This window comes from Sminthopsis crassicaudata, chromosome 4 (genome assembly GCF_048593235.1).
Source record: "Sminthopsis crassicaudata isolate SCR6 chromosome 4, ASM4859323v1, whole genome shotgun sequence".
Lineage (NCBI taxonomy): Eukaryota > Metazoa > Chordata > Mammalia > Dasyuromorphia > Dasyuridae > Sminthopsis > Sminthopsis crassicaudata.
The window spans coordinates 172,129,997-172,274,175 of record NC_133620.1 but is presented as its reverse complement, the minus strand read 5'-3'; the positions used below and the strand labels follow the sequence as shown (position 1 = coordinate 172,274,175).

Genomic DNA, 144,179 nt, shown 5'->3' with positions numbered 1-144,179 from the left:
TTTCATCAATACTACATACTCATACATTTTGAGTTTACTAAAATTCCTTGCTAATATATATCACCTGTAACCCAATAGTTTTTAATTTAAACCAGATTCAGCCTGGAGAGTTTCTCATAAAATGATATCTTTGCCTTGGGCATATCCAGTATTTCTATAGGGACACTCAGAATTATGCCTGTTGTAACTCCCTCCAAAGTTTCCCTGGGACTATCTAAATATATATTAGATCTAGGTCTCCACACAGATTAGTAAAAAGGCTCCAATATGACTATCAAATCTCATAATATACTATAAATCAATCATCACAATGATTTGATGCTACATAAAAAGTAGAAATGTTGTATAATAGATTATTATTGTCAAGATTAAGAGACACCTTCTTTTAAAAATTATGTCCCAGCAAGAAATATAACCTGAACTTGGCATAACAACAATACTTTGCACTCACCCTCTGGATGATCTAAGCCACAGGAAAAATAGAAGAACTGTTTCATATAATTATTGTATTGCTTTGACTAGCATCACACATTCTCTGAGTTTGGACAAGCAACTGCTATATCCATATTCTGGTCATGCAGCCCTGCTATAAATCAAACTTGTCTCATCATTGCTATTACCTATCATTATCAGGGCTACAGCTCACTGCATAGCCGCTGGTATGAGTATTGAGATTTGCCTCCACTATCTCAGGTTTCCCCACTGGGGGGAGGAAGGGCATATGTGTTTATATTCTCTTCTTGTTTGCAAGACATTTTCCTCATTTTGAAATTAAACTTCTGTTTGATTCCTGACTCTCCTATCTCTAGCCTACTCTTTTTGGCTCCAATCATACCCAGGTAAGAAGTTGATTTGGTCCAGTTGACACTGTTCTATAAGAAATTATGAATATGATGAATACTAAGAAGTGTGAAAAATCTACATGATACAGAGTAAGTAAGCAGAACCAAGAAAACAATATACACAACCACAACAATTGAAATGGAAAATATAACCTACTCATAAAAAAAAATCAAAAACAAATATTGAAGAATATTCTAGGAAGATAGTAGAATAAAGCAATGTCTCTAATAAAATCCTCCACAAAAAAAAAATGTAAAATAACACTTCAAAGTGAACTTCGGGTGGCAAAAATAATTAAAAGGCAGAGTAAAGCACACATCTAGCCTAAGAAACTTGGGAGAACATTAGGAAAGATTTGCCCTCCTCAAGTGGTAGTCTAGACAAATTGAAATGCATATACTTCCAGACAGATGTATCTAAAGCCAGGGTGGGAAAGTTCTAGCCAGCAGACTGTATAAAACCCACAGGATCATTTGATCTGGCCCTGCCAAAACAACCTCAGGAAGCAACAACTTCCCACTGCTTAAGTTCTTTAAATTGATCATTTTATATCCCCTCCACACACAATGATGTTATAAATATCCACATGGCTCTTGAAAGTAAAAGGTTTCCCCTCAATCTAAAGTAGCAAATAATGAGCCCTGGGTGCAGATAAGTTTCAGGAACTTTTATCCCACAGAGAGTTTAGGGATCAAACAGCTGATGAGGAAGATTTCAGGGTCCTCCACTAGTACTGAAAACAGAGGTCAGATGGGCTGATGAAATACAGTCCCAGGCTATGATTGCATATGAGGATAAACTAGGATACCAATAAATGTGATCACAGAGGAAGGCTGGCTGTGAACACTTAGATGAGAGCAGAATCCCTGGTTTGAGAACTAAAACTTGAAGCCACAGGAGGGACCTCAGGGAATAAGAGTGTTTGCTGGGGACTCTTGCTCAGGACATGACTGCTTAAAGTCAGGTCCCTAGATAGTGCTCAGAAAGCAATTAGCATGAAAAATCTTAAATCTGAGATATTACCTTCCATACACAAGACTAGAACCTAACTCAAATACAAATTTAAAAGCCAAGAAATGTCAACCTCACCTCAAAAAAAAAAATGAGTAAGCAAAAAGAAAAGAAAAACTTTACTATCAAAAGTTACTATGATGATAGAGAAGATCTGGATTGAAACACAGAAGAAGACGCAAAGAAATAGCTATTTCTACTTCAAAGAATAATGCAAAATGGTCACAAAACCAAGAGGAGCTCAAAGGAGACTTTAAAAATCAAATAAAAGAAGTTGATTAAAAAAATTGGGGGGGGAGTAACACAAGAAAATAAAAAATAAACTATGAAAAGAAAGTCAACTTATTGGAAAAAGAGACACAAAAACTTATGCAAGGAAATAACTCTAAAAAATTATAATTGGAAAATGGAAAGCTAATGACTTCAGAATACACTAGTAAATAATAAAAGGAAATCAAAAGAAAAAAAAAAAAGAGAGAAGAGAAAGTGAAACATCTCATTAGGGGAAAAAAACTGACCTGGAGAACAAATAGAAGAAAGACAACATAAGAATTATTGAACTACTTAAAAGTTATGGTTTTTTAATTAATTTTTTTTAAATTAAGAAAATTTTCTTTTAAGTTTTAGAACTATAAGATAAAATTGAAATTGAAAAGATCCACCAAGCACCATTTTAAAAATATGCCAAGATGAAAACTAACTAATATTATAGCTACTAAAGCTTAAAGTTCCCAGATCAAGGAGAAAATACTATAAGCAACTAGAAAGAAACAATTTAAATACTGTGGTGCTACAATTAGGATAATACAAGATTTAGCAACTTCTACATTTAAAAAATGATTATTCTATATCAAAGAATAAAGAAGCAGGGTTTGCAATAAAGAATTGCTTACTCAGCAAAGTTGAGTGAAATCCTGCCTGGATAAAAAAGATATTTAATGAATTAAAGAACTTTCAGGTAATTGTGAAGAAAAGATCAGGACTGAATAGAAAATTTAATGCATAAGAATTAGGAGAAACATAAAGATAAACATTAAATAACAATTATAAAAAAAATAAGGTCAAACTATTTACTTCTTATGTGGAAAAAATGTTACCTGTAACTCTTAAAAATGTTATCATTTATACTATAACATATTTAACATGTATAATTCTGCTTGCCATCTAGGGGAGGGGGTGAAGGGAAGGAAGGGAAAAGCCGGAACAGAAGTGAGTGCAAGGGATAATGTAAAAAATTACCCAGGCATATGTTCTGTCAATAAAAAGCTAAAATTTTTTAAAAATGTTATCATTACTTGTATAGACAGAAGGCTTGAGGTTGAGTTGAATATGATGAGATAATCCTAAAAGTTAAAATTGAGTAGGGAGAGGTAAAATGGAGCAATTATTTCATACAAATGAAATTGTAATGGAATAGCTGTTACAATAGAGACAGAAGGAAGTGAAGGATTAGTAGTGGCCAGGATCTTAATCTCATCAAAACTGAATTCAAATGGAATAATATATATAGATATAGATATAGAACATAAATATAGATATGCATACATATGCATAAAAATCTTAACTTACAAAAAAATGAGTGAGGGGATTAGATAATAGGGAGAGACTTTTAGAAGACTATTAGATCAAAACATAGGAGGGTAGGAGAGAATTAGATAGGAATTCTTAGAAAGAGCACAGATTGAGAAGGAAGCTGTTAGAAGGAAATTAAATATTTGAGCAGAGATAAGGGGAAAAGAGAGGGAGAAAAAAATAAACAGTGAGGAAAGATAAGTGGAAAGACATGCACAAATAATAATTATAACTTTGAAGGTGAATGGGATGAATTCACTCATAAAATGGAAATGGATAACAAAAAGGAATCCAGTAATATGTTATTGGAAAATAAGATATGTACAATATAAAACATTTTTAAAAGTTAAGAGATACACATAGAATAAAAATAAAGGGCTAATTTTAAAAAAGGATAACCATCATGATCTCAAAGTTAAAACTAAAATAGATTTAATTAAAAGAGATAAACAGGGAAACTGAATTATGATAAGACTTCCTGGAGATGATGAAATAATGTCAATACTGATTTATCGCATCTAAATTTTAATGGAAAAGCTAAATGAATTATAGATGCAAATAGATAGCAAAACCAGTGGGGGGACTTCAACCTTCCCCTCTCAGGAACATATAAACCTAGTCAAAAAACAATCCAAGAGAATGACAACAATGAGAAACACACCATAACTTCTGGGATATAGCAAAAGTCAATATCAAGTAATCAAAGGTACATTTTTTTTAATTAAAGCTTTTTGTTTTCAAAACATATGCATGTATAATTTTTCAACATTAATCCTTGCAAAAACTTGTGCTTCAATTTCCCCTTCTTTCCTCCACCTCCTCCCCTAGATGACAAGCAATCCAATGTATGTTAAACATGGTAAAAAATATATGTTAAATGCAATATATGCATACATGTTTATATAATTATCTTGCTGCACAAGAAAAAAAAAAACAGATCAAAAGGGAAAAAATGAGAAAGAAAATAAAGTGCAAAATTAAGACAACTCTGAGATACCACTACACACCTGTCAGATTGGCTAAGATGACAGGAACAAATAATGATGAATGTTGGAGGGGATGTGGGAAAACTGGGACACTAATACATTGTTGGTGGAGTTGTGAAAGAATCTGGCCATTCTGGAGAGCAATCGGAACTATGCCCAAAAAGTTATCAAACTGTGCATACCCTTTGATCCAGCAGTGCTACTGCTGGGCTTATATCCCAAAGAAATACTAAAGAGGGGAAAGGGACCTGTATGTGCCAAAATGTGGTGGCAGCTCTATTCATAGTGGCTAGAAACTGGAAAATGAATGGATGTCCATCAATTGGAGAATGGTTGGGTAAATTATGGTATATGAAGGTTATGGAATATTATTGCTCTGTAAGAAATGACCAGCAGGATAAATTCAAAAAGGTTTGGAGAGACTTACATGAACTGATGCTGAGTGAAATGAGCAGAACTAGAAGATCACTATACACTTCAACAACAATACTGTATGGAAGTGGATATATTCAACATAAAGAAGATCCAACTAATTTCCAGTTGATCAATGATGGACAGAAACAACTATACCCAGAGAAGGAACACTGGGAATTGAATGTAAACTATTAGCACTACTGTCTATCTACTTATACCTTTGGAATCCAATACTTAACGTGCAACAAGAAAACAGGATTTACACACATATATTGTATCTAGGTTATACTGTAACACATGTAAAATGTATGGGATTACCTGTCATCTAGGGGAGGGAGTAGAGGGAGGGAGGGGAAAATTTGGAAAAATGAATACAAGGGATAATGTTATAAAAAAAATTACTCATGCATATATATTGTCAAAAAATTATAATTATAAAATTAATTTAAAAAAAGAAAATACAGTGCAAGAAAACAATAACAAAAACTGTGAAAATGTCATGTTGTGATCCACACTCAGTTCTGACAGTCCTCTCTCTGGGTATAGATGGCTCTCCTCATCACAAGATCATTGGAACTGGTCTGAATCATCTCATTTCTGAAGAAAGCCATGTCCACCAGAATTGACCATCATATAATCTTGTTTTCATGTACTATGTCTCCTAGTTCTGCTCATTTCACTTAGCATCAGTTCATATAAGTCTCTTCAGGCCTATCTGAAATTATCCAACTGATCATTTCTTACAGAACAATAATATTCCATAGCATTCATATACCATAACTTATTTAGCCATTCTCCAATAGGCATTTGCTCAGTTTCCTGTTTCTTGCCACTACAAAAAGGGCTACCACAAAACATTTTTGCACATGTGGGTCCCTTTCCCTCCTTTAAGATCTCTTTGGGATATAAGCCCAGTAGAAATATGGCTGGACCAAAGGGTATGCACAGTTTGATAACCCTTTGGGTTTATCTGCTCTGCAGAATGGTTGGATCGGTTCACAGTTCCACCAATAATGTATTAATGTCCCAGTTTTCCCACAGTCCATCCAACATTAGTCATTATCTTCTGTCATCTTAGTCAATCAGAGAGGTGTGTAGTAGTATCTCAAAGTTGTCTTAATTTGCATTTCTCTCATTAATAGTGATTTAGAGAACCTTTCCATATGAATATAGTTTTAATTTCTTCATCTGAAAATTTTTCATATTGTTAGGATTTTTACAAGTGCTAAGTCACTGGAATTGATAGAGACAATTACTTAATTTAGCATAGTTCTTAACAGTTCTCTAGTTCACTAATGTATGTATTTAGTACTTATTAGAGTTCTACAAGATTCACACCTTTAAGAGAGCATATATAAGGAGGATCTCACAAGCCTACAAAAAGGACAATCTCACTAGATGAGAAGCCCACTCTCGGAGGCGGAGACAGATTCATTACATTTTCCACCTTTGTGCTGGCTGGAGGCTGAAGTACAAACCTTTGGATTCAGAGACATTCAGAGAGAGCTGGAGACTGAAGCTGGCATAGGCAAAGGACTAGTGGCAAGAGCTCTCAGAACCAAGGAGAGAGATAGGCCTCTAAGAAAGCAAACTGGGCCCAAGGAAGGAGACAAAACTTTGAAGGAGACAATAAAGGATTTGGACTTTAATCCCTGGCTGCATTTGAGGTGATTATTACTTTGAGCTGAAACTAAGGCTGCTCCCAGAAGTCCCCCAAGAAACCTGCTGCCAGAGAAAATTATATTTTGGAGAAGAACATTACAATTTATCAATTGGAGAATGGCTTGAATTCTTATAAATTTGTGTCAGTTCTCTGAATTAAAAATCATAATTGGCGAAATAGGAAAAAGAGACACAAAAATTTGCGGAAGGAAAAAAAAAAAAAAACTTTAAAAATTAGAATTGGCCAAATGGAAAAGGAGGAACAAAAGGTCACTGAAGAAAATAATTCCTTAATAATTTGAATTAAGTAAATGGAAGGTAATGACTTGTAAGACATTAAGAAACAATAAAACAATACAAAAAGAATTAAAAAAAAGTTAGAATAATGTGAAATATCTCTTTGTAAAAACAATTGACCTGAAAATTGATCCAGGAGAGATAATTTAAGATTGGTTGAATTTATTGAAATAACTGAGAACCATAATCAACAAAAGAGCCCAGACACCATCTTTTTAAGAAATGATCAATGAAAACTGTCTTGATATTCTAGAACTAGAGGATAAAATAGAAATTAATAAGAATCTACCTTCTGAAAGAGAGCCCAAAATGAAGACTCGTAGGAATATTATAGCCAAATTCTAGAACTCCTAGGTTAAGAAAAAAAATTATAAACAGCCAGAAAGAAACAATTCAGTATTTTGGAACCATAGTCAGGATAACACAAGATTTAGTAGCTTCTACATAAAAATATTAGAGGGCTTGCAATGTGATTCTGGGAGAAAAGAAGCTAGGATTACAATCCAGAATCACCTATGTAGCAAAACTGGATAGAATTCTTCAGGGAGGAAAAAAAGTGACATTCCATGAAATACATGACTTTTAAGCATTCCTGATGAAAAGACCCAAGATGAATAGAAAATTTGATTTTCAAATACAAGACTAAAAAGAAGCATAAAAAGTAAAGAAAAGGGGCAGCTAGGTGGCACAGTGGATAGAACACCAGCCTTGAATTCAGGAGGACCAGCGTTCAAATCTGGTCTCAGACACTTAACACTTCCTAGCTGTGTGACCCTGAGCAAGTCACTTAACCCCAGCCTCAAAAAAACAAAAAGTAAAGAAAGGAAAATCATAAAGAACTTAATAAGCTTAAACTATTTGAATTTCTACATGGGAGGATCATAGAGCAATTAGAAAAAGCATAGACACACAAATAATATATATATGGAAAGAGAGACAGATTCAGAGAGAAGGAGAGAGAGGCAGAGAAGTAAATTGAATGTTAAGGAATGATAGATTAAAAATAAAATTAAGTGGTGAGACAGGAATGTAATGGGGAAAAGGGAAAAGGAAATGTAGAATTGGCTAAATTATTTCATATAAAAGAGGCAAGAAAAAGCTTTTCCAGTGGAAGGGGAAGGGATGAGATAAGGAGGAATGAATGAACTTTATTCTCATCAGAATTAGTTCAAAGAGGGAATAATATACTCATTCAATTGGGCATAGAAATCTATAAAAAAGTAGGAGGAGAAAGGGATAATAGAGTATGGGGGTTGATAAAAGGGAGAATGGATTGGGGGGGAAGGGGTAGTCAAAAGCAAAATCCTTTTGAGGAGGGACAGGGTAAAAGGAGAGAGAAAATAGAATAAACAGGAATAGCAATAGGATGGAAGGAAATACACTTAGCTATAGTAACTGTGAAAAATAATTGAAGCAAGTTTTTTCTGATAAAGCCCTCATTTTCTAACATATAAAGAACTGAATCAAATTTATTAAAAATATGAAGTTTCATAATTAAAGTATATGAACATGCAGTTTTTGATGAAGAAATCAACATTTATATATATATATATATATACATATATATGTATGTATGTATAATTATTTTATTAGAAAAATGCAAATTAAAACAATCTTGATATAACATCTTACTCCAATTTGCTAAAATGATAGGTGGGTATAATTATACATGTTGGAGGGGATGTGGCAAAAGTGGGACATTAATACACTATTGACGGAATTGTGAATTATTTCAGCCATTTTGGAGAACAATCAAAAATTATGCCAAAAGGATTATAAAACTCTGGTTACCCTTTTACTGATCAGTGGTAGTATTTGTACTATTTCCCAAGGTGATCAATGGAAAAGTAAAAGAAACTATATGTTGTAAAATATATATAGTGACTCTCTTTAGTAGTAAAGAATAAAGTCCATTAATTAAAGAAGGTCCAAATAAGTTGTAGTATATGATTGTGATAGAATACCACTGTGCTATAAGAAATGATGAGCAAGTTAGTTTTAGAAAAACATGGAAAAACTTTCATGAAATAGTGAACAGTGAAATAAACCGAACCCAAGAGAACATTGTAATAGAGAGGAAAATAAAATACTATTAAGAATGTTTTTAAAAATGTTTGTTACATATGATTGCTCTCAGGCAGGTAGGAAGAGGGGAAAGAATACTGAGGAAACAGTGACAATATAAAGATAAAAATATTAATAAATATTTATTTTAAAATAGAGATATTTGTCAGTGGAACATGTTAGGTACACAATATACAGCAGCAAAAGAACATAGATAGCCCATTGTTCAACAAATCCAGACACAAGCTACTTGGGTAAAGACACACTATTTAACAAAAACCATTGAGAAAAAAGAAAACAGTGTATCAGAATCTAGCTTTAGACAATACCTCATACTATATTTAAGAATAAACTACAAATTAATACATGATGTAGATATGTTTTTCTCTTTTTAATTTATTTATTACACTCAATACAAAATAGGAAAAAAAGCAGAATAGAAAAAAGAAAAAGGAAATTTTTTAAAAATTCGAAACAAAACAGTTCATTGTCATGCACTCAGCATTAGGTTATATGCTAGAATAATAATAATTTTCAGGACAACTTGAAAGATTATTTGGAAAGGCCAAATCTCACCAGGATGAGAGTGGAGCACAGTCCATGACAGCACAACTCTGACCTCAACAAATCAAGAACAGGCCTCATGTCCACTGAAGTGGCAGCAGTGGTTGTATCCAGATTTCCCAGTCCACAGACAGCAAAGACAACTTAGAAGGTCAGCAGGAAGTGTTTGTTGTCCCTAGGTTAGAGTTGAAAACAGTTCCAGTCTGCTCCAGCAAAGCTCCACCAAATACAGGAGTAGGTCTTGGAAGCCACTGAATCAGTAGCAGCAGTAGCAGCTTCTGGAATTCTTAGGTCACAAATGATAAAGGAGTCAAACAACTGATCTGAAAGAAATTACAATAATCTCTTTACTAATACTAAGGAAGGACTTGCTTTGCCTAACCCACACTTGGATAGGTGTTTCCATCCCAAGTGAAGAATACCAAGACAAGAAGGAGTGCTAGTACACCGGAGCTTGCAGCTAAAGTAAAGAGGCAATCCTCCTCAGAGTTTTAGAAAAGAATGCTTGTGGTCTCTCACATATAAGAGCTAATCAGGAGAGTAAGAAATATGACTTTGGAGGAAATGAAAACTTGATCTTGAGACTTGGTCTTGAGACTTATCACTGAAAACAGCTGTATAAAACCTCTGAAGTTTGGAGTGAATAATGCACCCTCTACCCTGAAGCAGAGTCCTACTTTAACAAAGAGTTGGAAAAATGAAAAATATTCTGACCATAGAGCATTACTATGGTTACAAGGAAGATCAAAACATACATTCAGAAAAAGACAATAAAGTAAAAGCTCCTGCATCCAAAGCTTCCAAGAAAAATACAAATTGGTCCAGACAATGGAAGAGTTCAAAAAGGCTTTTGAAAATCAAGTAAGAAAGTTAGAATAAATAATGGGAAGAAAAATGAAAGTGATGCAAGAAAACCATGAAAAATCTAAATAACACTAAATAAACAAGTCAACAGCTTGGCAAAAGAGACAAAAAAAAAAAAACTGATGAAAATAACACTTTAAAAATAGACTAGGCCAAATGAGAAACTACAAAAAGCCAATGAGGAAAAAAATTGTCTTAAAAAGCAGAATTGGCCAAATGGAACAAAAATCTACAGAAGAAAAAAATTTCTTTAAAAGTAGAATTAACATTTGTGGGCAGCCCTTTTGTAGTGGCTAGAAACTGGAAAATGAATGTATGCCCAACAATTTGGAGAATGGTTGGGTAAATTATGGTATATGAATGTTATGGAATAGTATTGCTCTGTAAGAAATGACCAGCAGGATGAATACAGAGAGACTTGGAGAGACTTACATGAACTGATGCTGAGTGAAATGAGTAGAACCAGGAGATCATTATACACTTCAACAACAATACTGTATGAAGATGTATTCTGATTGAAATGGATATCTTCAACATAGAGAAAATCTAATTCAGTTCCAGTCCAATGATGGACAGAAACAGCTACACTGAGAGAAGGAACACTAGGAATTGAGTGTAAAACTGTTTGCACTATTGTCTTTCTACCCAGGTTACTTTTACCTTCGGAATCCAATTCATATTGTGCAACAAGAAATTTGGTTTTACAAACATATATTGTATCTAGGATATACTATAACACATTTAACATGTATGGGATTGCCTGCCGTTTAGGGGAGGGAGTAGAGGGAGGGATGGGAAAATTTGGAAAAGAAGTGAATACAAGAGATAATGTTGTTAAAAAAAAATTCCCATGCATATGTACTGTCAAAAAAAATTATAATTATAAATTAATTTTTAAAAAAGTAGAATTAACCAAATGGAAAAGGTAATTAAATAAAAGTAAATAAAAGGTAAATTAAAAGCTAATTAAAGAAAATAATTCCTTAAAAATTAAAATCAAGCAAATGAAAGCTGATGACTTTGTGAAAAATCAAGAAACAATAGAACAAAACCAGAATAATGGGAGGGGAAGAAGACAATATGAAATATCTCTTTATAAAAACAACTTATCTGGAAAATAGATTCTGGAGAGATAATTTTTAAATGATTGGACTAAGAGCCATATTTTTTAAAAAAGAGTTTACCCATTATATTTCAAAAAATTGTTAAGGAAAACTCCTTTGATATTATGGATACAGAGGATAAAATAGAAATTGAAAGAATACACTGATTACTTCCTGAAAGAGGACCCAAATTCAAAACCTCTAGCAATAAGTAACACTAGTGGCCAAATTCCAGAGCTCCCAAGTCAAGGAGAAAATATTTCAAGCAGCCAGAAAGAAATAATTCAAGTACTTTGGAGTCACTGTCAGGATAATACAAAATTTAGTAGTTTCTACATTAAAGAATTAAAAGACTTGGAATATGATATCCTGGAGGGCAGAGAAGATACAATCCAGAATCATCTACCCAGCAAAACAGAAAACAATCCTTCAGAGGAAATAATGGATATTCAATGAAATGGAGGATTTGCAAGCATTTTTGATGAAAAGACCAGAAAATTTGACTGAATAGAAAATTTGACTTTCAAATACAAAACTCTGGAGAGGCATAAAAAGGCAAACAGAAAAGGGTAATTATAAAGACCTTAATGATGTTGGACTGTTTGTATTTCCACATAGGAAAATGATAGTTGTAACTCAGAAGAGTTCTCATAATTCTCATTATTAGTTAGTTAGAGTATATATAGATAGTGTCCAGACGTGCTTACTAGAGGATTTCGGGACTATCCTAAATCAAGATCATGAGTAAAGAATGAAGGAGAAAAATATTGAAGATGGACAGAACAGGAATTTGTTTATTCAAAATTCTCTCAGCCTAATTATAGCACAGTGCACATGCACTAACTATATAATGCATATGTGGGACTACATAAACAACTTGCTATTGTGTGCCGATGTCTCCTTGCCACTTTAGTATAACTCTGCTTTAATTATAACACAGGTTGTCATGGCCCCTGATTTCTCCAGAAGATCGAAACTCCCACAGGGGTGATGAGGAGCCAAACCAGACACATCAGCAGATTCTCTTACTGAGCTGGAGGGTCTTATTCCTCACCTAGAATTCCCCCACAATCAACAGAAGGCATGGCTGTTAGTTGAATATGAGGGGATGATGTCTTAAAGATAAATAAATAAGGGGAGAGAAAGAAATAAACCAAGAGAAAGGGAAAAGGAAAGGTGGAATGGGGTGAATTATAATACTTTGAGGAGCTAAGAAGTTTTTATAGTGTAGGGGAAGAAAGGGGAAATAAATAGGAATGAGTGAACATTACTCTCATCTGAATTGGCTCAAAGGGGGAATAACATACAATTTTTATCCTATATACATATAATATGTATGTTATTTATTTATACATACATATTTTTATGTATAAATAAATAACATACATACTTTACCTTACAGGACAGTGGAGGAAAAGAGAATAAGGGAAGGAGATAATACAAGGAAGGTTAGATTGGGGGAGGGATGGTCAGAAGCAAAACAGTTTTGAGGAGGAACAGGGTAAAAGAAGAGAGAGAGAATAGAATAAATAAGGAAAATATAGTTAACAAGAGTAATTGTGAAAAAAAATTGAAGCAATTTTCTTTGATAAAGGCCTCATTTGTAAACATATAGAGAATTGAGTCAATTTATAAAAATAAAAGCCATTCCTCAATTTTTTAATGTTTAAAAAAATAGGAGAAACAATTATTACTATCTGTAGCCATATGAAAAAATGCTCTAAACCATTGTCAATAGAGAAGTGCAAATTAAAACAAGTCTAAAATATTACCATAAAACTATTATATTGACTAATAGCACAGAAAAGAAAAAAAAATCTTGGAGGGAATGTGGGAAAAATGAGACATTAATGCACTGTTAATGGAGTTGTATATTGATTCAATCATTCTGAAAAGCAATTTGGAACTATGCCCAATGAGCTATATAATTATGTATACTTTTTGACCTAGCAATACCACTGTTGGGTCTATGTTCCAAAATAGATAAATAAAACAAAAAGGGAAAGAATTTATATGTACAAAAATATGTTTATAGCAGCTCTATCCTAGGGACAAAGAATTAGAAATTAAAAGGTTGCACATTGGGGAATGGCTGAATAAGTTGTTGCATACAAATTCCATATGATAGAATACTATTGTGCTAGAAGAAGTGATGAGAAGGATGCTCTCAGAAAAACTTGGAAAGACTTTTATGAGCTGATAAAAATGAAATGTACTGTGTGCAAAGAAACAAATATTGTAAGACGATTAGCTATGAATAACATAAACATTCTCAGAAATACAATGAAACATGACAGCTCTAAACGACTTACTATGAAAAATGCTATTCATACCCAGAGAAGCAACTGATGTTATCAGAATGCAATTTGAAGCATACTTTTTTTATTTACTTTATTTTTTTTGGTGGGTTTTTTTTAATCTGTTTTATCTCACAACATAATTGTTATGGAAATGTTTTGCATGACAACATATGTTTAACTTATGTTGAATTGCTGCATTTTCAACAAAAGGGGTGGATGGGAGAAAAAGAGAATTTTTTTTAATATATATATTATATATATGTATTATCATATATATGTATATATATAATTTTAATTGGGTTTTTTCACGCAATTGGGGAAAAATAAAATACTGAAATTTTTTAACCTTACAAGAATTTAATGTAAGGAATTCTGTCCCCTGTGTTCAACTCTGGGTTGAGTTGGGGTAGATCCTTTGCCTAGATTTCCTGAAGCTGTGTGTGGTCTAAGAGTGAGAGTGACAATTATATCCTCCAATTTCTCATCAGATTAAGTTAATCTCTCACTATAATGTTCATTCTTCTCATTAGTTGTTACCCAATCAGAGCTAATTGCCACTTTCAGGAGCATCCACTTTTTCAAAGGCATATAAGCAATGAGTGGATTACATGAGGGGTCTCTGGCATTCAAGAGTGCTACTAACCCCTTTAATTAATTCTGAGCTAGCAAGATTAATAAAATGATGAATTACTCAAAACTATATCTCTTAAACTTTTACATGTCACATTATATAAAATTTAAAAGCTTCTACATAAAAAAATCTAATGAATATAAAATTATAAGGGAAATAGTTAATTTGAGGCAAAAGGAGGGAATCTTTGTAGCAAATTTCTCTGATAAAGATGTGATTTGCAAAATATACAAGGAAGAGATTCAAATTTGTAAGACTATAATCCATTCCCTAATTAATAAATAGACAAAGCATTTGAATTCATAGTTCTTAAATGAAAAAATCCAAGCTATCTGCAGCCATGTAAATAAATGTTTCAAATCTCTAATACTTAAAGAACTACAAATTTAAAAATTTCTGAGATTCCATCCATTGATATTGACAAAACTGACCACAAAAAAGAAAAACATCAAATTTAGGGGGGGAGGTTCAGGAAAAATAAGAATACTAATTAATATTGCTAGTAGAGTCATTCTGGAATATAGAATTATGACCAAAAAGATACAAAATTTTTCAGTCTTTGATACAGTAACATCAATACCTGGATCCATAACAGAAAGACATCAAAGAAAGAGAAATCCCCATATGTACAAAAATATTAATAGAAGCTTTTTGTCAAAGTACTGGAAACTAAGAGGAAACACATTAATTGGAGAATAAATTGATGAACAAATTATATAATATGAATATAATTGAATAACTTGTATGAATTAATGCAAAGTGAAATAAGCAGAACCAGAAAAGCTTTATGTACTATAAAGCTTATATACATAAAAATGAACAAGTTTGAAGGACTGAAAAACTGAGATTGACTCAATAATCAACCATGATTCCAGAGCACTGATAATGAAAAATAACATAAACTTCCTGAAAAAGAGGTGATGAATTAAATATACAGAATAAGACATAAAAATTTTGTCTTAATTAACTATGAATAATAGTTTCAAAAGTATTGTTTTCTTTTTTTTCCTTTGTCAGAGAGAAGGAAGGAAAAGAAAATAAATGTCCAGTCAATTAAGACATTTTCTACACAGTATAGTTATATGTCTATATGTCTCTCCCATTAGGATGTAACATTGTAGTCTAACCTTTTTTGTTTTCAATTTTGTCTTTGCATCCCCAATTCAAAGATGTACAATGATTTGCAAATAGTAAGCACTTACTAAATACTTGAATTGATTGATTTAATCAATGGGAATATCAAACTATCAAGAACATGTAATCAAAGTTCTACACAATGGACCCATCTTTTAACCCTAATTAGTTGCTCAGATCTTGTCCTGGTAACCCCTCTATATATGTAAATGTTTTCCCTTCATTGCAGTACTTTTTACTGTGAGAACATTGAAAGACAGAAAGGGAGAGAGAGAGGAAGATTAGGTGACTTTTACTTGCTTTTACCTGAGATGAGATTTCTTAGCATTTTCCTAAATCAAACAATAATGTTTTGGTTTGGAATTGCTGAAGATGAGAATTCAGTAAGAACAAGTATTTAATGACCTGGGGAGCAATGGTGCAAAATGTAATTAATTAGTTTAAACACCTGAATGTAACCATAATACCAAGATCAAGTTTTAGGCCACCATTTCTCTAACTATACTGCACATGATATGAAAACATTCTAAGAGAAAATATTGATGCTGGCAGTATTTCTCCCTCTCAAACTTTAAACATGAAATTTTGTATGTGTTCAAAACACTTATCATTTATGGCAACTTTTTCTGATATGAACACAATATTCCCTTTGGTCAGAGATGTTCATCTCTCCCTGGAACATCTTCCCTTCTTCCACACTATCACCAGAAGGAATGAGAAACTATGGGGGAGATTATTTTGCATGTGGAAAGTTTGAGAGAAAATGAAAAGGAGGAAGTAAAAGAGTTGAGTCTGGAAATGGGGGACAGAGAGGGCCAGGGAGGGCAACAGAGAATTCTAGTATGCTGCCATTTCTTTCTTTTTTAGTATCACCTGCGTCAGACTCTATACCCTCCACTTAACTTCCCAGGCTCCCTTAAATATTCCCTGTGCTAATATTTCATCATTTTAAGTAAGACTCTTTAGACTCAGCAAACTTCAAGTTCCAGAGAGTGTTGCTACTAAATATCAGCTTCTATAGTCCAGGTTTAAGACAGATGGATTTAGAAGATATGTTACATGAAAATACTAGCTAGCATTTATATAGGACTCTAAAGTTTGCAAGGCAGTGTTTGTTTGTGGGTATGTATGTATTTGTGTGTGTGTGTGTGTGTGTGTGTGTGTGTATTTATATATATACACATATATATACATACATATAGATATATATGTGTATATATATATGTATACATACATATATATAAATTTTCATTTGATCTTCACAACAACCTTGTAAAGCGTAATTATTAATGCCCATTTTACAAATGAAGAACCTGAAGCTGACAGAACTTAAATGACTTGTCCAGGATGCACAACAAGTAAGTGTTAAGGAAGGATTTGAAATCAAGTCTTCTTAACTTAAAGTTCAGCACACTGTACTACCTCGCTGTCCTTAAATAGATTAAAATCACTTTCTCCTACTTTTCCTCTGTTTTACTACTCTATTTCCTCAATCTTCTTATCTTACAGCCATTCCCTACTCCCCTAGACTTTCACTTCATGATTTATGGACCAAATCAATGCATTTTAAGTGCCTGAAGAATGGTGCATTTCCTAAGATTGTTGCTCACAAGTACCCTCCTGGTGTGCTCCCCACACAACTAGGAAAGCTTAATTAGATTTTAGAAAAGGGTTTTTATCAAATTGGTGTAGTAAGAATAGTTGGTACAAAACATTCTCTTTCCTTCTCCAAATCCCTTCCCTTCTCCTTAATGTAGGTGTTCACACACACACACACACACATACACACTCACCAGAAATACTATTCCTCTATATACACAAGATCTTGGGAAGTGTCCTTAGCTACAAAGATAAAGAAGTATATATATATATATATATGCATAATGAACACATTAGCAAAGTGATCCTTCACAAGTTTTGGCATTAGAAGTCCTTTTCTCTTAACATGGAGTCCTCATTAACTACTGCTCAGCTTGAATTTGAGGATTGGTCCCTTAATTCTTTTCACCTTGAGGAGTTAGGGAAATCACACTCCCTGAATTATATTTTGGATTAATATCTCCCACATCCTTTTGTGTTTGTAAGTGTTTGTCCTTGGTGTGTATATCTCTTTCATCTAGATTGGATGGGTTGTTTCATATTGTGACAATCTCTCCAGGGACATAGTCAGTAGGAGTGGGAAGAAGGAGAGAGACAGGAAGAAACTTAGTCTTCCTCCAACTGAAAAAAATTCCCTCTCAGGGGCTTGGTTCAAACTGGAATTTTCAACTTCAGAATTGGAATCTTCCACATCTGGAATAGACTCTTCTGGACTAAATTCACAGATGGACTGATATATGTTATTTGAAGACCCAAGAGACATTCCTAATACTTTCAACCAATCAAGTTGCTTTTTCTCTGACCCACTCCAAAAGAATCATACCTTATAAAGAGATCACAGCTATAAACCATCTGGTTTATACATTTTAAATTTCATCACAGTCAGTGATTGATTGGGATAAGGGAAGTAATCCTATCCTTCCATGAATTTAAACTCTTCCACAGATATGCTTTCTGTTTCTATATCTAGGACTAAATAGTTATCTATTTACTATTTCATAATAAAGTCTGAGATATATTAATGATATGTTTTCATTTCTACCTTTTTTTAATCTCCCTTGAGAGCTTAGAATTTTCTTCCTCTAACAAATTGTTATTATTTTGTCTATTTACATAAGGTATCTCTTTTTGTAATTAAATTCATATAGCCCTAAACTTATCACATAAAAGGAATTTGGTAGAGTCCCTTCTTTCTCAGTTTCTGAGAATAATTTTTTTTGGTATAACACAATGGTTAGAGAACCAGTTTCTTAGCCAGAAATACTTGGGTAAAATATTGCTTTGACACATACCAGTGGTACGATTCCAGACAAGTTACTTAATCTCTTTGTACTCCCATTTAAATCTCTCAGAAAAAGTGCCAATCTACATTGGTAGAAAGAATTTATGAGGAATTACTTGTACCAAAAACAAAAACAAACAAACAAACAAACAACCAAAAAAAAAAAAAAAAAACTACACGGCCTAGTATCATCCCTATGTAACAATTTTTCTTTTAACATTTTATAGCATTCATTTATAAATAGTATCATATGGAACAGAGGTTGTGATTTTCCTTTTGCAGTTCATTTATGATTTGATAATTTTTCCTCTGAAGTTGAGTTGTTTGACATCTATTTTTTTGTTTTGTTACCTTGGGTATTTTTTTTATTTTTGTATATTTCCTTTAAATTATTAGCTCTGCTAAGAAATAATTGTATATGATAATTTCTAATTGTACCATCTGGACTAGCTCTCTGGAGGATCTCAGTACCAACCCAAGTCCTTGGTCTTAGAAGAGGAGTGATGCGGCAGGAACCAAGGTAGATGGTCAAATATGGAGTGTGTTTATTTCAAGTTCTCTCAGCCTTAAATACCTTAGTACAATTATATCACCACAGCTTCAAGTAGAACACAGGTTGTCATGCCCCCTTGACTTCTCAGGAAGGTTGAAGGGAGATGAGAAGATCCGGACTAGACATTGTTAGCAGGTTCCCTCTGGGCTAAAGGGTCTTCTCCTTCGTTTTGAGGTTCTTCTCTTTTTCCATCCTTCTCTGATGGACAAGGCAGATACGGTTTATTGGCATCCATCTGGTTCCTTCTCCATCTGTAGAGATACAAGCAAACCCTCTGCCCCAAACAGTTAGTCTGTCTGGTCTCTTCCATTCACCACTTTCTGGATCTCTCCACCTCACCTGGTGATTATCTAAAGACAATTGGAGCTGCTCACACTGGACACTGCCCTTCTGCCAGGTTATGAAACCTGTCTGCCAGAGCCAGTGCATCTTCATCAAAAATCAAGAAATCAATACTATAAAAAGTCAAATTTATAAGTTCTCTAGGGTTACCTGTAGCTCCCCCTTTCTTCTGATTTTGGAGGAGCATCTTGATGTCTATTTCTTCTACTATTGCCTGTCCTTGAGGATTAAAGGGCATGCCATTGGTGTATAAAATCTGAAATGTGTATGAAATGTTTCCGTTATCGGTTTTTATTGCTTGTGGCACACTCATAATTGCAAAAGCCTGTATAAGGAATTCAGTGGCCACTTGGGCTGTCTCTTTTGCTGCTGGTATTGCAAAACTGAATCCTGAAAAGGTGTCCACTTACAACATGGATAAAAGACAGACAACCAAAAATTTTATAATGGGTCATATCCATTTATGAAATTTCACTGGTCTAAAATCACAAGGGTTCTTCTCTGGAGGGAGCATAGGAGTGTGGAAAGGAAGGCAAGGTGTACAGGCTTTTATTTGCTACTAGCTTCCTCTTTTGTTATCCCAAACTGCAGATGTAAATCTCAAGCAGCCTACTTATATTTAGAATGAGATTCTTGGCTGCCTGAAATAAAGGAGTGTTGATTAATATGGTTAGAAGGTGATTTGCCTTTTAAGTTTCCATAAAAAATAGGACCTGGAAGTCTTATATGAGAGGGAGTATGTAAAATATAATATTTACCTGGATGTTTTCTCACTTGCTCTTGTGAAGTTCCTTAAAGAGCTGAAATATGTTATAAGCTACAAATTTTATTTGGGCTGTGGCAATTCTTTTTACCACACCTACTAAATAGTTTGAATCAGACATTATATACTCACTCATTGATGCTTTAAGGAGCTCCCATAAGCCCAGGGAGTACCCACAAGCCTATTCTCTGGGAGGATATAAAAGCCCACTCTCAGACAGTCTGGAGTGAGTCAAAGGGAGAACTTCAGTTAAGCTCAAGGAGATTCAGAGATAGGATTCAGTGGATTCACAAGTCCAACAGATTCACAAGTCTAAAGGAAAAGCCTGCTCATGGACTTCCAGGAGATTTACATCTAGGATTGAATTCTGGGAAACCCACAATCCCACACTCTTGGAGGCAGAGTCTGATTCATTCCCACATCTACCTCTGTGCTGGCTGGAGGTTTTGGATTCAGAGAGAGCTAGAGACTAAAGCTAACTGAGCCCCAGGAAAAGATTCAAGACTTTGAAGGACACAATATAGGATCTGGACTTTACCTCCTGGCTGCATTTTGGGGATTACTGGTACTGGAATTAAAACTAAGGCTGCCTCCCCAAAAGCTCCCCAAGAAGATCTGCTCCCAGAGAACGATCACAATCTAGAGACAACAGAACATCATATTTTGGCGCCCAACATGGGGCAAGGATTTTGGTTTATCCTGACTCTGGCTGATTCTGAGCCCTTCAGGGAGCTAGTCCGGACTTTATAAAAGGGTCTTATACCTCACCAAGAGATCCCCCACTGTCTATGGCCCTCTACATCTAATGGTTCTCTTTATTTTCTTTATATTGTGGATTCATTTTGTTTATTTAAATTTTCCGCTTTTTATCATGGTGACTAAAGATTTGTAAATTTTGTTAGTCTTTCTAAACATAGCTCAGTTTTTACCAGATCTACAATCTTTTTTCTTTAAATTTTTTTTTCCCCAGTTACATATAAAAAAAGTTTTCTTTTTTGGTTATCCATGTACATTTAGGTTTTTTTTTTAATACATATTTTCTTATGAATCATATTGGTAGAGAAAAATAAAAACAAAAGGGAAAAACCACAAGAGAAAAAAAAAAAGAAAAAAGAAAAAAGTGAACACAGCATGTGTGTCCTTCTACATAGTTCTTTCTCTGGATGGAGATGGCATTTTCCCTCCAAAGTTTATTAGGATTACTTTAGCTCACCAAACTGCTGAGTTAGCCATAGTTGATTATCACACGATCTTGTTATTTGTATACAATGTATTCCTGGTTCTGGTTGTTTTGTTCAGCATCATTTCATGTAAATCTTTCCAAGTGTTTCTAAAATTTGCTTGTTCATAATTTTTATAGGACAATAATATTCCATTATGTTCATATATCACATATATTCTAATTTTTAAGATTCATTCACCTATACTGCTGTTAACTTGTTTATTTTTGAGTGTTTTAAAGTTCACACTAAGTCCATTGATACTCCTTTTTTATGTTTTATTAAGTTATAAGAAACAAACTTTTCTCTAAAGACTGCTTCAACTGCATCCCACAAGTGTTGATATGTTGTCTCATTATAATTATCTTTAGAATAACTATTTTTATTCTAACATTTTATATACTCATTATTCAGGATAGTATTCTTTGTTATCCATTTTGATTTATATATTTTGTTCACATTTCCTTTATTTCTATTTGCTGATTAAAAGACAAATGATGTTGAAAATGAAACCAGTTCAAGGAAAGTAAAATCATCAATAGAATTAAAATCTAAAACTCACAAATTAGAAAAAGAATGAGTCTTGGATAGCCTATTCTCAAAAGCCTTGATTTTCAGACCCCTTCCCATCCTGGGCATTGTCTTTTGACAACCCTTTCATTTGCTTGAAGACCTCTGAAAATGTATCACCTAGAGCTGAATACCATAGCAGTTCAGAGAAATCATTTTCCCCCTCCATTTAGCTACCAGATTGTTCAATTTTTTTTCATCTTTGTTTTCCTAGCAACAATGTGTTAAGATGACAGGAAAATGAAGGGGAGGAAGAGTCAGAACTTGTGATTTTTTTATTTCTTTAATTTGGAGAAATCCCATTGTGGTAATTTACTCCTTCAAGGAAACAAAGATGAAAAAAATTGAACAATTGAAATAAATTTCTGACTCTTACCTGGACTTTATCCATGTACCATGATGCTTCTTTCTTACATAATACAAATTTACCAAAATATCTATCAAATAGAAAATTTCACAATGACAGATTCAATAACCATATTGCTCCATTCAGTCAACTGAGGCCTATGTCTTTTTCATTTGAATTTATGTTAATCCACATCTCCTCTCTCACATCTCTAGTATTTGTGACATAGGCTAAGTATGGCCTATTTTTATCATACACAAGTATTTATGTGAGCCCATGGGCCCACAAATATTATAGATATATATATATATAGATATATATATATAAATATATATAGATATCTATCTATCTATCTATCTATCTATATAGATAGATAGATAGATAGATAGATAGATATCTATATATATATATATCTCCTCAACTTCTATTAGTCAGTCAGAATCATAGTTCTATCACTTCTATAACTGGTCCCTCAAATCTCCAAAGGCAGAAGTAAATTATCTTTTATTTCTTTAGAACAAAAACTGAACATGTAAGTAAATATTTTAACAAACCAAACCAAGAAAATGTCAGAATAGAGATAAGTCCTGATACATTTTTCTATAATATAAGAAATATTTTTTCAAGGAAAGGTCAAATACTGTTCTAGATTTCTATATTCATTTAACTCTAATTCAAATGCTCCCCAAAGTGACCTGAAATTAGACTGCTAGAATTTTTTTTAGTATCTAACAATCTAAAATTTATTTCAATTTAAAAGGTAATACAAAACACATTTAGTCCAATTGCCTTATTTTTCAAATTACAAAAACGAGATTATGGCAGCTTAGGTGATTTGATCAAAGTCAGTGCAAAACAAGAACCAGAACTAGGCCTTGTGATTTCCAGTTCAATTGTCATTCTACCACATTATGAATTGCATTTTTAAAAACAAGATCCTTCTGTATTCTGATGGAAGTGGATATCTTCAACAAAGAGAAGATCTAATTCAATTCCAATTAGTAATGATGAACAGAATCAATTACACACAGAGAAGGAACACTGGGAAATAAATGTGGACTACTTGTATTTTTGTTTGTCTTCCAGGTTATTTTTACCTTCTGAATCCAATTCTGCTTCTGCAAGAAGAGAACTGTATGGTTCTACACTCATATATTGTATCTAGGATATACTATAACATATTTAACATGTATAAGACTGTCTGCCATCTAGGGGAGAAGGTGGAAGGAGGGAAGGGAAAAGTCAGAACCAAAGTGAGTGCAAGGGATAATGTTGTAAAAAATTACCCATGAATATGTTCTGTCAATAAAAACTTATAATTTTAAAAAAAAAAGAACCTTCTTGTGTCCTCCCTCCCACCAAAAAGATCATTTATCTGGTTCTAGTTTATTTCTGCCCCTGAATTATTTATTTTGGCAGTCTATTGTTTAAAAAAATCAATAGTATAACTTTAAAATGAGTAATAACATGGAAAGTATAGGACCAATACGATGGAGTTTTTTTATGTACTGGGTATAAACATTATTGTGTGTCACTTTTCTATCTTCTGTATCACTGAATTATACAAGCAAACATGTAACAAGCCTACAGGATCAGGCTGAGAATGGGCATGCATACACACACATAAACATACATATAATTACAGAATTTTTGTGATATACAGGTATTAACTAGAAAAAAATTACATAAACCCTTACTATAACCATCATTTCACTAACTTCATCTATGATGTTATACCTTTCTAGAAACAATACTTTTGTGGTGTCTACCCACAAATGGGAAGAGCTTTACATATAAACAATGAATATATGAGGTTATTCCCACCATCAACGACACATCTGCATTAGTGGAAGGAGTTTTCATACTGAAAGTGCTGTTATGTGAATTAAAGCACAAATTCATAATAGAAACACAGATAGATAGATAGATAGAAAGATAGATAATAGATTCACCCTCATATTTAATGAAAGACAATAACCCTAATTTTATAAAAGATTAGATTATTTCTTTTAAATCTTATTGTTGAAAGGAAAAGAAAAACCATTATTATAATAGGACATATGTTCTTTAAATTGAATATCAAAGAGAATCAAGCATATGACGTGATTTGTGTTAGAAAACTAGACTAACTCCTATGGAAATAATATATTCATAAAATTTGCTTTGATCTGATAAAACCTGAATTCTGAATTCTAGCTTTAAGCTATCTCATATTGCATTTCTAAGCACTATTCTCTTCATTTTTTCTTTAATCATGTATTGTATCATGTTCAAATATTCAAATAGATTTATGAATTCAATTTTAAAATCCTTTCCAACAATGCAGATTGTAACTCATTATGGCATTTCATTCTATGTGACACTTGTCTATGTCTACCCCAAAGTCTACCAGGGAGGTTGCCCCAGCATTTTAGAGAGTGTCTTCACTTTCTCCTGACATTTTGGGAATACTAGTGAAGCACTTCATCAACTTTTCATCTTTTCCTGTTTTCACATGACTAGCCCACTTCTCTTTTTTTAATGCTTTTTTTTTTAATACCATTTTTTACTCCTGTTCTTTGGAGTGCTTTATTGCTTATGTAACCCACATCATATGACATGCTGCTCACACTCTTCACTTGTCTAATCATCACTCTATGATAGTCGTTTTTAATTTTTCAGAGACAATTTATTCCATATCTTAACAAATAGGAATACCAATATTCTGTTAGTTTTACAAGATGTGCCTTTGTTTTTGCAGAAAACTAGGAATTAGTGAAGGAACTCTGTAAATTTCCCAAAAGCAATACAGCTCACTCTCCTCCTCCTCTTCAAATCTAGGTCTAAACTCACTGATCATTTGTACTGTTTGTTGCAGATACACATGCTATTGGAAAAAACTTATAGAATATCAAATCAAATGCTTGCTGAAATCCTGGCAATTGACAATTTTCATCTGCTGGGTCTTTCCTGTGTGAATGGCCAGGCTGAACAAACTCCTCTTAGTGACTAAATTTCTTTCAGGAGGCAGCACTGAAATTTCTTTGGGTTCAGTATAATCAGCACAATTTCATCTACAAGTAGGAACATCTGGAGGATTTTTACATTTACAAAGAATTCTTTTTGACCCGCACTTTAGACTATTTCTCTTCCATTATAGTGATGAACATCTTTGTCAAGCATATATCTGTTTTATGCCTCACCTGATATTTTTGATCAGAGGAACACTGAAAAGGATGGGGAATTTTTAAGTTATATCTTTCAAGGAATTTTGTATAACTTTATGTATGGATTCCTACCTCATTTTTCCCTTTTTAAACACCCAATTTCCTTAAAAAACAAATAAACAAACAAACAAAAACTCAAGCGCCACTCCTTAAATGAGGCCTTTTTTGAATCTTTCAGTTGCTGATAGTACTTTCCCTTAAAAAAAAAAAAAAGATTAAATTAAAATTTTAAAAATCACCTTGCATATATATTGCAATTATATAAATACATAGTAAGTACATATGTGGAATACATTGGAAAAAATGTTCACTAGGGAGTTAAAGGCTATGGGTACAAATTTTCATTTTATGTCTTTAAACAGGTCATTTAAACTCTCTGGATCCTCCTTATCCTGAAAAATGAGGAATTTGGACTACTTAATCTCCAAGGCCTCTTCCAGTTCTAAATTTGTGATTCTGTCACTTAAACTTGGTTTTTCTTACTCCAAATCCATTATTCTTCCCCCTAGGATACAAATGCATTTTACCTTTCAAGAGGTCTTGACAAATGCTTCAAGCATTTGCTTAGTTTAAATGTCTAAAAATTCTAGAGTTTCTGCCATGCACAAAGGAAAAGAGCAGTCAAGTATTTTTCCAAAAATTCCACCAACTAAGCCAATGGAAAACCATATAGAAAAGAAATGGCTTGTCTTTCAATAGAAATAGTAAGAACACCAGTTTGATTTGACCACAAAATGAAGGGGAGTAATCTATAATAAGGCTGGAAATGTAGGTTAGAAGTGAGTTATAAAAAGGCTTTAAATGCCGAATAGAGAAGTTTGTATGGAATTCCAGAAGTAATAAGGATCCTGGAGTTTATTGAGTAGAGTTAGGTATGGGCACAAATGTGTTTTAGGGATATCACTTTGACAGCTATATGGAAGATGGGGGGACAATGGAAGCTCCCCATATGGAGGGGGACAAGAAAATAAGGTCAATTAGGAGGCTATTGCAATATGGAGTATAGCCACCTCAGGTATTCATAAAGTAGACTGCTAATACTATGGCCATTTTTTTCATAGTCTTATATTTGTTAAATACCTAAAGAGTCTAACAATGAGAGAAAATTCAAAAGGATAAGGAGAGAAGAGTGAGAAGTAAATGCTCTTCTCTTTGCCACCTAAGCATCCACCTGAGTTTAGAAAGAATTAATAATCTAGTAAAGAAGAGTTTATTAATGTAATAAAAGAAGCCTTCACTTATCCTTGAAGAAATGACCCAGAATTAGAATTCAAAAGATGAGAATAACTAACATCCTAATTATTATTCATTAAAAATTTTATATTTATGAAAACCACATGGCAATATATTATCAACATATATTGCTGAAAGTGACAAGGAATGATATTTTGCTTTAAAATTCATGCTCCCTAGAAAATTATAGTGTTATATTTCTCAGTAGGTGACAATTTGTCATTTCCCACCACTTAAAAAGAGATATAGCACCAAAATGTTTTAAAATAAAAATTCATGAGTGATTAAATTCATGACTCTTGACTAGACTTTGAAGATGAACTAAAGATACCAGACCTAAATAGAATATTTTTAAAATTCATATATGATAGCCTTGTTTTTATATTTCCTAGATAAATCAAGATAATATGCCACTATATCCTTTTACCTTTCTTCTCCCAGAAAGTCATTTCTTATAGCAAAGAAATTTTTTAGAAAGGAAAAGGGGGGGAAAAATTAGCATCTCAATCAAAATATTGAAAAAAAAAATCTGACACTATAAGATCTGTTATCTATGTAAAGGAATTTGGTGAGTCTTTTCATATCTTTTTTTTTTGAAACCAAGCTTATTCTTTATAATTTTGCAACATTCTTTTTTTTTTTTGGTGATGTTCTAATTTTTTGTTGTTTTTTCCATTTAATTGATGTAATTGCTATATTTTTGTAATATATTGTGATTATATTGATGTAATCATTGTATTCTTCATGTTCTACTTACTTTTTTTCTCCATCATTTCATATAATTCCATACTTCTCTGTATTTCCTCATATTTTTCTAATGTCATGGCAACTTTTGTTTCATTCATGTAACATAATTTGTTTAATAATTCCCCAATTGATGGACATCTATTTTGTTTCCAGATTTTTTTTACTACAATGAGTATTATTATAGATATTTGGTGTATATGTATCTTTTATTTTGTGAATGACCACCTTGAGATATATATATATATCTAGCAGTGGAATTTCTGGGTCAATGGGTATGGATATTTTAGCCATTTTATTTTAATAATTTCAAATTGTTTTCTAGAATGGCTATGCTAATTCACACAGTCTTTCCACATTCCTACCAAAATTGATGGTTCCTATCTTTTGTCATTTTTACAATTTGTTGAGTGAGAGGGGAATTTTGATTTGTAATTCTCTTATTAGAGATTTGGGGCATTCATTAATGTGGTTGTTAATAGATTGCATTTTTTTCTAAGAATTATTTATTTTTTCCTTTGGCCACTTTTCTAGGGAAGAATGGCCTTAGACATTTTATATTTCTGCTAGTTGTCTTTATATCCCAGTTTTCAGATCCTCATTTATAAAATAATTCAAAAAAAATTTCCCCCATTGATCACTTGATTTCTTATCTTGTATTCAATAATAATAATAATAATAACAATAATAAAACCATGATGTTTAAAAAAAGAACATGTTTCATCATAGCTATTATCCTTAGCAAACAAGGAAGGACCCTTTTCAAAGACTTGTATAAAACATTGCATTGCTAAAGAGTGATTATAGTAAATAAATATAGCTTCAATGAGTATGGAATCAACACACTGCTTAATGTGTGTACATATCAATCAATTCTAGATTTCCAATGGTTAAAAAAAAAAGTCTAATGAAACTCCAAAAGCTATCCATTTTTCTTGGCATTTATCAACAATCAAAATATGTTTTCTCTTTGTGTTCTATGGGTATTTAAATTTTAGCTTATCTTTGCATATTTTGGAGATGCTATGTCTATATAAGATCTCTAATTATATTCCAAACATTGGACTTTATTATCTTACCTCTTTCCCCTAAATCTACTGTAAACTGGCTTATCTCTATTGAGTATACCATTAAACTCTGACATCAGTTTCCCAGGTTACCAATATCAGTCATTCTTTATTCTCTTTTCTCCCTCATCTCTATAACCAATTAGTTGCTAAATCTAATTGAGACTAGATAGCTATATATCTCCTCATTCAACTAATGTAGCAACTACACTAGTTCAGATCCTCATCACTTAACAGAACTTTTATAAGATTCTCCTAACTAAAATCCCTGCTGAACTGCCAATTTATCTGCCACACAACTGCCCTAAATAATCTTAAAATACAAGCCTTATCATATCACACTCCTGCTCAAGAACCATCAATGGCTCCCTATTGTCTCTAGAATTAAAATTCATAAAGGCAGCTAGTGAAAGAAATACAGGGCTAGACAGAATCAGGAAAGACTGCATTTAAATAATACCATAGAGTCTTGCTAGCTGTACAACCTTAGGGAAATAACTTCTTTGTTCCTTAATTTCCTCATCTGTCCAATGAGAAGCTTATACTCAAGAGCCTCTATGTTTCTTTCTAGTTCCAAACCTATGACCTTATGATCCTCAGTTTGGAATTGTAGAAAATCTGGTTTCAGTCTACTTTCTCTGATCCATTTTATGCTTTTACTCTTTACACATACTATTTTCCACATCATGTTCTACATACTTGATATTATATTTCTTGCTTCTGCATTTTTGCACAGGCCTTTATCCTTTGTCAAGAATATACTCTCTCCCTTACCTCTGTCTCTTTCATTTTCTAATTTCCTTCCAAGTTCATCTTTACATAAAGTTTTTCCTAACTCCCCACCACCAGTTGCTAGGGTCTTTACTTACATGACACTGGAGAATTCAGGGCCAGCTCCATTCTACAATTAAGCATTAAAATAGAACTTTTACTGAAAATCAGGTTCAACAATTGATGCAAAATTCCTTTGAAAATGATCAAGTATTCTATATATAAAGTATCATTTCACAGAAGAATTTTCAGGGAGCACCTAGGTGATGCAGTGGATAGAGCACCAGCCTTGAATTCAGGAGGACCCGAGTTCAAATCTGGTCCCAGATACTTAACACTTCCTAGCTGTGTGACCCTAGGCAAGTCACTTAATCCTAGCCTAAAAAAAAAAAAATTTTTTTTTCAGCTGTCTGTCCCCTATTAAATTGTGCAAATTTTTTCAGTATGGTCATGGGTGTTTGTTTTGTTTTGTTTTGTTTTTCAACTTCAAAGTAAGTGAATCTGACAAGTTTATTCATTAGGACAACTGATTTACTTAATCATATACAGACATATCCTCATATAAATATTAATTGATTCCATAAAATGGACATGTAAGGTGAGATGATGTCAGTCAATTTTATAAGAACAAAGTTTTATATGGACCATAGCTGAATGATGTCACACACCAGGGATTTGATAGTAATGTATTACTGATGTTACTACCAGAGTGATGATGACATATCCCATAAAAGCTAACATATTATCGTGAGAAGGGCAGTCACTAAGTTTGAGAGAAAGAAGAGAGAGGTCCAAATTAACTCTCAACTATTGTAAATCCAAAGTCAAACCAGGTCAGGAACTAATGTGTCTAAAAAGTGTCAAAAATCATTGGAACTGAGCCAGAAGAAAATCTGATGCTGGGGTAGAGACTTTGGAAGTCTGCTTTAGGAAGTCTGATTAGAAAAAAAGCTACCAGGAATCTGGTATCTGATAGAATCAGCTTGTTGATAGCTTCATCACTTTTGTAGACAATATGCATTCCCCTATTTCTGAATTGTCTAGAATGTGTAAGTATTTCATGGGCCACATCTCTGCCTCTTCCAATCTTAGCTTTGCAGTTAAAGTCATATAATTAAACATTACCCCTTCTCTAAAAAGTCTCCTTAAACCTAAAGGTTGTAAATTGCTGGGATAAGGTGAGTGGAAGGCTTCTACTAATTACCATGTTAGAAATGTACTATGAGTTGGCTTCCATTTCTATTCTCATAGTCATATTTCTGACAGTTTTGACACCTTTGTTCATCAAGGTTATAACAAACAATGAACTCTTATTGACTATCTACTATTGGCGGTAGTGAGCAAAACTCAAGGAATGGAGTTTAAGGCCAAGGTAAGTCCACTGAAACAAAGGATGTACATACAAGTCTACCTATTGGGCTAAAAGGCTATATACCATGGAAAGGTAAATATTTTTCTGGAGGCCTATGAATACCATCTAGGAATATGAAGTAAATTTGGGTCTAAGATTGAAGATGATGTGAAAAGGAAGAACGTGAAGTCAAAAAATTCCTTTCATACACTGGTCATAGAGGAAGATTCAGCATATCATCAAAATGGCATCATTTTCCTGGGACAAGGACAATTCCATGACAAAGTCCAGTGTTACTGCTACCTGATGATAGAGAATAATTAGTAGAGACTGTAATAAGTGTGTTGACTAACCCCCAATGGGTCCTTGGTATGAACACATACATACTTAACACAAATGGACTGAAGCAGAACATATTATGTCAAAGTCGTGGCTAGTAAATATCTTGGGCAAAAAAAATGTTAGAGTACTTAAAAAGGCAGTGGATGCATCAGTCTTCCTCATGAATTATTTCTCTTGACTGTTGGTATGACAAGATAAGAACAAAAGCATATATTAAATGCATCTCACTACTAGTCTATAATGGACTGTTGAGATATGAAGATGACAACAGGCACCTTTTTTGTATTCATGAACTTGTAGGAATCTATTTGATGGAAAATTTTTGAGGTCAGGAATTTTTTCCCCATTGGTATTTGTGCCCCAGTGCATAGCACAGTTCTTGGCATGTGTCACTTAATAAATGTTTATTGATTAATTGATTTCTAAAAGGATGACCTCTATAGAGATGCAAATTAACTCAGTATAAGGCAAAATTTCTTGTCAAATAGAACTCTTCCAAAGGCAAATGACCTGAAACAACTTTGAAAATACTTGTTTCCTTATACCCTATAAGGTCTTTAAGTAGAAGTTGGATAGCCATGTATTGTGAATATTGTAAAGGATTCAGATATAAGTTGAACTAATTCAGTAATTTGGTCATTTCCAACTGTGAAAGACTATGATTTTGTGAAAAATTGGAGACATTACTGTTCAGAATGAACTTTTTCTATGAATCTGATATAATGACATAAACACCAAGATAAACCAGTTCTTCAGCTTACTAAGTTCAAGGGGTTAATTACATGAGTCAAGTCAAGCATTAATTAAATGCTTACTTTGTGCAAGTGTTGGGAATACAAAAAAAAGGAAAAAGAATTCCTGCACAGAGTCCAGATGAAATGCAATTATGTGCAGATAAATTATATACATTATAAATTGGAGATTCTTTCAGAGAGAAAATACTAGCATTAAGGAAGACCAAGAAAGGCTTCTTTACAGAAGTGGGATTATAGCTGAGATGTAGAAAGAGCACCAAGAAATTCAGCTGAGATGATAAGGGAAAACATTCTAGGTATTGAATTCAAGATAGTGATAAAGTATATTGTATTAAGAAGAGCAAGTCACCAGACTAGAGTATGGAGGACAGTAAAGTGTAAGAAGGTCAGAAATGGAGAACAGAACAAGGTGAGAAGTGACTATTCTCTCTCATCTATTCCTGATCATCAGGCAGTAAATGTTCTTCTCTAAGTGGATAGCTATGTGGTTACTTCAATCATTGTGCCATTAAAAGAATCAATTCAGTCACAGCAGTCAAATAAACCAGTGGTTCATTAAAGGCCTCCAGGAACTATTTTGTAAACCTGGTGTCTCCTGAAAGGTTTTGAAGCTATTTCAGAAAACTAGTGAGAAGAGCCATCAGAGTAGACAAGCTAGGAACTTAGCATCAATAGTTTCTTCAAACTTAAGAAATAATGTGGGAATTTCATGGAGGCCAAAGATCATCTGTAGAGAGCCATAAATAGTGGGGGAGCTCTGGATAAGGTATAATACCCTTCATCCCAGAGGGAACCTGCTGACAATGTCTGGTTTGGCTCCCCTAAGGGCTCTTGGTCTTCCTGAGAAGTCAGGGAGGGCATGACCACCTGTGTTTTACTTGAAGCAAGGGATACTTACAGTAAAGAGAGGCATTTACATATCAATAGCAGAGTGCTTATAGTTAGCCCTTGCACAGTGTGATATGGTGATGTAATGGTTGTACAATTGATACATGCTCAGTGATGTAATGATGTTGTGCTGTAGTGATGTAATTGTACTAAGGTATTTAAGAGCTGAGAGGACTTGAAATAAACAGACTCCATCTTGGACCAATCTCGTGGTGGCTCTCCTGCCTTCATCACTCCTCCACCTAAGACCAAGACTCGTCCAGAGGTTTTCCAGAGACCTAGTCTGGACATTGCAATCACCATGGAAGTATAGCATATACCTGATATGAATCTAGGTCCTAATGACCTACTTTAATGGGACCAGGTGAAGATTTCTCAAAAAGTCAATGAGATGGAGTAGACAAGATCCTAAGCCTAAATTTCAGGAAGTCACGTGATGCCTATTCTCAGAGGGCTGGTAGAACAGAAAAGATCAGACCCAAGGCCTAAGCTTCAGAAAGTAACATAACCCACAGGAAGTAGATCAATGGTTACTTCTTTTTCTTTCTTTCTTTCTTTTTTTTTATAACTTTTTATTGAAAGAATATATGCCTGTGTAATTTTTTACAACATTATCCCTTGCACTCACTTCTATTCCGACTTTTCCCTTCCCTCCCTCCACCCCCTTTCCTAGATGGCAAGCATCTAGGATACATGGTTTATATGTTATAGTGTGTATATAGTATATCCTTCGTTACTTTTTTTTTCAATCCATCCAATGAACCCAAGTCTGTTGCTATTTAACTAATTCACTATTTCCAACTTGCTAGGCCAAGCACAATACTAGGACATGGGAGCTGAAAAGTTCTCTGTCTGCTCAGCTGGTGTGCTTGGACCTCTCCTTGCGAGGATTGAATAAATGCTTCCTGTCTGTATCTGAAGATGCCTTTGAATAGTCAATTTGGCTAAGGGGGCCTAGCACCCATTCCATACAGTTTATGGGGGCTTGTATGGGGTCTGTGACTACCCAGAGAAATGGCTGGTGTTTTGATTCAAGAAAGGTGCCAGGTTGGGTTTTTTTCTAACCATCCTTGAGATCAGACTTCCAGCCTCCCTCTCTATGGATTATGGACTTGAAGAGAGGCATCCAAATACAAACAGGAGCACAATTCTTGGAAGAAGAAGACGGAGAGCAAGTGGCCAGTCAGGTAATTTGTGTGTGTAATTTGTGTGTGCATAATCCAGGGATAAAGGGGAAGGAGTATGTCTTGTGCTATCTTTAGGCTGAAGGGGATTCTGGGATCATCAAGGCTTGGTGATCCAAGGCTAAGTAAGACAGAAAAAAGTCCTAATAAGTGGCACAGAGCAGGGGCGCTCTTGATGACTGCTGGATAGGGTGATCCCTCCAGGATTAGGGATTCGAATAGAGAGGTCGAATCCATGTACTACAGGATCTCAAGCCATGAGATTCGAGCTGCTCTACCCAGAAGGAGAGGGAAAGAAGTAGTTTAAACCAAATCTTGGGAGTAAAAGTATACTTGATGAGATATTGCTGCTTTGTGTGTAGGGAAGCAACAATCCTCTTCCATGTAATTTTTGTTCCGTTTTTTGTGTTTTTGTGCAGAATCTGTCATATCTGTTCTGTGAGCTAAATTTTGTTTAAAAAAAAAAAAAGCCTGACTTTTTCCTGTAGACTTTAGCTCTGACCAAGCTAGGGTCTGCAGAAAAAGTTAGCTAATTTTTGAGAGCAATGATTGGGAAGTTTGGCAGTTGGTCATTTCAAGATTGCAAAAGTCCTTAATATAAAACAAATTCTATATGTGTGTTAACTACTTCATTGTATTTAAATGCTTCATATTTGGTAGCTTTATATGGAATTTTAGATGTGACCAACATACAATACTAATGTTGAAAAAATGAATTTTTTTTGGTGTACAATAATTTGTAAGCAAATTCAACTAAGTTAAGGCCTCCATGAAGAGTAGAGTGCATAGAATAAAGGGACACATGGGAGGAGGGGTGAGTGAAAGAGAGAAAGAAAATATGCTCAATCAGTTCAATGAAATTTGTTATTTGAGATATGATAGCAAAAGCAATTTTATATAAATTGAGATATGGGTACTTTGGGGAAAATAAAAAAGCATTTGGATGCTTTTAAAACCTAGAAGCAAATAACCTAGTCTGCAATCCTTTTCTAATTCATAGGGAGAAAAAAAGAGCAAAATCTTCTCTGGATCAGATTTGCAATGACCTGAGAGTATGCACCTCTGAATGGGGGGGGGGGGGGAGAGAGAAAATAAAAGAGAACAAAGAAAGCTGATATCAATCAAAGAAAGTAAACATATAGGAAGTGTAGAGGAGTCTTCTTCTTGATTTTCTCTTAAATTGTAAATTTGTAAAGTCAAATTTAAATAATTGGAAAGACTTTAAGTGCTCTTGGATAGGCCTAGGGAATATAATCAAGATGACAATACTCCCCAAACTAATCTATTTATTTAGTGCTATATCAATCAGACTCCCAAGAAACTATTTTAATGATCTAGAAAAAATAATAATAAAATTCATATGGAAGAACAAAAGGTTGAGAATTTCAAGGGAAGTAATGAAAAAAAAAAATCAAATGAAGGTGGCCTAGATGTACCTGATCTAGAACTATATTATGAAGCAACAGTCACCAAAACCATTTGGTATTGGCTAAGAAATAGACTAGTTGATCAGTGGAATAAGTTAGGTTCACAGGACAAGATAGTAAATAAAAATAGCAATCTAGTGTTTGACAAACCCAAAGATCCCAACTTTTGGGATAAGAATTCATTATTTGATAAAAATTTCTGGGAAAACTGGAAATTAGTATGGCAGAAACTAGGCATGGACCCACATTTAACACCACATACTAAGATAAGATCAAAATGGGTCCATGATTTAGGCATAAAGAATGAGATCATAAATAAATTAGAGGAACATAGGATAGTTTACCTTTCAGACTTATGGAGGAGGAAGGAATTTGTGTCCAAAGGAGAACTAGAGATTATTATTGATCACAAAATAGAAAATTTTGATTACATCAAATTAAAAAGCTTTTATACAAACAAAAATAATGCAAACAAGATTAGAAGGGAAGTAACAAATAGGGAAAACATTTTTACAGTTAAAGGTTCTGATAAAGATCTCATCTCCAAAACATACAGAGAATTAACTCTAATTTATAAGAAATCAAGCCATTCTCCAATTGATAAAGGGTCAAAGGATATGAACAGACAATTCTCAGAGGATGAAATTGAAACTATTTCCTAATCACTATTGATCAGAGAAATGCAAATTAAGACAATTCTGAGATACCACTACACACCTGTCAGAGTGGCTAAGATGACAGGAACAAATAATGATGAATGTTGGAAGGAATATGGGAAAACTGGGACACTGATACATTGTTAGTGGAGTTGTAAAAGAATCCAACCATTCTGGAGAGCAATCTGGAATTATGCAAAAATTATCAAACTGTGCATACCCTTTGATCCAGCAGTGCTACTACTGGGCTTATATCCCAAGGAAGTACTAAAGGGAGAAAAGGGACCTGTATGTGCCAAAATGTTTGTGGCAGCCCTTTTTGTAGTGGCTAGAAACTGGAAAATGAACGGATGCCCATCAATTGGAAAATGGTTGGGTAAACTGTGGTATATGAATGTTATGGAATATTATTGTTCTGTAAGAAATGGCCAACAGGAGGAATACAGAGAGGCTTGGAGAGACTTACATCAACTGATGCTGAGTGAAATGAGCAGAACTAGGAGATCATTATACACTTCAACAATGATACTGTATGAGGATGTATTCTGATGAAAGTGGATATCTTCAACATAGAGAAGAGCTAATCCAATTCCAATTGATCAATGATGGACAGAATCAGCTACACCCAGAAAAGGAACACTGGGAAATGAGTGTAAACTGTTTGCATTTTTTGTTTTTCTCCCCAGGTTATTTTTACCTTCTGAATCCAATTCTTCTTTTGGAACAACAACAACAAAATTCCGTTCTGCACATATATATTGTACCTAGGATATACTATAACATATTTAATATGTATGGGAATGCCTGCCATCTAGGGGAGGGGGTGGAGGAAAGAAGGGGAAAATTAGGAACAGAAGGAAGTACAAGGGATAATGTTGTAAAAAATTACCTATGCATATGTACTGTCAAAAAAATGTTATAATTATAAAATTAATTTAAAAAAAAAGAAAAATAAAGAGAAAAAAATTGTAAATTTGTTAAGTTTCTTAAGACTATTTTATAAGGTTATCCCTAAGAAATAACTTTGAGTTATATAGATCATGTTATGCCACAGTCTCCTTGAGCTGTTCTACCTCAGTTTCCCTGCAGTAGTTTCCCTTATTGTCCTGACTGAGTTTCCCTGAATTGTTTTATCTCATTTTCCTTAACTGTTCTGCCTCAATCCCCTTAGTTGTAAAACTCTCCTGGTTCATTAAGACTAAGGACCATTTGCTCTAAGGTTATAAATTGTCAATGGGAGATGAGGAGCAGATCAGACTTCCTGGATCCTAGCTCCTTCTGCCTTCAAAGAATTTTTAACACTGTCTCTCTAAAATATTCTAAGAGATAAGATCATCCTGGATACTTTAATTGACATCCTTACTTCTGTGTATTCAAACTTCCTGACTCTGGCTTTTATTACTCTCCCCATTCTGACAGAATCAAACGGTTCTGTAAGAATTTTTCCCCCACTCTTCTTTTCTTTGTTTAAAAGCTATAAAAGGGTTTGTCATTCATCACTGGATACTTTGAGACAAGAGTCCTGTCCAGTCAATTAAACTCTCCAATTAATAAAATATTAAAAACTCTCTAATTTCTATCTTGCTTCAGTTTCTCCGGCATTACAATCCCAACAAAGGAAAGATTTACTGATAATCCCCAACTTTGTTTAGTAGGAACAACTTATAATGATTGGCTTTTACATCAGGAATGTTGAACTTAATACAATCTCTTTAGATATCAAGATGAATTGTAAGTTTTCTATGATGAATCTCTATTACAATTATATGAGCCCATCACTATTAAGTAGTATGTGCTAGAATTGTGAATTTATTTTAAGCACAAGATCTTAGAAATTTGTATTCAAATATTGAAACATTACTACTGGAATTTTAAATCTGTATTTGATTTGATTTTAAGTTTAAAAAATAGGTTATGAAAACAGCATTCTGGAAGCTTACCTTAGAGGGTCACATGTTTGTATCTCTTAATTGGATGAAGTATGCTGCTTTCTAAAATGTATTTTAGGTAATTTGTAAAAATTATGAACTATGAAATTATGAACTATGCTTTTAAATTTTGTAAGCTCTGCTGGACATATGTATAAGTTTTATGAAATTTGGTCCAAAGTTATTTAGATATTAGCTATTTTTTTTAAAGGAGATGATTTTTAAAAATAAGGGACAACAAAGATTAATTTACAAAAACAATTGATAATTTGAATGGAACATCTAGTTAGAATATCACAACTATTGGTTTTTAAAATAACTTTAATTAGTGTGTACATTATAATTGGAAATGACTGCAAATTGCATGAGATTCCTATACATTTTTGTGATAAGCTATGTTATGTTTATTTGGCTATTACTTACAAAAAATTATGAAATTACTAATTAAATTATTTGAGATTATTGTCGTAATATTAAAATCTAAAATTGTTAGGTATTATATGGATTATGTAGACACCAGATGATAATAGGCACCAAATTTGAGATTCAATCATGTGTGAAATTTGCACTGGCCACTGTTTTTGGCAAAAGTTAGATTTATTATAGAAACAGGCAAGTACCTAATAAAACTTGCCATTTGCCAGGAAAAAGGAGATACCTCATGAGGTTGGGGCATGTCCTTGGCTGGCAGGCTGGGTCTTGGGGGGTGGGGGGACTTGGCACCTGAAAAAAATCAGCTATAAGGAAAAGTGGAATAGAAAGCATAGTGCAATTAAGGAAAAGGAAAAGGAAAGATCTATCAGCTTGGAAAGATGAAGATTTAACCCACACTTCTCCCACAGGATATGACTGCTTCTTAGAGGTGAGAGGGGGGCAGCTAATTGGTGTAGTGGATAAAGCACTAGCCCTGAATTCAGAAGGACCTAAGTTCAAATCTGAGCTCAGATGCACTTTCTAGCTGTGTGACCCTGGGCAAGTCACTTAACCCCCATTGCTTCAACAGGGGGAAAAAAAAGTGAGAAAACAAACCTATTCACAGGAGCTCATCCCCTCCCCAAAACTTGCTAGTTAAATGAAACAACTTTTACATTAATTGTCTTTATTGCTTAAAGGAATGGCTTACATTTATATGATTTTAATAACTGAGTGCTTCTTTTTTTATTTTTCAAGTTTATGGCTACTTTAAGACAAGGTCATTTTTGATGCTGTATCAAAAATTCTACTCCTTAATAATTCAAGAAACTTTTTAAAGGTTTGTTATAGCTGAAAGGTCTCTGACAACGATTATTTCTACCAAGGTCTCCATGTGACTTCAACAAATTACTTAATATTTATTTAAATGCATAATGGTCTCCTTGTTTAATGAAAATGATAACAAATATGAATTATAGCTTTCTTGAAGTATCTAGAGCAGAATTTTAACTTGATACCCCAACACTAGCTTTGACTGTTTTGCAAGAGCATTTGATAGGTTTTGCAAAATGGCTCACAAGATTTTGTTTTGATTTTATATATGCCCAAAATCTTCAAATATATGAAAAAGAGGAGGAACTGAATGAGAGCAGGTGAAGATTTCTCTTAAAGTCTATGAGATGGAGCAGATCAAACCTTAGGCCTAAGTCATGTGATACCTATTCTTAGAGGGCTATAGGACAAAAAAGATCAGACCCTAGGTCAAAGCTTCAGGAAATTACATGACCCACAGGAATTAGACAGAATTGCTGACCATTAGTCAATGGTTACTTCTTTTTCAGTCGATACAATGAACCCATCTTTTATTAATTTTTTTTTTACTTTTTTTAGAAAACTTTAAATGTTATAGCCTCAAGGGGCTACAGGATCTCCTTACCCAATGCCCACATTGCCCGCCAGTCTGTTGAATATTTGGGCCACAATCTTCTCAATCTCTAACTCAGGAGAGGAAACAGACCATTTTAGGCCTTCCAGACCCTGCCTCGAAGAAACAGCTGTGTACTTTCTGGGCATGGCTGGTTTCTGCAGAATTTGGATTCCTAATTTTGGGATTATTGCCAAGCCTCTCTATGATTCTATTCAAGGCTCTGATAATCTTCCTCTTGAATGGGGACCTGATCAGGTCAAGTTTTTTAAAACCCTGAGGGCTAAACTGACCATGGCAACTTTAATTCCTCAACTCCTGACTCCTGCAAAAGACCTGCACATGTGTCTCTTTCAGGGGGCACAAACTGCCTTTGGTTTTGTTAACACCTTTACTAATTGGGAGAAGCTTTTCCCTGCAGGACTGAGAAGGCTTTGGAGGTATCAAGGCTCTTGCTAAAAGAGATCATACCTCACCTCAGCCTGCCTCGCTCCTTGTAGAGAGACAAATAGGCCAGCTTTTACTTCTCAGAACACACTGGAGAAAGAAGTATGAAACTGGCTGCATCTTTCTTTCTATCACTCTAACTCTTCTATCTAACTTTTCTCAGTTCAAGGATGAGAACTTTGCTCCTAGCATTTTCTTTCTGGCTTTTTTTGATGTCATGACCCCTGCCAGTAGGGTATTAACTCTTTAGCCTTTCAGCTAGGAAGCTCTGTGGGCAATGGGGGCATTCAGGATTATTGGGTGGGCCATCAGCATCCTCAAGGCATCCCACAGATAGAACCCGAGCATTTTTTTAAAGGCTCCATTCCCAAATGTCACCATCTCCATCCTGGATGACACCCCACTTTTAATCTGCTGCTGAGATTTGTTTCCTCTAAGCTCCAAGTCACAAACCTCTAACTAACTACTCCTTCAGCCTGAAGATCATGAAACACCCCATATCTTCTGGCCTGAGCTGCTGCTGTCTTCAGATCTTGCATTTCTCCTTCTGGCCCTAACCCCCATTGACTATAAGAACAGCTCTACAACCCTTGTCAGCGTGAAGCAACTACTGAAGATATGACTTTCGGCCTGTTGCCCCAAATGAATTTGGGTCTGGACTGCTTGAGGGAGGAAAATGATGTAAATTGTGTCCCCCAAATATTGGGAGGGCCCTGAAACTTTGTCCCGGGAAGAATTCCTGACTCTCAAACTCTCCTAGCCTCTTGAGAGGAGCCACATCCTTCGGTCCATAAGGGAAACTTCCAAGATAGTAATGTCTTTTCAATTGGAAATCTAGGCCTGGGGAATTGTCAACATTGACTCAAACTCACAGTTAAGTAATCTCATTCAATTTTGAATTGAACTGAAGTCCCAAGACTCAGAAGGCTAAAAAAAGACAACTCTGAACTCCAAATCTTCACAGAAGTCTGAACAGGATCTTGCCCACTGCTGAAGATATTTTCTTCTCAGTGTAACCCACTTTTGCTATATTTCTTGCCCACTAAGAAGGCTGACTTCCTAGAAAGCTGGCTTCTTAGTGTAAATAAACCCATCCTTTGCCACAAACTTCATGTCTGTATTCATTGGGGTTTTCGAATTCTTTCCCAAAGCCTGCCACTGGCCAAGGGGATCCCATTGCTTGTTAAGGGATCTTTCTCTCTTTTCTCATACTTCATCAAATTCATGAACCACTGTTCAATACAACTGGAATATGCTGGCATTAATAGGATCATATAAGTTTAGTTTAGATCCCCAACTTTGGATCTCCTTTGGAACTCCTAATTTTTCTGTTAGCAGAGAAATCTTCTCTAGAAGATTTTATGAAATCATCATTATGTAACTACACCGCAAACTCAAATCTGGAACATTCTCTATCAATGGACCAGGAACAAAATATCAAAGCGTAACGATTTTAATAAGGAATGAATAGCAAAGTAAATGGCAGAGGGAAATCTTCCCCTTCTATACAAACACACACACACACACACACACACACACACACACACACATATCCCAAACCCAAACAAAACAAAAAATCTTAGACAATTCTTTAATTTGTGTCCCAAATGGAATACTTCTCATATTTCTATCTCCCAGAAATGTGTAGTTTTGCTTTTATGTATGCCATTTTTATCTGTATCTGCCATTTTGGGTTTCTCTTCTAGGATCTTGTCATCTGGTACAGAGAATTTTTCTTCCTTAAAATAAATTTAATTGTTTATTGTTTCATGGAACTGCCAGGCCAACATGCCTGAGATTTAATCAAAAATTTGCAATTTATTTGTAGGTTCCCAACTAGCATTCAAAAAGGCCCCTCTGGAGACTTTTTTCTTATTAAAACCATGATCTTCTTCTCTTCACCCCAGACTCTCTAAGGCTATTAGATTGGAATAAGTAAATTCTTTTCTTTTCTTTTCTTTTCTTTTTTTTAACACACCCCTGGAAGCTTAGGCACACAAATCGCTTTTAAGCTTTAATAAACTTAAAGGAAGCAATTGGCAATAGTGAATATGGATCTGATGGCCTTTGTCCCTCACTCTTTGCTAGCCGGAAGGTCCCTGGTGCCTTATTACACAGTATGCAAAGGATATGCCAACTACTAACAGCCCCCCAATTATCCAGGAAACCAATAAGAGATATATAAGGACAGATACAGAGAACCTTGACATACAAACAACTCTTTGCAGTGACCAAGAGTAAACCTAGATGGATATGCAGAAAATCAAAACTCTGAAGCCAATTAACCTCATACCAGCCTCAAAGGAGCCCCTAAGACATTTGATGGTTTATCAACCTTCAAGAGACATCTTTGACTTCAGAGACTATCCTAACTGTTGATCATGGGCTCTCATGTTTCACGTTTTTTTGAAGATACTTCCTTATCTTATTGTTTGTGTTCAGGCCTTTAATTGTCTGGACTGCTGATCACCAAGGATATCTTCAGATTTGTGTATTAAAGCATCTGACAGATGGCATTCCTCATTTCTCCTCTTTCCTGGATTTCCCTCTTCTCTTGGGAATATGACTCCTTGTCTCATTCCTTTCTACAAGCTGTTCAATTTCCATCTCCCTCACTTCGTTTGAAAAGTGCAAATATCTCACCTTTTCCATTTTCCCTTTGAATACATGAAAATGTTCCAGCAAGTACCTTCTCAGGCAATAAATTAATTCATAATATTTGTCAATTGTGATTGGACTGTGATTCATTCTAGGCCCCCTTTTGAACCTGGACTTTCTTCCACTTTAACAGTTCAGAGGTTTTTAATTTTGTGAGAAATGGATGGGCATTTGATTTCTACACTTTTGAAAATCAAATTGGAAAAATAAAACTTAAATTAGAAAACTGAGACCCACAAGGACATCAAAGAATAATCAGGGGTAGAGATTTTAGATTTGAACAGGAGCCCTCTGGATTTTGCTCTTCCCCTCCTCCTATTATCTTCTCTGCAAAGAATGTAAGAATGTAAGCTCCTTGAGGGTAGTGATTGACTTTTGTAATCAGGGATGGTGATCTCATATTTGAAAACTTCTGGATTTTTCCCCTTTATATCTTTTTCCCATTAGAATGTAACTTCCTTGGCTATGTAATGAGGGATGGGAATTTATATTGTATAACTTCTGTAATATCCAATTAATGGGGAATCAGAGGAGGGACTTGTGCTTCAGGATAGGAAATAAAATGCTACCTTTGGGATTTCAAAGGTATGTCTAACAACCTAGGCATCCCTTTTTGCAATATGTAATATTGTAAATGTAAAATAAATCTTTCCTGCATTCAATAGTGAATCAGTGGAGTTCTTGGTAAGATATTTTGTTTCTTACAGATGGAATCTCTGTCCAGGATGAGTTGGGCATAGCTCCTGTTGAATAAGAGAAGATGCGTGCCCTTGATTTCAATACTTTCATGGATTGGCTCCAGTATCCTCCCACTCACAAACTGTCCAAGATCCTAAGACCAAGTTAGTAAGACCACTGATGAACCCGGAAATCAAGAAGAGAAAATAAGGGGGCAGCTAGGTGGCGCAGTGGATAGAGCATCAGCACTGAATTCAGGAGAACGGGAGTTCAAATCTGGCCTCAGACACAACTCTTCCTAGCTGTGTGACCCTGGGCAAGTCACTTAACCCCAGCCTCAGAAAAAAAAAAAAAAAAAAAAAAGAAGAAGAGAAAAAAAAGTAGGGTCTGTGGCAACCAGGCAACTTTGTGCACAGACCAAGGGTAAGAATGTGGACTATTTAATATTGCCTTTGGTGGTTGGGGCATCTTATGGGAGTCTGAGGTCCCAAACAGATTAATAAAATGGGGAATTTAATGGTGCCAAGGGATATGTAAACTTGTGAACATATTTCTAAATAGGCCTAGAAGAGAGTAGATATCAGGAAATCTAAGACTGAGTAAATATTAGTGATCTGAGATTACTGGAGTGTAGAGATCTCCATGCTGGAATACAGAGATATTTGCAAGAAACTCTAGGGGAAAAGGAGCAAAGAAGTGGGGACCTGGGGAAGAAATTCTTCTCCAGGCAAAAGGGAAGGAACAACTTTGTGCTAATCAGAAAGAAAAGGAATTTGAAAGAGAGAGAGAGAGAGAGAGAGAGAGAGAGAGAGAGAGAGAGAGAGAGAGAGAGAGAGAGAGAATGAGTTTTGTTTTTGTTTCTTTCAGTCAACTGAATTACAAAGGAAAAGATTTGGCCATTTAGGATTTAAAGCACTTGGTTTATGATTCCATTTTATTGAGCTGAAAATTGGCTCAGGACCACTGCCAGTAAGTGGTCTCATTCAACCAGAAACATAGACTTAGAGGCAGTGACAACATTGAAGGAGTCTCATTCAATTGAAACCTCAGTGTCAGATTCCTTATAAAAACATGCAATTTTAAACTCATAATTTGCAGAAGGCCTGGAGTAGGAATCTTGCCATGCCGAGGGACCTCTCTCCCCTTGACACAACTGCCTTTCAGGACTCCTGCCCACTGTGAAGAGACATTCTCTTCTTGGTGATAAACCTTTTATTATCTCTCTGCCAGGATTTCTCTGCTAGGACCTTTATCTCTCTGCCAGGACTTTGCTACTTGGAAATCAGTCTTCTTAGCAAAAACTAGCTTCTGTAGTGCCAATGATAAACTTCCTTTGTCAATCTAATATTTCAGGTTCGTGAATTCTTTCACATTGGACCTGCGCCAACCAAAGAGGGGTTCCCACAACTCTCTGCACTTCCACTAACTGCATCATTTGGTTCCCTGACCTCATCATTTGGTTGCCTGATTGTAGAGGGAAGAAGCTCTGAAAAAGGTGTGTTTAAATCAGATAAAAGAGCACTTATGGCTAATTACCTATTTGATATGAGACAATAACTCTATTAGCATATGTTTGAATAAATGACTCTTCTCACTGTTTGGTGCTTGCTGAATGTTTGGTGTTAAGATAATTGTAGCAAGGATTTGAGGGTAGGGTGAGACAGGGACCAGAGAGTCACTTTGCAGCAGGACTAGGAGAAGAGAAGCTGGTGGCTCTGGACTTGAGAATCCAGGATTCTGCTTGGCTGCCTCTTTCATTTCTTCCCCTAAAGACCAAGGACTTTGATTTATCCTGACTCTGGCTGACCCTGAAGCCCTCCAGAGAGCTAGCCTGTACTTCACACCTAACCTCATGAGTAGGCTCCCCAAACATCTACCTCAAGCTCTAGAATCAGTCTCATTTTTTTTCTCGATGGGTCCCTGGGTCCCTGTGTTCCCCAACTCCCCAGAGTCTTAGGACTCTGGACTGTAAAAGGATACAAACATGTTTTCTTATAAATAACTTATTTGATATGAAAAGCTTCTGGCCAATCTACATTAGCCTCTCCAATCTATCTCTATATGGCTTGGGGAAATCTAGGGAATCCACTTTGCACTTTAAAATCTTTCCCCCTTTCTTATTTGAGTATTATCCCTTAATACAAATCATCCACTTGGTTTTAGGAAAGAATACAAAGTTTGAGGAGGGAGATAGGAACCATTGCCATTTTTCTCTCAAGGGCTTGCTTCTCCATCTCAGGTCTCAGATAATTTACTGCCATTTCAAAGCCTTCAGGGAGTCTAGGAGAGTGGCGGATTTGAGGGGGAAAAGGAGTTTTCTTCCAAAAACTAAACTACATTTCAGTGTGTTTAAACTTAAATTTTATATGATTAGAATTTCTTTCAATTGATGCATTTGAGAATAAGATTTTAGAAATGTATGCCTTAATATTGAAATATTGCTAATAGAAATTTAAATCTGTATTTTATTTGATTTTAAACAAACAAAAAAAATGGGCATTAAAACAAAGTTCTCTGATAACTTACCTAAATTGGTCTCATGATTGTAAGTCCTAATTATTAGATAAAATATATTTAAGATACTATGTTGCTTTCTAAATTGCATAATTGTATATTTTTTGTGCAATTTGTAAAAAAAATTGTGTAAGTATACTTTGAAATTTTGTCATCTAGACTGAACACATGGTATAAATTTTATGAAATTTGGACCAAAGTTATTTAGATATTACCTATATTCTGAAGCTTAATGTTTGTCTTGTTTTTTCCCTTTAACAAAGAAATATATTTAAAAGGGTAGAGGTTATAAAAATGTTATAGAAAAAAATTTTTTAAAAGGATGATTTAAAAATAAGGAATAAGGAAGTTTGATTATAAAAGCAATTGATAAGATTAAAAGGGCAATAAGAAACTTGTAGTGGCATAACAGAAATCAGTTTTGTGGGGCTGAGCTGTTGTCAGCCTCAAAGGGAAAATTCTTGAAGAGGAAATGGGCATTTGATCCTTTCCTGGCTTGTGTAATTTTGGAAACAACTAAAAAGTAATTGAGTTTGAATGAAACATCCAGTTAGAATTTAGGGAATCTCACAAACTAAAGTACTGGTTGATTTTAAAATAACTTTTCCAACTGGAAATACCCCAATTAGAAACTATACTGTAAACTATTTGAGATTTCTAACCATTTTTGAGATGAAATACATAATATCTGAATTTTAAAACTATTTGGCAATTACTTATGAAAGATTGTTAATTAAATTCTGTGGGATTATTGTCATAATATTGAAACCTAAAACTGATAATTTACTATATGTGAGGAAAGCCCACAGCAACTCTAAGGGTAGAAAAAGATTGGACAGGAAGGGGAAATACTCAGCTCCTTCTCTTGGGTCCCTTCCCCTTATTTGTGAATTTGCTAGATTTCTTGAAACCCTTTTATTAGCAACATAATCAGCCTTAAGAGAAAAAGCTTTGCCATAGGTATAAAATTCCCTTGTTCAGGTGAAATAGTTTTGAAATTTCTTCACCTTTGAACTTCTGAAAATTCTTGACAAAGAGTTTTAAATTTAAGATTGAAAACTGTACACTAGCTATTTGCCATCTCCCTGTTTTAGACCCTCTTGCTGGTTACATCATATTATTTCTCAAGTTTGAATCCAGAAAATTTCTATATTCAAAGAAAGTGGTCAGCTTAAAAGCAAAGTTCAAGTATATAAGATTTTACAGTTTTCAATCTGAAATATGTAGTTTTTATATCTTAAAGAATTAGGTAAATGAACATTGGCATAGTCACCTATCTGTTACTAGATGTATATGTATGTATGAAATAAGGTTTCAAAATAATGTAAGAACAATTGATACAATTATCTGTGAGAAGTTATTTTTTTTAACATCTTTCCTATGGTTTAGAGAAGAGAATTTTAATGTTTTCAAGTTTTCTTAGAGGAATGTAACTTATTGCACATTTTGTTACATTATTGGGAAGGTCAATGTTATTTAAGTTTATTCCTAATGTGGAAAGGATTGTACTGTGTATCCTATAGTACAAACATGTTTTCCTATAAATAACTTATTTGATATGAAAAGCTTCTGGCCAGTCTATATTAGCTTCTTCAATCTATCTTACAGTTCATTGTGGACTGGTATTTCCATCTCAGACTTTTAACCCCTGCTTGTTAGGTTTGTTTTATTCTAAGTTTTGGGCAATTACAGCTGCATCAATTAACTTCAACGATATGACTTAACCCATTGGATCTTCAATCAGCTCAAACTCTTCCAAATTGGCCTGTAGGATGACCTAGCTCAATTTCTTAGCAGGAAATAGTTTTAGATGATGAGATCACCCCACCATTTCAAGGGACTTTTGGCCCCATTTGTTTGAGAAGGAATTGGAACTAGTGGTGAATAGGCTCCAAACTATCCAGTGTTTGAGTAGGTCTCTGTAAGGAGTTTATTGATCTCTAGAAAGGGAGACATTATATGGTATTAATTCTCCTTCCCTTCTAAAACAGTATTTGAGATTTAGAATGGGGTTTATCAAGTTAAGGTTTGGGTAAATATTACTGAAAAAAATACCCCACAAACGATTCAGTTTGAGGCTTGTCTAATTATATAATGTAGCGGCTTGACTAGTCATGGAGAAGTAGCTAAAAGTACCGTGCCGTAATGGAGAAAGTGCCGTAATGGAGAAAGAGGATTTTATGGAACTGCACTTGGAATTTGGAGCAAAGTTTGATTTGCTACAAGGACCAGACATTTAGAAAATGTAGATCAAAGTGTAAGTCAAAGATATGGAATAAATGTAATAGGTATAGATCTCTTAAGAAGAATTGGAACCAAGCCAAGGACTTAAGGCTAATGATAGACACCAATGCCTGGGTAGAATTGTTAAAGTACTCTATAAATGAGTAAAAAGCAATTTCTTTGCCTGTGCTATAAATTGCCCCATACCTAGATAGTACCATACCATTTGGGTATGGAAAAACATGAGAATGAATTCAAGTGCATGATCTTATTCCCAAAATAATACCCCTGAGGAGAATTGACCTATTCCCTTTTGTGAGGGAATAAACCAAGCTATACCAACCCTTTATCCCAGCTCTGGAAATCATTCAGCCTGTCTCTCATGGCAGAGTGAAAGATTTCAAAGCCTAATGTTGTAGTGGCATGTACAGGATAGCTTTGGCAATTTCTCAGAAATAAGCATATGGAGGCAGCACTCTCAAACCTGCTTTGCCTGGGAACTGAATGTGTAAGGATGCGGTTTCCACAAAACAAGAGAAGGGATTTGTAAGGGTCCTTTAAATGGGCAGGCACAGCACAACAGGAGATTGAGTGCCCTAGGAAGTAATCTCTGTGGATATAGGACTTCTCTGTGGGTGGGATCCTGGCCATATTGAGATAGCTTCATAATGGGTGATGGCTCTCTCGCTGGTTGGCTGTGTGTGTGACCTCACAGGCCTTTTATAAGCCCACTGCAGACAGCAGTCACTCTCTTTAACCTGGCTCCCTAACTTGGGGTAGCTGAGCCAAGCTGATGGATAGCTAAGAGGTAAGGAGTTTGGTAGTGAACACGTGGGTCTTCAGACCAGGTGTTCACTAGGGAGCTGACAAGTCAGGGCAACAAGTCAGTAGGTATAATAAAGGCTTTTAAGTTTATATGTGGCTGTTCTTGAGCGTGCTACTGGTAATTAAACTATAGATTCAAGAAATCATGGCCAGAGACCTTTGAAGGCCTCAGAGGAGGTGAGCCAGGTAGAATTGACCCTGCAAAGGTCAGTGGTCAAAGGTACTCTTTTGGGCCTTGGACAGACTAGTAATAGTAACTGCCAGGAGTGCATGTTACATGAATGCATGTTACCTGTGCACTGATCCAGTTGGCTATTCCTTTTACCTTGACATTTGAAGAACACCAAAAATGAAGGGGATGTGATGGGCCTCCCAGGAAAAATTAGACTAAATTCCTTACTACATATGAAATGACTAGAAAGGATCATTTTGTCTTTGCTTGAAATTCTCTATTGAAGAGGAACCCACTACTTTCTGTCTATTATACTTTCAGATACCTCAATTTGTTAGGAAGTATTTCCATGTATCAAGTATAATCTGCCCCCTTGAAACTTTAACCTACAATTATTGGTGCTGGCTTTTGGGCCTAAACAGAACAAGTATAATTTCTCTTCCACACAAGTGCTCAAATACTTTTAAAAATAACTAACATTTCTCCCTTAAGTTTTCTCTTCTTTAGACTAAATTTTTTTTATTTAAATCAAGTTTCATTTGTCATGTTCTTAAACAAAAGAGAAAGCTATTCTACTTGATCAATCTTGGTTTTTTCTCTAACAGATAGTGGCACCTTCTGACAATTTTTCTTCAAAGTACCAACTTCTGGTACTTACAAAAAAACCAACATATAGCAAATGGCATAAATTTTAAATTCAGAATTCCAAGAAAATTCTTTCATCTTTATTCTTTTTTTATACTTTCAAAAAAAAAAAAAAAACAACCTTATGACAAAGGAGAAAGGAATGTATTGGCAACATAGAATGCATGAATTATGTGTATATATTTGCATGTTATAGACTTATTCATCAATGTAATACAATTAAATTAAAAATAAACACCAAGGTTTGCCTGGTTCTGTGACTTTGGGCAAATCATGTAATTTCTCTAGCCTCAACTTTCTTATCTGTAAAATTAAATAATAGATCAGATGCTTTGTAAAGTCCTTCCCAGCAATGAGATTCTATGATTCTAAGTGTCCATTGCAGTTATGCTTATATCTTCACAGATAATATCCTCTCCATATTATGGGGGGTGGAAATATTCTATACATTTTGGCATGTTAGTGTAAAAATGAGATGGTCAGTCATTCCTGCTCTATGCCAAGAATTGTGCTAAATAATAGGAATACACATTTTTATTGAATTAAATAATCATTTACTTACTGTGTATATATTATTGTGTTAAGCTGATAATTAAAAGGTGAAATAAGACTGAGACCTTTACAGACCACCAAAGAAGTGAGAACTCATAAATACAATTAATAAACATTCTTTAAGCACCTATTATTATTATATTATGTACCCTATTATATGCTGGTGTTTGAGGAATTTTCACATTATATAGATACCTAGCCTGTAAATTGGCAGGAGCACAACTTCCTGCTGGAATACCCCCTTCTAGGTGAATGAACCTATGTCTCTGCTAAGTTGTATGTGAGGTCCCCTTTTCCTCTTTCCTCATTTTAAACTTTTCACACCCCACCTCCCTCCCTTCCCCATCACTTGCCATAAAACTTTGCACTGAACTGAATCCCATTATTTTGCATGTTATTCTCAGCACCTGATCCTGACCCTGATGTAGTAGCAAGAAAAACAAGTATACTGGTCTCTGACTTTTCTAAAGGGAAGCAAACATCTTGGACTTATATAAAGAGTAGCAAACAAACAAACAACAACCAAAAAAAAAAAAAGCAGAAAAAAAATGAATAAGCAAAAAAGAATCCAACCATAGAAACTTACTATGGGAATAGGGAAGATGGGATTCATCTTCAGAGGAGGATAATGAAGTTTAAAAAAAAAAAAAAAGTCTCTTCTATCTTCTATCAAAAAAGTAATATCAAATAGCTACCTATTGAGAAGGAATTTATGGAAGAACTCAAAAGACTTCAAAAAATGAAATGAGAAAGATTGAGAAAAAACTCAATAAATAACAAATAAATAAGAACCATTCAGGAAAAACAAGATTATGAAAAAAAAAAGTTAACCAACTAGAAAAAGAGATACAGAATCTTTAAAAAGAATGTAATTTTTTTGAAAATTAGAATTGAGCAAGGGGAATCCACTGAAGCTGTAAGAGACCAAGAAATAACAAAACAAAATATTTTTTTAATGAAAAAATAAAAGAAGATGTGAAATGTAAGAAAAACAACAGATCTGGAGAACACATAAAGAAAACTTAAGAATAATTGGATTATAGTCATATAAAAAATGCTCTAAATCACTATTGATTAGAGAAATACAAATTAAAAAAAAAAAAAAAAACAACTCTGAGGTACCACTTCATATTTTTCAGATTGGCTAAGGAAAAGATAATAATAAACAGTGGAGGGCTTGTGGGAAAACAGAAACACTAATACATCAGTTGTGAACTGATCCAACCATTCTGGAGAGCAATTTGAAGCTATGCCCAAAGGGCTATCAAACTGCTTACCCTTTAATCCAATAATGTCTGTGCTGGGTTTATATCCCCAAGAAATCATAAGGGAAAAGAATCCACATGTGCAAAAATGTTTGTAGCAGCCCTTTTTGTAGTAACAAGGAACTAGAAACTGAGTCCATCAGTTGGGGGATAACTGAATAAGTTATGGCATATGAATATAATGGAATATTATTGTTCTATAAAAAATGATCAGCAGGATGATTTCAGAAAGGCCAAAGGAGACTTACATGAACTGATGCTAAGTGAAGAATAGAACCAAGAGAACATTGTACACAACAGCAATAAGATTATGTGATAATCAACTGTGATGAACTTGGCTCTTCAACAGTGAGGTGATTCAGACCAAGTCCAATAGACTTGTAATGGAGAGAGCTATCTGCATCCAGAGAAAGGACTATAGGGACTTAATGTGGATCCTAACATAGTATTTTCACTTTTTTGTTGTTGTTTGCTTTTCTTTTTTTTTATATTTAATTTGTTTTGCAGAAATATGTTTAGAAGAATAGTACATGGTTAATTGTTTGCTTGAGTTGCTTGCTATCTAGGGAAGAGGGAAGATAAGGAGACAGCAAGAGAAATTCAGATGCAAGGTTTTGCAGGGGTAAATGTTGAAAATATCATTGTATGTGTTTTGAAAAATATAAAGTTATTATTATATAAAGAAAAAATAATTGAACTACCTGAAAGCTGTGACTCCCCCCCCCAAAAAAAAAGAATATTAACACAATAATTAAAAAAATAATCAAAAAAATTGTCCTGGAATGATAGTACATAAGGGGAAAGTAGAAATAGGAAAAATCTACCATTTATCACCTCAAATAAATCCTACATGAAAAACAAATAGGAATATTATTTCTAAATTTCAAAAACCCCAATTCAAAGAGAAACAATTCAAATATGCTAAAGCTACAATTAAATTAAATTTGTAAATAAAAATTGTACAGAATTTATAAAGTAGCTACAATAAAAGACCACAGGTCCTTGAATAATATATATCAACAATCTAAAGAACTAGGTCTGCAGCCAAAAATATCATATCTAACAAAACTAATTGTAATATTGAATAAAAATAAAAGACATTTGAGGAACTTGCAGATTGTCTTGATCAAACATATACTCAATAAAAAATTTAACATCTAAGAGCCACTGTCAAAGATTAATTTCAAGGACTTTAACAAGGACATAATTTCAAGGACCTCAACAAGGACAAACTGTTTATATATTTTACATGGAAATGTATAATATATGTTTAAGAATGACATCAGTAATTGGGTAGCTCAAAAGAAAAATTGGATCAGAGCTGAGTATTATCTGACTCCAAAAAGCAAAACTGTGTAGGCATATGTAAAAATACCAATTATACTATATGAATGAAGTACAAAGGAAGAATTAATACAAAAGCATCAAAGGGGTGAAAAGGACTGGTAGTTCTGAAAACCTACTCACATTAGGAATGGGTTAAATAGAGAATATTTATTACATCATGAAGGGCATAGCACCCTTAAAAATTTATAAAGAAAAAATGGGAGGGAAAAGGATAGAGATATAGAAGGGTATATAGATTTATGGCAGTGGAACAAACTGTATAAATTCATGGAAAAAAGATAACAGGAAGAGAAAGAGTGGGATAGAATAAAGTCAGGCACAGAATAGTGTTTAGATTAAGGGAGAAGGATTAAGATCTATAGATTAGTGGGAATGAAATAAAGAAGGAGGAAAAAGATAAGAGAGGGACCCTTTGGTTGGGGTTGGTTAAGTAATAGCAAGGCAAGTTAAGGAGGAGAATTAAAGTAGAAGAGTTAGCAGGAATAGGCAATGAAAAATATGTACAAACACTCTATAACAAGCATCAGGAGTAAAATTCATTAGAAAAAAAAAAGTAGGATTAGTAATTATTGATCTCAAAATCAAACTTAAAGATTCAATCAAGAGAGAAATCTACATTATATGTCAGTTATATTAATATTGTTTTAGATGTATGCCTACATGTGTAAATACACTTGTATATGTGTACATGTACATATGTATGTGTGTAGATATATGGATACATATGTGTATGTATACACACATGTATATGTATCTATATGCATGTGTGTATGTGGTATGTATGTATAAATATACCTATGCTTAACTGTAGTCCATTTGGGGGGAGGCAGGGGAGATGAAAGGGGAAAAAAAGAATAAATTATAAAGTACAAAGCAGAGAACAAAAGAATAATCTACACAATAGCAAAGAAAAGATGAACAATAATGAATATGTAATCTCTTCTATTACTATATAATCTTTCTTGAAGTGAAAATGTTACTTATTTTGAATTCTCCCTGATGTTCTGCTGGGTATATGAAAATGTTTTGTTTGTCTTTTAATTTTGTTTTTCTGTCTTTTATTTTTTCTTATTTTCTATTTAGTTTTAAATTTTAAAAAGAGCAGCAAACATCTTACTTTTTGAGTTATTATGTTTATAAATATCTTCTCCCTAGATCCTATTTAACCCTTGACTTTTCAATTTACTGTGTTTCTCCTTTGGCCCTAACAACTATAAACACCTCAAATATATATAAATACCTTATACTCTTTCCCACTCCCCTTTGAGCAGATGAGAACATCACCTAACTTCTCTGGAGTCACGTGATTTTAAATAAGGTCTGGACTACATTCCATTGTCCAAAGAAGGGATTAAAAATATATATGTAGCTGAAGAAGCTGAATATCACCTTATCTACTGCATTCCACTGACCAAGTAGGGGAATACAGACTTATATGACCAATCACAACATATAGAGGGTGGGATTTTGGAGCCTCTTTGTCTGAAATGTATAAAAGCTGTAAGCATTTTCAAGGCTCTGGCCCTATCCTGCTGTGAAATTTGGCTCACAGACCAGGATGGGGTCCACTTCTCAAGATTCTAATAAATAATACTGCTTTCGACAAGTGATCTCATTAGTAGTCAATTTGGATAGGTCTTTTTGTCCCAAACAAATTCACAAGAGTTTTTATTTTAACAGTAATTAACAAAATAATAAATTAAGCTCTAGTGTGCAGCAATTGATTTCTGAGGTGCTTGTGTTGAAAATTTAATAATAGACTAGGCAAGCTAGCTAGATATGGCCCCAGCATATCCCTACACCATATTTTTATTTTTCAAATTTGTGACAGCTATTTATTTCCTACACAATAAAAGCAATGCTAACGATTCAAAAGACTCCTGGTTTTCATAAGTAATCAACAATCTATGACATAATTACTATTACATCTTCTGAGAGTTTGACTCATAAACAATAGAAAATAAACTAGTTTGTGGTATTTTAGCAATAATCCCTAACCTCAAGTTTTTTGTTAAGTGCCTATAGTAAGGATTGTTAAATTTCACCTTGGCCAGAATTGTAAAAGCAACTTTTGTTATCAAGCATTTTTTTTATTATCATGGCCTGAGCTTGGGTCTTGCAAATGTCTCAGTTTTACAAGGGGACCTTCAAACATGGATCTGCCATTTCAGGACTGATATTCATTCACCTAAAATCAGGAAAGAAGCAAGTCAACTAAACAGAACATGGATTGGTTAACACATTTTTACTGTTTGTCTCTAAACTAAATAGCTGGAGCAGTACAAAGCAGGCCTAGAGACAGTTTTTTTAGAGATCAAGTGATTTAATTAATCACTTTCAGAATAAGGAACACAGTGTGTAAATTGGAAGCTCTCCTGGACAGGAGACTCTGCCTTTGCAGTAAAAGTAGAGATTTTATACACAAATCATAAATGGGAAGAGAGGGAAAAGGGGAATTACAATACATATATTATCTGAACATGAATAGTTTCCTATGATAAGCCTTGGAGTGTAGGACAATATGGGTGTTCTCCAATCCTCTTTCTTTGCTTCTGTATAGATTATTCTTTTGTTCTCTGCTTTGTACTTTTTATTTTATTCTTTTTTCCCCCTTTCAGCCCTCCCACTTCCTCCAAGATTACAGTTAAGCATATTTATACATACATAAACACACACACACATATACTATATATATATATATATATATGATATATATATATACACACACGCACATACACACATATGTATAAATATATACACACAGAATCTGCTGATAAAGTGGTAGTTCTGAAAAAAATCTAGATTATTAATATATTTATTATACATATATCAATTATTATGAAAGTTATAATTTTTTTCACAAATTTTAGTAGCAATGCACTCACAGATGATTGTTAGCCAGAATAAGAGATAGGGAGAACTGCCTTTGACACCATTGTATCTAGATAGTTTTAAAGGACTAACTTGTGTAAACTTTTAAGATCCTTTGTACACTACAATTGTTCCTGGATAGGTTTTTAAACTGCCTTTACCTCACAAAGAGTTCACCTTACAGTGGGGTTAGGTACAGATTGTTTTCAATGGCTTTAGGGAATAAAAATACAAATGAACTGAGCTGGAATCTAGTAAGTATAGCAGCAATTTAATACCTTTGGTTTTCTTAGATTTATAAAGTATACTATATAAACAATTGTTCAAATACTATTATTGTTTTTATATTTTAGAGATTTTTCTTTCCTTGTGACAAAAAATAAAAATAAAAAAAGCCCAAGAACCATTGGTTAGGTATTGCTGTCAATCATACAATCTACAATGAAGAGATAGAAGGGAAATTAAAGTTTTTTATGCTTAGAACACAGGTTTCACTGAACAAAACTCAGTGAGCCTTGAATATCAGTTTTAAACTATATTATATAATGCTTTGGTTATATAAGCAGAATGGGTACAATGGAATTTCAAAGGATAAATGATTTGTAGATAAAAGAACAGGTGTTAGATGTGTAATAGATAAAACAGGAAATGAACTGAGTCTGTAGTTGATTGGTCAAGCTTGATTTTACTAAGGTTAGTTAACCAGTGACTTTATCTTAAGAAAATGGCAGTAAAAAAGTTGAGACAGAAATGCTCCTAGCATCCCTCTGTCAAAGTCTAATTTTCAAGTGTTTGAGAATTCATTAGCTAAAGAGCCTAGGGAAAATTTCACCCACTTGCAGGCTGGTCAAATAAAGACTGTAGCTAAATTGAGAGGAAAAATTGGGGAAGCTTGCTTGCTGGTTGCAGCTTAAGTTTCAAGGGTATAGATAGGGCTCATTCAGACCTGCTTAGAATGCATAGTCAATTGGCAACATTTGCCACATTTAAATAAGCCCATGTACTACTAACTGACCTTCTCTGAAAAGTAGGCAGTTGAATCTTGAGTGCAACTTTGTGGGGTCAAAGACAGATAAAAAGTATTGTGTGCAGCAGGGATTGGTGTATGTGTGAATCTTAAGCAAGATAGAAGTAGTTGAATCGGGCTGTTGTTGTGCTTGTATTAATTTAACCTATAAGAGAATACAATTTCATTAGGTTTAGTGTATTTAGTTTGCAGCAGAATTTTTTTGGGATGGAAATTCAGTAAAATTGTACATTTCAATAACAAAGTTATTTTTTCCTCCACACAGGAGTTCAGTCACCTTCTAATATCAAATAGAATATAAGATAGTGGTTTAGTATAATTCTACTTTCACTAGGTGTACTAAATAACTGCACCCTGCCTCTGCAATACAAACATGAAGTAATAAATGTTATGGGCCAGAACTCTGAATTTCTTTCAAGGTACTGAGTGGAATTGATGAGACAATGTTTATCTAGTTTAGCTTAGTACTTAATAGTTCTTTAGTTCAGTATTGAAGACTCTAAAACTCTGAAAACCCTTGAAGGAGAAAATCTCCTTCAACTCTGCTTCAGTGAGGAACTCTGCCCCGAGGGACAGACAAACAGTTTCACCCCTGTTATCTGGGTGGGGTAGGCTCAGTCCTGAAACTCATTGAATTCAATTCAAATTCTAGCTCAAGCTGAAGTCTAGTGTGGAGCCAACATGGGATTCTACCCACAGGCCCCCTTCAGCTAAATCTCTCATTATAAAAAGAGCCAAACTAAAACCCTCTCTTTGAAGAGGTTCCAAACATGCCAGCTCTATGCTTGGCATGCTAAAGGCCTCTGTCCACTGGAATACTCTTTCCAGTGCCACATTCTCTTTACCCTCACCTATTTCCCTAACCAGACTTTATGCCTCTCTCTCAGGATTCTAACCTTTCTTCCAATCCTCATAATAAACTCTTTTATCAATCTAGGTTTTCGGGTCTGTAAACTTTTTTACAGAGAACCTCTGTGCTGCCAGAAGGGAGTCCCCAAAACTCCCTATCCTTGTGCCAAATCCAAAAGGGTTGCAGGGGAGCCAAACCTCTCCATTTGGTTCCCTGAACCCTGAACCTGCCCCTAGACTTTATCGTTTAACTCCCTGACCACCAGAAACCTAATTTCATTTTGGTTCCCTAAATCTAAACCTCATCAGTATGAATGATTTAATCTTACAACAAATAATGGTTTCCTAGAGATATAATGATTGGTTTATATTCAGTGTGGAGTATATAAGCAGGGACTGAGAGCCATAGAAGAGAAGCGCTAGGAGTCAAGGAGAAAAAAATTCATTTCCAACTTCAGTCAGGCTCTTGGTGGCAGGCTCTCCTCCTGCATTTCTCCACTGAGACCAAGGCCGGTCTGAAAGGCTCTCCAGAAAGCTGCCCAGCATCAGGAAGGAGATAATAAAGAATCTGGACTTTAACACCTGGCTGTTCTTGTGGGGATTACTGAACTGAAACAAAGTCTGCCCCAGGGACTCCAAGAAAATCAAAGCAGAGGACGCTACAAATAAGAACTGTCAATAGCCTATTTTACTAAATTCTCATAGATAGTAGCTTTCAGTGGCATATCTGAATATTGAACTGGTCTCAAGCTTAATATCAGAGAGTGATAAGGATAACTTGAACAAGCAACTCCATGAATAGTGGTTGGATTCTTATTAGCTATACATAACTCAAAATCCAAATAAGATTATAGGAAACTATATCTGTAGAGAACCAGAAATAGTGGGGAATCCTAGGTGAGATATAAGACCCTTTAATCCAGTAAGGAACTTTGTCTGGTTTGGTTCCCCATCACTCCCAATGGTGTCTCAATCTTCCTGAGAAGTCAGGAAGCATGACAACCTGTGTTGTACTTGAAGTAGACTTATGCTAAAGTGGCAAGGAAACATCTACACACAATAGCAAGTTGTTTATGTGGTCCTGCATGCACAGTATTCTATAGTTATATATAAGTGTATTATGTAAGCATAAGGTATATAAATAAGGCTGAGGATTTTTTGAATAAATGTACTCCTGTTTGACCATCCTCATAAGTTCTACCTCATCACTCCTCATCAAAGACCAGGACTTGGCTAGTACTGAAGTCCTCCTATGAGCAGGTCCAGACATAAATTTAATATGATAAATATAAAATGTGTAGGGAAACTTTCAGAAGTCCTTGAACAAGACAGAAGTGAGAAAATATAAACTAAGTTTCATATTTTTATGATAGGGTACTACCCTTCTCTCCACTGTTTCTTGACCCACAATTGTACATATTGTTCTTAAGTATTCTGTAATTGATATGAATATAGTGATCCTTCTGAGGTCTATTCATACCTATGGCTCTTAAATTTGATGAATGTATAAATACTGTGCTAAAGGAACTGTTTGGGACTTTTAAAAAACAGCATTTGAGAAACCATTAAGAAATTGTGTTACTGGGTCATAATCTTTGATTTTCTTTTCTTTTTTTAAAATTAATTTAGATTTTTTTTTATTATAGCTTTTTATTGACAAAACATATGCATGGGTAATTTTTCAACATTGACCCTTGCAAAAACTTCTTTTCCAACTTTTCCCCTCCTTCCCTCTATCCCTCCCCTAGAGAGCAGATAGTCCCATACATGTTAAATACGTTAAAGTATATGTTAAATATAATATATGTATACATATTTATACAATTGTCTTACTACACAAGAAAAATCCAATTTAGAAAGAAAGTAAAAATAACCTGGGAAGAAAAACAAAAATGCAAGCAAACAATAACAGAAAGAATGTAAATGCTATGTTGTGATCTACACTCATTTTCCAGTGTTCTTTTGCTGGGTGTAGCTGGTTCTGTTCATTACTGATCAATTGGAACTGATTTAGATCCTCTCATTGTTGAAGATAGCTACTTCCATCAGAATTGATCCTCATGTAGTATTGTTGTTGAAATGTATAATGATCTCCTGGTTCTGTTCATTTCACTTAGCATCAGTTCATGTAAGTCTCTCTAAGCTTCTTTGTATTCATCCTGCTGGTCATTTCTTACAAAACAATATTATTCCATAACATTCATATACCACAATTTACCCAATCATTCTCCAATTGATGGGCATCATTTCCATTTTTTAGCCACTACAAAAAGTTCTGCCACAAACATTTTTGTACACGTGGGTTCCTTTCCCTCCTTTAATATCTCTTTGGAGATATAAGCCCAGTAGTAACACTTCTGGATCAAAGGATATGCACAGTTTGATAACTTTTTGAGCATAGTTTCAAATTGTTCTCCAGAATGGTTAGATCTGTTCACAACTCCACCATCTATGCATCAGTGTCCCAGTTTCCTCACATCTCTTCCAACATTCATCATTCATTATCTTTTTCTGTCATCTTAGCCAATCTGACAGGTATGTCATGGTATCTCAGAGTTGTCTTAATTTGCATTTCTCTGATCACTAATGATTTAGAACACTTTTTCATATGGGTAGAAATAGTTTCAATTTCATCATCTGAAAATTGTCTGTTCATATCCTTATCAATTGGAGAATGGCTTGATTTCTTATAAATTTGAGTCAATTTTCTATATATTTTGGAAATGAGGCTTTTATCAGAACCTTTAACTGTAAAGATATTTTCCCAGTTTATTGCTTCCCTTCAAATCTTGTCTGCATTAGTTTTGTTTGTACAAAAGTTTTTTTTAACATGATATAATAAATTTTTTCTATTTTGTGATCAATAATGATCTCTAGTTCTTCTTTGGTCATAAATTCCTTCCTCTTCCACAGGTCTGAGAGGTAAACTATCCTATGTTCTTCTAATTTATTTATAATCTCATTTTTTATGCCTAGATCATGAACCCATTTTGATCTTATTTTGATGTATGGTGTTAAGTGTGGGTCAATGCCTAATTTCTGCCATACTAATTTCTAATTTTCCCAGCAGTTTTTGTCAAATAGTGAATTCTTATCCCAAAATTGGGGTTTGTGGGTTTGTCAAACACTAGATTGTTGTAGTTATTGACTATTTTTGTCCTGTGAACCTAACCTATTCCACTGATAAATTAGTCTATTTCTTAGCCAATACCAAATGGTTTGGGTGACTGCTGCTTTATAATATAGTTTTAGATCTGGTATAGCAAGGCCACCTTCATTTGAGTTTTTTTTTTTTTTCCATTAGTTTCCTTGAAATTCTTGACCTTTTTTTCTTCCAGATGAATTTTGTTGTCATTTATTTCTAGGTCATTAAAACAGTTTCTTGGGAGTCTGATTTGTATAGCACTAAATAAATAGATTAGTTTAGGTAGTATTGCCATCTTTATTATATTCATCCACCCTATCCAAGAAAACTTAATATTTTTCCAGTTGTTTATATTTGTGTGGAAAGTGTTTTGTAGTTTTGCTCATATAGTTCCTGACTTTCCCTTGGCAGATAGATTCCCAAATATTTTATACTATCGACAGTTATTTTAAATGGAATTTCTCTGTATCTCTTGCTGCTGAATTTTGTTAGTGATGTATAAAAATGCTGGTGATTTATGTGGACTTATTTTGTATGTTGCAACTTTGCTAAAGTTGTGGATTATTTCTAATAGCTTTTTAGTAGAATCTCTGGAGTTCTGTAAGTATGCCATCATATCATCTGCAAAGAGTGATAATTTGGTTTCCTCATTACCTAATCTAATTCCTTTAACCTCTTTTTCATCTCTTATTGCCAAAGCTAGCATTTCTAACACAATATTGAATAGTAATATAGTGGTTCACTTCTGATTTTACTGGGAATGTTCCAGTTTATCACCATTACATATGATGCTTACTGATGGTTTTAAATAGATGCTACTATTTTAAGGAAAAGTCCATTTATTCCTATACTCTCTAGTGTTTTTTTTAAATATGAATGGGTATTGGATTTTATCAAATGCTTTTTATGCATCTATTGAGATGATAATATGGTTTTTGCTAATTTGGTTATTTATATAGTCAATTATGTTAATAGTTTTCTTGATATTGAACCATCCCTGCATTCCTGGTATAAATCCTACTTGGTCATGGTATATTATCCTGGGGATAATATTCTATAATCTTTTTGCTAACTTTTTATTTAAGATTTTTGCATCAATGTTCATTAGGATTGGTCTATAATTTTTTTGTTTTTGTTTTTGTTCTACCTGGTTTAGGTATCAGTACCATGTCTGTCTCATAAAAGGAATTTGGTAGGACTCCTTTATTCCCTATTTTTTCAAATAGTTTATATATCATTGGAGTTTATTGTTCTTTAAATGTTTGATAGAATTCACATGTAAATCCATCTAGTCCTGGGGACTTTTTCTTAGGGAGTTGATTAATAGCTTGTTCTATTTCTTTTTCTAAAATGGGACTATTTAACTATTTACTTTTTCCTCTGTAAATCTGGGTAACCTATATTTTTGAAAATATCCATCTATTTCATTTAAGTTATCAAATTTACTGGCATAAAGTTGGGCAAAGTAACTCCTAATTATTGTTCTAATTTCCTCTTCATTGGTGGAAAGTTCACCCTTTTCATTTTTAAGACTAATAATTTGATTTTTCTCTTTCCTTTTTCTAATCAAATTTACCAAGGGTTTATCTATTTTGTTAGTTTTTTCATAGAATCAACTCTTAGTTTTATTAATTCAATAATTTTTTTACTTAATTTTATTAATCTTTCCTTTTATTTTTAGAATCTCAAGTTTAGTTTTTGATTGGGGGTTTTAAATTTGCTATTTTTCTAGCTTTTTTAGTTGCATAAACATTTGGTTTTCAATAATGCCATTGAGAAAATGGTATTATCTCTTCATAGACCTTAAACCTTTCTAGAATTTGGGATATAGACAAATGTACTCTACATCAGTTTGAAAAGAAACAGCTTAGCATTTACATAGTGTTAGAAGATTTGAAAAGTGTTTTACAATGCTATTTTATTTAATTCTTATAAAACCCTATGGCAAAAATGCTATTGTTCCCATTTTACAGATGAGGAAACTGAAACTGACTTAGGTTAAGTAACTTGTCCAGGGTTACAAAGCTTTTAAGTGTTAAAGGAGGGATTTGACTTAAAATATAGTGCCTATCTTCTGGGATGTAGCAGCGCGCATTCAGCAGATATAGTTTGTGTTATTGTAATATACAAGTCAAGTATTATTGTAATACATGAGTGTATTATTGTAATACATAAGTGTTTTTTAATTAATCACATATTATGTGCCAGGCACTGTGCTGAGCTGGGGACACAATATCTTTTCTCTTAAGGAACTCACAATCTAATTGGGAAGACACCACACAAACAACTACATACAAATAAAATATTGACAGGATAAATCAAGAGTAATCTCAGAAAAAAGATTCTAAGATTCAGGATTGGTAGGCTAATGGGAAATCATCTTCTAACACTAATGCACTATTTGTGAAGTTCTGAATTGATCCAACTGTTCTAAAAAACAATTTGGAATTATGTGAAAAAAGTTACTTAAACATTGATAGTCTTTGACCCAACAATCTTTTTATATAATAACTGGTTATTGACAAAGTAAAGTCCCAAATGTAATAAAATATCCATAGTATCATTATGTGGAAGCAGAAAACTAGAAACAAGACAAATAGCCATGTCCTGGGAAATGGCAAAACAAACAGAATTTTATCAATCAAATAGACCTTTATTGTTTCATAAAGAAACTATGAGTATAAGGAATTCAAAGAAACATCGGAAGATTTGTATGATGAAGTGATACAAAAGAGAACAATATACATATAATAACTGCAATATAGTAAACATAAAAAAAAAAACTAATAGGCAGCTGAATACTTTTGGTTCTGGACAGCAAATGATGAAACATTTCTCCTCTTGGAGAAGTAGTGGGGGACTATGATTGCAGAATGTCATACACACTGTCAAATGAGGTTTTTGTCAATTAGTTTTGCTCAATTGGTTTCTTTTATCACAAGCTCAGAAGGGGATCAGAGGATTGGGGAAGGGCTATATGCCAAGAACTGATTGCTATTTAAAAAATAAAAAGTACCAGTAAAACAAGTAAGTCATTGCTTACTTCTAAAGTTTACTTAAAAAATAAAAATAAAAAGAGACAGCCTGCAGGCTTTCTTTGGAACCATGAATTCTCTCCCTTTCTCTATCTCTGACTCTCTTTCTCTTTGCCTCTTTATCTCTGCTTGTCTGTCTTTCTCTTTCCATTTCTTCTTCCCTCCCTCCTCTCTCTCAGTTCCAATATGAACATCCTGGAGATCTCAGGCCACAGGTTTCCCACCCCACTCTCCCAACTCTGGTAGAAATGACTATTTAACATTGCTTACATAAAATGGAGCACAATGGCCTTGTAGAGTCTTTGGCATTGTATCTTTTTGTTTTTGCTTTGTTTTGCTTTTGTTTTTGCTTTTGAATATTAGGTGGGCAATTCTGACTTTCCTAATTTTGATGGCAGCCTTGAGAGTCCCAGATATCAAGAGCTTTTAGGTCATTTCTCTGTTGAGAGTTGATATCAAAAGAAATTTTCTACATCAGATGGCATCAGATATGTATAGTATAACTCAGAAAAAGTAGGGCAGCACAAAGTCCACAACAAAAGATTATCTCTAGATTTTTGCATGGGGGAAAAAGAGGAAAGACTTGTACTGGCAATAGCAATGCTCATGTCCCTAAATTAGGAGATTAATATCCATAAGACAGCAGCTAGGTCCATAGCAACACTGCATCCCTCCTTGGTGAGGGGAGTAAATCCAGGTCTCTACATGGTAGGAGGTAGTATGGAGGCCAGGGGAAGAGAGAAGAAACAGAGGGTCAGAGTGAGCCTCTCTTTTGGCAGTACTCAGCACAGGATGGAACAATATCTGAAACAACCCTCAGGCACAGGGAGGAAACAACTCCAGACAGCTTTATTAACACAGTCATTAACAACAAGAAGAAGCATTTATTAAGCACATACTACATATCGCCCATCGTACAGGCCTCAGTGGTAGTAGCAGTGGGTAGTGGCTTGAGCCCAGATAGTGACAAAGACCCATTGTATTATTTTGCTTAATGTAGCCTAGAATGATTGCCACCTCTACATTGCTACTAATACATATCCAGTAGCCATTGTACCATTTCTTCCCCAAAGAACTTGGAAGACCATGGAGTTGCTATATTGGGAAGTAGCCTGCTTTCTATCACAAAGAGGAAGTAAAATATCCCTCCACAGAAGAGGGACAATAACAGAAAAGGCTCTAATGGGACAAAACTCTGATTCTTAGTTCTTAACTGATTCTCTGAGTTCTTAACTTCTAGGCCACCAAATAAATGACAGGTGATTTTTGAGGACAGGCAACAAGAAAAGGGTCCTTTAACTACCTGACTAACTGTGATGAAGTTAGATGACAACAAGGGTCACCACTTGCACTGTAGCCCTGATATTTTTGGTGCTGCTCCTACATTTGGACCTATCATTCATTTGATCTTTTTAAAAATGGGAGGTAAGGCCTGGAATTTTAGATCTATGTTTTCCCACATCCCATGTTCAGGGAGCAATTAGATTTTTTAAAAAATCATGTTTTGTGTCTGTAGTCTTTCTGTTTTTGTTTTCCTCTTTCAGGGCTGCCTATGTTAGTAGATGTATCAGATGTCAGGATTGCTTTGTAATATCTCTAAACTCATTCAAATGATGAAAAGTTTATTAGAAGATTATTTAAACCTTAGCACCAAGGGATAAGATGTAATAGAAGCAATATCCCAAGATTTTTAACCTTTCCTTCACTTTCTACTCCCTTTCAATCATGCAGGTCAGGCTAGTTTTTGCTTGTTTGTTAGACACTGATACTGTCTTTGAGATTTCACTGGATCAGGAGACTAAGGCTTAGACTACTGGCATACTTCCTTGTCATTTTGATCTAAAACAACCAGGATGTCATGATCTAAGGCTACTCCCTAAGATGTCTAACTATAGAAGAGCAAGATAATCAGCACTGGCTCTCAGTCTTCACTCTGCTCTCTGGCTAAGTAGACTTCTTTTGTTAGTTGTTAGACAGTCTCCAATTTCATTACAGAATCTAAAATACCAAGATACTCACCTGAAAAAAGCTCTATCCAGGACCTGTTTTTAGGCCAAGAATAACTGGGCTAGTTTCATCTAAGCAGGCTAGGAGAGTGCCTCAGATTTAGAATCCAAGAGAGGAGCTACAGCTTCCCATTTTTCAGTAGTGGCGGGGGTTGTTTTTAAACTCAGGTGACCAAGAAGCTATACCAATAGCCTAAGCTCCAATGCCCTGAACCGATTAAATATCAAGGACAATCTCTATGCCTTTAAAGGAAAACTATCTTCATTTGGATGGGGTGAGATCTTGGGATTTTACTCTCATCATTTGGGGCTGTTTTTAAGGTCGTCTAGCAGATATTTTTTGGTCACTTTAATTGGTTTATGAATGAAAAGACTGAGAGACAAAGTTTCTGGATAATTAATAATAACTAATTTATCAATTGGATTAGTTGATAACAAATTGATGGCTAGTGGTTTCTGTTGGTAAGCAAAGACAAAACCATGAGGATTGATGAATGCTTAAATACCTTTGGAAAAGGAGGTGCCTCTAACAGATCAAAATCAACACTGATTGATAAATAATTAATGAAGGGGTAGACTTTCAAATGAAGAAGGGAGCTGAATGCTGCTGAGAATATTGCTTGATCATGAAATTTAGTCATCTCCAGCAATCTGGACAAAAGAATCTATCTTTACTCAGAAGACACCAGTTAATTTTCTCCTTCATAAACTGGATTGGTTATCTTAAACTTCAATGGAGGGGTGTAAGGACATGGATTTAGTGCTTTGAGTTTAGAATTAATCTAGATTAAGTTCTGTTTACACTCTAAACAAAAGTAAGGTCTTCTAGCTCACTGGGTTCCTATCTAAAATCTAGGAGCCAGCTCCAAAAAAGGATTTAGGCAATCTCCTTTACTAGCAATATCTTTCAGAGACTGACTAATTTACAGTTTGGCCCCTATATGAGGATATGAAGAGAAAAAGCCTTAATCCTAATTTATTGGTTATTAAAATAATAGAAAAATAATAACTTTTCTTGTGGATTGTTATTGGACAACTCTGACATCAAGGATGTAAGGATCCTAACTTAGAAGGCATTAAAGAGAAAAATAAGCCCAGTAAACTAACAAAAACAAAACATGAAAAAAAATTATAATAGCCTCTTGAAGGAATAATTAAATAGGTGAGAACAAAAACTAGAAATCTGAGGCCTTACTTCCTACTTTCAAAAGGACAGAATAATAGATCTAAATGATATGGTACATATGATGTCAAATAATTGCAGTTCACAGTAGGTCTAATATGAAAAAGTTGCTGTAAGATCTGAACTAAGAACTATAAGACTATGACATTTGCTGATATCACTGGTTTTCAATCACACTCTTTCTATGCAGAGAACTGTCCAAAAAACAATACTAGTACAATACTAATAGAGCCATAAAGGGACTCTTTCAAAATAAAATAAAATAAAAGGAGGAGGGGAGAAACTAGTGTCCATACTATTGTCCAGTGGCATAAGATTTGAGTTTTTGCTGCACTGTTGACACAAGGCCCTGCTTTCATGAGGTTTAGACAAATAGTTTCACCTCTTTGCTGTTACCAGAAAGCAAGTCTTCTCCCAGAAATGCCCCCTTGGGTTCTCGAAACTCTTTCTGGGAAGGAGTTCTCCAATGACCATTGGATATTGTATTTGAGTATTTGAAGCAGTGTAGAAAAGTCAATCACTTCCAGATCAGTAAGCAAAGGACTACATTGGGTCTGCTTTTGCTACTGTTCATACCCATGTCTATTTTCTTGGGGTGGATAGCTTAGCTCATTTTTCTGCTGGGGTCTGAACAGTTGCTTGCTGCCACTACTGCTACTACTGCTATAGACTTTTTTGTTGCCTACTATCATTGCCATTATACCTCCTGCAGCTACTCAGTCTGCTACCTGCTGCTACAAGGGTAAGGGAAGCTTTCTCCTGCCACTTCACTGGATCCATAACTATGGCTCGCTAACCCTGGAATGAAGTATTGCTTCCCTGTGCCAAGACCTGAATGGAGTCATGACTCTTTATGCCAAGGCAAAAGTACTATCCCAAGTAAAGGCACTTCTAGAATCTGACCCTGTTCCCTTAAACTGGAGCCAAGAATTGTCCCATATGTCAAGACTTTAATCCTTATTTTGGGGATCAAGTATTGTCCTAAGTATCAAGTATTGGAGGACTAAGCATTCATTTTTTACTACAGCCTTGATCTTCCTATTGCTGCTCCTGGTTATCTCTTTGCATAAGAAACGAATTTTGCATCACAGGGAAGAGAAGTGTAACTACCAAATGGACCACATCATTTTAGTTTTAGTAGTTGGTCTTTCTTAAGGGGCAATAGTGAAGGGAAGCCTGGGATTCTTGGATTTCATCCTTTCATCTCAGATCATTCCTTCAAATATCCCCAAGGTATACCAACTCTCTACTGTGCACCTGATAAGCAGAATAGGACCATGAAATGCCAATTAATCAGTGATAAGTATTAATGTAGCTCATATTTTATGTGTTATGCTACATAAAAAGACAAAATCTGAATTATTCCTGCCCTCAAAGACCTAAGAGTCTATGGGGAAAACAGCATATACATATACATATACATGGGTGTGGTTCCGGGGATGTGTTGAGGAATAGCCTTTTATGGGAGGAGTCACTTGAACTAAGCTTTCATAGTAATTAGGAATTCTAAGAGGCCAGCCAAGGAGGGAGTATTTTGTGTGTATTGGGAACAGCATGGCAAAAAATGGGAAATAATATGTTGGATGTGGAGAGTGTCAAGTAGGCCAGTTTGGCTAAAATGTAGAGTTTAAGAAGGGGAGGAATAGTTTAATGAGCCCAGAAACCCTGACTATGAAAGATTTTCAATGTTAAAGTTTTAATTTTACCTTAGAGGAATTAGAAAATTAGCAAAACTTTCTGAATAGAATGACATGATCTGTACCATAATTATGAGTAGAGAAAAACTGGGTATATTAAGAGGTTATAGTAGGCTGTTTATCTCAGTGAGCTAGTCTGATACTTTAAGTTTGAAACTGAAATAATATGTGATACCTATGGGATATCCAAAAGTTAGCAAAAGAAAGTTTATCTAGCTATAGCATGGAAAGGCTTAAGATGTTGGGGTGGTTCTTCACCTTAAAGTTCTACTAATATGTGAGACAATTCTAGTCATGATGATATACTGTGCACTTTGATAGACTGTTTTTAAAAAAGGCATCATAATGGTCTCTTCTATTTCTTCAGTTTGCAAACCAGGAAACATGGAAACACCTCTTGTCAGCAATGTTAAATATGATAAGTCTTTTTTTTTTTTTTTTTTTTTTTTTTGCTAGAGAGTTCATCCTCTTCTTTTTTTTAATTAATTTTATAATTATACATTTTTGATAGTATATATGCATGAGTAATTTTTTTATAACATTATCCCTTGTATTCATTTTTCCAGATTTTTCCCCTCCCTCCCTCTACTCCCTCTCCTAGATGACAGGAAATCTCATACATTTTACATGTGTTACAGTATAACCTAGATATAATATATGTGTGTAAATCCAATTTTCATGTTGCACATTAAGTATTGGATTCCGAAGGTATAAGTAACCTGGGTAGATAAACAGTAGTGCTAATATTTTACATTCAATTCCCAATGTTCCTTCTATGGGTGTAGTTGTTTCTGTCCATCATTGATCAACTGGAAGTGAGTTGGATCTTCTTTATGTTGAAGATATCCACTTCCATCAGAATACATCCTCATACAGTATTGTTGTTGAAATATATAGTGATCTTCTGGTTCTGCTCATTTCACTCAGCATCAGTTCATGCAAATCTCTCCAAGCCTTTCTGAATTCATCTTGCTGGTCATTTTTACAGAGCAATAATATTCCATAGCCTTCATATACCATAATTTACCCAGCCATTCTCCAATTGATGGACATCCATTCATCTTCCAGTTTCTAATCACTACGAAAAGAGCTGCCACAAACATTTTGGCACATACAGTTCCCTTTCCGCTCTTTAGTATTTCTTTGGGATATAAGCCCAGTAGTAGCACTGCTGGCTCAAAGGGTATATACAATTTGATAACTTTTTGGGCATAGTTCCGATTGCTCTCCAGAATGGCCGGATTCTTTCACAACTCCACCAACAATGTATCAGTGTCCCAGTTTTCCCACATCCCCTCTAACATTCATCATTATTTGTTCCCATCATCTTAGCCAATCTGACAGATGTGTAGTGATATCTCAGAGTTGTCTTAATTTGCATTTCTCTGATCAGTAGTGATTTGGAACACTCTTTCATATGAGTGGATATAGTTTCAATTTCATTATCTGAGAATTGTCTGTTCAATATGATAAGTTTTAAAGCACTTTAAACTATGTCTGAAAGGCACTGATTACTCATGGACTAGCTTCTTTTATGCTTTTAGATTACCAGCAACTCCCATCAACCACTGGAATCTTAGGCCTCCATGCTAATCAAATTTCAATGATAGTCTATCTTCCTTTTAGGAAAAAAGTCCTAACCTAATCCATATAAGTAGTCACTACTCCTACTTCATATAGAAGAGGTGGGGAACATCTGGCCTACAGTCTGCATAAGGCCCTAGCTATCATTTACTAAGGTAAGCTCAAGTGATGATGAGCTGAAAGCTAGATACCTCTTCCAACTGCTTGAGTTCTATAAGCTGTTAATTTTGTATGGCCCTCGAATGATGTTACAAATATCCAAATGGTCCTTGGCAGGAAAAAATTAGTTCCTTAGCTTTCTGCCAGATAGGCTATATATTCTCCTGCCATATATAAGATAGCATAGTTCAATGAAAAAAACACTGGCATGGGAGAGAGAAGACCTCGGTTTATAACTTATGTCTGATTCCTACTACCTATTTGACTTTAAGCAAGACATTTAACCTCCTTAGACCTGTTTCCTTAATTGAACAATGAAAGTTTTAGATTATTTGGCTTTCTTTCAGTTTAGATCTCAGACTTTTCTATCGTGTATTTCTTTATTTGCAAAATGAAAGTAAAGCAGATGATTACTAAAGTCCCTTTATTATGTCAAAACTGATTGACATAAGACCCAACAGAAATTTGGAAATTTATTGAAAGGTCCTGCTGCAAGGGGGAAAGGCCCCAAATCTGAGCAGGTCTTAATGGAGAGAGGGTGCAAAAACCTCAAGGGGGAGAGGGCTGATTGAAAAACAATTCCTAGAGGCTTAAGAGAAGGGGGAGCTTACTGCAATTTCCCAGTGTGGGGCTAACAGGTGTGCCTGCAAGGAGATTAAGCATGGGATGTTGAGTTTGTGCTTATCCATTGTGCACAAGGAGTGCACCAGGGAGGTAGAGGCCTATCAGGGATTTTTAATAGGGGCTAAGAGAATGTCTCCTGTTGTCCTTGAGGACAGGTGAGTTAAGTCATTTGGATTTTGGTGAAATAGCAGTTTTCCTTTGGGGCCTCAGGGGTTTTGTTGTACTTTTAAGTTATCTAAGCTTCCAGGGTTAGGCAAGGGTTAGTTTAGATGTTGAGGTGGCACTTCATTTTTAAATTCTAATTGTAAGTGAAACAATTCTAGTCATGATGATGTACTGTGCACTTGGACAGACTTTTTTTAAAAGGCATCATAATGGTCTCTTCTATTTCTTCTGTTTGCAAACCAGGAAATGATTAAAATTCACCTTTGGCAACATTTACTTTTAAAAGAAATGTAGGCATATCCAATTCACTGAAAAAAGCTAACATTTTTATTTTCAGGAATAGGTGATTCTCCTTCCATAAATGTCATTTACTTTGATGATTAACTCCTTCACTCAGGGACACCCTTCCCACCCTTTCCACTGCTGTGGGAATGACAAACTAGTGTCTTCACTGCCCAAAGCCTAGTTGATAGTGCTTTGGTTCTTATGTTACAAATGGGAAAGAGCTATTCAGCTACCACAGCATGCTAATATCCTACTTCTTACCTCCCTTATGGTTCAGAAGGAACTTGGGACTCAGAACTCAAAGGTACAATTAGTACTATTTCAGCTACATTATAAGTAAAAAGTTTTGTGGGCTGGCTTGGACACTGAATAATACTTTTATAACATTGTTTCTATGGGAAAATCATTCAAAGTACAAATAACTCATTAGCATACTGTATTTAATAACCATCTACTCTTTGCCTATGTTCAAGTGGAATTGGGACCTAAAATGTCTACCTTGGCTATTTACTCTTATCAAAATAAAGTAATTTTCAAATAAAGACCAATCTAGATTACTGGACTCATCTTTCCCTATGCTATAGGTTACTTTATTCTACAGATTTTATTATTTAGGACAACCATTTATTTTTGGAATTTTGTAAAAATAAAAATAGCTAAAAGGCAACATGTTGTGAATTATTTTAACAAGAAGTACAATAAGGATATTTGGAAAACATTTAGATACACTTTTAAAAAAATCAAATGTTACAGAAAAGTTTGGAAAATATATCAAAGGAAAATAAATTAATGCAAAAGCAAAAAACAAAAAATATTATTAAAGCTCAATTATATGATCTAATTTATTTCTAAGGCAATATAAATTTGCCCAACTTTGGGATGTGATTTGAGAGCCATATGAAAGGTTTCAAAATATTTGTTAAAATTACCTTAAATCAGAATTATTGAATATTTTGATATAAAATTTCTTATTTTTGGACATCAGGAATTAGATGACCATTTACTAAAGATGAAAATACATCAGTCATTAAGTTGTATATGATATTCAAATTAACCTTTTTTGAGGGGATAAACCTGATTTCATGTAGTTTACAAAAATCAATAGGACTATTTTTTTTTTAAATAAAATTTCCAGGTGTTACTAAACCAAAGTGTCTGAATACTGAAGCCTACTAGTAACTTAAAAAAAAAAAAAAAGTTAAGATTAAAAAAAACACTCATTTGTTTTCAGTATAGGTATGCTATAACATTTTTATTAAAAATGAGAAAAATTAGCAATGCCTTCTGAAAGTGGGAGAAACATGAGTTGATAGCTAACATTTAAAATAGGAAACTAAACATCTCTTGCAGAATATATACCTTTTCATTTTTATATGTAATTGAAATTATGTGAATTTTGCCATTAATTTACAGAATTCAGGGTGGGAAAATAGAACCACTAAAGCAAGCACCTTATTATATAGTGATTTAACTCCATCTCAAATAAGATAATAAAAGTGCTTTGCCAATCTTAAAAGTACTAATATAAATGTTAAAATGTAAGCAAATCACAGCCAAGGGGGAAATTGTCCTCTAAGATGAAAATAACAGTATTGATGACACAATTGGGAAGAATCACTGAACAAAAAAGTAAATGAAACCTTAAAATGAAAATAGAATTCATTGGAAATGAGCTGTTCTTGAATGTTATTTATTTTTAACTTGATTTGCCTAAGACTGCTTAGAAGACACTAACCCCAATTTCACTCTTTTCTCACTTTTTTTAATACAAGATTACATTTGGATTCAGCAAAAAAAAAAAAAAAAAAAAAAAAAAGATTCAAATGTCTACTAAAATGAATGCAAAATAATCGAATGGTCTGAGTATTTAATAATTCTTCAGCTTATTTGCTTTTTGCCAGCAGCTTTGATAAAAATGGTTACTCTTGAATTATCAAAAATCATTGCTGGGCTGCCTTCATACGAAGGGAATCCAAGCACCCAGGTCCCCACTTTCCCGGGCCTAGCAGAGGACTTCAGGGTTACCCTAGGCCCGAGGCGTGACTGGTCCATCCCCCACCAGCCGCAGGGGCATCCGGACGGGTTCTCTAAGCTTCGAGCCCCAGTCCAGGTCTTCTGGGAGACCAAGATGGCCTACAGGATGGACATCCGGAACCTATACCATCGCACTCGGCCAGTTGAAAAGTAGGAACTAAAGGATTACAAAAATTCAGTCAGTGAAATGATCTTCTGGAAGGGGGAAGGGTGGGAGCGAGTTTCTGAGACATTACACAGCGCAAGAAAGTCACGCGGAGATGGCGGCGGAGGCGAAGCCATAGGCCAACCCGCCTTCGGTCCGTTCCCGTCAGGCCAAAGTGTAGGATCCGGGGAAAAAAGGGGCGGGGACCGAAAGAATCAGGGCGGGCAACCGGCGCGGGAGGCACGCGGGACTGCGCAACCGTCCCCCCCAGGTTCTCGCGCGGCACCGCCTCCGACACGCCCTCTTTCCCTTCCCCCCTCCCTTTCTTTCCGGGCGCGCCGGCGCGCCGTACCGTCACGTGACGTCTCCGCGCGTCCACGGGTTCCGCGCTGCGGGGTTGTTGGCCGGAGAGAAAAGACTGCGAAGTGGCTTCGGCGGTAGCCCGGAAGGTGGGGGCCGGGGAGAAGTCGGCGTGGCTCTTGGCGGGCGGGCGATGGCGCGAGGGGTCTGTGAAGGAGCGTAGGAGGAAACTTCCCCAAGTGTCACCTCTTTTCCCCCTCGCCTCCCCTTTCCGCACCCTTCCTTGTCCCGTTCGTCTCCGTGACGTGCCGGGATTCGGGCGCTCGAGGCCGGAGTGATCGGGTGGCTGGGGGCAGGAGGTGTGGGTGCGTAAGCCCGACGTCCCCTATGTGTCGCGGGCTTTGGCCGGCCGACCGGCAGGGGGGAGGATGGGAATAGAGCTGGGCGGTCTCTGGCCCCTGGCTTCTTTATTTCGTTCCTGCTTTAGCGGGTTCCGAGAGCCAGAAGCCGGCGGCGACCGTGGCCTTGGCCTCTGTATCGCTCCTCGCCGTCTCTTTAGACGTAGGGAAGACGCCGGCAGCTGCTGTCCCCAGTACGAGAGGCGGAGCAGCAGCCATACTGCCCCACGGGGGGCACTGCAGCCGGGGCGGTGTCGGGCCTCAGCCTGGGAGGGCTTCTTGGTGGGGGGATACGCTATCTTATACTGTCCCTGGGCTGTGGGTAGCCTGAGGTTGGGGTAGGCGCGATCGGCGTCTTTGGGGAGGTTAGATCCCCACCTCCCTCCAGTCTGAGGCTCGTTTCCGTCCCGGCTCAGGGTCTGTGGTATTGTGACCAAGGCCCAGAATATGGTTCCGGTCTCGATCTTGTTAGTGATTTGGAGAAACTATTGCTAATTGCCTCCTTCCCTTCTCTTCTCCTCCCCCCTCCCCTTCCCAGTCTTTAATGCCTTTGCTGCCCTGTGCTCTGCATCCACCACTGGGGGAAAACTGCTCACCCGCCCACTTCCCTTTCCCGGTTAATCTGGCCTGCAGACTTGGAGACCTTTGTTTTGGTGGGAGTTGAAGCAAACAGCTTTTAAGTCTTGGAGAAAACTACCGAAATAAAGAATACACCAGATGCTTCAAAATACAATGTGTTTTTGAAGCCGAGGCGTTCACTAGGTGCTTTGCCGGGGACAGAGTTCTAGTTCTCTCGTTTTCTCTCTCTCCCTCTCTCCGTTTCTCGTTCTCTCCTCCCTCTTGCTCTCTCCTCTTCGTTCTTCCATTCCCTCCCCTCTCCCCTCCCTCTCCTCTCCCCCTCTCCGTCTCCTCTCTCCACCTTTCTTACAAAAGAGTGTTGTTTTCTTCCATTGTTGTAGCTTATTTTGTTCTCTGAAGGCTTCTGGAGAGGCAGATTTTGAGGGTGCGGGGAGATGGAACAGTCTTCATGGGTAAAATCTGAAGATGTGTAAGTTTTTTCACGTACTTACGAAATGGATTTGAAATTCCTCAGTTTTGGCGATGCTTTCCTCTCCCCAGTATTCTTCTGGCTTTGTTAAAGTGGCCCCTTAAAATCTTTTCTTTGGGAAGTGCATACGTGTTACTTTGTCTAGATCCTCATTTAAGGAGTATATAAAACATTGAGATGAATTGAGTCAAAACGTTACACAATCTCCCATATATGATTGCCACTTCAGGAAACAGGCATTTTTCCTCTACATTTGTGAATATATCTATCCATTTAAAAAAAAAAATAGAGCACTGAAATTGTGAGAAGTTGGCTCTGTTTGGTTATTGAAACTAGCTGGCTTATGAAGATTGCTTTTTAAATGGAATTATTGTTTTGGTAACAGTAGATAAATATATTTACTTTTTTTCCCCTAAGTGATACAGAAAATAGCTGCTATTGCTATTTGATGATAATAGGTCAAGCAAATCATTAAAAAATAAAAATTTGATGTTGATGGTACTTTTAAAAATGGAGTTTTAAACTTATTAATGCTAATAATTTTTTTCATGTTGCTAAATCGATGCCTTGGATGTTAATCAGTTTAATTGGATTGTGTTGATCAAAAAAGAATAACTTCTAAATCAACTATTTTTTCCTTATGTTAACTTGGGGAATACAGTATTTTCCACTGGATTAATCAATTATAACTTTTTTTCCCATGTACTCCAAATTAATTTCTTGTTAAATTTCGTTTAGTCTGAACCCTTTTTTATATATTGATTTAGAATTGTTCTTCCTTATCTTAGAGGTAAAGACATAAGTCTTTCAGAGGTCAATCTTTTTGCCCAAGGTTACACAGCTAGTTCTTGGGGGGGAGCCTTTCATATTTATAAAAATGTCAAATTTTTTTTGTTTGTGAAATAGGATATAGCATTGACATTTTTGAAAGAATTCAAACTCTTAATGTCCCTTTCATTAGAAAGATTAAGATTGCAAGTAGAATGTCATACTATAATGAAGAAGTTTTTTACTTGTTAAATGAAGTTGTGGCCTATTGCTGAGAAGTGGAATTGAAATTAGTTTTAATGCAAGACTTTTGCTGTAAAACATAATTTGTACATTAAAAATGTCAGTAAGCCAGTATTGTAGTAGAGCTAAGAAGGTAAACATTAGGCCATTCATTTCCATCTAAGAGGGGAGAATGAGAGAAATATCAGGTTTACTTGCTAGCCAACACCATCTTTCTCTTTGCTTTTGCTTCCCTAACCTTCTGTTAAAAAAAAAAAAGTAATAATAATCTTTGATAATTATATCGAGTTACCCGAGATATAAAAGCTAAATTTCGTTCACATAATTTGCTTCGGGTTTTTTTGTTTTGTTTTGTTTTGTTTTTTTGTTTTTTTTTTAATTAAAATTTGGAGGATGGGATATTATTGAAAGTTGGGGAAAAAAAAAACTTTTCCATAAGAGAAGTCAAGGCAAAGCTTTTACAAATTATATACATTCATTTGGGAAATCAGATAATTTTACACCTGTCCATTAATTAGTAATATTTTAAACTGAAAGAAGTAATTTTTTTCTCTTATGAATACATTTAATTTTTCTGACAGAATTACCCTGAATTTTTTAGAGCTTTGATGGAAACGAGAACATTATCATCTTTAAGTTAACTGGTGGTATAAAGTCAATAATGCTAGGTAAGTAATAGTTAATCTTTTTTTTATTATTAATAATTATAACAATACTTTATATTTTTTAATAAATTTTTTTGACAGTATATATGCATGAGTAATTCTTTTTTTATAACATTATCCCTTGTATTCATTTCTCCAGATTTTCCCCTCCCTCCCTCCATTCCCTCCCCTAGGCAATCCCATACATTTTACATGTGTTACATACAATATAACCTAGATACAATATATGTGTGTAAATCCCATTTTCTTGTTGCACATTAAGTATTAGATTCCGAAGGTATAAGTAACCTGGGTAGATAGACAGTAGTGCTACCAATTTACATTCACTTCGCAGTTCTCTGGGTGTAGTTATTTCTGTCCATCATTGATCAATTGAAAGTGAGTTGGATCTTCTTTATGTTGAAGATATCCACTTCCATCAGAATACATCTTCATACAACATTGAAGTGTACAGCGATCTTTTGGTTCTATTCATTTTACTCAGCATCAGTTGATGTAAGTCTCTCCAAGCCTCTCTGTATTCCTCCTGCTGGTCATTTCTTACAGAGCAATAATATTCCATAACCTTCATATACCATAATTTACCCAACCATTCTCCAATTGATGGACATCCAAGTAATAGTTAATCTTAAGTGGTTTGCTTTAGGTATGAGTGTGTGTGTGTGAGAGAGATTGATTTTTAAGGCAGAGGGCATGTTTACAAATATGTTACTGTCTTCCCATTTTTTTGTGAGATTATGTCAAGGAAAAACAATCTAATTTTAATTTTCTCTTCTATCAGCTTTCCTAATGATTCTATCTTAATATAGATGTAAACAGGCAAGAAAAGAACAGAAAAGAGAGCAGGGGTGGTCATATATAGCTTACAGACTTCTAATTAGCCCTAAATCAAAATATTGTAATTCTGCTTTAATAATTAAATCCAATTTAGCATTTTGATTTATAAAATAGCATTAATGCACAAATGTTTTGGTTTGAGTTTATGTTAGATAATCCTTTAAGTTCAAAGATCCATTTTCTTCTAAGTTCATTTGTGGGATACTTAATTACTAACTTAATTTCCATCTTCTAGTTCTATATTTGTACTATTAACAGTTTTATTTATAAATGAATCCGTATAGTGAAAGTAAAAGGTAATTTTCCCCCTCTGTAAAGGTGGGATTTTGTTAATATATTTTCTATTTTTAATAATAGTGGCTATATAGTGTAGTCTTCACACTTGGCTCTGCTAATTATTGACTTGTGACCTCCAATGAATCACTTAATTTCACTAGATTTTAGTTTTTTTCATTTAAAAAATGTTGGATGGACTAGAAATCTCATTGACCTCTTAAGATTGATTGTTCCCTTGATTAATTGACCAGCTTGGCAACTCCGGCTTGGCATATTGAGCTCATTTTATAAATCACTTCATTTTTTAAAAGGTGGTATTTTTAAGTGACTTTAGCTTTTGATTTTTATGTAGTTTGTGTCATTAGATTGCATTGTTGTATTATGAAAAAAAAAAAATCTTACATTTGACCTATAAGGATCCTCTTTCCACTGGTTCTGCTTCACTGGATTTCTGAAATATTTATTCTATATCTGAATTTTAACCCAGGATATGGATGTTGGAGGAAACAAGATTTGATAATATATGGGAAGATTGAAATATTCTTGATAACAGATTGTGAATTGTGAACACAGATTTTTAGTTCAGGGATTTGGCAAGGTCTTTATTCATTCATGGGTTTTTTTCCTTTAAATATGATTTCTTCTATATGGAGAAATTCACATTAAAAAACTTCTACCAGTACAAATTGATAATTTTTCTATTCCTTAAGAGTTTTAGGAGAATCCCTGGGGGGTATTAATAAAAGGTTAGGTGATTTTATCCAGTCAATATAGCCAATATTTATCAGAATTAGGACTTGAGCCCAAGTTTTCCTGAAACTATACTGTGTCTTTTAGGTATAGTCTGCAGGTTTATATAAGCTGTGTTTTAGACTATTAAAAATTTATTGGAACAAAAGCAATAAAGTTAATGATGACCCCAAAAGGTGCTTTGGGAGAGATAAATTAGATAGGAAATAATTTTAAGAATGTGAACAACCCTCTGTGACTGTTGTAAGATACTCCTAAATGATCTTGCCCTATGAAAAGAAAACTGCAGAACCACTAGCATTTATTATAAGTCTAGCAATTACCTTATTTTCCTAACTGAAATTCATAGTAGGCAAGTAAATTCGTTTCAGCTTCAGTTTCCTTATCTATAAAATAATATTAGTGTCGATCATAGGTTGTTATGAAGACAAAATGTGATAATATGTGAAAAGAAAGTGCATTTCAAATTTTATATGAATGTTAGTGGTTGTTTCTGCCTTTTGATGGAGGGTGTCTCTAAACAATAGTGATTTATGTTGGTAAATCACTGCCCTTTGTTTTATAGATCTTAAAAAGAGGAAAGCAAAAAGAGGATTACCATCCCTTGCAATCTGAATTTGGTAGACATTGCTTTGGCTTTTTTAATCTTCATTCTCATATGCTAGATTTTACCCATTTGTTTTTAGTATGTGAGACAAAGCATTCATATGAACTTTTTAGATCTCAAATTTGTGGACCTCCAAAGGTTCCTTTAAAGCCCAGCTTCATTTGTGGTTGGTGATCTCATATGGGATCTTATAACTGAATGTGTGGGTCACAAAATTAAAATTTATCAGTAAATGTTTGATTTGTGTATACTAATTTTATGTGCCTTTATATCTGGGGTCACTAAAAATTTCTCAGATGAAAAAAGATCAGGAGTGGAAAAAAATTTAAGAAGCCCTTCTCTAAAGAATATTTAAAAATTTAAGAAATGGAAGTGTTCATCAGATTAGAAAATCTCATTAAACACCAAGCGCATACTTAGTTTCAGTTTTTAAAGAACTTTTCTCCAGAAATGGTTAAGTATGGATCTTTAAAAGTAGAGTAACTCAATTAGTTAAGAAGTTTGGAAATAAAGACAAGGAATGCAAAATTTGAAATGCTCTCAGTCTTTAAAGATGGCCTTCACAAATTTTGCTGCTTTTATGTATGATCAAAAAATAGTCTTGAAAATTAAATGCTAAAATTTAATCAATAAAAATGTGCTGCTTTAGGAGGAAAATGTCAAGTTATATCTGATATCATTCATAATTTCAATTATTTTTTTAAAAAGTTTTTTAAAGGCACCTTCTGCCTTTAATAAAGTTCTTAAGGAAAGAGAATAGGGCTATCATTAATAACAAAACACCTAAAGCATTGTGGTATTAATCTGATATTGTGCAAAAACGAAAAGAATCCTACATAAGTTTTCAAACATTTTATCTATTTGATACATATTTCCTTTAAGTGACCTAATGACCCATAACCATTTGATTACTATACTAAACATAATTTAACTTTTTAACAATGACCTCAACTTTAGAGATATTAAATACTCTGCTTGGTCTGTAATTCAGTAATGACCTTGAAGGGCTGTTGACATGTTTTAAAAAATGATTGTTCACTAATGGTTCCATACTGTCATGCTCTTTTCATTCCTAGTCCTTTAAAAAATAGTTTTTGCGTCTGTTGACATTATTATGTCCTTATTTGTCTCACTTTCCATTCTTCCTCCCTCCTCCCAGTTTCTAAGGTATTGTTGACTTCTTGCCAGCTGAGAAACCCTATAATTGTTCAGAATTTTGTGAAAAATAACAGTGAATAGATAGTGAGAGATGGTTTATGTGAGCTCTATTATGAGTTAAGAGAAGGATTTTAGTATGCACTGTAAAAGCTCAAGTTTGCCTATTTGAGGTCTTTTGCTTCCAAATTTTTGCTTCCAAGATTTTCAGATAGTCTTTGGTTAATTAAGGTATTGCTGTATTATTAGTGTATTACTAATGTGTACTATATAGCCTCAGTGGAGATGTAACAACAGTGATGATTGTATTTTACTGATTTGGATGCATGTTTGTATTATTTTCTCTACTAAATTCCCCTATTTAATTTCATCCTTCAGGCCAAGAATTGGGTTTTTTGGTTTGGTTTTGGATTTGTGTGTTTTGTGTCTGTTTTGGAGTTCCTAGCCTAGGACTTCTCACACAGTTGGTCTGAGGTGGTGTTTTTTTGGTTTTTGTTTTTTTTTTTTATATTTAAGTAAACAACACTAATTCTTTTGAAATTTTCTTCTCAATCAGAAAAAATAAAAATATTTGTGAGACTTTTAAAATAACATTTTTTTTTATCCAGCAAAAATCCGTTTTCCCTTCTCATGCTTCTCTATTCCCTAATGGAAAATGAACAAAGGGTGTGAAAGAAGGCTTGAAAAAGAATACTACAAATGCATCTAGTCAAACAAAACCATTGACCTTGTTTAAAAGGGAAAAATTGTACATACATAAGTACATATTTGTGGGGGTATATATATATATATATATATATATATATATATATATATATATATATATATATATATATATATATATATATATATATATATATATATATATATATATATATATATATATACCGTATACATATCGCTGTAGTTTCAGCAAGTCATTTGCATGTTTCATTAGTTTATAGTTATTTTTTGCTTTTTATACTAACAAGAATTGCTAAGTCTTTGACAACTTTATCTTTTACAGTGTCGTTATATATTCTTTTGATTCTGTATATTCTGAATATATTCTTACAAGTTTCACATTTCTTTAAGCTATCATTTCTTACAGCACAGTAAAATCCCATCACATTTATATGTCACACAATAATTTGTTTAGCCATTCTCCTCAAATTGCAATTTTTACACCTCACAAAGAGCTATAAATATTTTTATGCCATCTTAATAGTTTATTTTGCTCCATTCAGGAGACTTTAAAAATTCAAGTTTTATTAATACTTTTAATATCATCATCATTATTCCCACTTAACTTTAAAGAAGATTCCTGAACATCCCTCCCCTGAAACTTATTTTGTGACAAAAACATTTACATAAAACCAATTCACACAGTAAAAAACATATACTACATTTTTAGTCCCCCCCATCTTCTGAGAGATAGGAATTTTGTTTCATTGTCATTTTCCTGGCTTGTGATTGGTTATCTTAATCAGAATTTTACCTTTTAGAGGATTTTTATCTATTGTTCTAGTTCTGCTTGTTTTGCTTTATAATTCCATATTTTTTCTGAGTTTTTCATTTAAAGCACAATGATCTATTAAATTCATAAGCCACCATTTTTCTACTCATTCCTTATTTTATGGACACATTGTTTCTAATTTTTGTTATCAACAAAAATGCTGCTATGGATATATTTTCTGCCTTCAACATCCTCAAATAGTATCCTCAGTAATGAGATCCCTTTGTGAAAAGCTATGAAGAGTTTAGTCATACTTCTTAGTTTCAAATTTTTTTTCCCCAAAACAGTTGAACCAATTCACGTCCACTTACAGTGTATCAGCTTTACTTGTTTTTCCAAATCTTCCAGTGTCTTTTCAATCTTTTATTATCCTCTTTGTCAGCTTATTGGGCATGAATCGATACTGCAAGAATTTAATTTCATTTTTTATTTCCAATTAGTGAATTGGAGCAAACTTTTATATGGTTTTGGGTGGCTAACAATATTCTTGAAAACCATAGCCTTTGACCACTTAACTGGTGGAGAATAGTTTGGTCTTTTGTGTCAGTTTCCTATATAGGTCTGACTCATCAGAGATAATTAATTCCAAGATTTTTTTCCCTCATTTGACATATTTGCTTTTTTCTAGATGTATCAAGTTTTTGTTATGCAAAAACTTTTGAACATTTGAAATTGTCTACTTTGTTTTATAGCTCACTTTTTATCTCTTGTTTGCCTAAGAGTTTTCACTTTAAATAGGGTTGTCTTGAGGGTATTTCCTTTGATTTTAATTTTTAAATGATGTCTATCCTTTTATATTTAGATCACTTCTCCATTTGAAGGCTAGTTTTTCAAATGTAAACATTAGTTACAAGCAGTGTCAGAAAGGAGTTTTTGGTTTTTGAAAAATTATTTTTCTAAGGTGTTTGTTTTTTGTAAATGATCTTACATATTTCATTAATTTAATCTTTATTTCTTTTAGTTCACAGAGAAGTTAATCCAAGTAGGGCCTCCCTTTGCAACACAAAGAATGAACCAGTGGTGAGGAAAAAGTACTTTAACTTGACTAACTGCCTGTGAAGAGGATGTTATATTCTTATAATAGACATCAGTGGAATCTATGATAGGAATGTGAGTATAATGTCTCTTTTTGTTTGAAACTAAACTTATACTTATTGATATATATATATATATATATTAGATTATTTACAATGAGAAACAGAATAATTAGCTGATGCTTTATTCTTATGATTTCTGTTGAGAAACTTTAGAGGTTTAAATATTTTACCAACACTAAATCTTGGAAATAACCTCTTATTTAAGGTAGGTGGTAGTTTTTTTGTTTTTTTTTTTTTTTTTTTTTTTTTTTTTCCATTTACATAGAAGGTATGATTAGGACCCAGGAATTTTCCTAGAACTGAAAGTGATCTCAAAGTCATCTGATTTAGTTAACTCTTTAGGCAGTCACATTCCTTCAGATAGGAATAGGTTTTTACAGTTTCTCTCAATAGTTTATATTTAAACTACTGGTTTGGTTTGGGGAAAGTTGAAGGGAATCTTTTTTTTTTTTCGGGGAGGAGGGGAAGGTTGGTTATCAGCCAGTTTAAATAAATTCAATGTTTTAACAGTACTATAATTGATCTTTTTTATTTGCTGAGTTATATATTGCTAGCTTTCTCTATTAGTGGCATATTATGGCCTTTGGATTTTTCTAAACTTGTGCTGTTGGTGATTTCCTATTAGTCAGTTGGGGTCATAAGTATGTTCCTTTGCAATTGGAAGAGAGATGTCAGTGAGATTTTTTTTTTTTGTTCTTGATATAACTATGGAGTGTCTTGTGATTTATGTATCAACTCTTGTAGAAATTAAATGAATTTCAATTTTGCATAAATGTGACTTGTTATTATTCCTTTGGCTATACAAGAAAAAACAAATTAGAGGAGTGTCAAACCAAAGGAGAAGAGGGAGATCAAGAAGAATGAGAACTGATAAAATTGTCATTAGATTTGTCAGTTAAGAAATGATTAATAGAAGAGAAGGAAATGGTTTTGAGGTTGAAGTGAGGAAAGACCATATTGACCTCTTATTCTCAGTTTAAGTTGTCACGTGGTCCGATCCCCTCATTTTACACATGAGGAAACATAGGTGAAATGACTTGGTCAAGGTAGGGAGTAGGGTTTTAATTTGAGCTCAAGTCCTCTGATTATAAATCTAATACTCTTTCTACTATACCATGAGAAATATAGAAAGATAGCATGAAGGATAACTGAAGATCAGGTGAAGGATTTTTGAGGATGGGAAAAATTCAGTCATTATTTGTAGGCACTAGGAGAGGGATTGCTTTTCACATTTATAATTTTAGTAAGTGTAAATTTAAGTATACTTTGCTAACTATGATAACATTTAAAGCCAATCTACATTCAGATGTTAAATTTTAAGTTACCATGCCATGAAATTTTTTGGAGGAATAATTAGTGATAATGGAGTTAACACAGATTTATTATTTTTTTTAAAACAGTTTTGTTATAAACATAAAAATAAATTGATATTTGTTACAGTGAAAACTATTTAGAGGGATAATTTTTTATTTTTATACTACCCTTCCCTTTTGTATTACTTCATTTAATCAAGAGTCATGAGAGAATTATTTTGAAAATCATCAGTGGTTGCTTGTTTTCTTGATGAAGAGGGGAGGGAAGGGAGAGAATCTGAAACCAAAGGTTTAAAAAATGGATATTTAAAAAATTGTTTTTACATGTAATTGGGGGGGGGGGAATATTAAATTTAAAAAGGGGGGAATCAGTCAGTTTCTTTAATTAAATCTTTAAAAATGTTGAAAATTATTAGACTTTGATTAGCCATATTGTAAGGGAATAACAGTATAATATATTATTCAAAATGATAAGTGGAAAAAATACCTGACTTTAAAACTAACGTTTTGTCCAATATATCTGAAGGATTTGTTTAATATGGTAATTTGACACTATCAACTTCTCATCATCTCTGCCAGTAGATGAGAGTAAAGGCATAGATAATGCCAGAGTTATTTTTATTTGACTTAGTTGTTTATTGCATCATAGGTAATGCCAAAGTTATTTATATTTGACTGACTTTCATTACAGCAAGTAGCCTTCCTAATCCTAATTTCTGATACTAAGTACAATTCATAATTTAAAATTTTTGTGGTTTATAGTCAATTATGTAAATGCTTATTCTTTTGGATCTTTGCAACATTTGACACCATTATCTGGTTGACTGCTTTCTCCTTTTACTTATTTTCTTTTTTGTGGGTAGGGTGGAGAGAAGGATCACTGTTCTTTTCCTGTCTGACCATTTCTTAAGTCTTGTTTCCTGAATCATCATCTGTGGCTACCTTTTATGTACTCTCACTTGGTCACATCATATGTTTGTTTGCATGCATTTAATTATCATGATTATATAGATAACTCCCAAACCCACATAGATAGCCCCTATTTGTAACTCCAATCCTGCATAACCAGCTGTCTGTAAGATATTTTAAATTGAATATCCCTTAAGAATATAAAAATTCAATTTTCACATCCATTCTCATCTCTCCATTCACATGACTACAATACTAATTTATTTTCTACACTTGTACATAGGATCATTGAAATAATCACCTTAAAAGTTTCTGTTCCTTAAGTTTCTATTCTCTCCAATCCAGTACCAAGCTTGGTAAATTCAAGTGGCTTTTTATTTCCTGTTTTAAATACAGACTTTTCTAAATTCAACATTTAAAGCCCTTCATAATTTAGTTCCAGACTGATTTTTCAGGGCTTATTATGCATCATTCTACTTCCTGCACTTAAGCCAAACTGTCCTTGCTGTTCCTCTCACAAGATACTCCATCTGTTGCCTCTGCACTTTTGGGTATGCTAGTTTCCTTCAAAGCTCAACTTAAGTGCTGTTTTCTAAGTGAAATCTTTCCTTATATACTAAACTGCTAGTATCTTCCCTCTCAGTTTTTGTTTCTCTCAGTGTCTTCCCTCTCAGTTTTTGTTTCTCTCAATAAAACATAAAAATCCTTAAAGGTAGAGATTATTAGTTTTTTCTTTATATCCTCAGTAATAGTAACTCCTCATATATATTGAGAATCTGATATGAGAAATGGGAAACTAGAAATGTCTGGATTCTTTTTTCATTTCTTGCTTGCCCGAGTCATTTCATTTTTTTTTTTTTTTATCAAAGCTAGAGATAGAGACAGCATTCTCTACAGATAGATAACAGCTATCTAAAAAAAAAAAAACACAAAAAAACAAATTCACAGAATTGTTTAATTTTCTGGCTAGAAGCATTTCTCAAAGTGAAGAGTCAGAAAATGGAAAAAAAATTATTAGAAATTTGAGAGTGTTGAGAATTATTATGTTATGTTACGTTATGTTATGTTATGTTATACATATTGGTATTGTGACCTTAGACAAATTATTTACTTCTCAGTAAACTCTGTAGGATTATAAATTTCAGAGCTGGGTCTTGAAGGATGTGTTAGATATTAAAGGGCATTGAAGGGTTAAAAAAGATGAAGCAAGAAGTTATTTAATGCATGGAAATTGATGTATGTATACAAACACATGACAAATGGGAAAATGTATGATTTAATTATGCTTTGGCCAAAATAAATCTAATATACTTGAAAGAGAATAATAAAAGATTAAACTACAAAAAGAATGTGGGCATATTTTAGAGAACCTATTAAGTGTTACACTGAGGAGTATGAACTTTATTTAATAGACTATAGAGAACCATTAAAATTTTTTTTTTAGTATAGAATAACAATCAGATCTGTGCATTAAAAAAGATTCATCTGGCAACAGTGTATCCAGAATACTTAAGTTTGCTGCTGTAGTTTTTAAAAAATGTAAACATCTGGTTGTTTTTTGTGTGATTGTTTTCTTAATATATCCTGGCTGAATTATCCCCTAAATATCCATAATCTAATCGAAAATAGGTCACTTCCATTTAACTTTGCAAGTAAATGATTCATTTGCCGTTGGTTTAGAAAAATAATTATTTATTTTAGAGTTTTCTTATAGAGCCACAAAATTAATCTTGGGCATAGGGGTGGGGATCATGGCTCTAAAATGTATTGTATACTTTCTAAAAGCAAAATAGGGGTGAGCCTATTTTGTAGCCTATCTGTAGCTCTTTAATATCATTTGCTCTATGGCTAGAACTAAGGCCATCTCAAATAGGATCTGATCTGGACTTCCAGTTTTTTTCAGATAAGTATTGGGAGCTCCCACTGAGGAAACTCCTTCTACCAATGTCTCTTATAATCTTAGAAATTTGGGCATTGAGAAGTTGTGATTTTCCCAGGATTACATATTCATTATGTGTTCAGAGATTGGACTTGATTCCTGACTGAGGTGAGCTTTCTCTGTCCACTCTGACATACTTGCCTCAAATATTGAGAATTTTTTTAATGGAAATAAATAAAATAGGAGTAAACAATGTTTTGGAGTGATTTTTAAGTCTAAATGATTGTTTACCCCAGTATTTACATTTTTAAAAATTGTGTTATTGTGAAAAAGGCTCTAGGTCTCTTCAGAGTCTGTTCTATCTCTTTTCCTCTTTTCAGACATAATTTACTCAGTATTACTTTAAAATAGAAATATCTCATATTACTCAGTTTGAACATTCCATTCAGGCAGCCCTCAAAATATGTTTTTTTTTTTTTTTTTTTTTTTTTTTTTAGATTGGGTAAAGAAGCTAATTAACCTATATAACCTTGTTTAAATTGTAGTGTAGAACTTAAGCCCCCAAAGTCAAAACTTGATGTGTATGTACATATCTTTTATCTTACTTCATTTGCTATCTTCTCAATAAACTCACTTCACCCCCAGGCCAATTTCATTGGTTTAAGGTGCTTTTGTGTATTGGAACTCCCTCAACCTCTGCCTTCACCTTTGTTTTTCTTCTGGTTCTAGTTTTAGAGGCTTGCCTGGGGCATAATCTCTTAAATTACTTCTCCTGGGTCATTCTATAGGATTTATCTGATAGGAATTAACCATTTCCAATTCACTCATTTGGTCTTACCGCTTTATTTCAAGGATTCTAAATTTTTTTTTTTAAATCATGGGCCTTTTTGTCAATCTGAAGCTCAAGAACTCCTTGGGATATTTTTAAAAATACTTAATAAATATATTTATGATGTTTTAAAATAAAATACATAAGATTAAGAAGAAAACCAATATTGTTGAAATTATTAGCAAAATATTTTTTAAAAAACCTTCACAGACCCTAGTTTAAGAAGTTTATATTATAGTTATTTGCATATTTATCATCATTCTCCACCCTCCTTATCTCCTCTTTGCTTATAAGCTTCAGAGTTAGTGTTGTTATAACTTTTCAGTACTATGTATGTACATCTTAGGTGTTTAATAAATATTCTTTTAGAATTAATATAGCCTGTGGGATAATTACTGACAGATAACTATATTTATACCAGCAGTTATAAAAGTGGCCTATTTTCCATGATCTTTAGCTACTAGTCCCTGCTCCTTTAAAAAGTACCCTTTGTATTTCTCCCATAGGTATTTTGTATACCTATTAATGTACTCTCCACCTCCCATTAGTCCGATGTCTAAGAATTATATACATTTAATTGATTTAAATGGTCATAAGACTGAAAAACTTGATTGGCAGTCTATATGTATTTAAGTTTTGTTATTTTTCTTTCCCTTTCTCCCTCTTTTCATTTAAAATTATTTTTTATATATTTATGGCTCAGGTTTTATATATAAATATATCTAAATATTTATATCTACATGTTTTGGACATGAAATGGAGAAATTCATTGCTCTCAGTAGATTAACGATTATAATGTACATAAAACTTTTTTGGTAGTTTTTGTGACTGAATGATTTTGAAGCAATTATTAATATACTATGATAATGAATCCCCTTTTCTCTTCTTTAGGATGGCTGGCTGTGGTGAAATTGATCACACAATAAACATGCTTCCCACGAACAGAAAGGCAAATGAGTCCTGTTCTAATGCTGGACCTTCTCTTACTGTCCCTGAATGTGCCATCTGTCTGCAAACATGTGTTCACCCAGTCAGTCTTCCTTGTAAGCATGTTTTCTGCTATTTGTGTGTAAAAGGAGCTTCATGGCTTGGAAAACGATGTGCACTTTGTCGTCAGGAGATTCCTGAGGACTTTCTTGACAAGCCAACCTTGTTATCACCAGAGGAACTAAAAGCAGCAAGTAGAGGTAATGGAGAATATGCCTGGTATTATGAAGGAAGAAATGGGTGGTGGCAATATGATGAACGCACCAGCAGGGAATTGGAAGATGCTTTCTCCAAAGGTAAAAAGAGCACTGAAATGTTAATTGCTGGTTTTCTGTATGTTGCTGATCTTGAAAACATGGTTCAATACAGGAGAAACGAACATGGACGACGTAGGAAAATTAAACGAGATATAATAGATATACCAAAGAAGGGAGTGGCTGGACTTAGGCTGGATTGTGACTCTACTGCGGTTAACTTAGCAAGAGAGAGCTCTGCAGATGGAGCGGACAATATATCAGCCCAGGCTGGGGCTTCTGTGCTGCCTCTAGTGTCTACTTCTGTTAGACCCTTAACTTCACTAGATGGCCAGTTAACAAGCCCTGCAACACCTTCACCTGATGCAAGCACTTCTCTAGAGGACTCTTTTACTCACTTGCAAATCAGTGGAGACAGCGTGGCTGAAAGGAGTCACAGGGGAGAGGGAGAGGAAGACCATGAATTACTCTCTTCAGGCAGGGTACCAGCACCAGATACCTCCGTTGAGGAAACAGAATCAGATGCTAGTAGTGATAGTGAGGATGTATCTGCTCACCTTGCACAGCACTTATCTTCAACTCAGCAGAGACATTTGGTTCCAAATGTAAATCAGATAGCAACTGATAGACCTACAGCAGGGGGTGGAGCAGTGAGTGCCAGTGTCAGGTCTAGAAGACCTGATGGACAGTGCACAGTTACTGAAGTTTAAAGATGTCGTCAGCCACATGTTCAAGAATACAAATACATCTGTAATGGTATCTGTAAATTTCTGCCTATGAGACATTACACTCATCCCCTAGTAGTGTATTTGGGATTAGAGGGTGGGAAAGGGGAATGGGAAGAATTGGCCTCTAACTAAAACGGCTAATGTGTCTGAAAAATTTATTTAAAAGTCAGGAACTTGGGTGTTGATAGTTGAAAGATACTTAGCAATACCCAATTTATCTCCTAAAAATCTTTTTATTTTATAGTGGGTTTTTTTTTTGTTTGTTTGTTTTTGAGATCCTCAATCCTTTTGGCCACTGTGTATTTCTCTGTGCATTAACTGTCTTCATTATCTGACTGTTGCATTGTGTCTTATTTCTCTGCATGGATCGACGTATGGAAAGAACACTAAATTTGGGAGCAATATGAGATGCTGGTTATTGATAAGAGCAGGATGCTTAATGTGAAATAGATTATGTTTGGAAATTATGAGGGATATTTTAAATAGACAAACAGCAACCATTTTTATCTTCAAGTTCTCAAAATGCAAATGTAAACAGCTAATAACTTCTGTTCCAAAATCCTGACTGTAACACATTGTAGTGTTCCCATAAGCTTTGCTGTCTAGTCCTTGTAGTTTGAGGTTTCTCCTAATCTGTCTCATCTTTTTTCTTTCTTTCTTTCTTTCTTTTTTTTTTTTGTTAGAAAATTTATAATTTAATAAATACTACAGTTTGTCAAAATAACCTGTGGCTACTTGTCCTTTGTTTGAATTTGAGGGAGGGTTTGGGAGGGAAAGGAATTTTTCCTTTCAGAATTTGTTTCTCCTAAAGGTTGGTTTTAAGACTTGTAACAGAGAAATGTATGGTTACTTTGTGCCGTATTAGAAAATTTACTATATGAAATGAAACCATTGTTTTTGGAAGCTTTGATTTCAGAAAAAAACTTGATGTAATGAAAGCACTGAAATAGGAATTAGAAGGCTAAATCTTCATTCTGTTTATTTGTTGGATAAACTCAGTTGAGCAAGTTACTGAACTTCAGTGTTTTTGTCTATAAAATGAGAATGACAATACTTGTACAATCTCTCACAGGCTCGTAATAATGAAGTTGTTTTGTAAATTATTTTTATTTGTGATTTCAACATGATCAGAGATCATAATACAGCAGTCTCATAAGAAAATCCAAACCTGGACACAGATTCTGTTTGCCCGAAGTGTTTTCTTTATACATGAACTCTAATTTTGAATAACCACATTATTTCCATTTTTTCCCTCTCACCCCCTTGTCCAAATGGATGTATATATAATTAGGTTGGTAATCTTGGATCTTGTACTGCAGAGCTGTTCTGATAGCTTTAAATAGTTCTGAATTTACTAACTCACATATTTAGGTCTTTGACTTGACATTTTACATTGATATGAGATTCTTTATTACCTTGTATGTATAAATAACTTTGAAAGTCCTCTTACTGTCAATCATGAGTCTTTCTGACTGTAATAAATTTTTATTGCTACTAAAAGTTTATTATATTTGACCCAGACTTAGGAGTCTGGCAACAATTGAATCAAACTACAGAGGAGCTCCTACCAGTTTGGGGGGAAATTTCTTAGCCTTTTTCATGGGATAGAGGCAAGCCTTTTACAATCAAGTATTCAGCATTCTTCATGGACTATATTAAATACTGGTTCTGTTATTTGACTACTTTTCACATTTTACTTCTCTGGTTTTTAGTTTCTACATCTATTAAGTGATATTGGAGTAGTTGATCTCAATTTGCTTCTTTCTGTGTCTGTGATCTTATGACCTTCACTCATAGGATTTCTGCCTAGATAGTATAGACTGGTTTGTTGTATCTCATTTGATGTGCCTTATTTCCATTACTGAATGATGCCCAATGACTTGGTGCCAGTGGAGACTTTTGGTGATTCCTTGTGCTCCAAACAATTACAGCATTTTCTGGATCAGACATGATCAAAGCACTGTGATGCACTATTTCATCTCCTTTAGGTTTCCTAGATTTGGAATGGACCTGCCTGCCTTGGTAGATTACTTTTTAGAAGATCTGGTGGGTCCTATCTGGATGAATTGATGTTGGTGAAAGTTAATCTAGATGTATCAGCATTCCCAACAGAATTAATACAGGTAAATATGATGGGTGTGGAATATTTGGATGCCAGCAAGATATTTGTTAGTGTTTCTCTTAATAGCACTGTGGAGAAGATGAAGATGTATAAGATGGCTTACAGTAAAAAATTGTCTGAAAATTGGTTATTGGGTCCCATATCAACCAAGAAAGAGGTTTTTCTCAGGCACTGTACCTGGAACATTTATCTTGACCTGAAGTATCAATTGCCATCTTTCTCCCTTTGATCAAATTCTGTTCAACATTTTCATAAATTAAATGGATAAAAGCATGGTACTGCCTTCATGTTGGAAGCACTGTGAAAATAATCACTGGTTATAGTCAAGGAGACCCAAGTTCAAATCTACCTCAAGACACCAACTCAAAAAAAAAAAAAAAAAAAAAAAAAAAAAAAAAGCAAGTCACTTAACTTGCTTGCCTCAATTTCTTCAACTATAAAATGGAGAAAATAATTATACCTACCTTTTTATGATTGTAAGAATCAAATGAAATATTTGTGCTTATTCAAAAGAAAAAAAGGAAGATAGCTAAAATATTGAATAACAAATTAAGATTTGAAAAGATCTTGACAAGTTAGGACAATGAGCCCCAAATTAAAACCAAAAATTTAAGGAGGAACAAATGCTAAAATCTATATTATGTTACAGGTTTTACTAGGTAAAAGTTCATATTAAAAAAGACCAAGGGGATTGATTACTGAGTTTAAGCAGTCAAATTTGACATGATAGAAAAAATATTTAAACTTGGCTTACATTGCATTAATAGGAAACTAAGTTTGACATGAAAGTTGTAGTCCTATTATAATCTACACTAAACAAGCCAAATAGAGTTCATTTCTGGGTGTCATTTTTAGGATGGGTATTGACAATTAGAAGCATTCAGAGGATGATGAGGAATTCAAAGCTATGCCATGCTATGCAAATACTAGTTGAAGGATCTGAGGAATTTCCATCATGGAGTTGTTTAAGTTTTAAAAAAAAAAAAAAAAGTTTATTAGGAGTGAGAATGGGAATATCATTAAATTTTTGAAAGGTAGTCAAAGGGAGTAGGGTAGGATTAGTTGGTTTAATATAACATGTAAGGTGGTATAAAAAAAGAACACTTGGTAAAATTTTGCAAACAAGTCAGATTACAACTCAATTTAGTGAAAACTTCCAAATTTTTCCAGAAATAACATGAGCTGCTAGAGCCTATTTTCCATTTTTGAGTGAATGAAAACTTGGTGTAGGATATACTCTAGCAGAGGTAGATAATACTCATTTATGGTTTGGGCTTAATCATCTGAGTTTTTCTTCCAATATAATTTTTAAGTTTATTCCTTGATTCTCTTACATGAAGGCTAAAGTTTTTAGTCTTGCATGTACTGTGATTAATTGAATAGACATTGATGTATTAACAAGCAAAAATACTCCAGTATGAAACTAGCATTTTATTTTTCAGTAAGTTGTCGGAGGTCTGTGTGTAAGTTGTAGAGATTTTTTTTTTTTTTTTTTTTTTTGGCTTATTAATCACTTGGTCATAGAAATAGAGCTAGAAAGGACCTTAAAGGCCAGCATGTTGAAGCTGAGGCAATGAAGGTGAAGCTGAGGGTTACAGAAGTCAGGTTTCTAATGGGATTTAGATTCTAATTCTAAAATTCAGCTTCCTATCTGTTCACAATGCTGATCTTTTTGACCAGATTTCTAAAAAGCATTATTCATGCCCCTTATTTGTTACACCAGTTATTAACCAATATGCCTCATCTAACAATTCCTTTGTAAAAACAAAACAAAAACCAAAACTAACAAAATCTAATTTTCCAATACAAACATAAGATATTTGGCACATATAGTAGCCAACCTATGAACACAATATTGATAGATAAAAAAGAATGAAAAATAGTCTTTAGTCTTCTGATCTTGGTTATTTAATGAAAAATAAAACAATTTTCTGACAACTTTCAAGATAAGTTTAAAATATACTTTTAATCAGATTAGAGTAACAAGTGATAATTTCCTCCCAGTACAGAAAAATTGCTACAACTTATGTTTAATACAATATAAATGTTATACACATTTTTAATGGGAAGTGTTTATAAAATATGGTCTCTACAAACTACTTGTTAAATTTTTTTTTTTTGGCAATAGCCTCCAAGTTAGCAGGTCCACCCCAAAGTGTGCTTAAAACATCTCTTTCGGTCTCTAATGCCTCTTCTAAAGCAAGTTCTCTCCCTGATGAAACCACAGTCTTCAAAGCTCTAATTACTTCTGGTGGACCACTGATAAATTGTTGTAGCCATCTTCGTGCTTCTTCTAAAGATTGACTTTCATCAGACGACTGTAGGATTTCATCAGCTATTCCTATTTTCAGGGCTATTGTAGAATCCAATTTGAGAGCTCCACTTAATACTTTAAGGGTTTGTCTGCTGCCAACAATTTCGATCAGTCGGGCAGCTCCACCCCAACTTGGAATTATGCCCATTTCTTTATGGACAAATCTGATCTCACTTGATGGAGTCATAAGTCTATAAAAGGGAGAAAATAAATGACTAATTAAATGTGTAAACCTAAATGTCTTTTCATTTTTTTAATTTTAAAAATATATTACTTTAAATTCTACCTTTGAATGAGTCATTCTTTTTTGCATTATATAGATGAAAGAGTCAAAAAAATTTAAGATTATGAAATCTGCTTTCACTAATTATGGATTCAGTATATACATCATATTTTATCCTAGAAATACAGTCCTTTTGAAAATAGTGCTAAATTTTTAAGAGCCTAATTTTTTTTTTTCAATGCTAAAGCTTTTGTGATTGCTGCATTATTTTCATTTACTTTTAAGAGTGTAATGGAGAAATGTAGAATAATTTTATAAATTTTTTGATTACACAAGGAATGTTAAGTATATATAAGAAGGGAAAACTAGCATTGTTACTAGTTAGGACACAAAAAACATGACCAATAGACCATATTTGTCCTTCCACCCCTACATTCACAATGACAGTATAATATGATTTCCACGAGCAGGAGTAAATCACATTTTGATAAGGAGCCGTTTAAAATATTTCTAAAATTTGAAGTTACTCAGGGAAGGAGAACAATAGGAAGAAAGTTATGCAAAAAAATAAAGAAACACTTGGAGATACTCATTTATGGGGAGTCTCTTCAATTTTGTTTCTGTACCCAGTGAACCCTTCATTTCTGTAGCAATCATCTTGATAGATACTGTAAACCAGAACTGTGGTTTTATCAGTGAATCTTACATGACTACCATATCATAAAGAAACACTTTGTCAGAAGAAAGACTTTTAAAACTTAAGTATATGATGCAGACAGTTTTAAAATCAAATCAACAGATATCTATTATATATTAGGAAGTGCTATGGATTTAAAAAAAAAAAAAAAAAAAGGGAAAATCTAGTCCCTGTCCTCAAAGACCTCAACTGTCTAATGGGGAAACATACACAAATAACATTGCACTAATGAGGCAAAGGATAAATTGACAATCTTGAAGGGAAGGCTTTTGGCAGAAGGTAAGGAATTTTAGCTTAAAAGGAAGTAAGGAAAATTGGGATTCACTATACTTTTCAGTACATTTTATGATTAAGAAAACATAGTTTATAGGAAACTGCAGAAGTTTGCCTTTTCCTAATTTTCAAAGAAATCTTTGAGACACATTTTGGCTATCAAAGTTTTTGCAGAAATGGGAAAGGCAGGTACATGGATTGGTAGCCCCTTTGGGAGAATAAGTTTCCTTTTTTTAAATTGGTAGCAACCTTACATCCTAAAATATTTAAACTTTAATCTTTATGAACCTTTGGAATTATAGGAACTCTGGCACTGATTTCTTTGATTTATATTTGTCAGGTCTGCTGCTTTGATTTTTATCATCCAATTTTCCACTTACTGAGATGGCAGAATCCACACATGGTGTTTTGCACCATCAGTAATGAAACTGGAGGGTGAGAATGAGACTTTTATTAATTTGATAAGCTGTATGGGGGATGACTTCCAGAAAGGAGAGGCTTGAGGCAGGGAGATCGCTAGGCAGCTAGTGCAATAGTCCAGGTAAGAAGTGATAAGAGGTGGAGCTAGCATGGTGGTAGTGTGAGATAGAGACCAAAGTAGATAAGGAGGGAGAGATCTACTGTTTGTCATCATTATATGCTTGTAACCTATATTTCTCCAGTTAATTGGAAAACTAAATTGAAAAAACAATAACACCAATGACCTGATTCACTAAATTAACAATCAGAAGAACTGAGAAACACCTCTAAACTTGGTAAATATCTGAGGCTCTCCTTTTGCTCTAAACACTCAAAACTGTCCCAAAATATCTTTGAAATAGATTTTCTTGTAGCAAAATAAGAGGAAATTGAAATGGCAATCTTTAAAGATAGAAAAGCATTAGGTTTTCTGAAATTAACTTGCCTTAGTATTCCTAACTTCTAATCACATGATGCTTTAATCCCATCACCAAAAACTACCTTTTCTCAGTTCCCCATTTAATCTAACAAATTCTTCCAATCTAGGAACTTAAAATAGTGAATTCAGCCACCTACAAGAATAGGAACTTTGTCTTAAACAGCTGTGAATGCCCAGCTCAGTATTAAAACTGCCATTCACAAAGAAAAATAGCTATGAAAACCATTTCAAAATTAATTTTTCCTTTTTTTGTCTTCCTGTTTCCAGAATGATATCATACTTCCTGTTCAGAAAGATGAAGGGAGACATTACTTTAATGTAAAAGCAGAAATGATATAACCTGGCTTACTAGTTGATTTTTTAAAAAATTAAATAATAATGGAAATGAAAGACCTAAGTGATAATTTTTTAAAAATAGGATTCATGAGAGCATTTTTAAAAATAGCTTACTGTTCTAAATCACTTAAAAGATTATCCTTATATAATATGGCATCCTTATATAATACAAATTAGTGAGGCTTAATAGTCTTGAACATTTTATCGAGTTCATTAAATCTAGCCTTCACTATTGTAGCAGAGTCTGCAATCGACAACTACAGGCAGATGCAACAAAGAAATACATAGTGATATGCCAATTAGGACAATCACATGGATTATGATAAACACAATGAAAGTTGTAGATTTTAAATTGTAGAACAAGAAATGATTCTCATCTGTAATTCAAGGTACTCATAGAAAGACGAATATTGTTTTAATTATTTGCTAATGGTTAAGATGAATTTCTTTGCCCTCTGATATTTTCCATTTTTGCAAGCTTTTGTGAACTAAACCTGAATATAGAGATGAAATAATTTAAAATTTTTAAAAAACAGTCTGTCTAGACAACTTGAATATTTGTCCATTACAACTGCTTAAAGCTTGTCTCAGACACTTAACTAGCTGTATGACCATAGACAATATACTTAACCCTGTTTATTTCAGTTCTTCATCCATCAAATGAGGCCAAGAAAACCCTAAATAGGGTCAAGAATCAGAGACAATTGAAAGACTGAATAACAAATTACTAAGTTTCTTTTTAAAACAGCATCATTGCTGATTTTTTTTTTTTTTTTTTTTTTTTGGAATAGCTTGATTCTAAAAACAACTGAGGTAAAAGTGTTCCTTTTAGGGGCAGTTAGGTAGCACAGTGAATAGAGCACCCACCCTGAAGTCAGGAGGACCTGAGTTCAAATCTGATCTCAGACACTTACTACTTCCTAGCTGTGTGACCCTGGGCAAGTCACTTAACCCCAACTGCCTCAGCAAAAAAAAAAAAAAAAAAAAAAAAGTGGAATAAGGAGTCTAACTTTTTGATTTAAAAATGTGCAGATGTAACATTTTGAATAACATTTGTCTTGGAAAAAAAATCACTGAGGAGATTGGACTCTTTAATATATGAAATATCTTGCACATGGAATAAATGAATGTAAGAGATGGAAGAAGCCATATGGAACACCTCATCCAATTCTCTTAAATTTTAATGATATGAAATTGAAGCCCAGATTGATATCATAATTTGCCCAAGGTCATATAAGCTATAAAAAGTGTATAAAAGTATATGAGCTAGACTGGAGCCCTGAGCATTCTCTTGATCTAGTCCTTTTTTTAAGTTTGCAGCATTTATAATAAATTATGGATAATTTTTTTGAGGGGAAAAATGGTGTCAAACAGTGACTTTTTCCTGCCTTTTTTTTTTTTTTTGGGGGGGGGGAGATTAATTAGATGCTAGGTGTCCAGCTTTTATTCTTAATTGCCACATTTACTTTTTATAAACTCCCTCAATGCCTTTTGGAATTTAGGTGTATTAGAAATCCTATTTTTAAAAAAAATCAACATATTTAAAATCATGATTTGCTGATATGGGGAAAGGAATATTTCTGCATTGCCTTACTATACTAATCAAGATTTAATTTGGATGCATTCATTTTTTATTTTAAAATTTATTTTTAGGTATGTGTATATGTGTGTATATATATATATATATATATATACACACACACACTAAAACACATATGAACATTTTTTTAAAAACATCTTTCCACATGAATCATTTATTACATGTGGCAGGCACTGTGTACTAGACCTTACAAAGAAAAATAAAAAAATTCCTATTCTCAAATACCTCGCATTATATTTGTGTGAAAAGAACACTAACATAATAGCTATATATAAGAACAAATAAAATATAAGATAATTTTTGATAGGGAAGGTCAAGCCTTATGTAAGAGGTAGTGCTAGATCTGAGTACTGAATGAAGCTAAAGATTTGTGGGGTGGAAATGAGACAATATATTTCTTCTATGGGAAACAGGCAATTCAGTGTCATGATGGCAGGCATTGGATTGTTGTGTGAGGAAATAGAATTAAGTCAATTTGAATTGTAGAGAGTATCAAGGATATCAAATTATAATTATTGAGCCTAGAAAGGTTCTAGTGGAGTCAGACTGAAGCACCTTAAATGCCAAACTTGGGGATTTGTATGTCATCATAAAGATAACTGAGAATATTTGTAGCTTGAGTAGGGAGCAACATATTTGTGCTTTAGGAAAACCAACCTGGCAGCTCTTAAGATTGTATGGTACTGGGAGATGACTGCAAACAAGGAGATCAGATAGGCAACTTGCAGCTAATCTGAGGAACTCAGTCACAGAGGTGGTTGTGTGAGTGGAAAAAGGATAGATTTTAGAAAGAGTGTGGAACAAAATGATTAGATGGAAGAGGGGGGAAGGCTGGAGGGAAGAAAAGCTGAAGACAAAATAGCAAAGTCAACCAAAGCAGAGGGTTTAGAGTAGAAAGAGAAATAATGAGTTCTGTTTAATCTCTAAATTATCTCTAAATCTCTAAAAGGTACAGTGATTATCCAAAATTCTTAACTTTAACCTTAGCATAATTTGTGGATTATAACTAGGAATGTTTCTCTGAATTCTTACAGGTATACTACCTAATCTTGATTTTATAAAGTTGCATGACAACTATAGTTATATACATATATAATTACATATAATTATACTATAGTTTATTATTATTTTAACAAGTAGAAAGAATCTTCCAGCTATACACTAGTTCTGAAATTAGTAGTTTAAATTTATTACGCCATATTGAAGGAAAGAGGTTTGTTGAAGAGGTCAGATAAATTTTGCACAAGCTAATTTGTCTGTGCCACTACTTATAGGTAGACAGAACCATCTAGAATTGTTGAAATGGAAATCTTGCATAGTAAAAGGAGACTGGGATGAGAGAGAGGGAGAGGATCCCCTTATATAGTGGGGATCCTTCTGTTGAAAGGGAAAGTGAAGGAGATGTGGAAAAATTGGAGATTTTAGGGGAGGGAAAGGATAAAATGTTTGACAGCATACACAGTCCTTGGCTAGTTGCTGCCAGGGGGTGAGGAGGGTGGATATGACATTTGTGCAAAATAGTGATTCTTTTTATAGATTAATCACAGGAGAACATTTCAGCCTTTGTAATGAAGGATGAGAAGTAGGTAACTTAGAATATAAAACCATGGCATATAATTCTAAAGCTTTTATATAATTATACTACCTTGTCAAGATCTATACAAAACCATAATAGATACTGCTTAAAAAGATTTTTTTATTGCTACCTTATATTTTTTACATTACCCTACATGTGCCCTTGTGTTCAACCCACTCTCTTAGAAAGCCATTTCTTCCTCAGTGTTCATATCTTTAAAATGAGGGATAATATACTATAACCAAATCAACTACCCAGCAAAATTAAGCACTGTGTTTCAGGGGAAAAGATGGCATTCAATGAAATAGGGAATTTTTGATAATTTTTGATGACAAGACAAACATAAAAAGGTAAAAAGGGAAGACTAAACCACATAAAGAGTAGAAGATTAGGGGAGAAAACGTAGCAACATGGTTTAGAAATGGCCAGAAAGTGATGTGGAGGCCTGATTTCATGTAAGTTAAAGCTAAAAATCTCACCTGTCAGAACTCACCATTCAAGGGACAGAGCAGGTTCCCATGAGAGAAATGAAGATGGCCAGAGTATATGTGTAGCATAGTTTGGAAATGGGCAATGAAATTTTGTATACTGTACATACACACATACAGAGAAGATCAAGTGGAGCTAGGCTATTTGGAGACCCCACCACAAAAATAACTGCTATTTCTGAGACTAAAAGAATAGGAAATCTTCAGAGAACTCAGTAGGGCCTTACAGACTAAATCACCACACATTTTAAAAGGCTTAATATTTTGGACAGCCTGCATAGTAGATACAAGGACAGACTTGGGGAAAAGACCTGGATCAAGCCCTTCCTCTGACACAAATTGGCTATGTTACCCTACATAAGTTACTTTACCACACACAGGGAATACAAAGTATAATACACTGCAGAAATTTCCTTTCCAGGGAGTTCTCTACACATTAGATTTAAAAAACCCTAAAACCCCTCAAATTCTTGATTTATCTTTATCATGTTTTATATGTGTGTAAATACTTATGTACATTAATCAGAAACATACACAAACATCTTTCTAGAATATAACTATGCAGTCTGTTATAGGATATATTTTAAAGAAAAAATGAAAAGCAAAATTTAAGTATCTTAAATCATTTTCTTGAGTTTTGGACTTATAGATTTTAATTACTATAATATAACAAAAGGCATAACTAATGGGGAGTGATGGCAATAATCATTAAAAATGACAGTAGCAAGTATGGTTTAGGTACAATGTCTTCAATTAGAAATTATGAAGAACCAGCTATTAATGGGGAACTATCTTTGAATTTTATATAGAACATCTTTATATAGAACATCCTTGACAATAGTAAACATATCTCCCTGTTTCAGATCTCAATAGATGGTGAATATAAAGCTGGCCTTGTACTACTAGACATTTTTTACAAATAAGTTTGATGATTATATTGAAGATGTGTTATATGCCTTAATTAGACCTGCAGTTGACACAAAACTTCATAGAGAAAAAAAAAACTTTTAAATAACAGAATCATATTTGCAGAATATATGAGTATTAGGTCAAAATTGACAATAAAATTGCACAGGTATTCAATAAACATTTATATTCAATATATTTACTATGATGTACTTGCTATTCAATTCACTTAATATTCAATGCATTGTACTAGGAATGAAAAAAATACCACTGTATACAGTTTTATAATGTTTTATAATTTAAAAAAAAACATACAGTGCTTCATAAGATAAACAGGGCACAGTATTATCTTCATTTTAGAAAGAAGAAAAGTTTAATGAGGTTAATGCTTATAACATAGTTGACAAAGCCAAGACTAAACCTAGGTGTGGGCTTCTATTGTCTAACTTAATTCTTTTTATTACATCATGTTACTTTTCAGATTAATACAAAGTATTGCATTTAGGAGAAAAAACTATCTACAGAACATGTTATATGGTTAAAAATTAAAATCTGAGGATAAATTTATACAAATTCCATGTTAAAATAATACATTTTCTCAGAATTATCTAGCCTATATTGTTAAATGTGCCTCTAGCCTATTTCATTAAATAAGTCTTTCCAAGGAGCTCTATTTTCAGGCCACCTGCCTGTTGTGTCTTTGGAGATCTATGTCATCTCTGGAAAAAGGCCATTTGGCTTTTAGACTCAGGAAACGCTGCAGGGACTATTCCGAAATTCCTCCCAGGATCAGACCCACCTCAAAGTACCAGCTCCTAATTCTTGTCTAGACTTGGCCAAGTCATAACTTCACCTGTCTTGCTACCTGTGAGGTATGTGCTTTCTAGGCCTTCACATTCACATAAGACATAAGATCACCACCTGCTACAAGATTGGGTCTGAAGGAAAGGACCTTGAAGTATCTGCCCCCCCTCAAAAGACCTTTCTCAAGCCACCAATTCTCTACCTTAACATATTTTATAATGATTAGTTTAAATCTATCCCCAAATTCTTCGCAGTCCAGTGATTTCAAACTCCTGGATATCAAACAAAGACCATCTACCATTGCTAATTCCCTTACTCTTATCTTGCAAATCCCACTCTTAAATCTGTGACCCTTTCACTATATCCTCTGTAATGACTGCTCTATAATTAACAAACTTGCTTTCATATTAAACTATTTCCTAATGATATGACATCCTTGGCAACCCTTTACATGCCAGTGGTATTTTCACTCATAACTACCAATTTATGAGTTATGTTGGGGGAATTGGATTACTCTTAGTTTCTCACAGCCATTTCTAGACTTTCTACTATCAGTCAGTAATCTCTCCTTCTTTGGGATTTATTTAATCCAAACACAACACCCACTCTATTTCAGAGGCTATTTATATAACAATTCCCCTAGGATATTCTCCTTCCTTTCTCAATGAGTTAAGTGCCAGACTCCAAGGATCTCTTCCCTTCCAACTCTTGCCTTCACACTAGGGGAATTTAAATGTATATACTTATATGCCCTTAATCCAACTTGCTAGTTCCTTAAACCTACTTAATTTCTAAATCTATTACTTTACTCTACCTTCAAGGTCATATCCTTGAAATTGCTATCACTCACAAGTGTTCCTCCTCCATGTTCACCAAGTTTGAAATTCCTTTTGTTTGATTCTTTATCATTCCATCTTTCCCTTTACCTTGCTTAACTTTGCTCTTTGTCCTCACTGGGGAGAGAGAAAAAGGGGGAGGGGGAAGGAGGAAAGGAGAGAGTTTTTACAAATAAGTCTGAATAGGCTTTTTTTTTTTTTTTTTTTTTTTTGGTCAAAACTAGGCAGGGCTGTCTTGAACCACAGGATCACTAACTGAGGAGGAAAGTACCTGGTTAAAGAACCTTCTATGGGTTCAAGGCTTATAGTATTTTGTAATCTTTGGGCATATGCAAGAGAAAAGCATCATCCTACACTCTGATACTAGTATTAAGACAAGGTAATGAACCGTTAATTGATTGTATTAATGGGCTGCATCTCCTAGGAGCTATTAGGAAACACTGCTGATCCAGGGTTTCTGGAGGGGTTTAAGTACTATCTCATTCATCTGCTAGCTCAGCATGTGGGACCACAGTAATTATCTGGACCTAAAAGTACAACTAAATGATTGATTGGAGAATGGAAGATGGTTTGGATCTTTACCAAAAAGGTCAGAAGTTAATCATGGAAAAGTGAGAAAGCTGAAGCTAATGTAACTGACACTTAGCCAAAAGCCTCAGTCACCTCGTTTGCTAGGGAATAGATTTTGAAATCACTCGCTTGGCTTGCACTCAGCTAAAACATACATAGATGGAAATCATCAATACAAAGACAAAATAAATCTGGCTGAGAATGAGATGGGAATTTTAAGGAAAAGGAAGGGAAGGGAAGGGAATTTTAAGGAAAAGGAAGGGAAGGAAAGGAAAGATCAGAGGTAATCAGAAACTGAAAGAGAAACTTGGGGTGGGGATTGACAAAAGAATCATTGTACCATATTTAATCACTTAGGAGAAATGATTTGGAACTTTAGGTAAGAGGCAATTAAAACAAGTAAAGTTCTAAAACACTGAGGCTTCAGAGAGGTTGAGATCCTGGTTATGAAAACAGTAGTAGGAAATATAGGAGTATCATTAAAAGAGTTCTGTTGCCAACATTTACATTGTATTTTCAGGTTTGCAAACTGCTTTATTTATAAATTATATGTATGTGGTATTTGATTATTATGACAACCCTAAGAGTTAACTGCCATTGTGATCCCCATTTTTACAGATGAACTAGATGATTAAAGGATTTACCCAGGGTCACATGCCTAAATAGTGTCTGGGGTAGGATTTGAACGGAGGTCTTTCTGACTTCACTAAACCACTATTACCCAGTGACAGTCCTTGACAAAGATAAATTTTTTTTATGTTTTAAAGAAGCATCTATGCTGTCTTAGCATCAGTGTGATAGTTGTTTCTCTTCCCCCATTTCTTCTAGTTAAATCATATAATGTGGCCTGGAATAGGAAAATCTCTGCAAACACAGATTATTGCACTACAATTTGTTCAGGGATGTAGTAAAGTTTCAACAGTAAGGTGACTGGAATGTTATGGAAAGGGAAAAACTGCTATTCACAGTGTAGGAAATACTCTCCATTGTATTTACTTCCGTGGAAGAAGCTAGGAGTTGGACAGAGGAGTATGAGTAGTTACAGATCTGAGAAACAGATTGCTGATGTATGGCATATTGAGGTAAACATGGAATCTAGCTTTGATTTGGAGATAGCAGAATATAAACAGAGTGAATAGATGGTGTAGTGGAAGGCATAATGTATTATTAGTTAATGTGAGTAGATTCACTGTAATGCAGGAGAGTAGGAGAAGCTAGGAGGGACAACAGTAGTAAAGCTGAAGTGATGAGGTTAGTGGTAGTGAAGAGGTGTGAGAATTGGGTTGGGAATCCCCTCTGGTCTGTGCAGGTCCAATGGGGAAGAATTGGAAAGAATTTGCAAACCCGAAATCTGTTTGTGGCAAGAAAAGGGAAGTTTATAGGTTGCTAAGAAGAAGCTCTCTTAGGGGGCAAAACTCCTCATTAGGAATTTGGCAAAGGTGTGTTTAACAGACCCCTGGTGGTAAGGCAAATGTTGGCTGGGGCTGGGAGCTGTTTGGGCTAATCAGAGATCTCCAATTGAATAAAATCACTTAACTAGGAGTTTGAAGGCTTCAGAGTTTAGGAATTTCCTGAAGAGGATCCAGGCCACCCCAAAAGATCTGTTTCAATGGAGATCTCCAATTGATTGAAATCACTTAACTTGGGAGTTGTAGGCCTTTCCCAGGGGAGAGCCTGAGTCCCCCAATCTCCCTTCTTTTACAGATTAAAGGGGACACAATTTCAGGGTTTATCCCTATCAGAAGTACTAGTTTATCTTCTTTCTCTGTTCCTCAACATCATGATGTTAGGCATGGTGTCCAAGATATATTTTCTTCTGTTTTTTGTTTTATTTGGTTTTATTAGATTGGTGAGGATTTATGACTTGGGTACTCAGCTCTCACTGAGTACATTCTAGTGTAAAATCAAGAAATGGTGACAGTTATAAGAACAGTACAGGATAATATTACTTATTGTTAGGGAAGATTGCTTCTAATTTCTTAGTCTTAATAGAAGCACGCCAAGTTCTAACAGAAGCACGATGAGTTATTTCATTAGATGAATGATATTGTCTTTATAAGGTAAAGTAATCATGTATCACATCAAGGCAGTGAACATATAGAGAGAAGGTAAGAAAGGATTGAATCTATTTTTACACACTAGTGACATAACATCCATTTGGCATTATGTGAAAGGCTGTGATAAATGCCAGCAAACTGAAGCCCCAGTGAAAGCCCCTGCCAGTTTCCTCACAAATAATTCTGAACAGGACTAGATTTCATAATAAATCTGCCATCTTCCCTTGGTTACACTGCCATGCTAGTATAGGAATTTTTTTTTCTTTTTTTAAAGACTGAACTTAATAGATTATATTATGCTTCAAATGACATTAGAAGAATTAAAATGCATATTAATGGTCAACTGGTAGTTAAGACAAAATGACTACCAGGCTAGATTTGACAAAATCCTGTATAGAAAGTTTCTATAGGGAAGCTGGATGAAATCAAAGTCTTCCTAAGTGAGGTACAATTAAAAGAGTCTGTAGCAATGTTTCTACAAGGCCTAGTGGTAAGGAAAAAGCACATTTAAACAAAAAATTGGAATGTATTAGAAAATACATTAGAAAATTTGGGATATACTGGTATGAGTAAAAGGTTTTTGCTCAGCTTCACTGTCATATTTGGGTATTTGTAGACTAGATTCACTTTATGTACTAGTTCTTGTTAATAGTCTGGCTGATTCTTTTTTATGTTCTTTTTGCCATTGTCCACTCTCCTCAATCACACATCAGGTTATAGAGAGAACATGAAAAAAGGGAGTTTCAAAAGATTTTAAATGGCAGCTAGGATAAGGATATTGCTACTATCAAATAACATGATCCATGGATCAGACATGAAGATAGGTGGAGGATATACTTGCACTGTTAAACATTTGCTGATTAATTATTTTTACAAATACGTTTAAAGTTCAAGAAGGCATGAAAATGCCAGGAAATACGCAGCATTTTTCAAGAATATGAACAGGAAGTTTTCAAGAGAAGAAACCCAAGGTATCAATCACTAATAAAAAGAGAAAAGCAAATCAAAACAACTCCAATATTATATGTCACAATCACGAATTGACAAACATGGAAAAAAAGGAAAATTACAGATGTTAGAGGGTCTATGGGGAAGACCTGTCCACTAATGGTGGAGCTGCAAATTGGTACAATTATTGCATAAAATAACTTAGAAATACATCCTTAAACAACTAAAGTGAGCAAATTCTTTGAGTCATGATATCACTGCTAGATAGATACTATAATGAGATTAAAGAAAGTGAAAAGGATTCATATGTATAACATTTATAGCAGTACTTTTTTTTGTAGCAAAGAACTAGAAACAAGGGAGGTACAGAATACAGCAAAAGTACTGGCAGCTAGGTGATGTAGTGGAAAGATTGTTGGACCTATACTCAAAATACTCAAGTTCAAAATCTGCCTCAGATACTTACTTAGCTCTATTATGTAAGTCTGATTAAATCACTTAACCTTTCATATCTCTAGTTTCTTATTTTTGTTTTTGTTTGTTTTTTGAAGCAATTGGTGTTAAGTGACTTGCCCAAGCTAGGACATATTAGGTGTCTGACACCAGATCCTGAATTCAGGTCTGGCTCTCTATCCACTGTGTCATCTAGCTTCTCTCCACACACACCCTCCCCCTCTGAAAAAAAAAAAAGGTATAAAAGTAATAGGATCTCCATTATAGGGTTGTTGTGGAGCTCACATGAATCAACATATGTAATGCACTATGCAAATCTTAAAGCAAAACTAACTATTATTACTATGTAATATATAATACTTATTATACATATGGAAAAAAAAATCTGGGAAGACTTTTATAAAACTAATGAAGACTGAAATGGACAGAAGTAAGTCAATTACCTAGACAAAGACCACAGTATTATAATGGAAATCAACTTTGAAAATCCTAATGATTAATGATCAATCATAACTCTAGATCACTGATGATGAAATACCTGCTGTATGTTTTTAGGCACAAACATCACAACACAAATTTATTTTGCTTTACAACTTTTGTTACAAGGGTATTATTATTTCACTTTTATTTGTGAGTGAAACATTTAAAAAACACATAGAAAAGAACATTAGGAAGTTTAAAGGGGAACATAGACAAGTAGGTTAATGTTGGTGCATGACAGTTAAATTTAATAGTAAGAGGGATGGGACCAATGATTTCACAAGTATAAGAAAGGTAAAGAAACTCCAGATAGGAATACAGTCAGCCCCTTTTCTTCAACCTGGCTTTAGAAAGCTACCTAGGGCATTGAAGGGTCATATAGCCAGTATATGTCAAATATAGGAAATCAGTGCAGGTCTTCTGGTAATCTTTATGTATGGAAATATTATGCATTTAATGATTTTCTAATTCATGATGATATTTTTTAAAAAAGGTTGATTTTTTTTTTTTTTTTTTAAAGGCCTGGAGAAATTATGGCTTTGTTTCCTATTTGGAAGAACTGGAGAGGGTACTTAAATAGAAAGGGTGTTAACAACAGGTTTAAGCAAACAAAAAGGGCTATAGCTTTGGAGATATTTCCTGTATGAAGAATGAAGAAAAGGAGGTATTTAAAATAAACTCCCAAAATATTTAGTACTAATATTCAAATTGTCTAGCCATTCTGTCTTCTGAGTGATTTATGTCTTAGTGTGTGGAGAAGAGGGAGTTAATAGCTAGCTAGGTAAGGCTTTAGAATGCTTGCACCTCAGTTATGGTGGTATAGGTTTTTCCCATTATTTTCTTCTGTGTTTGTCTTGTAGCACTAAATACAGAATCTCTAGAGAATGGAATAAAGAGGTTTTCTGGTACCTCTGTATTGTGCTGAGAATGAGGATGTGGTCCAAAGTCAATCCCTCTACTGATTTTGTCAATAAAGGGAATACATAAGTGATGTCTAAACAATGATGATATATCTTGAAAATATATTCTATTAGGTATCTGATCTTCAGCAGGGAAGTTCTTTCCCCCATCACTGAGCAAGGCTGCCAAGCAGTGGCTGTGTACTTTATGTGATAAGAAGTACTATATTCCACACTACCTCCTCTAATTAAAAAGAGAAAAGAAAAAGGGTGGGGGGAGATTAGATTCTTATGTAAAATAAGTGCATATAAAAATTCTATAGAAAGAACTATGAATGAATGAAGATTTTAATTTTTTTTTTTTTTTTTTGTCATTTGCTTTCCCTTTCTTGAGGTTTTTCCCTTTTGTTCCAATTTTTTCTTTCATGATTAATGTGGAAAAATTGAAATTCTAAAAATCTTACAAAAATGAATGCTGAAAACTATCTTTACATGTAATTAGAAAAATAAATTACTACTGAAATAAAAATTTAAAAAAATTTTTTTTTTGAAAATGTATAATAAAAAACTTTTGTAATGGTCATGTAACTTAACATTCAAAATAATGTATACAATTGTACTGATTTTATGAAATGTGAATATGCAAAAAGCTAAAATACTAACAATTATTTAAACATGAAGGTTTTAAGCTGGAAGATAGGCCTCTGGTTAAAATAAATAACATTATTTTGAAAAAATAAAATATATTATTTTTGTTCCACACAATGCCCCCTCTGTTTTATATTATCTCAGTTGCCATTTTAGGGAATAAAAGCTCAACTTTATAGAGCACTTAAGATTTACAAAGTGTTTTCTCATAATAATTCCATGCACTATCTAGAATAAGTATTTTATAGGTAAAGAAATTGAACCTTGGTTCACTTGTCCAGTTTTGATTAAAAAGTATTATGGTCAGGATTTAAATAAAGGCCATTGGATTCTAAAATTGGAATATATTATTATGCCTCTAAGTTTCTAAAAGATGTGTGACCTTCCCCCATAGGAAAACCGAGGCACAATAGGATCACACACCTGGGAAAGCTTCCTATCTCGATATTTGAAAGAAGTTCATATCTTCTGATCTGAAATATTACCTCCCTATACCTTCTATAAACTTGTCCTGATTTCCTAAAATCTTTTGAGTCCATAATACATAGTTATAAAGTATGACTTGGATATGAATCTAGCACAGTGTCAGAATTTGGTGATTACAGATGTTAAAGATTATGGATTAGGCAGAACCACAAAGGGAAATAACTGTTGTCTCCATGGAGACAAATTTCCCTTTTATGCCTGAATTTTACTGGTTAGCCACTACTACTGGTGGCTGGCTTACAAATAATATCATCACAGATGTCTTGCCATTCATTGAATTTTCTTTGCCAATGCGAGCCAAAATGAGGCTTCCTCAAACAGAATAAGTTCTGCACCTATCCATCCCTAGGATAAGCAAGAATATGAGATATCAACTAATCTTCAAACTAAATTTACATATCATGTTAGGTAAAATCAAAACTAACTGCCAACTGAACTTATTTAATGCTATATAGGACTGAGTGACCAGTATGTGTTCATTTCCAAAGTATGTCCTAGACTAAAAGCCAGAATAAGCTATCACAATCTAGGATGTCACCATACTTTTGTAGATCCTTAGTCCACCATTCAAGCCTTTTTAGGCTCTTTACCTTTGGTGTCCAACTGCCACCTAATTCTCTCACCTGTGGCTCCAAGAAACCATAGCATGTGCAGTAGTTTCACTCCTGTAAAACCATCTCAGAAAGAAGGCTAACCCAGGTCAAGGCAGGCCTCAAAACTATCAGTGAGTTAAGGGAAGGGTATCTACCCTAATCATGTGAAGATTTTCTTGGTGGAATAGGCAGATGTGAACAGTTTTTTCAACAGGCCATGAAAGCAGCAAAAGCAAGTGCTATGGGGCACTTAGAGCTTGATTAGACATGGTAAATGCCAACGTTATCCCAAAGTCATTGGAATAATTTTGACTTTTGTCTTAAATGTCTTTTTAAGACAGAGTGAGGCCAACAAATAGGGCAATTTTGCCTTACTTAAATCCAATCTCTGAGCAGGTCAGAAGACATCATCCATACTATTTTACCACCTTACATTTTTACTATTTCATTATTGTACTCCTATTTAAAGTCTAGCGATGACAAGCAAGTGTTGAAGCGGCAGGTACAGATACACTGGGAGCTATAGTCACAACCCTACAAACAGGCAGCCCTCTGGGAATTGGAGTAGCCTTTTTTAAGGACCACACTGCTTATCTTCTGATAGAAGGGGCGAGAAAAAGTGCCCTTAAAATTGTCTGTTTCATTTTACCTAACCCTGGCCTACCTGCTGCTATAGGTAAGGATCCTATCCTGTAGTTAAAATACAAAAATGTATAAAAACTTTTGCAAAGATGATTCTACTAACCACTGACTGGTACATGGAATATGTGTATGCTTATGGACAAAAATAAAACCAATAGACTTAAAAGGCAAAAAGCTTTAAATGTGAGAGAACTCAGCAGGTATTGCATCCAAATAACAGCCATTGAGTTAAACAAGGCTGACATATGAACTACAGCTTACTGAACTTAGAGCTGAAAACATTTTTCTGGAATAACCTGAATGATGGGGACCTTGAGAACCTGTGTAGGTTTTGCGATAAAATCTAATCTAGTCAACAATCTTGTATGCCTCACAAAGTACAGACTAGAAAGTGCCACACAAACATCATCAGTGTGTATGCTCCCACCATTACAAAGCTTGAAGAGATCAAAGAAAAATTTATGAAGGTGGGAAAGACCCTCATCATCAATGGCTGAAAGAGGACAAGCCTGTATTTCTGGGTGACTTTAATACCAGAATAGCACAGACTACCAGATGTGAGAGGTAGTCCTTGGGAGAAGGGAGTCAGAAAAAGCAACTACAATGGTTGTTTCCTACTGAAAACGTGTGTGTCTCCTGGCTAGCTCACCACCAACACTTATCTATTTACCTAAATGGAATAAAACTTTGTGGATGCAACCTTTCACACTGGCATTTAAAAGATTATGTGATTGTAAGGAGAAGAAACAAACAGGATGCGAGAGTTCTGTAGGCAATCTGAGACACAGTGCTGGATTCATCATAAGACTTATCCCTTCCAAGCTAAACATTCGAATTCCACAAAAATAGCAACCCTAAGGCAAGATGACTATCCAAAGAATCAATGTCAAGAAATTAGAGCACTTCTCCCTGGAACAGTTTATTGCTTATTTGGAGGGAAAGCTGAGCCAAAACATTAACAACAGTGGAACAGAAAAGTCGTGGGCAGCTTACAGGGAGTTGATATGCAACACTACATTTACTCATCTGAGCTAGAACATTTGCAAACATAAGGATTGGTTTGATGAAAATGATGGCGAAATCCAGCAGCTACTAAGTGAAAAATGAGAACTTTACAGGTTTTACCTGAAGAATAGTTTGTCCATCTCTAAAAAGATGCCATTTAACTTCATCAACAATAAAATGCAAGGGAAGCTTAGAGAGATGAAGAATTCTTGGCTTAGTAAGAAGGCAGATGAAATTAAGTTTTACACTGATAGTAACAACACAAAGTGCTTCTATGATGCCCTAAAAACTATTTATGGGCTATGACATATATGTTGCATCACAACTACTCAGCACTGATGGAACCATACCAATCAGTGGTAAGGTCATAATTCTAAAGAGAAAGGCTGAACACTTGCATAGTATTCTCAACAGATCATCATCAATCAATGCTGAAGCCACTGATCATATACATTACATTGAAATCAATCCCTCTCTAACCAAATTTGTAATTAAAGATGAGGTTTGAATGCCATTAGGTTCTTCCCATGTGAGCAAATGCATGATGCTGATTCCATTCTAATCAAGATTTATAAGGCAGGGGCCACTGCTCATATAAAAACTTACTGAAGTCTTTTGGGTTATATGGCAAGAGAAAGTTATTCCCCCAGGAAATCAAGGATGCTTCCACTATCCATCTCTATAAAGAAAAAGGAAATTGGTTGTATTGTGATAATCATAGAGGAGTCTTTCTCTTAGTCACAGCTGGTAAGATTCTTGCCAGTGTCCTCTTTAATATGTTGATCTTTCACCTAGAAAATGGTCATCTCCCTGAAAGCCAATTTGACTTCTGAAAGGGCTGGAGAATGACTGATAAACTGTTTGCTGCCCAACTCCACAAGAAATGGCAAGAGCAGAACAAAGATCTGTATACAATGTTTGTCAATCTGGCCAAGGCTTCTGACATTGTTGATCATAAAAGCTTGTGGAAGATAACATAAAAATTTGATTGCCCAAAGAAGTTGATCAGTATTGTATACCACATTTATGTAATGGCATTATTAAATGGAATCTGGAGAAAGGATGATGCTCTCACATTTTCCCAGTCATTAATGGAGCAAAGCAGGGCTGTGTGGTTATTAACATGCTATTTAACATGATGTTTTTAATAATGCTCTATAATAATAATGACAAATATTAATGACAAAGAAAACAGCACCAAGGTGTTTTTTTTTGTTTTGTTTTGTTTTTTTCCATATGACTGTGCACTCAATGCACCTCTGAAGCTGAAATGCAATAAAATGTGGATCAATTCTCTGTACTAATTTTGGCTTAACAAAAAAACAAAAAAAGTAAATCCCTTTACCAGCCAACACCAAACTATCCAAATATGAAACCAACAGCTATAGCAAATGGAGAAATTCTGAATATTATAGATAAATTCACTTGGCAGTATAGTTTCTACAGATGTACACACAGACAATGAAGTTGACTCACACGGTGCCAGAGCTAGCTCAATTTATGGGAGAGTCCAAAGGAAAGTGGGAGAGAAAAGATATTAAACTGCCTACCAAATCAATGGTCTACAGAGCTATTGTGCTGATCTCATTATTATATGCCTGTGAAACCTTGATAGTTTAGCAGAGCCATGCCAGAAAACTCATTTCCATTTGAATTATGTTAGAAAGATTCTGAAGATCTTTTGACAAAATAAAGTACCACACCAAGGTTCTTTCTCCAGCTAAACTGCCAAGCATTCAAACTACTACAGTTATGTAACTCCAATAGGCTGGCCATCTTGTTTGCATGCCAAATGTACATTTACTTAAAAGATTATTTTATGGAGAACTTATGCAATGAATGTGCTTACATAAAAGTCAGGAGAAATAATAAAAGGACACTTTCAAGATTTCTCTAAAGAACTTTGAAATTGATTATGTGATATAAGAGACATAGGTATAAGACCATCCAGCATGGTATGCTTATGTCAAATAAGGTGCTGTGCTCAATGAGTAAAGCAATATTGTAGTAGCTCAATAGAAATGTAAGATAAACAAATTTAGTAGCATCTCCACTCCAAATGTTCATATGGTCTATTTGAGCCTGACCTGAGCAATCTAAGCTCATATTTGTCTAATTATCCACAACCAGACACATTGTATGCTGACATTAACATGATGATGTGATTTTGGTCCACTTCAAAAATGAAAACAACCATTATTCAGCCCTAAGGGATTCTTCATATATGGTTTAATGGCATATTTTTTGAGTTTGTTCTATAACACTTTCCCAGGTCTGAACAGATGTATATTCTTACCCAACTTCTTTGTCTCCCTAAAATAAACGTTTAAGTTATTTACCATGAAATATAATAGTACTGAGAAAACCCAGAAGTCCCAGCATACATTATTCTTATTAGTAAGATGTTTGTTTCTGCTAATTTTTATCTTATTTTACTTCTCTATAAGTTATGGTGTATATCTTATTTGTACAATATAATTGGCCTGGAAATTGGTCTTCACATCTTTATTCAGCATCCTTCCCCAAGGACTACTTGCTTTTGTGCTGAGATGGAACAGAATTTATCCAAAATAATTCTGTTTCTGTTAATATTTTCCAGAGCCATATAAATAATGAAAGTGACTATTAAAGTATATGATTAATGATGTACAAAAAAATCTTCAAGTGATATATGACAAAATAAAACTGTTCACTGATATATAACTCTGCTCAGTAATATATGACATTACCAATCATCTCAGAGTTAATGTGTAAGAGCTAACACAATTTCCACTGTACCTGAAATCACATGCTGTGGTAAATTCTGCTCCTCCACCCATTGCTCTTCCTTGAACCAAGGCAACACTTATTAAAGGCAGTCTACATAATAAAGAAAAACAACAAAGTATTATTAATTTGTTTTATATTTTTGAATGTCAATTTATAAAGCTTGTGTCAATATCTGAGAAGATTTAACGGGAGAGCTAAATTATTACAGTATATTATAATTAGAAATAACTCCCCAAAAGACAATGAAACATTGGGCTTTCATTTCAGGTGGGGGGAAAGAGGAGAAAAGAGGAGTAAGAGAGAAAATGCAACTTATAATTGTTGCATTAAATTACTTAATGAGTAAATTAAAATTACTGTAATCATTCTCCCTAAATAGATTGATAAACTGTAATTAGGCATTTAGAGTAACACTTTAACTGGACATATGGAGCAACAATGAAACTTAGTTCCAGAGATATTTGAGTCCTGAAATATCAAACTGGAGGAAGACATATAAGGAACTTACAAAGAAAAATTCATTGTACAAATAGTCAATAATTCTTTTACAAAATGCTCATCTTTTATAAAGGACTACTGTCAAATATTATTATTCATTCGACTCAGAACTCAATTGAATAGAACTTTTCTAACTCAAATGTCTAGGGCAACTAATGAGAACAAATGAAGATAGTCTCAGCTGTCCCTAAAACTTATCTTCAGTCACTCAGGGGAAATTCCATATGGATTTAAAGGAGTGCCAACTATCTCTGTCAACATTCTGTAATTTCAAAGTGAGATCAGGAAAAATCAATCAGTATTCAAGAATCTGAATGGATTACAAGTATGAGCTCCATAGGTTAAAAAAAATTAGTAATCAGTTCAGGCAGAGTGTGCCCTTCAATAAAGATAATGCTAGATTACACAACCCTCTCCACCCCAACTCCCAACCTATCCCTACATCTCCCTCTTCACTGATGCAAATTCTTGCCAAGGTTTTGCTCAATTAAATCTTTTCTCTTTGCAAAGCATTTTCCAGCCACCATAGCCCACAGACATTGCTTCTTCCTTCAGCCTCACAGCATTCACCTGTACAACTGGCAATTAATTCTGGAATTACTTTGTGGTAGCTCTTATATGATATTTACTTATCTTTGTTTAGTTAATCTTTCTGATATCTTCTATAAAGATTTTGAGGTTCAGAATAAGTATGCTTTATATTTCTTTATTTTCCTCATTCTCTAAGCCCCTTATTTGTACACAAGTATATTAAACATTTGCTGATTGCTCTTTATTTGTTCATAACCCTGAGTCTTTTAAAAGCTGCCTCAGCATTTTCAATTACTGATATGTTTACAGTTACAACAGTGGAGTTATTTCTAGTAAAGTGGAGCAATCCCATAATAAAGTGATATTACCTCATAAATCTTGTTAAGGTGTTTTGCATAAACATGCACAATTCAACTCCATCCTACAAATAAAAACAAAAATAAATAAATAAACAAATACACACAACTAATATAATTACATTACAGACTGAAAACTGTTTCTTTCTTTCTTTTTTTCTTTTTTTTTTTTCCAGGATGGGGTTAAGTGACTTGTCACACAGCTAGGAAGTATTAAGTGTCTGAGACCAGATTTGAATTCGGGTCCTCCTGAATTCAGGGCTGGTGCTCTATCCACTGCGCCACCTAGCTGCCCCCTGAAAACTGTTTCTGAATTTGAGAATTTCCAAGTTGTAGAGCTCAAAAGTAAACCTGACTTTCCTCTTTTTTGCAAATTTTGTGTAGCTGGTATAACAAGGTGTATTGTCCCCAAATAATTGCTTTCATATTTTCTAAAGCTGAATTACAACTGAAAACCTAAAACCAAAATAATAAATGTATATAAAATAGCTTAGGATAACAATTCTTATTTAACAATTCACAATTAAAGCAATTATTCTAATTAACATAAAGAATAAATTCTTCTTAATCATCTAAACAACATGCATTTCTCAAACATCTAATAGGCACTGGAGATAAAATACAAAAACAAGATATTCCTTACCTTCAAGACCTTAAATTCTAATGGGGAAACAACAAAAGAAGGAAAGAAGACTATTATGTGGCACTCATTTCTGGTCTGATTGCACAAAGGAAACTAATTCTGATATGTCACACATCCATACTGTATTACTTATATAATGACTATAGTTGATTTTAGTTTATATTATATATACATATATAATTTTGATACCTGCTATATTTAATAACTTTTTTAAAAATAGTTTTTATTTATCAGATATATGCATGGATAATTTTACAACATTGACAATTGCCAAACCTCTCCTCCTTCCCCTCCCCCCCAGATGGCAGGCTGATCAATACATGTTAAATATGTTAAAGTATAAATTAGATACAATATTTGTATATATGTCCGAACAGTTGTTTTGCTGTACAAAAAGAATTGGACTTTGAAATGGTGTACAATTAGCCTTTGAAGGAAGTCCAAAATGCAGGCGGACAAAAATACAGGGATTGGGAATTCTCTGTAATGGTTCATAGTCATCTCCCAGAATTCTTTCGCTGGCTGTACCTGGTTCAGTTGATTACTGCTCTATTGGAACTGATTTGGTTCATCTCATTGTTGATGATGAGGGCCACATCCATCAGAATTGATATCATACAGTATTGTTATTGACCCATACAACGATCTCCTGGTCCTGCTCATTTTACTCAGCATCAGTTCATAAGTCTCTCCAGGCCTTTCTGAAATCATTCTGTTGGTCATTTCTTACAGAACAATAATATTCCATAATTTATTCAGCCATTCTCCAATTGATGGGCATCCACTTAAGTTTCCAGTTTCTGGCCACCACAAAGAGGGCTGCCACAAACGTTCTGGCACATATAGGTCCCTTTCCCTTCTTTAAGATCTCTTTGGAATATAAGCCTAGTAATAACACTTCTGGGTCAAAGGGTATGCACAGTTTGATAACTTTTTGAGCATAGTTCCAAATTGCTCTCCAGAATGGCTGATATATCCAATAATTTGACTCTTTTCTTGAAGAAAATTCTCTTGAACTATAGATATGAAGTGTATGTATTGTGGGAAAAAAAGGTTAAATCTTTTTTTTTTAGCCTTGAATAAAATTTTTCACATTAATGCTAGTCTTTTTGCTAATACCTTATCTATCATGCGTATTCCAAGACAAGCTTATTATGTCACATAAAATTATACTGTTCATTTCTCAGTACAAACTAAAAATAAAAAAATGGAAGCAACAAGTAGAAAGATAAGACCACCAGGATAATAAAAGTCACTAAATCTATAAAAGACCAAGGTATCATAGGTTAGTAAAAAGTTAATCAAGAAGGCAAAGAAAAATGTTATATACATTTCAGAGTTGACTGATTCCCTTCAAAAATTGTATATCACACTATCCACCTTGCATGTTTCCAAACTGTTTAATCCACCAAAGAACTATATACAACTTGACGGTCTTTATGACACCATTAGTATCAAAACAGTATTTATTTAGTGTAATGTCCGGGCTAACTTCCCTATGATTACCTCACCACAACACATTCAACAGACACCAATCATGAGGAGAGCCATCACATCACCATGTATTTATAGAACCATTATCTCACATTGAGTAGGTACTTAGCCTTAAGTACTCTGCTATCTTAAATTCAAGTACACCTTTTCAGAGTTCCAGGATTATGGATAACATCAAAACAGTACAATCAATATTTTTGCTAATTCTTTCTCTACCTTTCTCTATGCCTTTAAAACCTTTTCAAGATTAATCCTTGCACTACATTGACTATTTTGCCTTTTCAACTGAGGATTATCTACTTTCTATCAATACTGTTATACTACTCTTTAAACAAGTGGTATTAGAATTATCAAGATATTAGGATATTTTTCCAAAGCTAAGGCCCAACAAGCAAGCTGTGCCCTGAACTTGGAATAGCAACAATCCTTTGTGCTCAACCTCTGGATGATCTCAGCCATAGTAAAATTCCACAATTATTTCTGGTTATGAAAGCTTTCGATGAATCAAACTTGTCACCCCTCATTATCAGAGCTCCAGTTCAATGACTAACCATAGATATATGTACTGAGATCTCACCCACTCACCAGAGTCCCTTCCCTTGATTCACTTCATCCTGGATCACTCTGGTAAGGATATCCTTTCTAAACTGCATACCTCTTATTAACTGGCCTCTTTATATGGCTCTACTCTTTTACATACATCCCTATTAAATTTGCAATTGTGTACACTTGTACACCTCAGCCAAACCAGATTTGATCAGAATTGCCTTTGGTGTGCTTTGTTAAAACTATCTATATCATACTTCTGTTATAAGCTAGCCTTCTGTTTATATGTTTTAACATTTTGGTTTTGTCTGTGTCTTTGTAAAATGTAAAATGCCTAGTTCACATTTGTGAAAATCAAAAATAATATAACATAACATAACATAACATAACATAACATATTATATTATATTATAATATAATATAAATAATGTAATTGGTATATATCTGTTATTATTTCTTTAACTGAATAAAATTTTTCCATGTCTGACAACTATAAATTGGTTTTAAAATGTTAAAGGTAATAAATTCAATCATTACCATAATTTGGAAATGCAACTGATGTCATCTGAAGTTTCATATTTTAAGTACAAGATATTGTTTGTGATATTATTATATTTCTAGATTCTCTTACATAGTGAAATTTGAGATACCACTTATAACAAAAAACAACTTTTTAATTTGGATGCTGTTACACATGAATTGGGTTTTTGAAAGGATATAATTTAAAAATAGATATTTGAAAGCTGTTAAATATTTACTGAAGTATTTTTTGTTATTAAAAACAATACTACTATATAATAGCAGTTTTTCATTTGAATTTCTTGGCTATTATGAAAGTGTATAGGGTAGTTTTAAAGATATATTCAACAAATTAATTTTGAGTCAACTACCAGGTATTTGCTCTATGTCTGAAGCACCAGAATATGTGTAGTTTTAATTTATGATTAAAGTATACATGAAATGTTAACTGTAAAGGGAATCAGGAAAGATTTTAAAGCTCTAAGTCGTGGTTGGTGAAATTTTGCAATTTAAGGTAAAAATTCCTGGGACTGTAATTTACTATTATTTTTAGTTTTTATTACGGGAATAGCTGTCAGAATTGTCATGGGAAAAAAAAATAGAAAATGGCTTATGCTAAAGACTGGGAACTCCTAAAGATGGATTTTTATGCCTGGGTAAAGTTTAGGGATGACCTCAGATATGGATTAGCTGTAAAATCTCCTGACTTTATTTCCCTATATGCTATTTTTCTTGCTATAAAGGAAAAATCCCATCTGGTTAATCGTGAGTCTTGCTTTTAACACTGTGACTACATGATTAGCTATCAAATATGACTTGTATCTGGAATCAAACAGAGTTAAGGGAGCTTTTCCACCATTATACTGTTATAATTATGCCCTTCTTTTTCCTTTTACCTCAAATTTTTACAATCAAGATTTTTGAGTACAGTACTGTATCTATTAAATAATGATACTAGAATATTTCTAAGTTACCATAATAGAATGCAAATATGAACATCTTACCATTTTAATATACATTTGTGGCCAAATTATAAGGATAAAGTCCTCCTATGGAGAAAATGATCATATAAGGTACCTTAAGACAAAGATGTAATGTGAAAGTTTTCTAACTAAATGGAATAGTAAAACTTGAGAAAGTAATAGGATGTAACAGAAAGTAACGGGTTGGCTTCCAAATTTATCTATTATGAAAATGCAGGAAATAAAAATTAGATTGAGAATTTTATACACAAATTGTATTGATAATAGCAAAGTTAAATTATTTTAAAGTATCTGTCTGATGGTTTTAAAAAGCAAAAGAGTTCATTTTTCAGTAAGAACCTCAAAATTGTTTAAAAAATTTTTTATATCAGGTATAGGACTTAGGTAAGGATAGAAACAATAAATGGAGTTTGAACTGAAATACTTTGAAGTTTCACAATTGGAGAACCAAATATAAATGATATTATTAGCAGAAATATCTAGGAACCTCTATATTTGGAACTAGAGAAGCAGAGCCCCTTTTAGAACTATACTGAGAATAAGTATATTGTCTAAGAAATGATATTAAGGGACCAGATAACTACCAGAAATATCTGGAATTCAAAATGCGTTCATTAAATGGATTTTGAGAATGGGTTAGTAGGATACAAGCAATCTTTATATCAGGAAATATTGGTGATAACTATTATACTGCTTTGGTCTTTAGTGTCAAGATGTTCAAGTTTTCTCATGTATCTTGGTGGCATGAAAATCTCATTTTTTCAGAATTAATCCACTGTAAGCCCTCTAAGTAATTTGATCTGTATCTGACAATGCAATTATGAAAATTCTGAAAAAACTTTACTCCATTATTTGAACCCAGCCCTGCATGGCTGGGAAACTGATTCATCTCTTTGTGCTGTTTAGTGACTCTCAACTAAGGACTTATGCTATGCTGACCAGAAACTCGGATCCAAAGATGGGTAAAAGGAGTTTTCTCATACTTACCAATCCATCTGTCTTCTAAAGAGGCTTACCAGTCCTCCTGACTATTTTCACAGCTGCCAAAGTTGTGGGTATGAACTTCTGAATCACCTAAAGAAAGCTTCTGCTCCTAAGTAGACAGCAAAACCCTCTAAGGACCTCAAGGCTTATCTAATACATTCCCAGAAACAGTCAACAAGTACATGAGACTGCTATCCCACAATTTCATATGAGGGCTGGCCATACTTTCCTAATTGGTTTTTTCCCCCCTTTTCCCTTTTGTTATATGCCCAAACACCAAGGTTACCATTCAAGCGTATGTTGATATTTTCTCCCTCCACATTCTTGGGCCCTCCTCTCTTTTTTGCTTGCAAGCAAATCATATAGCAATGATACTTAGGACATAACTTACTAAAAAGTTCAAGCCACTAATAAATTCAAACAACATCTTGTTCTGGACAAGTGGCTTTTTGTGGCATCTTGGCTTATATCTGCTTCTTCTTTATTTGCCATAAGGAAATGAGTTCTTTCAATCCTCTTCTCTTTGGCCAAAAGGAGAAATTGTGATGGTACTAGGAGATACCTTGTTTTTCAGGGCTCAGGGCTAAGGCCTAACAAGCAGGCTGTGCCCTGAGCAACAATCCTTTGCACTCACCCTCTGGATAATCTCAGCCACAGAAAAATTCCAGAATTATTTCTGGTCACGAAATTCTGCTATTATAAATCAAACTTGTCACATTTTTACTGTTACCTCTTATTGTCGGTACAATCTACTAAGTAGTCATAGGTATAAATACTGAGATTTTCCATACTGCCTCAGGCCCCCCACTAGAGGGAGGGCTCCAGCACATGTGTCCTTCCTTGCAAGCTATCTTCCTCACTTTGAAAATAAACTTCTGTTTGATTCTTGACTTTCCTGACTTTGTTTGACTTAAATAACCCATAAGTTAGAGGCCAGTTACATTCAGTTGACAGAACTAATTCAACTCTTTCTTAAACTTAATTTTTTAAAGCTTCTGTAAAATAAATAAATTTATACAATGTTCTTCAAACATACAGTATTAAAACTGAACTAATTATTTCATAAGTTTAAATAATCAGGAAGGAGGGAAATCTTTGTAAATTAAAGAAAGTTATAAGCTTAATAAAAACTATGTTAGAGATTCAATTACTTCTCTATTAAAAACTTTAAAAATGTAATGGAAAAACAGCATGATCAACAATATGATCATAATCAAAAGTACTTAATAAGGATATTAGAGCATTTTATCAGAATTGATTTGGGCATTTTATCTAAACTATAATCTATCCAAGCTATCTCATCATTTTCAGCACAGAGAACTTAAGGCAATTTCACCAAATAAGCAGATATTTCAATGATTTATTTGAGATTATAAAAGGCAGAGTGTTTGCTACAGAAAGAAAAGCCTCTTTTACAGAGAGACTATTCATAAGACCATGCTAACAATTTCAGAGCCTCTTAGTTGGTACAGAACAGTCTCATTCAGACCTTACATCTGCAAATTGTAAACATTTTTGAATCTCAAGAGTCATGAAGCTATTTTAAATTAAGTATTCTATACATTTATGCTCATCACGTTGACACAATTATACTAGGGAAATGACATTCACATTAATATTTTAACACATGCTATTTTTGTATGATTTGTTATACTTTAAACTCCTTCCAAGAGATTCCTTATCGCACCCTCCAAAAAAGTCATCCTATTTTGACCCTCAAGCCTTTTATATCACCATCTATCCACCTCTAAAGGTGAAGACCCTGACTCTTATTTTACTTATAAAACTGAGACCATTATTCAGGCACTCCCTTTATTTCTATTCTTTTATTACAAAACTTCTTGACATCATCATCTACTTTTTCCTCCTTTCCCTGTCTTTGACAAAGAGGTAGTGTTTCCCTTACAGAGGCCAATCTTTCTACTTGTGTACTTGATTTCAATCCATTTTCTTCAGTAGACTACATCTTTAATCATCTCCATATCCTCATGTCAAAATTTCAACCATTCCCTGCTTTCAAATATGTTCAAATCTCCCTCCATCCTTAAAAAAAAATCTTCACTATACTCTACTATCCCCTTTATCTATGACCATATGTGATATATACATATATAAACCTACATACAGTTATCTATATTTTTCTTTTTCTGCCAAATTTACTGCTACCACCACTTCCTCACCTCTTACTCATTCAACCTATTGCAATTTGCTTTCTAGCTTCATTACTTACCTGAAATTGCTCTTTCCAAAGTGACTCACCATCCCTTAATTGACAAATCTGTTGCTCTTTTCTCAGTACTCATCCTACTTACTGTAGTCAGGTGATCACCTAATTCTGGATACTCTCAGTTTTTGGGACACCACTCTTCCCTTCTTCTTTTCATACCAACCTGACTATTTACCTTCTGTTTTCTTTTCTGGATCATCATTTAAATCGTGCCTCTAAATGTGGATGTACCCTAAGGTTCTTTAACATATCTTTTCTTCTCCTTTAATCTTTGTATGGGTGACTTCATTAGTTCCTGTGGGTTTACCTTTTCTATGTAGAATATCTATCTATCTATCTATCTATCTATCTATCTATCTATCTATCTATCTATCTATCTATCTATTCAGCCTCAGTTTATTCTCTGAGCTTTGGTCCGATCTCTCCAATTGCTTATTGGAAGTGTCTTTCCCTATGATAGGATGGTTCTTCCCAGAATCTCAATTTAAGAAGGGTGCCTAGGCCAGCCATGTTTTATTCTTCAGGCTGTATTCCAGACTTTTTCTGCCATGCTCTAGCTCTACCCCACTCCGTTTCAGCTTTTTTTTTTTTTTTTTTTTTTTTTTTTTTTTTTTTAAGGTGCCTAAGAATGAAAGTTCCTTGAGAATTGTCCCCTCTTTTACTAGTATTAGTATACTATCTTTAGCACAATGGCTGGTAAGAGCTTAACAAATGATTACAGACTATTATAGCCACTGCAGCCAAAGTTATTTTCCTTAAATGGAAATATGATCTTATTACTCCCTACTGAATAAACTCCAGTGCCTCTAGGATAAAACAGAAATTCTATCTAGCTTTTAAAGCTTCACAACCTAGTCTTAATCTATCTTTCTAGTCTCCCTTTCATATTCTGCAATACAGCAAAACTGGCCTCTCTATTCTTTACATACGATTCTCCATCTTCAAACTCAAGCCTTTGAACTAGCTGTTCTCTACACTTGGAGGTACTGCTTCCTCATCTCTAGAGTTCTTCTCTTACAAGAGACAGCTTAAGCTCCATCTTTTGCAAGAAGTCTTTACTGAGTCTTCCTTTTCTGTCCCCTCCCCAACAAGCTATCTTATAGTTAATGATCTTGTACTTATTTATATTTATTTTGTGTGTGTACATATATATACATTGTGTACATCATATAAAATATCATACATATATGTATATTTCTTGTCTTCCCATTACAGTGCAAAATTTCTTTTAAGTAGGAATTATTTCATTTATTGTATCCAGAGCCTAGCATATCTGGCACATAGTAGACACTTAATAAATGCTTATTGAATAAAACATTAATCAAGTCCTAGAAAGTTTTTGCACAAAGGGAATCACAGATTTCATGAATTTACATTATAATCAAAATTTAAATTTATAATGTGTAGATAAAAAGCAATGTGGTAAAATAGAAAGCATCTAAATTTGTAGTTAGAGGTAGTGACCAAATAGCAGGTCTACTCCTTAATTCTCTTGTGACCTTGGATAAGTCATAACCTCTCTGAGGCATAGTTTCCTCAACTATAAAATCAGAAGAGGGTGCTACATGATCATAGCTCTAAATTTTGATCCTATGAAACCTTGTTCTAAGACAAACTAAGCAGATGCCAGAAATTTTGCTTGTGCTAAAAATTTCTATTCCCTGAAAAATATTTATTTTTATTAAAAAAGACATTGAAACCTCTGTTTCAGAGATAATTAAAAATTATCTTTTGGGAGAGAGGAAAATTATTTTTGAGAAGAGGGAAAGCAAGCAAGGTTAAGTGAATTGCTTCTCACAGTAAGAGGTCAGAGGCTGGATTTGAATTAGATACTCCTGACTCCAGGGTCAGTATTCTATCTACTGAGACAACTAGCTACCCCAATAAAAAGTATTTTATAAAGAATCAAGAGCTTGATTATAAAATATTTTCTAAACTATTATTTCATTTTGTTCTCACATCTCAATAAGGTCACATCTCAGTGATCTCATTTTAGAGACAAGCAAATAGAAAGTTAGGTGACTTGCTTAAAGTCACAGAGCTAATTGAGTAAAATGAAAACCATTGTCCTTAGTCTACTAGTTCACTGCTCCATTCACTTAAAGAAAAGCCATGCCGAATGAGAGATTTGAAAAACAATAACAACAAAGACAATTTATATTTACATGGCACTTCAAGATTTGCAGAATGTTATATCTGTAAAGCCAGGAAAGCCAAACTACTGCCACTATCTTTATGAACCACCATATTTCCTCTGACTGGTGGATGCAGCTTGAGAACCCATCAAATAACTTCTCTTTTGAAGCTTTCAATCGTTTTGTACTATTACACTAAACTGCTTTCCTAATCTAAGGCACTTCTGATAGTTTTTATGAACAAGAAAGCAAAAAGAAACTTTTGTAGTCTACTGGTAGATCCATTGATCTTCAAAAGTAAGATGGTAGCATTGGCATTCTCATTCTTAACAAATCCATGTAAAATGAATATGTTCTCAGATATTAGTGACTTTCCCCCAATTAGATGAAATTAAAGGAAGAATATGAGGTACCACAATAAAGTAGAAAGAACACTACTGACTCCATCATATGTAATGCATACAAAACACATCATATTTATGGTCATGATAGACAAATAACTACCAATCATTATTGCTTTGGGGAAAAGAGGGTGAATGCAAGTGAAATAGGAGGCTAGGAGAATTAAAGAGGGTAGATGATGAAAGTAGTTGTTCTTGGGTAACTAAAGAAATAATCCCTTATTGATATTTACTGAAGTCCTATCTCCTAAATTTATTGAAGTCCTTTTTGCTGCCTCTTTAAAGGCTAGTTATACTCCTTTTTAGTACTTCCCACTACTTATGCTAGTTTCTAATTAAATATTTGAAAAAATGAAACAAATACTTTAAACAGTTTCTAGAGGAATATATAAGAACAAATAAACTTAGAAACCCAATAATCATATATTTATATCTTATTATGCTTACATAAGCAAGGACAGGATAAAGTCAGTTGAAGAATGTGTTCTATTACTGAACCCCACAACTTTTGATGAACTCTCTAAAAAGCTGCTTGTTTTCCTTATATCAGTCTCCTTGTCATTCAAGGTAAAATATAAATTTCTGAAAATAGATTAATCAGGAATTGCCTTCTTAAAAGCCTTAGAAATATAACATAATGAATAATACTAATTCCCTCCTAAAAGAAAAATTTAAGAAAGAAAATTTAAGAAGAAAATTTAAGCTAAAAGTGAGAAGTGTGATGATTTTGAAGTCCGAGGGTCTGAGTTTAAATTTTGCCTCTATCTCTTGCTACTTTGTGACTCTGGACAAAACACTTACCTCTGTAAGTCAGTTTTCTAAAATGTAAAATGATAAGACCATTATTTTTATTCCAGTGCCAAATCAATGATCTTATATTTCAACAGGTACAACATGATATAGAAATTTACATGACCACTGACCTTTGAGGTTCCCAGACTTTTTACAGCATTCAAATCAGATCCCGAGCAAAAAGTATTTTTTGCCCCACAGACAATAAGACCTTTTCCTTCTTTCCAGTTTTCTAATTCAATCACCTTCTCCAGAAGCTGTAGCATCATAACTCCTGTTATTAAAAAGAAAAAAAACAAACTAGGAAAATAGAAACAAAAGACTACAAAGTCAGCAAGTACATTCCAGGTCTCTATTATTCTATGTACATAGCACTGCACTGGATTTTGGGGAAAATAGAAAAGACACAAAAGCCTTAATGGGATTTATATACCATGTGAAACAGTTACAAAACAATACAAGGCAGCATATGATTTAAGTGTTAGCTGAGCATTAACACTATGTTCATTCATAAAAGGGAAAGATTATGTTTACAGGAGTGGTTAAAAAAAGAAACTAAGCTAAGGAGAAGATTGAATTAGACCAAAACTTCTTCCTTGGTATCTAAAGGAATTTAAAGGGAATTGTAGAAAGAGGAAAAAATTAAAACTTTTTTTTTTTTTTAAGATCTTCTAATGTTTATCTTTTGAATATGTTTATGTTAACATTTTTGGTAACTTTTCAAGTTCATAGTGTTCTCAGTGTGATAATTCTCATTTTTTATTTCCAAAGAAACTGCCTTGGAAACCAAAAAAGATTTTAACACAGTGATAAATTAAGACAGATTTGGATTAAAACATACCAAAGTTTACTCTGGGCATTACTTAATACATTAAATTATACACTCTTCCATTAGAATGTAAGCCACCTCTCAAGGTCAGAATATATTCTGGTTATTTTCTCTATTATTTTTTTTTTAATTTTTAATAGTTTTTATTTACCAATATTTGATTGGGTAATTTTACAACATTGGCAATTGCCAAACCTTTTGTTCCAATTTTTCCCCTCTTTCCCTCCACCCAGATGGCATGTTAAATATGTTAGAGTATAAATTAAATACAATATATGTATACATGACCAAACAGTTGTTTTGCTGAACAAAAAGAATCGGACTTTGAAATAGTGTACAATTAGCTTGTGAAGGAAATCCAAAATGCAGGGGGACAAAATTAGAGGGATTGGAAATTCTATGTAGTGGTTCATTCTCTATTACTTTTCATTCCACTATCAGGATATGCTACATTAAGGATGTTGACTCTGCTTGATTAGTTCACTTTATTCCACTGAAATTTTGGAAGTTTTCTTTTTGTTGATTAAAATTTTATCTTGCAGTTAAAAGTCAGTCAGAACAGATACTCGCTGAATTTTTCCTAAGGATGAATATTTCTATAATATATAGAATAATGGCTATGGAATTCAGAAAAATTCAGTTTAAATCCTCTCTATGGCATTAGTGACTAGTAAAAAGACAATTAACCTGAGACTTAGTTTATTTCTTCACTTATAAAATGAGGAAGTTGGATTAGATGGCCTCTAAAGTCCTAATATAAGTTCCTCTATTCCCCTATTCTTTTCAAAGGATGAAGGAATTAAAAAAAAAAAAATTAAAGTGGACATAACCCAAATGATACACTGGATCGTCAGTACTTTTGCGATCTTGGACAATTCATTTAACCTCTCTGGGCCTCAATTTTTTCATATGTAAACTAATTAAACTAGATGGTCTCTAAGTTCCTTTCCATATCTAAGTCTAACATCCTATGAACATAATCTCTGCTTTTAAAGGTTGTTATATTCTGATAATTGAAATGAAATAAACATTTTATTAAAATACATATGACTAAATCAACCAGCAAATGCAAAGCAGAAAAGTATATCATTCAGAACAGGAGATAATATTTTAGAATCATCTCTTCTTGCCTCCATAACTATAATGTGATTTTTTTTTGCTATAGTCTCACTTTTTCTATTGTTTTTCTTAGTCTATTATAGTCTATTAACATGACTTTTCATTCCCTCAACATACACTAATTTAAAGTATGCAAAGTCAATTCTGAAATATACTCCATGATATAAAGAAGCCAATATAAGTTTTTAAAAAAAATCATCAGAACCAATGTAAGAAAAGCTCAAAAACCATGGTGTAAGGTTGGATCATTCAACTGATTGGCACTTGTTTATTAGATCATAAGACTATAAAGGTAGAGCTCAAGGAAAGGGAACTTCATTTAATCTAACTTTCTCATTTTGCATATGAAGAAACTGAGGTCCAGAGAGGATCTGCTTAAAGTTATATAGGTAGTAACAGAGGCAGAATTTAAACTGTGGTTCACTGACTCCAAAACCAATAGTGCTCTTTCTATTCAAATGTGGTACCTCAAACTCTTCCATTAATCTTCAATAAGTCTGGGGGTGGTAGGCACAGCAGGGAATCATTAGTACCTGAGAATGCATTCTTTTTACTTGGATTATTAAGAGTGAGAATGCCAATGCCATCATCTTCTTTGTGAAGGTCAACAGATCCACCTGTAAATTGCTGAAGTTTCTTTTTGACATCTTCCTCATAAAAACCATGAGAAGTGCTGTATAGTGAAAAGCCAGGTTGTTGGAATAGTTTTTTCCTTACAGAAAGAGTTGAAGTCTTCAAAAAAGAAGTAGCCATTTCTGGGGAAAAAAAAAAAAGAATAAAATGTGGTACGAAACCCAATTATACTAGTACCTTTTATTTGACTGTTAATATCACAATGTCCTGGGGATAGAATTTTGCATCTTTTCAAGGACACATCTCAATACTTGCACATACTATTGGTAGCAGCAATACCTTCTTGGACTTCCCAATAAAGAATTTCCTCTTTTATCTCCTATACCTACAATTTGATAACTCAAAAATAATCTAGTTCCCTATAAAAAGGAAATTTATATAACTTCAATTACAATACATTCATTATTAAGCTATAAGACATATGACAAAGTATGTATGTGTATATAACTTATATATGCATATATACATATATATGTATGTATGTATATATATATACATATATATGTATGTATGTATATATATATATACATATATATGTATGTATATATATATATATATATATATATATATCCTTGCTTAACTATAGCTTGCTTGAGGGAGGTGGGAAGAGAAAATGAAAGGGGAAAAAAATAAACTAAAAAAAAAAGTGTGCAGCAGAGAACAAAAGAACAACCTAGAGGAAGAAAAGATGGATATTATTTCTTCTAACATTATATATCCCTTCTGGTAATTTATTGTTATATATTTTGATTTTCTGCTGGGCACATGGCAATCTTCTGTTTTGTTTTTGTTTTCCTTTCCTTTTCTTTTTAATAAAATAATTTTTAAAAAAAAGAAAAGAAAAAAAGAAAATCCCCAAATAATTATCATGAAATCAGACACAACCAAATAACACAACAAACACAAAAAGGTTACCATAATACTCAAAGAGGCTTCCAGATTTCATGAACAAATTTAAGAAAAAAACATCAAAAAAGTTTGTTACTTGCTGAAATTATTTATAAATGTGATACTAGTAAAAGTAGTTTCTAATCCTTTTCACAAAGATTAGAATGGCTCACAAATCTCATCAAAGACACTAAAAATAAACAAACTTTGATTTAATGATAACATAATAGAATTAACAAGGGCTATGATCTTAGAGTCTGGAAAAGAGAGAGTAGTATAAATATACTGTGTCTTAAATCATATTCTATCCTTCATCTTGGTGAAGTTGAGCACCTACCTAAATAGGCCTATTGTGATCCTCTCTCCTTTACAAACACTAATACTAGAGTAACCTTTTTTGTCTTATGGAGCTCTTTAACAGTCTGGTGAAGACCACAGGACCCTTCTCAAAATAATGTTTTTAAATGAATAAAATATACAAGGTTACAAAGGAAAAGAATTATTTTATTTATATCAAGTTCAAGAATTTCCTAAAACTTATGTACAGATCCCTTGCAGGGGAGAGGGAATCTGTGGAACCTCTGCTCTAAAACATTCTGTTGCAGGTATTACTCTGGATAATGATGCAGTTGAACCTGGGAGACTAGAGCCTTTAAGGTTCTAAGCTGATCAAACTACTTTTAGTGAGATGACTCAATCTACCTTGTGACTCTAAGTCAGAGGACTACGGTATATGTAGCATATATGAAGAGCCCCTGGTATAGCATCTCTTCACATAGAGGTTAAGGAGTTTCTCAAGAAAGATTCAAGGAGATTCTCAAAGAATCATGACATGTAAATGAAATTCCTTGGAGGCTGGAGAATGTATACAGTGGTCATATAATCACATTGTGAAGTGAAGGTTCTTAAATGTATACAGAAGCATTCAAATATGAATTAGTCATTCCCTATCTTGCCTCATTTATTCTTGGGGGCTAAAAGGGAGAGTCTTCAGTGACCTTTTACCTCATAACTTCTGAGATTGCCAAGAGATTCTCTCTCCCTTCTGAGGTTTTGTAGTCCTAGGCCTTTCTGTTCCTTTCTGATTGAGATTAAATTAATTCTATATCATATTTTATTGATCCTACTTAATTTGTTTTGTCCTGTAACTGCCTAAGTCATGTTTCTTGATCTCTGAACTTAGTGTAGAAAATCTGCTAAGTTTAGAAATACAGTTCTCTTGCAAATCATTATTCAATTCCTGTCTCAAGGAAATATGCTATCTTTGGGGGATGCAGAGAGTCACCAGGGAGTCTGGTCTACTATCTTTATATCACCAAGCTATCCTTCAAGGTTTGCTATCCAAAAAGTCTAGCCTACTATTGCTTAACCTCGAAGGTGGGTTCAGTGATTTTTTTCTTAGTCTCAGGATGAAATGAGAGGGACTGTTGCCAATCATACTCGTTCCCTTCCCTCAGCTATGTAACCAATCATCTTTTCCTTAATGTCATGACATCACCTCTGTTCTACCCTTAAAAAATGAGTTGTCTTCATCTAGGGGCTTTGGTTATCCTGAGGCAGAGTTGTTGATTCATTCTTACTAGTATTGGTTAATAAAATGTTATCTTGCTCAAAGAGAATGTGTCTCAGTCTACCTTTGTTGAATTTTACTTGGGACATGATCCAGGTGAAAGGAATGGATCTCCCCACAGCCCAGTAAGTTTCAAAAGGTAAGAGGCTATCTTAGTATCTTATGTATATCTTTAGTATCCTACTATAGTATCCTATCTCCCATATAAGGGAGAAGCTCTTGGGGCCAAGGGGACTTTGGGAGATTTATAACTAGGATTAACTTCCAGGAAACCCATAATCCCACTCTCTGAGAGGAAGAGTCTGATTCATTCCCATTTCCACGTTTGTGCTGGTTGGAGACATTTAGACAAGAGCTCTTGGAGCTGAGAGATAGGTCTCTATTAAAGCTAACCGGGCTCCAGGAAAAGATTCAGGATTTTGAAGGACACAATAAAGGATCTGGACTTTAACTCCTGGCTGAGTTTTAGTGATTATTGAACTGAATTGAAGCCAAGGAAGGTTGCCTCCAGAAGCTCTCCCAGAAACCTGCCCCAAGAGAATGATTACAATCTAGAGAAACAGAACATTTACAGAGAAGTCTGAATTTTTTCTTTTATGTTCTGTTTACGGTACCTTATTATAAAATTTGAGTTGATATTATACAATGCTACATATATATTTTATGTATTTCTGAGGTTTCAAACTTCTGTGTCATCTACTTCCTACATCTTTTCTGTCATCTATTATATTCTTGACTCTTCTGCAACTTTTGCAAAGCTCCCCCTAAATTTCTGATTAATTTCTTTCTTTATTAGCTTTCTATTTTCAAAATATATACAAAGATAGTTTTCAACATTCATTCTTGCAAAATCTTATGTTCCAAATTTTTCTATCTCCCCTCGACAGCAAGTAATCCAATATATGTTAAACATGTATAATTCTTCTATATATATTTCCACATTTATCATGTTGCACAAGAAGCCTGTTTAATTTCTTAAGCCATCAAAACTGATTAAGCAAATTGTAATATGGAAGGGATAACTATTATATTATTATGTTTCCTTACAGTTGTTCCTCTTCCCCCTAAACATCTCTACTCCCCAACCTTATCATAGATACTGGCTCTTTTCTCCTCTGATATTGCTGTCATTCTACTTTTGGATTCTGGCTGGAGAAAGTAAGGCTGGTGACTTTGCACAGTCCTACCTTGGTTAAATCCAATTCATTTGCATCACAGATCACCTCCCTGGAGTCAAGATCCTCTTCAAGAACAAAAGACAAACAAAACCCATCTTCTACAGGAAGCCTTTCTCAACTCATCTTAATTATTTCCAAGTTATCCCGGTAGACAGTTTGTTTGTATATATCTTCTTACTGTCTCCTTCATTATTTTTAGCTCCTGAAGGGCAGAAATCTTGTCTTTTGCTTCTTTTTGTATCCCCAGTGCTCAGAACTGTGCCTAGCATATAACAGATGCTTAGTAAATGTTAGATTGATTGCTGCACTAGGCAATGACCTGCTCTGACTACAACTCTCTATAAACTGCCCTCTTTCTAATATATTTCTATTGTTATATAAAGATATTAAAGGCCCTTAACTGTTCTGTGGTTAATGTTGCCAGTACTAATGACAATTTGTAGGAAAAGGCAGTCTGTGAAAAGCAAAACATATTCAGAGAGATGGAGATTGGCAGGAAGAAGGGGAAGAATCAGTAATGATTTCTCCCCTGGGAAGTCACAAATGTGATATAACCTTGGGTATTACTTAGCCAACTTAAAATTTATTTATAGGGCAGAATCTAAGAAGAGACATTAACATCCTGAAGTTAATAAAATTTCCTAGACACGATGAAGACAAACTCCTTGGATTCAAGCCAGCCCAGGTAAAGGGAGAGAACAGCACCTTTCCTATCTCTTTCACATGAACCAATTGATTCCCTTTCAGGAATCCTTTACCAATATATTCATTGTTCCTCTTAGACCTATTCCCTTTTCCCTCTAGCAATTTACCAGTTTGTGAGAATTTTATAGAGTAGGAAATTCTCTTTAGTCCCATCTCATTCACCATCTCTTCACCAATATATTTATGCTATACTAGGAAATAGAATCATTATTCAGTTAAAAAAAACTTCTGGGAAAATTAAATACTATATGGCAAAAATGGGTTTGGTTCAATACTTCATACAAAATATCAAAATAAATTGTACTTGGATCACTGATCTAGTTTTGTTAATCATTACAAATTACTTTTAATAGTTTAAAGAAAAAAAGGAATAGTTATCTCAGCTACAGAGAAGAGCACTTTTAATGAACAAATTTAAGACATTATTAGAAACAAAATTGAAGGGTTTCATTATACAAAGGTAAAGGATTTTGAAAAATAAAAGGCAACTGTCTCTATGAAAATTCCTAGACAAGGGGGGGGGGGAATGCTATAAATATAGCCAATAAAGATCTGACATCTAAAATCTATAAAGAACTGACACACTTTTATAAGGCCAATATAGTCAAAGAAAATAGATATTATTAAAGGTCAAAATTCAAAAATTTTTAAAGCAGAACTGAAAATCAAAACAAACTTTAAGATAATCATTTCCTACCCACTAGTATTGCAAAAATTACAAATAATTATTCAGTGGTGGCAGGACTATGAAGAAAGAGCAATTCCCAGTCCACAACTTGCTTAGACCATCTTCCTTTCCTTGTTGTGATTCCAGAAGCCCTAAAGCCACAGCATTGTCAAATTTGTCCTAAATAAGGCCTGGGTTATTGAAGCTTTCAACTTGGGAACGCACCATGTTCTAATCATGCCTGCCACAAGGTGCGTTTCCTGACAACTCCTAGAACACAACTAGTAAAGCTGAGGGCTGTGTAGAAACTTAGAAGGTTGATCTTGAAGTTTTCAATTACTTGACTTCATCAGATCATAATCATATCATGACATAGACACTTTGCTAGAACTCATTACTCAATAATTAGCACAGTCCTTTCCCTCCCAAATCAATGATACAGAAACTCTGTCAACCAATGAACACCACTCCTCAATCCCAATTATTTATTCCCTCTTTCTCATTCACTGAAAATGTCCACCCCATCCCCCTTCCCAAATGTCCCTCTCCAGAAATGCCCTCCCTTTCACTATGCCATGTGGAACACCTGCTTTATAATTAACAAATTATGTTTCAACTTAAACCATTTTTCTGTAATGTTCTGTTTCTCCATCTTTTGGGATACATTGAGATATAGTTCCTTCCTGAAACAGTGCATACTTGGCTACTCTTTCCAGTTCTATAAGCTCCACTTTTAGTTCTGACTCACTGACCATTATGGGAGAGTCAGATTACTTCTCACTTCCCATTGACACTTCCAGAGTCTTCCTTTAAGGTAATCATTCTTTAACCTATCATTCTTTGAGGTTCATGCACTCCAAATTCATCACCCAACCAAGATTCTGTTGTTGTTCAATATTTTTTCCAGTCATGTCTGATTCTTCTTAACTCCATCTAGAGTTTTCTTAAAAGAGTTATTAGAATAGTTTGCCATTTCCTTCTCCAGCTCATTTTACAGATGACAGGGTTAAATGACTTACCTAAGATCAAATAGTTATTGTCTAAAATCAGATTTGAACTCACACACATCATAATTGCATGCCAAAGTGACACAATATATTTATCATTTAATTATAATTGTTATTTTTTCAATTCTATTCAATTCAATAAAAATTTGAAACATAGTCCCAGTTCCTTTAGGAATATCAGAAAGTTATGCTATTGTTTGTGTCATATAACACAAAATTTAAGTTATCCACCCCCCAAAAATAAGAAAATAAACTTAAAAATTTGTCCCAGATTTAGGAGTTGCTTTTTATCAGATTCTACCTTTCTATGGAGAGAATATGTTCCTCTAAGAGTAGAGATTTGGAGAGCAGTGTTCTAAGTAAATAAGAGTGCACATCATTAGTGCTATTGAGTAACAAACTTCTAGACATCAACCACCAGATTAAAAAAATGTAAGCCACCGTGCTGGTTATTCTACAGTCAGATGAAATTACATCAGTCTCTTATTAAGTCAATGTCTTATGTAAACAAGATACTTTTATAATATGGTTAAAACCATAGGCCATTCCACTCTTAGAATCTATTTTGCTTTACCACTTGTTAAAAACACTTCCCTCTTTTTTTCAGTTTTTTAATTAGGAATGAAGGCAGTCAGAGAAGCAACTTAGCAACAGTGATGCCAATAGGAGGTAAAGGGGATGACAGTGTAACAATTAAAAAAAAATTAGCAATCATTTAAAAAACTTTTCATTTTCAAATTCTCTTCCTCCCTCTAGCCTCTCCTTTACCCACTGAAAAAGCAAGAAATATGATACCCATTATATATGTGAGCATATTAGACATATGGAACATTTTTTAAAATGCACAGAAGAGAACAGAAGGAAGCACAGACAAGCAAGGCAGATTTGAAAATAATGTAACATTTATTATATATTTTGAAAAATAAGAAAAGTGGTATGAAGTAGAGATTCATCATCTAATATAAAATCTTTGTATTTTGTTACATGTATGGAACATTCTCTGAGGAAATGAGTTTGGAATAATTTGAAAAATAAAAAACTAGAAAAATCCCATAATTTATATTCTTGCTGAATTTGATTTAATTAGACAAACATTTGTTAAATACCCACCCTATGCAAGACATTTTCATTACAAAGCCAGAAACAAATTTTCCCTTCCTCTGAGGAGCTTACATTCCATAAGGAAGATCTAACATGAACAGAAATAATTATAACACAGGAGTAAGTAAAGACAGGAAAAAAAATGTGGAAGTGCTACAGGAAAACCTGAGAAAGAAGACAGCAGTGACAACTGGGATAAAGGAAGGGATTTCAAAGAAAAACTAAGTTCACACAAAGTTAGAGCTGAAAAAGACCTTCTAGGCCATTTTGTTCATCCCACTCATTTTGCAGATGAGAAATCAAGACCCAGATATGTGATTTACCAAAATATCACAGAGATAGTTTCAAAAATTGAATTTGAACCTTAAGTGTTCCAGTTTTCTGAGACTTCTGGCAAGATGGTAGAGTAATTCAAGACTACAAACCAGTTCCCCAAACTTCTCTGCCTAAAGAACTGTAAAAATGTCAGAGAGGCAGTCAGAAATAGACACTGAGAAAGAAGAGGCAGAAAGAGAGACTGAGGCAAGAAACTTCCAAATCTAATAAAATTGTTCATTCCAGCTAAGAAAATACAAAGCTAATGGGGGAAGGGAGCAGAGGAGGGGAAGAGAAAGAGGAAGGAAGAGTTAGAAGTGGGGGATACTGAAGAGGATTGAATGTCTTTTTTTTTTTTTTTTTTTTTTTGGATGTCTTTGGGATAAAAATCTAGCATTGGCATTGCAAGATCAAAGTATATATGCTCTTTGGACATAGTTCAAAATTGCTCTCCAGAATTATTGGATCAGTCCACAACTTCACCAACAATGCATTAGTTTCCCAATTTTCCCACATCCCCTTCAACATTGATCATTTTCCTTTTTTGTAATAGTCAATCTGATAGGTGTGAAGTGATATCTCAGAGCTATTTTAATTTGCTTATCTTTAAATTATACTGATTAAGAACATTTTTTTTCATATGACTATAGATAGCTTTAATTTCTTTCTCTGAAAACTGTCTGTTCATATCCTTTGAGCATTTATTAATTGGGGAATGATTTATGAAGCCTTTGATTCTTAAGCTGTTCCTATATACCTTGTCTTCAAGATCAGTGTGTTTTGTTTGTACAAAGGTCATATTTATTCTCTTCTTATTCTTCTTCCTTCATGTTAACTGTATTTGTATTCCTAATCTGTTCTTTTCTGTTTTGTTTCTTTGGAGAGAGAGAATGCCATTAATTTTTTTCTACTCTGCTTATTATTTTTCCTATGTAGACTTTAAGTTCTGCTATTTGCTCTTATCTAACTTCTTCTCTGCTCAAGGTGCATACTTAAACCATTCAGGAACATTCTGCTATGATTCATAATCATCAAATGTTCATTTTTTTTTTTGCTTTGCAATATTTAAAAACATTTCCAGTCTTTTAGATGTCTTGGTATCATCTTCTTTTCTGATTTTATCTTTACTGTTGATTTATTCTTTTGAGCCCTAGGTTTAGAATTGAGTTTTCTTCTTTCTGATATCTTTGAATGTTAAGTCTATTTTCCTTATATTCCTCTCTCAATCACTTTCTGGCTCTTAAGCTTTTGATGATGGTTTTATTCCTGAGGCTATACCTTAAATCTACTGTAGCCTCCTTAAATATGAGGAATTCACTTTTCATTTCTGTCCAAAATAATTTCTGAAAGGACAGAACTGGCCACAGGTTGATGCTAATCCCCTTTCTTTGGGTTTAGTGTAGCATCACAGTTAGCCTAATGTTTCAAGTCCCTCCATATTTTTTAACTCTCTGGTTGATCTGTCATTGCCTGCCTCTTTTGGGGGACTGGTTTAGGGGAGGGCAGAATGAGTGTTCTGAGAAGTATTTTGCCACTTCAGAGATATCTAATCCAGGCATTATCCCAATCAGAGAATAGTTTTGCCTTCTTATACCTCCAATTCCTCTACATGTAAATAGACAAATGTGATGACCATGCTTGTCATAATATAATGTTGCCAGAAGCTCAGAGATGGCATGTACTCTCAGAAAATACAGTAATAGGAAAATGCCTGAGTGAATGAGTCCTACAAGAGAAGCTGGTAAGTGTCTGAATACCCTGTGAAGACCTGGAAGCTAGAGGTGGGAAAGGTGCTGAAAGAGCTGTAGGAATTGGTTTTCTCCATTGTTAATTCATAAAGCTCTCACCTTGTTAGGGTTCTTAATTTCATGGCCTGTGTAGATTACTTGCCATCTAGGGGAGGGATGGGGGGAAATTTGGAACATAAGGTTTTGCAAGGATCAATGTTGAAAAATTATCCATGCATATATTTTGAAAATAAAAAAACTTTAATAAAAAAATAAAAAATAGTAACAATTTAGACTCTCTCTCTCTCTCTCTCTCACACACACACACACACACACAAAATAGATCTATTTCTGTGGAAAATGCCATTTTTTTGCACTCCTATTCATTTCAATTGGTCTAATTTTCTAAATTCAGCTTTCCAAGTATTCCAACTCGATATTTATTAAGCTTGATAAATAACTCAACTATTAAATAACTCAAATATTTCTCCAGTCCAAAATAATAGTATGACCTCAGTTTTTCTGACTTCTAACCTTTACTCTTACCAAAATCAATGATACTTTCACTTGTTAAGCTTTTGCATAATTAGATAAGAAATGAGAGCACAAGGAAAGAAAGTAAGAGTTAAAAGTGATATTCAGGAGTCAAATCATGCTCCTGAATATGAATATTACTGATACAGCTTTTGATTACTTCTTCTCAAGATAAAATTACGAAAAGACCCAAGTTTCGACAACCGAGAAATTTTGTTGAACTGTCTTTTTACTGAACAGTGAAATTAGGGATGTGTATACAGGCACTAGCAATGATTATTCAGTAAGTCAAATGGCATTTATTAAATATCTACTGTGTGTCAGACACTTTCAATGAGGACCCGATAAAGCATCAAGATCAACTGCTATACTGATGATAAATTATTTAACTTGAAAAGGCTAAAGTAGGAGAATTGATACAAAGAGTTTTTTTGTTCACAAATGATTGTGTACTCACTGCAACCTCTAAAGCTGAAACTCAACAAAATGTGGATTGATTCTCTGCTTATCTGTGCTAATTTTAGCCTAACAATTAACACCAAGAAGAAAAACCTTTTCACCAGCCTGCACCATACTATCCACAAGTGAAAGCACTTGTTACAGCAAATGGAGATGAGTTCACTTACCTTGGCAGTATACTTTCTAAGGATGTATACATAGGTGATGAGGTTGACTCACACACTGCTAGAGCTAGCTTAGTATTTGGAAGGGTTCAAAAGAAAGCATGGAAAAAAGAGGTATTAGACTGCCTGCCAAATCGAAGGTATACAGAGATGTTGGGCTGATCTCAGTGTTATATGCTTTTGAAATCTGGGCAGTATACCTGAATCTGAATTGTTCCATTTCAATTGTGTTAGGAAGATTCTGAAGATCACCTCGCAATGTAAGATTTATTTTTGGTAAAGTTAGTTATTTTCAAACTGTGTCATGTATTCCTTATCCCCCATCTTCACCTCCCTTTCTTCTGATGGCTCAAGGAAACAGATGTGCTCTGCTTGGCCCTAGAAGAATAACCAGAAGCAATGGGTGGAAATTATATCACATTATACCTGAGCTGGATTTAAAAAAAAAAAAATCTTTTTGACAATTAGATTACAGGTTCACAGACTAAGAGCTGGGACCTTAGAAAGCATTCTGTTCAATACTATGATTTTATGGATGAAGAAATTGAAGCCAAGAGAGGGAGGATTTGAACCCAAATCTTCTAAACTTCAAGTCCAAATCTTTAGCCACTATATTATGCTGCATATCTATCTATCTATCTATCTATCTATCTATCTATCTATCTATCTATCTATCTATCTATATTATACATCTATATATAAGGGCAAAATGGAATAGCAAATTGATATAGTAATTATGTATTTACATATGTATATATGCATACATATAAGTATACACACAGAGAACATTTTGTAGTGGACATGGAGACTGGAAAACCCAGCCACAGAAGAGGTAACTAGAAGGAATAGGTAAAAGAAAGTTAGAGAGCATTAAATCTTAGTGGGATATAAAGAAAAAACTCACAATTAAATCAAATGACCACAAACTTAGAGCTGGAAGGGAGTCCTAGGGTGTATCTAGTTCAAATGCCTCATTTTACAGATGAAGAAAATGAGAATGAAGAGAAGTTAAGTAACTTGCTGTTCTGAATCACTCAGCTATTGTCAGAAGAAGGATATGAACCTAGGTCTTCCCAACTCCATGGTAAACAATATCAAATGGACCTCATTGCTGCTAGGCAATCATTTTATATCTGCCTTATTAATTAACTATCCTACTCTTCATGTGACTCCTCCAACATTTTTATTCTTCCACAAACCTCCCATGTCCCCTGACTCCTCTTCTCCAATTTTCTCAGCTGAGAAACTTGGTTCATATATTATAGAAAAAAAAAAAAAAGCCATTTATTTTGAGTGCTCACTTCCTCATTCCATGTCTCTCATATACCTTCTGTCACCATTGTCTTCAACCATCCCATCTCACACAAAGAGGTGGTCCTACTGCTTACAAAGGTTATGGCCTCTATCTGCTAGATTCTATTCCAAACTGTCTTCTCCAACATATTGTCTCCTTTATCATCCCCAATGTATATATGTATAATGTACATATTTTCAATCTCTCTCTCTCCTCCAATTCCTCCTTATTGCTTAGAAACATGCCCATGTCTCCCCGTCCTCAAAAATCCCTCATGTTATCCTTCCATCATGGTATTGTCTCCACTGCCCTTTTGGCTTAATTCCTTGGAAAGGCTATCTACCATAAGTACCTCAATTTTCTCTCATTTTCTCTCAACCTCTTACAACCATAATCCCACCTCAACAATCCACCAAAACTACTCTCTCCAAAGTCACAAATGATCTCTTAATTGCTAAATTATACATATATAATTACCCTTTTCCAATTCTCATTCTCCTCAACCTCTCTACAACCTTTGACACTGTTGATCACCCTCTCCTTGAAATTCTCTCTTCTCTCTAGGATTTTGGGACACCACTCTCTCCTGGTCCTCCTTTAACATATATGACCACTTCTTTTTCTCTCTTGCTAGATCTAATCAACACATTCTAACAATGTGTCTTTTGTCTTTTAATTTTTTTCTCTTCTCCCTTAATATTACTTCACTTAGTGATCTCAACAGCTCTCATGGATTTAAATATATTTATGACTCTCAAATTTATCCATTCTGCCTTAATCTAACTTCAAATCTCATTATTTCTGTCTTTCAGACATATCAAACTGGATGTCCAATAGATATTTTAAATTTAACATGTACAAAACAACTCACTCTTCCTCTCTAAATCCCTCTGTCTCCTCATCTCCCTATCATTATAGAGCATTTTCCCAGTCCCCCAGGTTATAATTAGACCTCATTCTTGACTCCTCAATGTTTTTCCGTCACTCATATTCAATCTGTTGCCAACACTTGTGCATTTTACTTTTGGAATACCTTTCCAATATGCTTCCTTCTCTCTCCTCTCGATCCTGCCACCACTTTAGAGCAAACCATCACCCCCTGCTTGAATTATTTTGCAATAAAACCTGCTCATGGGTCTGCCTGCCTCATGGTTCTCCCCAGTCCAATCTAAATTCCATCTGGCAACCTGTGATTTACCTAAATTTCTGTTCCAAACATATTCACCTCTTCTATATACACAGATGTGTAATTATGTATACCAGTGGTCCTCAAACTTTTAAAATAGGGGGCCAGTTCACGTCCCTCAGACTGTTGGAGGACCAGACTATATAAAAACAAAAACTCACACTGTCTCCGCCCCTCAAACCGTTTGCTATAACCCCGTGGGCCGCATAAATGTCCTCAGTGGGCTGCATCTGGCCCGTGGACCCTAATTTGAGAACCCTTGATGTATACATACTATAATTATATAACAAATTGTGCATGTCTGTATACATACACGCATGTGTACACACATATGTGTATATATATTTTTATACTTATAAATATTTATACACATATATCCTTGGGCCCAGAGGATATTTATTCAAATTCCACCTCAGCCACTAGCTGTGTGACTTTGGGTAGGTCACTTAACCCGTTTGTCTCAGTTTCCTCATCTGTAAAATGGAGAGAGTAACAGCACCCCAGGATTGTTGTGAAAATTAAGTAACATTAGTAACGCATTTAGTACGGTGCCTGGCACACAAATGTCAGCTATTACAGAAGAGTAGGGCACGATGTAGGGACTAGAACCGAATCCATATTGAATCCTGCACTTTATACCTAAAAATTATGTAACCTCTCTCTGTCTCAACTTGCTCCTCTGTAAAACGCAGGCGTCGTACTACGTGCTCTTCCAGCTTTCGATCCAGGATCCTGCATTCCGGATTACCTTGGGAAGTAGCGGGGCTCCCCTCGGGTGGGTGCTCAGGCTGCAAGCCCTCCTGCGGAGAAGGCGGCAGAAGGGATTGCTTTTCACTTAAGGCCGCGGACGCCCCGTCCATCTGTACTCGGGGAGATTTCCAGGCAGTCGAAGGACACTCTCACAGACGGATGTTCTGTCTCTTCCGTATCGCTCCTTTGGCCGCCGCCAGGTTCCTTTGCAGTTCCAGCAGTGGTTAAAAGCCTGGGCTACAAACTCGTCAGCCCGCCCACCCTCGCGACCCCGAGAGGATTCCTCCAACCAGCCTCCGGAGCTCCGCCCCCGCTCCCCGGACTCTAGAGCCTCCCCTTTTCTGCGCCGGCCGTCGAGGCTTACCTTCCGATTAGGACCCGCCCTCTCAGCGCCTACTCTCCGAGACCCTCTAAACTCGGCTTCCGCCTACTTCGCGGGACAGGAAGTTCCGCCTTCCTCGTGTAATTAGCGCTCCCCAGGCCCTCTGGGCAGCAGAGGCGGAGTGGGTCAGTTTTCCCACACTCCCTGAAAGCTCTCCTTTCCCATTTCCCCGCTGCTGCGCCCATTTCCTGCAGAGCACCTTTGGCGCCCCTCAACTCTCTCATTTACTTTTCTGTTTACAAACCCCAGCTGCAATCAGAAAATCCTTGGGTACCCGAAGCGAGGTCTGTAACTTGCCCTCCGGGAAAAATGCGCACAAAACTCCCCACCCACCGGAGTTACCCTGGCCTTTTGACGTAATACGTCATTGCATTAGCCCTCTGGAGTGGATTTTTTTTCCCCTCGCCTTGAAAATGGGCCCATTTATTAAAGATAAAAGATTTCATCTGGAGCCAGAAACCCTCTGATTCCATTGGTTGGGGAGTTCGGATGAAGAAACTCACTCTACCCACAGAGGTCTGCAATTTAGTTAGTTGCTTGGAGCACTGAAAGATTAAGCAATCGCGCTCAAGTCCAGCATCCAGCTGCTAGCGAGTCTCCAAAGTGTTACCTGCTCTTGTCTTCCTGCGATCTTAAACCAGTGCGCTATCTAGTACGTAGTGGAGAATCTCCCTCATTGTACAACAGCTGCCGCAGGCTTTTAAAAGATTGTCCCGGTGATTTTAGCTGAATGGAGAACTCCTGGCAACGGAAATTA

The 144,179-nt window shown here is 34.4% G+C and overlaps 2 protein-coding genes across 15 annotated transcripts; one reads left to right on the top strand and one right to left on the bottom strand.

Moving 5' to 3' along the window:
* Positions 1 to 73,913: 73,913 nt before the first annotated feature.
* On the top strand, positions 73,914 to 90,906 carry RNF146 (ring finger protein 146). 10 transcript variants are annotated; one of them, XM_074309895.1, is made up of 5 exons: positions 74,006 to 74,093; positions 75,302 to 75,390; positions 77,003 to 77,069; positions 83,148 to 83,296; positions 89,105 to 90,906. In XM_074309895.1, the coding sequence occupies exons 4-5, from the start codon at positions 83,286 to 83,288 to the stop codon at positions 90,162 to 90,164; spliced, it is 1,071 nt and encodes a 356-aa protein (XP_074165996.1). In that variant the 5' UTR covers positions 74,006 to 74,093; positions 75,302 to 75,390; positions 77,003 to 77,069; positions 83,148 to 83,285; the 3' UTR covers positions 90,165 to 90,906. The 10 variants fall into 10 exon arrangements, with proteins under 10 accessions (XP_074165989.1, XP_074165995.1, XP_074165996.1 ...); XM_074309889.1 differs by having other exon boundaries at positions 76,983 to 77,069; XM_074309896.1 differs by lacking the exon at positions 75,302 to 75,390 and adding an exon at positions 74,881 to 75,104 and having other exon boundaries at positions 74,029 to 74,093.
* A 3,345-nt stretch (positions 90,907 to 94,251) lies between these two features.
* On the bottom strand, positions 94,252 to 143,485 carry ECHDC1 (ethylmalonyl-CoA decarboxylase 1). 5 transcript variants are annotated; one of them, XM_074309902.1, is made up of 8 exons: positions 143,405 to 143,444; positions 143,039 to 143,244; positions 140,011 to 140,188; positions 129,396 to 129,617; positions 127,046 to 127,188; positions 116,203 to 116,255; positions 114,815 to 114,895; positions 94,252 to 94,809 (listed from the first exon to the last, which is right to left on the bottom strand). In XM_074309902.1, the coding sequence occupies exons 4-8, from the start codon at positions 129,613 to 129,615 to the stop codon at positions 94,401 to 94,403; spliced, it is 906 nt and encodes a 301-aa protein (XP_074166003.1). In that variant the 5' UTR covers positions 129,616 to 129,617; positions 140,011 to 140,188; positions 143,039 to 143,244; positions 143,405 to 143,444; the 3' UTR covers positions 94,252 to 94,400. The 5 variants fall into 5 exon arrangements, with proteins under 5 accessions (XP_074166003.1, XP_074166004.1, XP_074166001.1 ...); XM_074309903.1 differs by lacking the exon at positions 143,039 to 143,244 and having other exon boundaries at positions 143,405 to 143,481; XM_074309900.1 differs by lacking the exon at positions 140,011 to 140,188 and having other exon boundaries at positions 143,405 to 143,478.
* Between the last annotated feature and the right edge of the window lie 694 nt (positions 143,486 to 144,179).

What these genes read in the sequence shown, in the direction of transcription:
- ECHDC1 (XM_074309900.1), bottom strand. Translation starts at nt 143,150, where the DNA reads ATGGACGGGGCGTCCGCGGCCTTAAGTGAAAAGCAATCCCTTCTGCCG. An exon ending in GAGCCCCGCTACTTCCCAAG is followed by an intron (nt 129,618 to 143,038) that starts GTAATCCGGAAT and finishes TTTTTTCCCCAG; the next exon opens with AAATGGCTACTTCTTTTTTG. An exon ending in ACCTTAACAAGATTTATGAG is followed by an intron (nt 114,896 to 116,202) that starts GTAATATCACTT and finishes TTTATTATGTAG; the next exon opens with ACTGCCTTTAATAAGTGTTG.